The 144179-nt window shown below is 42.7% G+C and overlaps 4 protein-coding genes and 1 non-coding gene across 6 annotated transcripts; 2 read left to right on the forward strand and 3 right to left on the reverse strand.

Moving 5' to 3' along the window:
• Positions 1-8943: 8943 nt before the first annotated feature.
• OFD1 (OFD1 centriole and centriolar satellite protein) lies at positions 8944-69382 on the reverse strand. The gene is made up of 22 exons (XM_068962284.1): positions 69275-69382; positions 59909-60109; positions 57045-57113; positions 56926-56956; positions 48928-49035; positions 47300-47436; positions 46796-46969; positions 40739-40845; positions 38831-38950; positions 37082-37155; positions 35719-35810; positions 34511-34700; positions 30044-30174; positions 29409-29520; positions 19996-20595; positions 19411-19531; positions 17847-17947; positions 13032-13151; positions 10613-10770; positions 9970-10128; positions 9356-9426; positions 8944-9064 (listed from the first exon to the last, which is right to left on the reverse strand). Exons 1-22 carry the CDS (start codon positions 69365-69367, stop codon positions 9022-9024), a joined length of 3012 nt encoding a protein of 1003 aa, XP_068818385.1. The 5' UTR covers positions 69368-69382; the 3' UTR covers positions 8944-9021.
• Positions 43396-43502, forward strand: LOC138072133 (U6 spliceosomal RNA). The gene has a single exon (XR_011144280.1). It is a non-coding gene; the product is annotated as a U6 spliceosomal RNA (small nuclear RNA).
• A 637-nt stretch (positions 69383-70019) lies between the features above and the next one.
• Positions 70020-82735, forward strand: TRAPPC2 (trafficking protein particle complex subunit 2). Its single transcript, XM_068962499.1, has 5 exons — positions 70020-70065; positions 77124-77233; positions 79644-79788; positions 80476-80561; positions 81781-82735. The coding sequence occupies exons 2-5, from the start codon at positions 77141-77143 to the stop codon at positions 81877-81879; spliced, it is 423 nt and encodes a 140-aa protein (XP_068818600.1). The 5' UTR covers positions 70020-70065; positions 77124-77140; the 3' UTR covers positions 81880-82735.
• Positions 82736-86620: 3885 nt separating this feature from the next.
• On the reverse strand, positions 86621-107218 carry RAB9A (RAB9A, member RAS oncogene family). Of its 2 annotated transcripts, XM_068962665.1 has the most exons (4): positions 107079-107218; positions 93259-93349; positions 92390-92420; positions 86621-87638 (listed from the first exon to the last, which is right to left on the reverse strand). In XM_068962665.1, exon 4 carries the CDS (start codon positions 87605-87607, stop codon positions 86996-86998), a length of 612 nt encoding a protein of 203 aa, XP_068818766.1. In that variant the 5' UTR covers positions 87608-87638; positions 92390-92420; positions 93259-93349; positions 107079-107218; the 3' UTR covers positions 86621-86995. The 2 variants fall into 2 exon arrangements, with proteins under 2 accessions (XP_068818766.1, XP_068818767.1); XM_068962666.1 differs by lacking the exon at positions 93259-93349.
• Positions 107219-133211: 25993 nt separating this feature from the next.
• On the reverse strand, positions 133212-134273 carry LOC138071436 (transcription elongation factor A N-terminal and central domain-containing protein-like). The gene has a single exon (XM_068962967.1). It carries the CDS (start codon positions 134271-134273, stop codon positions 133212-133214), a length of 1062 nt encoding a protein of 353 aa, XP_068819068.1.
• Positions 134274-144179: the final 9906 nt, after the last annotated feature.

Genomic DNA, 144179 nt, shown 5'->3' on the forward strand with positions numbered 1-144179 from the left:
TCTACATTTGTACAGAAATCAAGTTTCCAAGTGCTACGTGTTTCATTTCTGACAGAAGCCTCTTTTAAAGCAAGAGCAATTTGAGAAAACACTGTAACCCACTGGGCAGTATGTTACATAAATTGCCACTAACACTTAGGTATGAAGCTAGTCAGAAAAATTATATACTAATTTATGGGATTAATACAAAGCTTTCTGTTTGGAGACAGTGGGAACAGTGAGGAACCTTCATAAAGGTCCACGTAACACTGGCTGTTTTACCAACCGAAGATACCACGGTCTATTCAACAACAGGGTCGTACTGTATAGAGCACAGGGAACTATAATCACTATTTTGTAATAAACTATAAACGGAAAGAAGAGTCTGAAAAAATGTATATAAAAAACACATATGTGTTTATATATATATACACACATGCATAACTGAATCACTTTTGTATACATCACTAACACAACATTGTAAATCAACTATATTTCAATTAAAAAAACTAAGCCGCAGAGCTAGATTTCTTTAGGACTTCATTTTCTAATCTCTTTCAACTACTTACCTGTCAGCATGACTATACATGTGGACTGTCTATATATGACCTTTCTGAGTACTATTGACGTTTCTAAAGGAGGCACTGCCCCTGGATTATCACCCTTCCCTCATGCACAGCAGGAGAACATCAGCAGTCCAATTATTATGCTGTTGGTCACACATCTTAACACTTTCTGTTTATGGAGTTTTGTGTGCAGTTATTTCTTAAGTTAATCAGATCACAGGTACTATCTAAAATACTGACAGATATCCTGCCATAAAATGTAGGAACCTCTAGAGGTTTAAGAGTTTTCCCTTTTTCTAGTTACACATTGTGAAAATTAATTTCTAAGGAATGAAAATCAAGTCAAAATTATACGGGACTCACCTACTCATTTAATAACCAACAAGCAAAATACTCTACATTGAAACAATCCTTTTAGGGCTTTCTAACAGTTCCTAATCCAGGCAAACCTCAGAGATACTGCAGGTTTTGTTCCATACCACTGAGATACAGCAAATGGTACAATAAAGAGTAACATGAATTTTTGGACTTCCCAGGGCATATAGGTGTTCTACAGCACAGTCTATTAACATGTGCAGTAACATTATATCTTAAAAAACAAACAACATATACAACTTAATTAAAGGATACTTCACTGCAGAAAACACTATCCATCACCTGAGCTTTCAGTGAGCTGTCATCTTTTTGCTAGCAGTGGTTTGAAATACTGTTCAGTTCCATTCAGTTGCTCAGTTGTGTCCAACTCTTTGTGACCCCATGAATCGCAGCACGCCAGGCCTCCCTGTCCATCACCATCTCCCGGAGTTCACTCAAACTCACCTCCATCGAGTTAGTGATGCCATCCAGCCGTCTCATCCTCTGTCGTCCCCTTTTCCTCCTGCCCCCAATCCCTCCCAGCATCAGAGTCTTTTTCCAATGAGTCAACTCTTTGCATGAGGTGGCCAAAGTACTGGAGTTTCAGCTTGAGCATCATTCCTTCCAAAGAACACCCAGGGCTGATCTTTAGGATGGACTGGTTGGACCTCCTTGCAGTCCAAGGGAATCTCAAGTCTTCTCCAACGCCACAGTTCAAAAGCATCAATTATTTGGTGCTCAGCTTTCTTTATAGTCCAACTCTCACATCCATACATGACCACTGGAAAAACCATAGCCTTGCCTAGACGGACCTTTGTTGGCAAAGTAACATCTCTGCTTTTCAATATGCTATCTAGGTTGGTCATAACTTTTCTCCCAAGAAGTAAGCGTCTTTTAAATACTGTTAGAATTACCAAAATGTGACACAGACACAAAGTGGGCAAATGCTGTTGGAAAAACAGCAACAACAGATTTGTTCGGGTTGCCACAGACCTTTAAATTATAAAAATCTTAGTTATCTATGACATGCAATAAAGCAAAGCACAATAGGAGGAGGTCTGCCTCTTTCAAGGTTTAAAGGAGGCAGCATGCTTTGTGAGTACTGTATTGTCCTAAATGGTGACAGCTTCTGCTAGCCAATGCAGGGTTACTTTGTTCTTGGCAGTGTGTGAAAAATTACAAACTTTACTTAAGGTAACTTTTTCAAAGTGAGTGTTAGGATGAGTAAAACAACAGAAAGTTTTGAGAAAAAAAAATACAAAGAAAGGTCAGTCGGGTTTGGTAAAAAAAAAAAACGCTTTTTCTCAACTGCCCCTCCATCTTCCTGTTTGCTATCTATATAACTTACCCACCTGGGGAGGATTTGAACAGACTCCATTGGGGGGGGGTCTTGGGGAGGCAGGAGTAGGCACCCTGCAGGGGAGCATGTCACATTTCGAAGACTGTATTCACTCGCATGGGGAATGATGTGACCACCTACCGTGCTGCATAAAGAGATGACTTACTGCTCTTGAAACAGACCCTAACCTCATCTGGAGTAATAAGAATACTGTTTAGAATTATTTAAGTTGACTGACACAGGGAAAAAAAAAAAAAAAAGAAATGAAGCTAACAAACCCCAACCTAGAAAACTGAAACAACACAATAAATGATTTAGACAAGGGCTTTGAAGATAGAGAAGGGGAGGGGAAAAGTAATACTTCAGTTCAGTTCAGTTCAGTCCAGTCGCTCAGTCGTGTCCGAATCTTTGCGACCCCATGAATCACAGCACGCCAGGCCTCCCTGTTCATCACCATCTCCCAGAGTTCACTCAGACTCATGTCCATGGAGCCCGTGATGCCATCCAGCCATCTCATCCTCGGTCATCCCCTTCTCCTCCTGCCCCCAATCCCTCCCAGCATCAGAGTCTTTTCCAATGAGTCAACTCTTCTCATGAGGTGGCCATAGTACTGGAGTTTCAGCTTTAGTATCATTCCTTCCAAAGAACACCCAGGGCTGATCTCCTTCAGAATGGACTGGTTGGATCTCCTTGCAGTCCAAGAGACTCTCAAGAGTCTTCTCCAACACCACAGTTCAAAAGCATCAATTCTTCAGTGCTCAGCCTTCTTCACAGTCCAACTCTCACATCCATACATGAGCACAGGAAAAACCATAGCCTTGATTAGATGGACCTTAGTCGGCAAAGTAATGTCTCTGCTTTTGAATATACTATCTAGGTTGGTCATAACTTTTCTTCCAAGGAGTAAGCGTCTTTTAAATTCATGGCTGCAGTCACCATCTGCAGTGATTTTGGAGCCCCCCAAAATAAAATCTGACACTGTTTCCACTGTTTCCCCATCTAGTTCCCATGAAGTGATGGGACCAGATGCCATGATCTTAGTTTTCTGAATGTTGAGCTTTAAGCCAACTTTTTCGTTCTCTTTCACTTTCATCAAGAGGCTCTTTAGCTCTTCTTCACTTTCTCCCATAAGGGTGGTGTCATCTGCATAGCTGAGGTTACTGATATTTCTCCCGGCAATCTTGATTCCAGCTTGTGTTTCTTCCAGTCCAGCGTGTCTCATGATGTCCTCTGCATATAAGTTAAATAAGCAGGGTGACAATATACAGCCTTGACGTACTCCTTTTCCTATTTGGAACCAGTCTGTTGTTCTATGTCCAGTTCTCAATGTTGCTTCCTGACCTGCATACAGCTTTCTCAAGAGGCAGGTTAGGTGGTCTGGTACTCCCATCTCTTTCAGAATTTTCCACAGTTTATTGTGATCCACACAGTCAAAGGCTTTGGCATAGTCAATAAAGCAGAAAGGGAAGTGTTAAATGTTATCTGAGGGTTTAGGACTAAGACCATGACATAGGAGGCTCCTGAACTCCCCCTCCTCCCATGGACACACGGCACAGGACACTGCACACCAAGCAGGTTTTTCTAAAAGAAAAAACTAGCTGGGCTACTCTTACACAATGAGCAGAAAACACCCACGTTGAAATGGACAGGAAAGGCTCAGACGTAAGACTTACCAGAAACCCTAACTCTGGCACACCACCACACAATCTGGTGGGCACTCCCACCTCCACAATTCACCTTGAAGAGCAAAGGGTTCGGACCCCACATCTAGCACTTCCCCTTTTTATGACTCACCTACAGAACAGACCATGCCCCAAACACCTTGTTTTAAGGTGTTTTGTGGTGTCCAAGAAACCCACATGGCTGTCACAGCCAGTTCTTACCCAGCTCGAGAGCACTCACCAACTCCCGAGTCTTTCCCTGAAAAGGGTCTATTTACATATATTAAAAGGCTGCCTAAAGTCAGGCTTCTAATTTAGCACACAGGGCACTGCCATCCTCCCCTGGAACCAAGAAAGCCACTGCATCCATGCTCTACCTGCTCTAATCACCCATGTCTCCAGGGAGGAGCTGGTACACTGATCTGTGTTCCAGCATTGGCACCTGCCACCCAGGGGACAGATCCGAAGACTATCTGGCTCTGACAGCCACCAGGACTGGCATTCACAAGGCCTACAGGATGTAGCAGCAGTTCTTACCAGGCACTGAGTACAAGTACCCCTGCAGCTATGCACCCAGGCCAAGTGCAGAGGGAGCAGGCAAAACCCACTAGCTTCCAGGATCAGACCTAATGCTCATTTTCCCAGCTGCCATCTGAGAGGTCAGTTTCCCAATCAGCCTGCATCTACATGCTGACTGTGATCGTCCCCACTGCCACATTGACCAGTCCTGACAACATTCTCAACTACTAAGAAGCACCAAGAACAAAAAAGGTAGCTTGGACTACCATGAAAGTTTGAGAAACAACGAAAAGCTTGGGCTGGACTGAATGACAAAGTTCATCTCCCACAGAGACCACTCTGTTGAGACTGGGAGAGGTGACTGTTTTATCCAGTGTACAGAAACCAACACAGACAAAGAAAATGAAGAAAAAAATATACTATATTCCAAACGAATAAAACTCCAGAAATAGACTTTAATAAAATGGAAATAAGTGACTCACCTGAGAGTTCAAAGTAATAGTCATGCAGATGCTCACTGAGATTAGGATAACAATGCATGAACAAAGTGAGAATTTCAAATAGTATGTCTAAAAGCACCAAACAAATCACATAGTTGAAGAATAACTAGAAAATTCAACAGATGGGTTCAACAGCAGACTAAACAAATGGGTAAGCAAATTTGAAGACAGTCACTGGAATTTATCCAGTTAGAGGAGCAAATAGGAAAAAACTGAAAAAAGAATTAAGATAATTTTAATGGCTGAAAACTTCCCTAATATGGGGAAAGAAATATTCAGATCCACAAAGTCCATAGTGTTCCAAAAAAAAAAAAAAGGAATCCAAAGAGATATAAACACTGAAACAATATTTCGTTTGTTTGTTTGGCTGACCAGGGACTGAACCTGCAGTGGAAGGGTGAAGTCTTAACCTCTGGACTTCCAGAGAAGTCCCCAAGATACATTAATTTTGAATTGTCAAAAGCTGCAGAAAGGAAAGAATCTGAAAAACACCAAGAGATAAACAACTTGTTTCATATGAGGGAATACCTGGAAGACTACCAGCAGAAACTGTGTAAGCCAGAGGATACTGAAATGATGTATTCAAACTGTTCAAAGAGAAAAACTTTCAAGCAAGGATACTATACCCAGTTAAGCTGTGCCTCACAACTAAAGTTGAGAGAGATTTCCCAACAAGCAAAAGCTAAAGGGAGTTCATCACCACCAGAGCAGTCTTACAAGAAATGTTAAAAAAAAGTTCTTCAAGCTAAAATGAAGAGATGCTAATTAGTGACAGAAAACCTATCAAAGTACTAAACTCACTGGTAAATATAAAGTCAAAATACTCTAATGTTGTAATGGTGGTAGGTAAATCCCTTGAAACTCTAGCATAAAAATTAAAAGACAAAAGGATTGAAAATAACTATAATTTGTCAGTGGATACATGATGTAAAAAGATATAAATTGTGACATCAAATACAAAATGGGAAGAAGTAGTCTATAAATGAACAGCCTTTGTATATGTTCAAAATTAAGTTATCAGGTTAAACTGTTATAAATATGTTTTATGTAATCCCCAGGGTAACAGCAAAGTGAAAAGCTATAGAAGATACACAAAAGATAAATGTACGTATAACATAACAGAAAACCATCAAATCACAAAGAACACAAGAAAAAAACAAATGAATACAAAACAATAAAAAAAATTTAACAAAATGTGAAAAGCTAACATACCTATCAAAAATTACTTTAAAGGGACTCTGAAAAACAGAATGAACTGAATCACTTTTCTGTACACTTGAAACTAACATAACATTGTACAGTAACTTTACTTCAATTAAAAAAAATAGACAAATGGATTAAAACAACAACAACAACAACAAAAAGACCCATAAATAATGCTGCTCACAAGAGACTCACTTTAGCTTTAAGGACAAACTGGATTGAAAATGAAGGGAGAAGACAGCTGGCAACTCATAAGCAGGATGCATCTGGATGGCCAGGCAGATACTTGTTGCTGGTCCCGATCTTCCTGGTGCACATTTCTCCACGTGGGGCTTACTGAGAAGCCAGCAAGATTATTTCTGAATGTCCCTGGATGGGGTATGACAGCTGGGTAGGGGACAGATTCCTCCCTCCCCAACACACCTCCTGACCCATGCTTGGCTGATTCCGGGGACTGGAGTTCACTTCCGAGTTTCACCGTAGGTCAGCCTCAGCCAGCCCAAGGATGTTGAGCAATTGTCACCATCACCCTTGGTCAGTATCACACTTTGTGCACACATGAAGAAAGTTTCCCTTTATCCCTCCCTCACTGCCACCACAACAAAAGAACATCCATAAATGACACAAATAAAAACATAGTAATATTGAAAAAATTTTTTAAAAAAGCAAAGAGGGGAAAATTCTATACAAATAGAAGCCAAAAGAAAGCAGAGGTGCTATACTTTTATCATACAAAGTAAACTTTAAGCCAGAGACTGTAACAATACACAAAGGAGGCCATAATGTAATGATATAGAGGTCAGTTCAGCAAAACATGTAACACTTGTAAATATTTATGCAACCAATATAAAAGCACCTATATTACAAAGTACAGTAATCAAAACAGTACGGTACTGGCATAAAAACACACACACAGATCAACAGAACAGAATATGGAACCCAGAAATAAACCTATGTATATACGGTCAACTGATTTCCAACAAAGGAGCCAAGACTATGTAAGAGGGAAAGAACAGTCTCATCAATAAGTGGTGTTGGGAAAATTGTATAGGCACATGCAAAAGGATGAAACCTGACCCCTATCTTACACCACACACAAAAATCAACTCAAAATGGATTAAAGACTTGAAGACAGAAGACCTGAAACCACAAATTCCTAGAAGAAAACATACAGGGTAAACACTGGTTTTGATGAAGACTCTGATTTCATACCAAAAAGAAAAACAAACAAATGAGAAATCAAACTTTTGCACAGCAAAGAAAATAATCAACAAAATGAAATGGTAATCTATATAATGGAATATTTACAAACCATGTTTCTGATAAGGGGATAACATTCAAAATATATAAAGAACTCCAATAACTCAATCCAACAACTCCAACTCTCACATCCATACATGACTACTGGAAAAACCATAGCTTTGACTAGATGGACCTTTGTTGGCAAAGTAATATCTCTGCTTTTTAATATGCTATCTAGGTTGGTCATAGCTTTTCTTCCAAGGAGCAAGTGTCTTTTAATTTCATGGCTGCAGTCACCATTTGCAGTGATTATGGAGCCCAAGAAAATAAAGTCTGTCACTGTTTCCATTATCTCCCCATCTATTTGCCATGAAGTGATGGGACTGGATGCCATGATCTTAGTCTTCTGAATGTTGAGTTTTCAGCCAGCTTTTCACTCTCCTCTTTCACCTTCATTAAGAGTCTCTTTAGTTCCTCTTTGCTTTCTAAGCCATAAGAGTGGTATCATCTGCACATCAGAGGTTACTGATATTTCTCCTTACAATCTTGATTCCATCTTGTGATTCATCCACCCTGGCATTTCACATCATGTACTCTGCATATAAGTTAAATAAGCTCAGTGACAATATACAGCCTTGACGTACTCCATTCCCTGATACTGAAGCAGTCTGTTGTCCCATGTCTGGTTCTAACTGTTGCTTCTTGACCTGCATACAGAGTCCTCAGGAGGCAGGTAAGGTATTCTGGTATTCTCATCTCTTTAAGAATTTTCCACAGTTTGTTGTGATCCACACAGTCAAAGGCTGAAGTAGAAGCAGATGAAGCAGAATTATTTCTGGAATTCTCTTGCTTTTTCTATGATCCAACGGATGCTGGGGCAATTTGATCTCTGGTCCTTCTGCCTTTTCTAAATCCAGCTTGCACATCTGGAAGTTCTCGGTTCACGTACTGTTGAAGCCTAGCTTGGAGGATTTTGAGCTAGCATGTGAAATGAGTGCAATTGTGCAGTAGTTTGATCATTAGAAGCCTAAGGAATAATAAACACCCCCAAATCTCCTTTCTGTTTTAGTATGGAACTTAATGGCCAAACAAGCATCACCAGCAAAGACAACTAGCCCAATCTGAATATGTAAAGGGGAAGGAATACTCTAGGGTTTCACTGGAAAGACAGAGTAGACAGACCCTGCCTGTGTTATGCTCTGGGTGACCATTGGTTAGCACTGAAACTCTAGAATAGAAAAATATATGTTTGTATTTTCAGGGACAAACCATAAGGAGAATGCCAGGGAAGATGGCCTCCTGTTTGACAGGTGGGAACCCAACACTTAAGAGGAAAGGACACAACTGAAAGTTCGAAAAGGGAGGCCTAGAACTTGACCAATAAGATAAGTTCTCAATAAGATATAACCAAAGACAAAAATGGAGAAAAAAATTAGCTCATTTCAGTGTAATGAAAGGCCTAAGAATGAGAAACCCTGAAGAGGTGTCACTTGACTAGATTATTTTTCATTTATACACTATAATAGCAAACAGAACCTAGGGGAAAAAAAAATCACACTGGATTCCACATGATTTTTATTAAGCAGTTTGTCTCATTACAGAGAACTCACAGGCCGTTAGTTATGATACTGGAGTAAGAAGCTGGGCAGCCAACACGGTTACCAAATGTCATCTGGTTCCTCATGAGAAAAGGCCGCAAAACTAAATTAGGAAAAGACAAAAATTTTTTTAATCTGTTATATTCTTGTTAAGTTTCTTCTGTGATCTCTATCATGTTCTCATTCCTTTCCTGTGGGGTTTCTGCCCTTGCTCACAATTTTTATCAGTAATTTGACAGGTTAATAAAATGCAATAGTTTTTTTTTTTTAAGTCAGTCATTTTGACTGATTCAGTTACAGGCAGACTCAAATATCTGAACGCTTCCCTGGCTGAGAATGAACCAGCAATATGATAAATGGTTTGCATAAGAACACAATGTTGGGGACACGATACCTTTTGTCTTTGGTGTCACTAGACGGCAGTGTGTCCAACTGTGAGCTCTCTCGGACCGCCTTTTTGGAACTCTGACACAAAGAGGAGGGGGGAGAGGAATTTTGCAATTAGATGTATATTTATATTCATTTTATTTAAAACTTTATGATTTCTATAAGAACTGTTTTTGAAATATATAAGTAACTGAGTCTATAAAAGCAGTGACTTTTAAACATGACATTCAGCAAGCACATCAGAATAAGCTACCTGGAAGGTATTCTCAACATAGTACATTAGACTTAGATAAAATATTACTGTCTCAGGACTAACTCATTCATTATTCAATCATAGAGCTTTCATTTTATTTATTTCTTGTTCTGAAAATAATAAGATATCCCAACTTTTACAAACTTTGACAAATCAAAACTTCTTCAATCTTTTAATCAAACAAAAGCCATGATTTGTCAGGAGTGTCAGATATTGAGAAGGCTGGAGCTCTATGTGACCTTCAGATTTTCTATGCTTTTCCCTTTGTCTCTAGTAGAGATGGCAGATCTTTACCACAAGGTTTTCAAGTAAACCACAGAAGCCCTCAGCACTCCCCACCCACAGACGCCCGTCCACAGCATCAGCACCTTATCTGTGGTGTCCTCATCTGGATTCTGTTGCATGATTTTCATGTATTTCTCTAAAGGATTTTCACCACAAACAGATTTAGATTTGTCTTCCATTTCCTGAACACTTGATTCGTATTCTTTTTCAATTTCCAGCTTCAAAGATTGTTCAATTAGCCTCTGAAACAGATGGGTACCAGAATAGGAACTATACATCTTTTAGAACTTCTAAGGGTTGAGAAACACACAGTAATGTAATCCTGATCCTTTACCTACAACCTGCATGCCAGAGAATTGTTTTTTAATTGAAGTCACTGCTACCATCAAAGGGGCACAAGTGAAGTGGCCTGATTACCTGTCTGGGACCAGCCTAAGGGCCAGGAGCACATCAAAGTAAAGAGGACAGGGGAGCCCTGAAGCAAGAGGCTCTTTTTTTCACCTCATTTACAATGAGAAAATCAACCGCAAAACAAGGTCCTCCTCATTCATGAGCCTGTTGCGAGGCCCAAATGAGGATGCATGCGACTGGGCTGGCCCTGCTACCCTGAGCCAGAAGGCCTGTGTGCTCCACAGCTCTCCTCAGGCTGCCCAGGGCTGGTTTGCATCCCTGCTCCTCCTAGCACTTGGAGACCCAGGGGGCTCCCTCTCCCACCAGCATCACTACCCTTTCCTGATCCAGCTTTTCAAGTTTTTGCCGCTCCCTCTGCAGAGTTTCCTGCCACTTGCTCTGCCTCTGCTCTGCTCCCTGCCTTCGTTCCCTGGCCTGCTGTTCTCGGAGTTTTTCTTCTTCCTTCTGTTCTCCGAGTGAATTCTGGTTGACACCTAATGGGACAGAAAATAAAGAACGAATAGCTTCCGGCAGCAGATTTTTCAGACAAGCGCGGGATGGGTACGCAGGGGTCTTGCCAAGCCCCAGGGAGACGGTGTGATTGTCAGCCACCTCTGCTGGCCTCCAAGCCCTCAGCCCCAAACCTGGCAGCGTGTCCCGCCCACCTCTCAACTGTGTCCCCATCCCCTCCTTCCTCGCCGAGGGGAGCCCTATATTTCTGCCTCTGCATCTGGTTCTGAGCCTGCCAGATCCTTAACATTCTGACCCGATCATTCATCCTCATTTATTCCCACAACATTCTGGTCACTACCCCCATCCTACTTCCACATGGGTACAAGAGTCTCCTGCCCAGAGCAAGACAAAACCACCAACCACCCTCCCCTCTCCGCTCAGGCCGCCTGGCCATCACTCCATCCCCTCCAGGCAGATCCCTCCCTGGGGTTTGGGGTTGCCTCTGTCCCCATCATCCCCCACGTTTTCTCTTGTCCCTTTCTGGCCTCACACCGATGCTTCTATGGGGCGGTTCCCTGCCATCTGCACGTGGCAATCCCACAACGCTGGCTTCCTTTGCTGAGCTCACTCTACGCTCTGTCCACCAACCTCCAGGGCTTCGGGCTCCCACCTCTCCTCATCCTGCTGCTGCAGTGAGGGTCCTGACCACCCTTCACCCAGAGCGCCAACACCACAGTCTCTGCAGTCCCTGACACCAGTCTCTCAGCCTTCAAGCCAGTATGCTTCCTTAGCACCAGTCACCTCCTGAAGAGAAGGGAGGATGCACTGAGCACTGTCTCTACTCCAGTAGAGTCCAGACCGTGGCAGCCGAGGCCCCAACAAGTGGTCTTTTCCTATCAGACTGACTTCCTCCACCATCACCGTCTCCTGCACGTCTGACCTCCACAAACCCCCTCCCAGCAGTTCACTGTCATCTGACTCCAGCTGCTCTTCTCGCCCCCACCTTTGCTCCCACAGTCTCCCCAGCTGGGCGTGCTCCCTCCCCATCTCTCCCCAGAAACCCCCCTCCTAATCCTAGCACCCCCAGTGCCCCCTCTCCAGTGCCTGCCTTGTGTCTATTTTCTGTTCCTTCTGGGCATGGCCCAGGCTTCATTTGCTGACTCCTGAGAGCCCACAGCACAAGTCCCTGTGCCTCGTGGTTGAATTACCTTCCAATCCCGCTGATGCTTATGCAGACTTTTCTCCTCCAGCCCTGGCTGAAAAACCTCATCTCTGAACTGCCCCCAACCCCCACCCCCAACAGTGTGGAGAAACAGACAAATTCTCTAGTTCACCCTGAATCTCTGTGCCGGACCCTGGTTCCACATCACCCATGGGAGACAACACAGGCTTGTCTGGCCCTTGATCCTGGCCATGAACCTGACTACTGGAGGCAGCCAGTACTCACTTCCATGGGCAGAAAGGCAATCTTCTGGTCATTCCTGGGGGAGGAGGGTCACTCCTGAATGGTGCAGCCACACTTTTGAATACTCATTTTAGAAGACCTTATTATATCATCTAGTACCTCTCAGAGGCAGAACACCTATTTCCTCAGTTGGTTTCTCTTACTCTGTTATTTCTATTACCATCTCCTCCAGACGGCTGCCACCATCCCTACTGAGTAGGGATGGTGATGGCTTGCTGACCACCCTCTCCTCCACAACCCCCCAACCCTGAGATGCTCCACAAAGCAGGGGCTGCTTGATTGCAGGATGCCCAGCCCCCAGGAAAGTGCCTGGCATAGAAAAAGCTCTTGATCAAGCCATCCTGAATGGATGTTTTCCACAGTGATTTACGCTGGACTCAGCAAAATCAACCCTCTCACAATCTTTCTTCTGTCAGCAATTCTTCCTGTTCCCGAGTACGTGACTTCACACTGCCTACAAGAGGCTTTGCACAGCTTTGGGGGAAGATGGTTTTACTAGTAGGTGGTTTTACTTGAAGAAGGGTATGTACGAGGCTTCAATGCTTTGGTCCCAGGAGAGAAAAGGACCTGTCCACTGGCCAAGGCCAGAACCACTTCCACATGCTGGTGAGGGAAGGGGGAGCCTGAAGAAGAGACAGGGAGAGAAAGTGGGCCAGACAGGACGGAGGGGTATAATGACCACTTTTCCTTCAATGTCATCACTATTTTGAAGACTGAAATGTAACAGGTTAACCATCCTAATTTTTTAAGGTATGAAGGAAGCAAACAGATAGAAAGAAAACAATATTAAATGTTATTATTGACATACCTCATTAGTTAGAACAGAGGAAAACTCACCCGGGTACTGAAAGGAGATGGGCCTGGTGGGCACAGGGGCTGCAGCATCATCTACATGAAGCATGTCACCAGCATGATGGAGGCCCTCTCTCTCGAATTGCCTTGGCACACTCCATCCATCTATAAGAAGTGCAAGTGAGCCTCCCCTAGCCCTCAGCAGCAGCAAGAGAAGAGAGGGTGGGGACAACCGCTTGCTGCACACTGAAGTTTCAGACAAAGCAACTGGGCCAGCCCTTTCCTTACAGGGTTCCAGGAGCTCACTGGAGCCACTCGCCAAGGTATCTGCTTCTCAAAGTGTTCTTAGGAGATTCATTTGCAAATTTGACTTGTTACTCAGCAGGGAAATCAGTCTAGTGACAGCAGAATTCATCTGGCTTGGTGAAAGGCATCTGAATTCTATTTCAATAGCAGTGATTTAACAAAGTTACTGAAGTTGGTTCAAAGATTTCATAAAATATACTAAGCCCTTTCACTTCTCTGTTCAAAGTACTAGACATTCAGACTTGAGGATGAAGCTCTCAAGGCAAAACAATAGGTTAACACACAAATGTAAAGACTTTCTGTGGGATGGGATCAAGATGGTGGAGGAGTAGGTCGTGGAGCTCTCCTTCTCCCACAAACATGTGGAATGATTCTCACTACTACAAAAAACATCAATTAAACACTGGCAGAACACCTCAGACTTAAACAGAAGGGTAAGAAAAACTCTAGGTAACTGAGTAGGATGAAAGAAAAAAAAAAAAAAGGAAGGAATTGGGAGGAGACCTGCACCCGTGGGAGGGAGCTGTGAAAAAGGAAAGGTTTCCACACCCTGTGAGCTGAGGCGCAGCCTTCAGAGGTGAGAACCTGGGAGACAGCCTGAGGGGCTACAGTGTGGTGCGCCACAACCAAGGGAGTACAGCAAGAAGCCTGGATCAGCCAGGTTGTTCATGGGGTCACAAAGAGTTGCACACGACTTAGTGACTGAACAACAACTGATGGATACCTAGATTATTTCAAGTTTCTGGCTATTATGAATAAAGCTTCTACAGCCAAAAACAAAAAAAGACTTGGTAAGCCAAAAAGAACCTCAGAGCTGGCTGACACTACATTCTAATTGTTTAGTGAAGTAGTAGGCTCCGAGGTAGAACAATCTAAGGCAGGACCAAAGTCAGGACAACAATTTCTAGTCTCTGAAGCTAATACTCCTTAATCTCCATTCTGTAACTAAGGAAGGTCTGAGGCAATTGATGGAATCACTATAATTCAAAGAAAAGTCACTTAACATGTTCACGTTCCATAAAGTGGGGGGGGGGGGCAAATTTTAAGAAGTCACTTATTTTAAATCTGAGGCAATCCTAACCTTCACAAAATAAGGATTTATTTACAGGCTTCATTTACCCCATGAACAGTATGAAAAGGCAAAAAGATATGACACTGAAAGATGAACTGCCCAGGTCGGTAGGTCATGGAGCCCAATATGCTACTGGAGAAGAATGGAGAAGTAACTCTAGAAAGAATGAAGTGACAGGGTCAAAGCAAAAACAACACCCAATTGTGCACAGGACTGGGGATGGAAGTAAAGTCTGATATTGTAAAGAACAATATTGTATAGGAACCTGGAATGTTAGGTCCATGAATCAAGGTAAACTGGAAGTGATCAAACAGGAGATGGCAAGGGTGAACACTGACATTTTAGGAATCAGTTAACTAAAATGGACTGGAATGGGCAAATTTAATTCAGATGACCATTATATTGACTACTGTGGGCAAGAATCCCTTAGAAGAAATGGAGTAGCCATCACAGTCGACAAGAGTCTGAAATGCTGTACTTGGCTGCAATCCCAAAAATGACAGAATGATCTCTGTTTCCAAGGCAAACCATCCAATATCACGGTAATCCAAGTCTATGCCCCGACCAGTAACGCTGAAGAAGCTGAAGTCGAACAGTTCTATGAAGACATACAAGACCTTCTAGAACTAACACCCAAATGTCCTTTTCATTATAGGGGACTAGAATGCAAAAGTAGGAAGTTAAGAGATACCTGGAATAACAGGTAAATTTGGCCTTGGAGTACAAAATGAAGCAGGGCAAAGGCTAATAAGAGTTTTGCCAACAGAATGCACTGGTCATAGCAAATACCCTCTTCCAACAAGGTAAGAGAAGACTCTACATATGGACATCAGCAGATGGTCAATACTGAAATCAGATTGATTATATTCTTTGCCGCCGAAGATGGAGAAGCTCTATACAGTCAGCAAAAACAAGACTGGGAGCTGACTGTGGCTCAGATCATGAACTCCTTATTGCCAAATTCAGACTTAATTGAAGAAAGTAGGGAAAACCACTAGACCATTCAGGTATGACCTAAATCAAATCCCTTACAATTATACAGTAGAAATGACAAATAGATTCAAGGGATTAGATCTGATAGACAGAGTGCCTGAAGAACTATGGACAGAGGTTTGTGATATTGTACAGGAGGCAGTGATCAAGACTATCCCCAAGAAAAAGAAATGCAAAATGGTTGTCTGAGGAAGCCTTACAAATAGCTGAGAAAAGAAGAGAAGCTAAAGGCAAAGGAGAAAAGGAAAGATATATCCATTTGAATGCAGAGTTCCAAAGAAGAGCAAGGAGAGAGAAGAAAGCCTTCCTCAGAGATCAATGCAAAGAAATAGAGGAAAACAATAGAATGGGAAAGACTAGAGATCTCTTCAAGAAAATCAGAGATACCACGGGAAAATTTAATGCAAAGATGGGAACAATAAAGGACAAAAATGGTATGGACCTAACAGCAGCAGAAGATATTAAGAAAAGGTGGCAAGAATACACAGAAGAACTATACAAAAAAGATCTTCATGACCCAGATAACCATGATGGTGTGATCACTCACCTAGAGTCAGACATCCTGGAATGCAAAGTCAAGTAAGCCTTAGGAAGCATCACTTTGAACAAAGCTAGTGGAGATGATGGTATTCCAGGTGAGCTATTTCAAATCCTAAAAGATAATGTTGTGAAAGTGCTGCACTCAATATGCAAGCAAATTTGGAAAACTCAGCAGTGGCCACAAGACTGGAAAAGGTCAGTTTTCACTGCAATACCAAAGAATGCTCAAACTACTACACAGTTGTACTCATCTCACATGCTAGCAAAGTAATGCTCAAAATTCTCCAAGCTAGGCTTCAACAGTACGTGAACTGTGAGCTTCCAGATGTTCAAGCTAGATTTAGAAAAGGCAGACGAACCAGAGATCAAACTGCTAGCATCCACTGGATCATTGAAAAAGCAAGGGAATTCCAGAAAAAACATATACTTCTGCTTTATTGACTATGCCAAAGCCTTTGACTGTGTGGATCACAACAAACTGGAAAATTCTGAAAGAGATGGGAATACCAGACCACCTTACCTGCCTCCTGAGAAATCTGTATGTAGATCAAGAAGCAACAGTTAGAACTGGTCATGGAACAACGGACCAGTTCCAAATTGGGAAAGGAGTGTATCAGAGCTGTATATTGTCACCCTGCTTATTTAACTTATATGCAGAGTACATCATGCAAAATGCCATGCTGGATGAAACACAAGCTGGAATCAAGATTCCTGGGAGAAATATCAATAACCTCAGATATGCAGATGACATCACCCTTATGGCAGAAAGCAAAGAGGAACTAAAGAGCCTCTTGAGCAAAGTGAAAAAGGAGAGTGAAAAAGCTGGCTAAAACTCAACATTCAAAAAACTAAGATCATGGCTTCTGGTCCCATCACTTCATGGCAAATAGATGGGGAAACAATGGAAACAGTGACAGACTTTAATTTTTGGGGCTCTAAAATCACTGCAGATGGTGACTGCAGCCATGAAATTAAAAAATACTTTCTCCTTGGAAGGAAAGTTATGAACAACCTAGACCGCATATTAAAAAGCAGAGACATTTCTTTGCCAACAAAGGACCATCTAGTCAAAGCTGTGGTTTTTCCAGTAGTCACATATACATATGAGAGTTGGACTATAAAGAAAGCTGAGTGCTAAAGAATTGATGCTTTTGAATTGTGGTATTGGAGAAGACTCTTGAGAGTCCCTTGGACTGCAAGGAGATCAAACCAGTCAATCCTAAAGGAAATCAATCCCAATATTCATTGGATGAACTGATGCTGAAGCTGAAGCACCAATACTTTGGCCACCTGATGCAAAGAACTGACTCATTTGAAAAGACCCTGATGCTGGGAAAGATTGAAGGCAGGAGGAGAAGAGGACAACAGAGGATGAGATGGTTGGATGGCATCAATGACTTGATGGACAATAGTTTGAGCAAGCTCCAGAAGTTGGTGATGGACAGCGAAGCCTGGCGTGCTGCAGTCCATGCGGTCACAAAGAGTTGCACACAACTGAGCAACTGAACTGACAGGCTTAGCTCTGATTTGCAATGGTTGTTGTTCAATCCCTAAGTCATGTCCCGGGTCTTTGTGACCCTGTGGACTGCAGCACACCAGGCTTCCCTGTCCTTCACTATCTCCTGGAGTGTGCTCAACTCATGTCCATTGAGTGGGTGCTGTCATCCAACCATCTCATCCTCTGTTGCACACTTCTCTTCCTGCCCTCAGTCTTTCCCTAACTTTGCAATTTAGTTATCCTGAAATTTTAAAAAAATGGAACTGAGAACCTAAAAATCTTCATGATACAAAAACATGGCACTATATCTGTATCACTGATTTTATCAGAAAATAAAAATGTGTTACTTTGTAACTGTTTTCCATTTTCTAACAATCGGTGTTTTGCCAAAACATTTTACATTTTGAAACAAGTTCTACATACAAAAGCAAGTATTAATATTTAAACTTACATTCAAAAGATGGTTCAAATTCCTCGTTATCCTTAAAAACTAGCTTGTCCGGATTTGAACATTCACTTTTGTCTTGAAGTTCTGTATGTCTTTGATAAAGACTGGATGGGAAGAATAAAATTCAAGAATGTGAAGCTTTAATAATGTAAGACACAAGAGCAGAGGGTGATGAAAAGCCTTTTGTGATTTGAGAAAATGCTTCAGAAAATTAATTTTTCGTGGACACATAGTGAATAGGAGCTACTCTGCACTGGGTGCTCTCCATGCACCAGACATCATTCCAAACCATTAATACGCATTAACTCAGTCACTCTTCCACACTGCCTCATGCCATGAGTTGGGTACTACCATTGCTAATAAAGAATATCCTGGCACTCTCAAAGCTGTTCTGATGAGGAATTTTTATTTAAAGAACTTGAAAATTTTTTCAAAAAGCTCTTTACACCATTAGCATGAGCCAGCTGAAGATGCCACGCGTCACAGTGCCCTAACTCGGCCCACATGTGTCCTGCCTCTCTTCTTGGCTTTAACACAGAAGGACCGATACGAGAAAAAATTACCTACTTTAGGACCAGACAAGCACCTGTGGTAGTTTTCAACTTTGTACAGTAGATGAACATCAACACACAGATGCCTACCAGGCCTGAGCTGAGAGAGGAGGAGTCAGAATCTCCCATGGTGGGGACCGGGCACAGGTAGAAGGCCCACCCTTGACTTGAATCTCAGCCTGCTGCCCACTCCTGCCCCCAAGTTTCTTGACACCATTAGCTTGACCCCATTCTGCTTCAGCCTGTGTATCCTAGGACTAACTACCACTTTTGAATTTATTTCAGTGATTGACACTGTGGAACCTTATTTATATTTAAATGCCTAAATATTTGTAAGTGACTTTTTCATGATGTACAAAACTATTTAACATTCACAGTGAATTGGTTTGCATTTGCAAATTTTTTATGTCTGTTTTATCTTTATAAACCAAGTCTATTCACAGAACTATGACGATGCTTATTAATACCCAAATACATATACTATAGGTCTTCCCTGGTAGCTCAGTTGGTAAAGATTCCGCCTGTAATGCAAGAGACCCCGGTTCGATTTCTGGGTTGGGAAGATCCGCTCGAGAAGGGATAGGCTACCCACTCCAGTATTCTTGGGCTTCCCTTGTGGCTCAGCTGGTAAAGAATCTGCCTGCAATGTGGGAGACCTGGGTTTGATCCCTGGGTTGGGAAGATTCCCTGGAGAAGGGAAAGGCTACCCTCTCCAGTATTCTGGCCTGGAGAATTCCATGGACTGTATAATCCATGGGGTCACAAAGAGTCAGACACGACTGAGCGACTTCCATGCATACATTATACATCAAGTTTAGCAAACAAGTAGAATGTTTTTTTCCCTCCAGGCAATAATTCAAATGATTCCCAGAGATCATGCATCTTATAATCTGACTGCAAATTCTATCCTGCCACATGGTCTTTAACATCACCTAAAAATCCGGAGCCAGTCCTGGCTGAGACCACAGGAAGCTAACCAGCCTCAGCAGAGGCCAGGCAGAGAACGAGGTACTTACTTGGCTTTCTGCTCCAGAGGGCTGGAGAGCGAGTGCACCGAAATGTTGTGCCTGGACTCTGCAGGCAAAGGCTGTGGCTCTCTGTCAGGACAGGTGGCGTTGACAGCGGACTGGCCCAGACCTATAGGGCAGGAGGAACCAGGACAAGCACGTTATAGACTGCATGGAGAGGATGGCAGTGCAGCTTCTAGAGGTTTCTACCACTTTGAAAATGCATTTGATCATCTTTGCAAGCAGTGGGGTATGTGAAAATCATCCACAAAACTAACAATTCAGGCATGAAAATGAAACTTCAGTGATAACAGGAGAACACATGAAACTAACCAGCAGCCAAAGAAAAGCCACAGTCACTCTAAAAACCTCCACGTGCCAAGCAAAATGCCGGCACTTGACGCTCCATCCTATGGCCTCCACACCACCTGTAACCTGGGGTGGGGGAGTCAGGGTTCCCCAGGAGCCCACAGTTCAGAGGCTCCCATGACTCCCAGTTTATCAGCCTCCAGCTGCACTGTTACCCAGAGAAGAGGGGTGATGAGGAGCAACTGACCCCCATCCAGAGCATCCACAGGCCTGTCCATAGCTCACCTTCCAGGTACGTTTCACTATTGAGGCTTCTTGCTTTGGGGAGTGGCGTGGAGGAGAGTTGTCCGGAGGCTGCGCTCTTGTGTGACCTTGAGGCCATGCTGCTGGGCACCTCAGACACCTCGCTCTCGTCCCCTCCTCGTGTGCTCACCAGAGGCTGCTGAGAGGTGACTCTGGCGTCCACAAAAACACACCTCTCGGGAGCAGCTACAGTCATGTTCTTGAGAGGTCCCGGCAGACACAGCAAGGGTGGGCTCCTGGCTGCCAAGCGGCTCTTGGCAGTGCACCAACTGACCCTTTGTTGGTAGTTCTGGAAAGCTTTTTCCAGGTGCTCTGCTTCCTGCTCCAGCTCTCTCACCCTTACCTTAGTACTGGCTACAAACTCAAGGTCGGAATCAAGGGAACTTCCCTCTATGCTGGCATTTGGATATTTGGGAATCCGTGGTGTAACTGGGCCTGCTGTCGCCTCTTGTCTCAGAGGATTTTTCAAGAAATCCCCACTGATGTCGCCATCACGAGGCCTCACCCTGGTGCTCATTAACCCACTGATGGAGCGATTCAGCAGAGAGTGCCCTGGGCTGCGGTACACTTCGTTCTCTAGTGCTGCAGGTCACAAACAGAGAGTGTGAGACAAGAAAGGAAGAGGTAGAGAACCAAACTGAAATGTTTCAGCAATTTTTTTGTTGAAAAATCAACTAGCACATTAAACAGTTTGTGGCATGTGATCAAGATGGTGGAGTAGTAAGATGTGAAGCTCATCTCTGCCCACAATACATCAACAATACATCTATGTGTAGAGTGATTCGCACAGAATATCTACTGAACACTGGCAGAGGACCTCAGACCTCCGAAAGGGCAAGAAAATCTCCATGGAACCAGGTAGGACAAAAGCGGGGGAAAAAAAGCAAGGAAGAAGTTGGGACAGGATCTGTATCCTCAGGAGGGTGCTATAAAAGAGGCAAGGTTCCTGCACCCCATGAGATCAGCCAAGATGGAGGTGAGCTCCAGAGCCTCTGGAGGAGAATGCAGCCTCTGGTGTGCAGCAGCTAGGAGGGAGAGACCTGCACAAAAGGTCAGCACCACTGCCCTGTACTCCCCAGCCCAAGACATGTATCCTCCCATGCAGGCAGGAGCTGGGTGCTGAAGCTCACACTTCAGAAATCAGACCCAGGGAGAGGGCTAGGGTGGACTGTGTGGAAACAGCCTGAAGGGGCTGGAGTCTGGAGCAGTCGCTCCTGAGGGTGTACACGGAGGAAGCTTGGGCCACCTTAGAGGCCAGGTGCTATTGATGGTTGGGGTGTGTGAGGGGTGGGACACACCACTGCAGCTTCTTCCACTGTGCACGCTTTCAGGTGGCATGACACAGCCTACAGGAGCTCCAAGAGGGGTCACAAGCTGCAGCAACTGCCACCTGCATGCCACAGGCTTCAGGATAAGTTTTGAGCCTCTGCTGTGACTTACTCCCCACCTCAGGCCACAGAAGCAGTCTCAAATGGCCACCACTGCTGCCCTTCTGGGCTCCAGGAGTGGTCTCAAGCCATCAATGATCCCATCACGTGCTCTGGGAGTGTGTGAGATCCTCCACCAATGCTGAGAACCTCAGGACTGGGCACCAGCCACTGCATCTGCACACCCCGATTATAAGGGGATAATGACCATGGCCAGCACACACTGAGCAAAGAGGTCACAGGCATCCATACCAAAAACAGCCCTCATGCCAAACAAACACTAAACCCACAGAAGCTACACGGTGATGCTTCCACATATAAATAGTCCTCCAAGGCCACAATAGATATATTTCTCTTCTGTATGTTTGAGAGAGAAAACTAAGTAAAATGAAGCAAAGGAACCACTCCTAGATCAAAGACCAAGATAATTCCCCTGAAAGTACAAACAATGAAACAGACCTCTTCAGTTTAACAGACACTGATTTCAGAAAAGATAATGAAAATACTAAAGGGATTAAGGAAAAGTATCAGTAAAAATGCAGAGTACTGTAAAAAAGGGACTAGAAACGATAAAGAGGAAGCGAGAGAATTACAAAACTCATTGCTGAGACGAAAACTGAACTAAAGGGAATGAATAATGTAGAAAAACAACCAATTCCCCGGTGGTGCGGTGGTTAGGACTCCACACTTTCACTGCTGAGGGTGTGGGTTCAATCCCTGGTCAGGGTACTAAGATCCTGCAAGCCATGCGGCATGGCCGAAACAAAACAAAACCAGTAACGCTGAAGAATGAATAAGTGACCCAGAAGACAATAATGTAAATCATCCATTCAGGACAGCAGACAGAAAGCCAAATGAAAAAAAAAAAGAAACCTAAACAAAAGACCTGAAAGTGGTGAAAGTGAAAGTCGCTCAGTCCTGTCCAACTCTTTGTGACCGCATGGACTATACAGTTCATGGAATTCTCCAGGCCAGAATACCGGAGAGGGTAGCCTTTATCTTCTCCAGGGGATCTTCCCAACCCAGGGATCGAACCCAGGTTTCCCGCATTGTGGGCAGATTCTTCACCAGCTGAGCCACAAGGGAAGCCCAAGAATACTGGAGTGGGTAGCCTATCCCTTCTCCAGCGGATCTTCCTGACCCAGGAATCGAACTGGGGTCTCCTGCATTGCAGGTGGATACTTTACCAATTGATCTAGAGACCTATGGGACAATAAAAAGCATACCAATCTATACATAATAGGGATTCCAGAAGGGGAAGAAAGAGAAAAGATCAAAAATGTATTTGAAGAAATTACGGCTGAAAACTTCCCAAACCTGAAGATGTAAACAGATATCTGGTGCAGGAAGCAGACAGGGTTCCACATAAGGTAAACTCAAAGAGACCTACACCAAGGCATATTCTAATAAAAAATGGCAAAAGTTAAAGAGAGGATTCTAAAGACAGCAAGAGAAAGAGAGCAGAAAACATAGATTCCCCGCCCCCCCACTTCCTAGAATATGTTAGAGCCTATATAGCTACCAGTCTAAGGCAAGTAGATAAAGGATGGAGTTAACATACTTGAAAAACAGGGTAACTACAAATCAAAAACATACAACAGATTCACAAAAACCAAAAAGAAGAGAACATAAGTATAATACAAAAGAAAATCATCAAACCACACAAAGAAAAACAAAAAGAAATGGGCAAATATAAAATCAATGGGAAAACAAGCCTTAAAATGGCAATAAATGTATATCTAACAATAATCACTTTAAATGTAAATGGACTGAATGCACCAATCAAAAGACACAGAGTGATTGAAGGGATTAAAAAAAACCAAGAGCTTAGGGCAAAGGACACAGACTGAAAGTAAGGAGATATAAAAAGATATTTCAACCAAAGAGAAATGAAAAGAAAGCAGGGCTCACAATACTTTAATGAGACAAAATAGACTTTAACACAAAGGTCATAAAGAAAGATAACGAAGGACACTTTATAATGATAAAAGGATCAATACAAGAAGAAGATTTTACATGCGTTAACCTAAAATATATGTGCCTAACACAGAAGCACTCAAACATGTAAAACAAATACAAACAGATATAAAGAGATAAATTCACAAGAATATGATAACAGTAGGAAACACCCCACTCCCATCAATGGACAGATCTTCTATGCAAAATAATAATAAAACAACAGAGATCCTAAATGGTACAAATAGAGCAGTTAGACCTAATTGATATTTTCATGACATTATATCCAAGAACAAAAAACCAATACACATTCCTTTCAACTGCACATGGAACAGTCTCTACAACTGATCACATGATGGAGCACAAAACAAGCCTCAACATATGCAAGGGTACAGAAATTATCACACATCTTTTCTGACTACAAAGGCATGAAACTAGAAATTAACCATAGAAAAAGAAATGTGGAAAGACTAAACAATATGCTACTGGAAAACCAATGGATCAACAAGGAAACCAAAGTGGAAATTTAAAAATACCTTAAGACAAATGACAGTGAAAACAGAACCATACAAAATCTAAGGGACATAGCAAAAGCAGTTCTTAGAAGTTCACAGTAATATAGGCCTTCCTCAAAAAAACAAGAAAAATCTCAAATAAACAATGTAATACACCACCTAAAAGAATCAGAAAAAGAACAAACAAAACCTAAAGTCAGCAGAAAGAAGGAATAAAGATAGAAAATAAAGTAGCAATTAAAAAATGGAAAAAGTCAATAAAACCAAGAGCTGGGTCTTTGAAAGAGTAAATAAAACTGATAAACCTCTGGCCAGGCTCACCAAGAAAAGAGACAGAACCCAAATAAACAAAATAAAAAATTAAAAAAGAGATACAACAGCCAATACCATAGAAATACCAAAAAAAAAAAAAACAAACAAACAAAACCCTAAGGGAATACTAAGAACAATTATATGCCAATAAATTTGACAACTTATAAGAAATTGACAATTCTGTAGAAATATAGAGCTCACCAAAACTGAATCAAGAAGAAATAATTTGAACAGACTGATCACTAGAAGTGAAAGAGAATCTGTAATTAAAACAAACACAAAAAACTCCATACAAACAAAGTACAAGACCAGATGTCTTCAAAAGAACTTATACAGATCCTTCTCAAACTCTTACAAAAACTTGAGGAGGTAGGAACACTCACAAAGATCTTCTATGAAACCACCATCACCCTGATACCAAAACCAGACAAAGATATCACCAAAAAAGAAAATTACAGATCAATATCTTTGATGAATATAGATGAAAAATGCCTCAGCAAACTATTAGCAAACAGAATCCAACAATATGTACAAAAGATCATATACTACAACCCACATGAGATTCATCCCAAGCTCACAAGAATGGTTCAATGTACACAAATCAATGTGAAACACCACATAAACAAAAGACAAAAACCACATGATCATCTCAATAGATGCAGAAAAACCATTTGAGAAAACTCAACATCCAGTCAAGACAAAACTCTTACTAAGGTGGGTATAGAGGGAACATGTCTGAACACAATAACCATTCATGAAAAACCCACAGCCAACGTAATACTCAATGGTAAAAAGCCAAAAGCCTTTCTAGTAAAATTTAGAACAAGACAAGGAAGCCCACTCTAACCTCTTCTATTCAATATAGTACTGAAAGCTCTAGCCACAACAATTAGACAAGAAAAATAATAGGTATCCAAATTGGAAGGAAAGAGGTAAAATTGCCACTATATGCAGATGACATGAAACTACATATATAGAAAATCCTAAGGACTCTACACAAAAACTACTATTTCTAATAAATGAATTCAGCAAAGTAGCAGGATACAAGATTAACTTTTTTTTACATTAACAATGAAATATTAGAAAGGGAATGTAAAAAAAACAGTACTTTTAAAATTACATCCCCCTCCAAAAAAATGAAAAATAAACTTGACCGAGGTGAAAGATTTATACATTGAGAACTATAAAATAGGATTCTTTACCAGCTGAGCCACCAGAGACGCCCAAGATACAGGAGTGGGTAGCCTATCCCTTCTCCAGTGGATCTTCCAGACCCAGGAATTGAACTGGTGTCTCCTGCATTGCAGGTGGAATCTTTACCAGCTGAGTTACTAGGGAAGCCCATCAAATATTAATAAAGGAAATTAAAGATGATTCAAAGAAATGGAAAGATATCCCATGCTCTTGGACTGGTACAATACTGTTAAAATGGCAATACTACCCAAAGAAATCTATAGATTTAATGCGATCTCTATCAAATTACCTGTTATATTTCTTCAAAGAACTAGAATAATCAATCCTAAAATTTATATGGAACCATAGAAGACCCAGAATCGCCAAAGTAATCCTGAGGGGAAAAAAAAACAAGCCAGAAGGCATAACCCTTCCAGACTTCAGACAATATTACAAAGCGACTGTAATCAAAACATCATTGTACTGACACAAAAACAGACATATGCATTAATGGAATAGAATAGAGAGCCCATAAATAAACCCATACATCTACAGTCAATTAATCCTCAACAAAGGAGGCAATAATATACAATGGGAAAAACACAGTCTGTTCAACAAGTGGTGCTGGGAAAGCTGAAGAGCCGCATGTAAATCAGCAAAATCAGAACACACTCTCTCACCATACACAAAAATAAACTCAAAATAGCTTAAAGACTTAAACATAAAACATGATACTATAAAACTCCTAGAAGAGATCATAGGAAAATATTCTCTGACATAAATCACAGCAATGTTTTCTTAGGTCAGTCTCCCAAGGCAATAGAAATAAAAACAAAAATAAACAAATGAGACCTAATCAAACGTACAAGCCTTTGCACAGCAAAAGAAACCATAAACAAAACAAAAAGACAACCTACACAATGGGACAAAATATTTACTAACGATGCTACCAATGAGGGCTTAACTTCCAAAATACATACACTCAATGGCAAAAAAACTAAACAACTCAATTGAAAAATGGGAAAGAGTATGGAGGTTCCTCAGAAAAGTAAAAATAAATTACCATATGATCTAGTGATTCCACTCCTGGGCATATATACAGACAAAACTCTAATCCAAAAGGAAATATGCACCTGTATGTTGATAGCACTATTCACAATAGCTGAGACATGGAAACAACCTAAACCTTCATCAACAGATGAGTGGATAAAGATGTGGTGTGTACACACACACACACAGGAATATTACCTAGTCATAAAAAAGAACAAAATAATGCCATTTGCAGCAACATGGATGCAACTAGAGAATACCATAAGGTGAAGTAAGTCAGAAAGAGAAAACAAATACCATGTGGTATCACTTCTAGGTGGAATCTAACATATGACACAAATGAGCATATCTATGAAACAGAAACAGACTCTTAGACATTGAGAACAGACTTATGGTTGCCAAGGGGGAGGGAGTTGGGGGAGGGATAGAGTGGGAGGCTGGGGTTAGCAGATATAAGCTACTATGTATGGAAGGGATAAACAACAAAGTTCTACTGTAGAGCACAGAGAACTATATTCAGTATCCTGTGATAAACTGTAATGGAAAACAGTACCAAAAGCAATCTATATGTGTGTGTGTGTGTGTGTGTGTGTGTGTGTGTGTGCGCGCATGCATGCGTGTGTGTGTGCAAGTGAATCACTTTGCTGTACAGCAGAATCAACACAATAGGGTAAATCAACTATACATCAATTAAAAAAAAATAGTTTGGAAAACCAAAGTTATACCTGATGGCTCAGAGGGTAAAGAATCTGCCTGCAATGCAGGAGACCTGGGTTTGATCCCTGGGTGGGGAAGCTCCCCTGGAGAAGGGAATGGCAACCCACTCCAGTACTCTTGCCTGGAGAATCCCATGGACAGAGGAGCCTGGTGAGCTACAGTCCTTGGGGTCGCACAAGCGTCTGACACAACTGAGAGACTAACACTTTCACAGCAGAAATCAACACAATAGGGTAAATCAACTATACTTCAACAAAAAAAAGTCTGTAAAACCATAGTCAAAACACTAATTATTAATGTTTGAGAGCTAATATGTACCAACTATTGCTTCATATGCCTTCTTTTGTAATGCATGCTATTATTTCACAATCCATTATGCACGACCTTGAAATCCATAAAGCTCTGAGAACTGAAAAGGCATTCACAATGTATTCGGGGACAAAGCCTAACCAGACTTGAACTCATGTGGTTGAAAAACCTGACCTGATCTGATATAACCCCATTTATAATGTTTATTTAATCAGCAGGAACATTCACACACTTGACTTCAAAATAATGAATGTGTCTCATTACAGGATGCCACCCCCGAACTCCCAGGGCTGCAGCAAAATCTACTGCCTACAGCCTGAATCTCAGAGAGGGGAAGAAGGGCGTGTGGTCAGGGCACCACCGTGGGCCCAAAACTCTCACTGCTCCCATGTCATGGACAGGAGACTATAGCTGAATCACCCAATTGCAAAGCACCAAGTCGGTGGGCTGGCCTAATGCAAGGCCACCACATGTGACCGCTCCTCTCCTGCAAGGCCACCTTGATGATGCCAGGGACAGATGCTTGGCAGGTCTGTGCTCGTGAAGCTTCCATCATCAATGAACTATTTCTAATGATCTGAGCTCGGGACAGTTTCAGCAGTGGGAAGTTTAGCAAACGCAGAGTTGTGGCGAGAAAATGAGCAACAGGAAACAGCAGAGATGAGTGAAGAGACGGAAATGAAAGTAGGGTGGGGAGAAGGGGCCAAGGGCCCGAGGGGGAAGAAGTGCAAACAGGAACTGAGGAAGGCTCAGAATCATAAAGTCTCATGAACTTCTGTTGGGCTTGAAAGCAGCTCAAGAAAGCATCAAATTCGGCACGTGGTATGAAGGAGGGGCAGATGTCATGCATCCACAGGAAGACACAGTAATAAAATGACAGCAGTGGCCATTTCCCCAAGTGTTTTATGTGCCCCAGGCACTGCACTGGAGCCGACCACAGATCCCCTTCATCCTCCATGGCATTACAAAGAGGGGTATCGAGGCCCAAGGAAGCTAAAAGAAATGTACCCAAAACCAAACAACTAAACTGCAGAACTGGGGTACAAAACCAGTTTTCTGATTTCAGCAGCAGTGCTCTTTCGGCCAGGCCACGCTGCCTCTCCCATTCACATAAACCTCTGTCAGGGATTGTATAAAACCACTCAAGAGTCGACTGGTCTTATCATCAGGATGTGTGAGTGTCAGTCGCTCAGTCACGGCCAACTCTTTGCAACCCCATGGACTGTAGCCCACCAGGCTCCTCCGTCCATGGGATTTCCCAGGCAGGAACACTGGAGTGGGTTGCCATTCCCTTCTCCAGGGGATCTTCCTCACCCAGGGACCAAACCCAGGTCTCCTGCACTGCAGGCAGATTCTTCGCTGTCTGAGCCATCAGACAGCAAATAAAAAAGGAAAGCCTAGGTCCAGGATGAATTTGGGGGCTTCTGTGTCACTATCACACCTATCTGTGGTATGAGGTTCCCCCAAGCATGCGGCACCTGTGAAAACAAGTCACATTGACTGACCATCTGGCTGGTATCCCTGAAATGGACAGGGAGCTTGACTTCTGAGATGGCACATTTCTCTATGACTCTTCCCTACAAGGTGCTGTGTGTGCTCAGCTGTGTCCAACTCTGTGGCCCCATGGACTGTAGGCCACCAGGGCCCTCTGTCCATGGGATTCTCCAGGCAAGGATACTGGAATGGGTTGCCATGTCCTTCTCCAGGGGATGTTCCCGACCCAAGGATTGAACACATATTTCCCACATCTCCTGCACTGGCAGGAGGGTTCCTTACCACTGAGCCACCTGGGAAACTTTCCCCTATATGAGAATTACTAAGAATTCAATGAGTAACAATCACATTTTCACAAATGTCAGAAGTTTTACACACACACACACACACACACACACACACACACACACAAACACATACAGAAGTTAAAAATGTCTCTAACCTGTCTGAGTTTGTTTTAGTTGCGATTTTAAAATTGAAACCTGCATAGTTAACCTCTTGACAGAAGCATCATATTCTAATACCTGGGCCTTCAGCTGGGCAGAGTGCTCAATCTGCAGAGAATTAGAGAAGAAAAGAAATGAACATAAAAGAAATCACAGCTCACTTCAAAGGGAGCTATTCTCTCTTTGGGCTTATTCTCTTTTGCCCTTTTGCCAATTCTGAGCAGTGTTACACCCTTAATGCTCAGCGTCCCTACAAGATGATGAAAGATAAAACAAGTTTCCACCTCTTGTCACATGCAAGTTAGAGCAGCTACTCCAGGACAGACACAAGAGAGATGGCAGTAGTAGTTCCAAGTCACAGGGTGAGAATCAAGACTCTGCCACTGTGGGCACCACTAGGACTTGAAAAATTGTGTATTTTCGTGAGTTTGCTTGCCTCTGGATTTTGTGACAATTATGAATATAAAGTCACATGATCACTGGAGAGTTCTCTCAGATGAGAAAGCACACACTTTAGCACCTTGGGGGAGCTCTGATGTTGAAGTAAACCCCATTTATGCTGGAGTGCCAAGTTCACATATCTATGCAGCAGACTGGCCCGACCCCTGGCTGCATAAGGAGCAATACTCACTTCGTTTTCAAGCTGTTTTTGTAGAGCTTGCTTGTGAGTTTCGAACTCCTTATGCTCAAATGCAATAGCATTTTCTGCTTTCTGTAATTCTTTCTGAAAAATCAGTAGTTCGGGAGACGGCTGAGCTATGCCTAGGAAAGTAGCACAGAGTGATTGTTATCAACCTGAAATTTTCTCATTGAGCTTTACTTTTAAAAGCAGCTAGAGAAGTTCAAATTTTCTAACAGCTCCATCAAACGAACAATGAACAATTCTGCCACAGGAATTTGAAAACAATTTACTGCACATAAATGCAAATTTTACTATTCTTGAGTCCTTCTCCATGTAATAGAGTTCTTTCAAATCCTTAAATTAATTTGAAAGCCTGCCTCTCCCCTCTACCAAGCACAGAGGTAGAGAAGGAATGCTCTAGCAAAACCTATCCATGACTACCCTGAGGTCCAATTCAATCTGTGCATCTGTCAGCAGCTCTCAGGGTCCAGGCAGAAAGAAGATGGCATCTCCAATTCAGGTCATCAGAGAAGCCTTCAACGAAGACTGACTTAGGCTGGTCCCTAGCCACAAACGATGGTGTAGTTCCCTAGACTGCTAATGGGGCCAGGCTGTTTGCTACCAGCCCTGGTGCCTGAAGGGCCTGGGAGGGAGGAACTCCCAGAAATGGAGAGAGCGAGCTTAAGTCCTAGCCATGGCAATCAGAGAAGAAAAAGAGATGAAAGGAATCCAAATTGGAAAAAATGAAGTAAAACTGTCATGTTTGCAGATAACATGATACTATACAGAGAAAACCCTAAAGATGCTACCAGAAACTAGAGCTCATCAATGAATTTGGTAAAGCTGCAGGATACAAAATCGGTCCACAGAAATCTCTTGGATTTCTATGCACTAACAATGAAAGATCAGAAAGAGTAATTAAGGAAACAATCCCATTCACCATTGCAACAAAAAGAATAAAATACCCAGGAATAAATCTACCTGTATGCAGAAAGCTATAATATGCTGATGAAAGAAATCAGACAACACAAAGAGATTTACCATGTTCTTGGACAAGATTCACTACTGTGAAAATGACCAGCAAAGTAATGCTCAAAATTCTCCAAGCCAGGCTTCAACAGTACGTGAACTGTGAGCTTCCAGATGTTCAAGCTGGCTTGAGAAAAGGCAGAGGAACCAGAGATCAAATTGCCAACATCCGCTGGATCATGGAAAAAGCAAGGGAATTCCAGAAAAACATATACTTCTGCTTTATTGACTATGCCAAAGCCTTTGACTGTGTGGATCCACAACAAACTGTGGAAAATTCTGAAAGAGATGGGAATACCAGACCACCTTACCTGCCTCCTGAGAAATCTGTATGTAGATCAAGAAGCAACAGTTAGAACTGGTCATGGAACAACAGACCAGTTCCAAATTGGGAGAGGAGTGTACCAAAGCTGTATATTGTCACCCTGCTTATTTAACTTATATGCAGAGTACATCATGCAAAATGCCATGTTGGATGAAACACAAGCTGGAATCAAGATTGCCGGGAGAAATATCAATAACCTCAGATATGCAGATGACACCACCCTTATGGCAGAAAGTGAAGAGGAACTAAAGAGCCTCTTGATGAAGGTGAAAGAGGAGAGTGAAAGAGCTGGCTAAAAGCTCAACATTCAAAAAACTAAAATAATGGCTTCTGGTCCCATCAATTCATGGCAATTAGATGGGGAAACAAAGGAAACAGTGACAGACTGTACTTTCTTGTGCTCCAAAATCACTGCAGATGGTGACTACAGCCATGAAAAGACACTTGCTCCTTGGAAGAAAAGGTATGACAAACTTAGTGTATTAAAAAGCAGAGACATTACTTTGCCAACAAAGGTCTGTCTAGTCAAAGCTATGGTTTTTCCAGTGGTCATGTATGGACATGAGAGTTGGGACCATAAAGAAGGCTGAGTGCCAAAGAATTGATGCTTTTGAACTATGGTGTTGGAGAAGACTTTTGAGAGTCCCTTGGACTGCAAGGAGATCCAACCAGTCAATCCTAAAAGAAATCAATCCTGACTATTCATTGGAAAGACTGATGCTGAAGCTGAAGCTCCAGTACTTTGCCACCTGATGCAAAGAGTCGACTCACTAGAAAACACCCTGATGCTGGGAAAGACTGAAGGCAGGAGGAGAAGGTGATGACAGAGGACGAGATGGTTGGATAGCATCACCAACTTGTTGGACATGAGTTTGAGCAAGCTCTGGGTGATGGTGAAGGACAGAGGAGCCTGGCGTGCTGCAGTCCATGGGGTCACAAACAGTTAGACATGACTGAGTGACTGAACAACAACCCAAGGCAATCTACAGATACAGTGCAAACCCTATCAAATTACCAATGGCATTTTCCACAGAATTAGAACAAACAATTTCACTGTTTGTATGGAGACACAAAAGACCTCGAATAGCCAAAACAATCCTGAGAAAGAAGAATGAAGCTGGAGGAATCAGGGTCCCTGACTTTAGACTATACTACAAAGCTACAGTAATCAAGACAGTATGGTACTGGCACAAAAACAGAAATATAGATCAATGGGACAGAACAGAAAGCCCAGAAATAAACCCATGCACCTATGGTCAATTAATCTATGACAAAGAAGGCAAAAATATACAATGTTGAAAAGACAGTCTTTTCAAGTGGTGCTGGGAAAACTGGACAGCTACATGCAAAAGACTGAAATTAGAACATTCTCTAACACAATATACAAAAATAAACCCCAAACGGATTAAAGGGCCTAAATGTAAGCCCATGCATATATGCTCAGTCATGTCCAACTCTTTGCAACCCCATGGACTGTAACCTGCCAGGATCCTCTGTCCAAGGGATTCTCCAGGCAAGAGTACTAGAGTGGATTTCCATGCCCTCCTCCAGGGGATCTTCTCGACCCAGGGATCAAACCCAGGTCTCCTCCTTTATGGGCGATTCATTACCACTGAGCCACTGGGTAAGCTCAAATATTATAAAACACTTAGAGGAAAACACAGGCAGAACACTGATATAAATTGCAGCAATATCTTTTTGGATCCACCTCCTAGAGTAATAAAAATAAAAATAAACAAATGGGACCTAATAAAACTTCAAAGCTTTTGCACAGCAAAGGAAACCATACACAAAATGAAAAGACCACCCAACAGAATGGGAGAAAACACTTACAAATGAAGTAACCAACAAGGGATTAATCTCCAAAATATACAAACAGGTCATGCAGTTCAAATAACCCAATCAAAAAGTGGGCAAAAGATTTAAATAGATATTTCTCCAAAAAAGACATACAGATGGTCAAAAAGCACATGAAAAGATGCTCAACATGACTAATTATTAGAGAAATGCAAATCAAAACTACAATCAGATACAACCTCACACCAATCAGAATGGCCCTCATCAAAAAATGCTGGAAAGGGCATGGAGAAAGGGGAATCCTTCACTGATGGTGGAAATGTAAACTGGTACAACCACTATGGAGAACAGTATGGAGGTTTCTCAAAAAAATAAAAACGGAACTACCATGTAATCCAGCAATCCCACTGCTAGGCACATATCTGGAGAAAACCATAATTTGAAAAGATACACATACCCCAATGATCATTGCAGTGCTATTTACAACAGTCAAGACATAGAAGCAACCAAATGTCCCATGGACAAATGAATGGATAAAGAAGATATGGTACATATACACAATGGAATACTGCTCAGCCACAAAAAAGAAATAATGCCATTTGCAGCAACAAGTATGCAACTAGAGAACACCATACTAAGTGAGGCCAAGTCACAGAAAAAGACAAATATCTTACAATATCACTTATATGTGGAATCTAAAAAGTCATACAAATGAACTTATTTACAAAACACAACAGACTATACAGACTTTGAAAACAAGTTTATGGTTAGCATAGAGGAAAGGCAGGGGGAAGGATAAAATTAGGACTTTTGGGTTAACATACCCACACTACCATATATGAAATAGATAATAAGGACCTATTGTACAGCACAGGGAACTTGACTCAATAACCTGTAATGACCTACATGGGAAAAGAAGCTGAGAAAGAATGGATATGTGTATATGTATAACAGAATCCCTTTGCTCTACACCTGAAACACAACACTGTAAATCAACTACTCTAAAATAAAAATTAAATTTAAAAATGTTTATTCTTACAGACACTATGAATTATGGAATAGCAAGTAAAAAAGAAGGCATTTCAATCTGGAATTTTAATTTTATAAAACCTTCCCAACGGAAGCCTCCCCTAGAGCAGTTTCCTGGGACTTCCCTGGTGGTCCAGTAGTTAGGGCTCTGCACTTTCACTGCAGGGGGCACAGGTTTGAGCCTGGTTAGGGAACTAAGATCCCACATTCTCACAGTGTAGCCAAAAAGAAAAAAAAAGCAATTTCCTATTATGAACCTAACATGAATAACAAATCATTTTTAAAAAAAGACTTACGGTTTAGGAGATGCATGTTTTCACTTTTCATGTCTTCCACTTGTTGTTTAAGTAGTTTATTTTTTGCCTGAAGCTCCAGTTTTCCTTCTTTCAGTAGAGAATAGTCACTCATCTCTTTAACCTTCTCGCTTAGCATGTGGTTTTGCTTTGTTAATGCCGAACACTGAGCTGTGACAGACTCCAATTCAAGCTGGAATTGGAAAAGGAAAACTTGTATTTGAACAGAGACTTTACAGGACTGAGTAGGTAAATGCTGACAGTCTGCTCTCAGCTTTGTGGCATAATTTAATTATGGTCAACTCGCTGGTCAGTTTCTCTGTAACAAGACGACTCTAACTACAACAACTTCTGTCTTGGAGCTGGGGCAAGTTCATACAACTCAATTTATGCAGAACCCTGTCCTACATAGCAAGTTCTTCAGATTCTCACCCAACTTTCCATATGCAACTAAGGACCCAAAAGCCATCACAGATTTAATAATGTGTCTGTTTTTTAATATGAAAAGGTGAGACAGATACTACTAAGGTGCTGGGAGGTGCTCTCCTTCCCTCAGTCTGATATATCTCATTTGAAGACAGGAGCCTATAAAGTTCTCAAGTAACTCATCACAGTTGCAAAAACAAATCTTATATACAGAATATATTTTAAGTATCTGAAGGTCCAGTTCTGGACTTTGGATAGCAAGCACAGAAACGAACAGAAAAAAGTAACAGTATCATGTGAAAAAGGCCTCTCATTTTGCTTTAATCTGTGAGGTCCTGATGTAGTGTTAGGGACTTTTACCTGGTGCTGAGGGGAAGGGAAAAGAAGCTGAGTAGATACTAGTACATGCCAGCCACCTGCTATGGAAAGGCAAAGAAACCAGCTGAAGTCCCTCAACAAACCGTGGGATGCAGGCAATATTCCAGCGCTTACAGATAAGGGATCTGAGGTCACAGATCTTGCCCACAGGCACACAAACAGTGAGGGAGATAGGATTCAAGGACGACTCTGGGCCCCAAAGGACATGCTCTTTCTATGCTTCTCTAGGAGACAAAGATCGAAATGAACAACTACTGAATTAAGTTCAGCCATCACCCTCTGAATCATATAATAAACAGTCTAAACATACAAAGAGGATCTCTTGAGATAAATTATGTGTGACTTAAGTTAAAATTTCCTGTGTTGTCTAACATCTATTTAAAAAAATCAATATGATTAACAATTACCTCGAGTTCTTTCACACGGTTTATAGAACGATCAAGTTCTTCCTTTTTACAATTAAGAGCTGCAAGTTCCTCTTGCAAATGTATAGTTTTCTCTGAAAGACAGAGCCAAGCAACTAAATATCATAAAGATTTCTCAGTGAATACAAGTCATTTAATCATTTATAGCCAGTATGTCAGACCTAATGACCATTATTTCATCATCTAAAATAGCAGAGGGGATTCCCTGGTGGCCCAGCTGTTAATATTCCATGCTTTCACTGCCCAGAGTACAGGTTCGATCATTGATCAGGAAATTAAGATCTCATAAGCCCTGTGGCATGCCCCTCTGCAAAGATATAAAACAGCAGATATTGGGTCAAAAAAAATTAGCAGGCAAGTAAATCCTGTTACTCAATAGGTGATATGTGTCAGTTGTAACGGTCATATATGTGGTGAACTTCCTGCTACACACAAGCCACCAGAGTTACACCACCCATGTGGAATGCGGGGCCCTCATGCCAACAGCTCTGAATTTCCTTAAAGACAAAGACTGCTCTGGTTAGATTTTATAGTTATTATTTTGTCATTATCACTTCATCTAACATAAGGCTATATAGATGTATCATCAAAAAGTCACATGCTACATGGCAATACCAATTCTTACAGAAGTATTAATATTAGTCTGAGCATGACAGGTGCAAAGGAGCAGCCACACACACCTGGTGACCTTCTGATAAGGACCAAGTACCTAGCCCTGGTTGACTCCTTACAATCCATTTGAAATATCCACCCAAAACTCTTGTCACAGGATAGTTCTTAGAAATACACTGCAATGTAAAATATCTGAAAGATCAATCAATTACCTAACTTTCCTCATCTTGCGGTAATATATACAAGAGTTTAGGAGGCTATATGTGAAAATAAAATAGCATGAAGCATAAATATGTGTTAGAAGTTAAGAAAAATAAGAAGCCAGGTCATGAGGTACAGAGAAGTTAAAATAAAATTTCCCCTAAGTAAAAAATAACACCTCTCATGGTTTATAGTAGTATTAACCAACAGCAGTAAGTTGCTGCCACCTTCTTAACATCAGAGATTTATTCATCAAGATATACTGAAATACAGTTGAATAAAATTCTACCAATAAATCACTGATCTTTGTGAATATACAAAAAGTTAAACAAGAAGGTTTGCAAAAACATTGAAAGACGGTGATTATTTTTTTCACTCTGTAAAATTAAAAGGACAAAAACTATGTCAGTTAATAGTAACAATGAAGTGGAAGGTACATATTTTTTGGATTAAAGAACAGACCCAACTTAAGAAGCTGATAACCTGTGTCGAAACTGAAAAATACAGCTTCCTGCCCTGCCCCCCAAATCACCTTTATTTTTCCTTTCATCTTCGATCAGTCTGTTGGTTCTAGTGATATAATCCTCCTTCAGTTCAAGTTGATACCTGAGAATCAGAAGGATGGAAAATGAGTTTCGGTCACTTCCCTAGACAGACTGCTATCAATGATGAGCTTATCTTATGGCATCAGGGCACTGAAGGGTACTAAATAGGACAACACATGAACTTCAGGAGCACTCAGTGCTAAGGCCAGGGGTCCAAACTCTGGCTATAAAAAGTCCACTAAAGTCTTGCTGCAGTTCTATAAACTGGGTCCCAAAACTCAAGCACAAAATGAAGGGTCATGTTACTGAGGCTATAGAGGGCACTGTTTCTCAGCTGGTATCCAGTGACACAAAAAGAGTAAATTTACTTGCTTTATACTGTATACAGCAGACTCTAAATCCCAAAGGATAACAAGTCAGTCACTTCCAGTCCACCTGTCCCACCTTCCCACCTTCAAGCAGGATAAGACCTTTCGCCCTAAGGAACTGAACAGTAGTACCACAAGCCACAGTCAACAGCAAATATATTTGGACTGGTGATACCAGAGTCACATTTTCATGGAATTTTACCATCTCCACCAGCTGTTAGCAGCTGCCTTTCTGGTTCAAAGATTAGAGAAAAGAAAGAAGTACTCCTAGTACTCCTGTGGTGAATATCCTCAGAACCTCAACACCTGCCAAAGTCATATGAGGACACCCACGGACAGACAAAGATACCTGACAGTCCACTCCATAGATATATCAAGCTAACATACACACTTTTATTCCCTTATTCCTAAAACTTTAACAACTATAGATTCTTTATAGAGCTTATCTCTAAAATATGTAGAGAAATCCATAAAATATGTGGATAAACATCTACCACATCAAAACTGATCCACAGAAAACTGCTATATTTTTTATTAGAATTATTTTAAAGAATAACCTCCAAAAACCTTTGAAGGTACTATATCATGGACTATGAATGACAAATTATGGACAAAGCAGTAGAGAGAGGCCAATGATGAAGAAACGTCGAGAGCTGCTGTGTTGAGTCATCACTTCACTATGAATTCATTACATCAATAAACATTAAGCGAACACTTACTTTGTGCCAGACATTACACTGAACACTGGAGAGAAAACTTACCACATATGCACTTAATGCCTCTGCACTAAGATACTATCCACCAGAACACAACAAAACTCAGACGAGAGGAAGGCCATGGTACCATAGCTGTACATATCTTCCTTTCCCTCTATCATTTTTTGCTTTATACAGTTAATTCTAGTTTGTTCCTTTTGATTCTGGCTTTGCAGAATCTTGAAGGAATACAGATCAACAAATACTATAACGAATCAACAGAATAATTTACAGATCATTAGATATTCCATCTGAATAGCAGTATAAGTGGGGTAGAGGAAAACATAAAAAGTGACTATAATCCCCATTTGATAGGTTCTCAGCAAGGTACAAGGTGCCCTAAGAAATTCAAGCAAATCATAGGCCCTCAGTAAATACTCCAGGAGTGACTCTTGTCAAGCAGAGGATGCTATTTTCTGTACTGTATCTTTTTAAAACCATCCTAACTCGAGTATTCACAGGAAAAGCTTGACTGTCAATGAACATGTGTATTCTTTTTAAACACTGGATTTTGCCATAAAATACTAGTCTTATCTACTTTATTAGTGTTGCTGTGTTTCCATCAACTTAGTTCAAACATGATACTTTTTTTTTTAAGATGCCAAACAATTACTTTAGAAGTTCGTTCTTAAGCTTTTGGTCATAGGTCTCCTCAATACTCTTGATATTCAACTCCCGCCTCCGCAGTCCATCAGTCACGCTTTTATTTTTTTCTTCTTGCAGCCTCTGGGCCCTGAAATTAGCAAAAACAGATAAGGCAAAATTGAAAAATATTAATATTGGGGAAAAGACACCATGTGTTTTTAGCCCCACAGACTCAAACTGTTCTGTGACTGTTACGGCTAGGGAGTAAAAACAAAGGGCCAGAAGTGTCCCACTATTTTAGGAGCATGATGATGGATCTGAACTACAGATAGAACTCAATAGTTCTCTGGCTGGGGTGAGTGAGAAAATGCCAAAACCAAAGTGGTGTCTCACAGGAGATGGTTCACACTTAAAAAAAAAATGGTCACAAGTGGTAAGTGGCCATAATGAATTCAGGGGTAAAAGATTAATGTTTTAAGTTACAAAGCTACACACAAACTTCAGTTAGCATACTCAAGTGCTTGTTTCTTTTATAATACTGTTTCTAACTGACTAGCCCAGAGCTATTAAAGACATAAAATTTGTTCTGGCCTTTCGTAATCTATTAGTTCAATATCAGTGAACTAAATCAATACTGAAGAGAAAATACTGAAAAGAGAGCAATAGATAGATGGATCAATAGAACATCCCAACACCGAAAAAAGGAATGGTCTTAATAATGAAACCTCAAGTCTAGCACAAAATCAATTCCAAGCCGGGGAACTGGGTTCACAGGGACTCAGATCAAGCTAAAAACAGAAGTACTAGGCAACAGAGACTATTCCAAGCAAAGGATAAAACGTCTCTGTGTTAGCGCCCTCTGCTGGTTAATCTGTAAAGCAAAGGAGCAGTATTTAGTTTATATGATATGTTTCCCTGATGGCTCAGACGGTAAACAATCTGCCTGTGATGCAGGAGACCTGGATTCGATCTCTGGTTGGGAAGATCCCTTGGAGAAGGAAATAGAAACTCCCTCTAGTATCCTTGCCTGGAGAATTCCATGGACAGAGGAGCCCGGTGGGCTACAGCCCATGGGGTCACAAAGAGTCGGACACGACTGATGACTTAACATGTTCACTTTCAGTATGCTTAGAAAGGAGGAGGAGGGAAAATGGAGGTAAATAAGTGATTACATAATCATTAACTATCAATGCCCAAATTGGTTTCCTTTTCTCGCTTATGGTCAATTTACCTCTTCAGTACTGCCAAAAAGAGTAAGGTTGGCAGGGACAAGAAATCAAATGAACCTAGCCTACATAAATGAGAAAACAACATTCATGAAAATGAAGACAAATCTTTTAAGGAAAGAAGATTCCTGGAGTATCTGTGAGTACCGATTAATGGCAGATAAATGGGAAAGAAGGCTTATTCTATAAACTATACAATGCTGAGCTTGCTATGTATCCTAGGTAAGATGTGAAGAACGAAAGACTGATGAACGTTTAGAAAAAAGCAACACACGCACTACAAGCAACAATTTCTCCCAATACAGGTCAACTCAGAGCCACCGTGTTGCCCTTTTTTGCCAGCAGAGCAGTCAATCTGGCAGGTCTGGCTGTCTGCAATTCAGTTACTACATGCACATGAAACTGTTAGATCTGAATGGTTCACATAAATGGGAAACGTATGATCTCTTAAAGCATTATTTGCTTCTCCAAATTATTTGTCTGGTCCCACTGTAGCCTGATGATGCCATTTCCTTCCGCTTTCATCCCAGTGTCTAATATTTCAAAAAAATAGTCATCCTCATTTCTCCTGAAGTGTGCCTTTGAAGCTAGGTGATATCACCTTTACAAACAAGAACTCTATTCTGTAGTATTAGAATATGTAGACATATTTAGTAGTTCTTTTTCATCTCGTTCATTCTGAAAGTCCAAAATGGACACATATTACTTACAATTCAAAGGCTTCAATTCTTTGCTTCAGCTCGGCTTCTCTGCCTCTTAGCAAATCTATGTCTTTTAGTAGCAGCTGCCTTTGAGCATAGATTTCTTTTGTTTCATTCTGTAGAAGAAAGCATTAATTTTTACCAAGCAAGCTAAAGAAGACAAAGGAGATTTGAACTAATACATTGCTTCCTAAATTCTAGAAAACAAAGGATGGACATTTAGAAGAACAACTTTCAAGAGGTTCCAATGCAAGGTGTATGTTTTGCCTTTTTATCCTCACAAAAATTTATTCCCCTCCTCCCTCAAGAACTGTTAAGTTACATTACCCTGTATTTCCAGCATCCCTTGTATATAATTACTTTGTTACATCATTAACATCTCTCAGACACTTAAAAAACTTCAAGTTCTACAGCAAGAAAAAAATGAAACAAAATGTTCATTCAGCAATAAAAACTTAAAAGATGATGGCCTGAATGAATGGCCACACTTCCATGTATGTGTTCCCTGAACACCTATCATGTGTTCAAGGCCACATTGGGTGCTGGGTACACAAAGATGGACAGATACAGGTCAGTTCCCACCTTAAAAAAAAAACAACTCAGTTTATTCAAGGAGAAACAGACAAACCAAGAGTTACACTACAGCATGATGATTTCACAAAGTACATCAAGACTCCAAGGAACAAGCAATGCCTAGAGGAGTCCATCAGCGGGGGGGTCAAGAGAGGCATCACGAGGACCTGGCATTCCAGCTGGATTTTGAAGGACTGGATGGTTTTATCAGGCCAAGAAGGGGAGGGGTATTTCAGGTAGTGGAATAAAGGCATGGTACTCTTTACAAACAGCAACCATCTCAAGAGCCTTCAGAGATCAGCTGAATAAACCAGGGTTCCAGTCTGTGAACTGGTTGATCTAGTCAGTCGTCTTTTTTTTTTTTTTTAATGTTATTGAAGTGTAGTTGATTTACAATGCTATGTTATTTTCTGCTGTATAGTAGTAACTCAGTTATACAAATATATCTTTTTTATATTCTTTTCCATTATGGTTTATCACAGGATACTGAATATGGTTCCCTGTCCCATACTGTAGGACCTTGTCCTTTATCCATCCTATATATAATAGTTAGCATCTGCTAATCCCAAACTCCCAATCCATCCCTCCTCCACATCCTTCCCCCATGGCAACAACAAGTCTCTCTGTGTCTCTGAGAGTTTCACAGATATGTCCATTTGTCTCATATTTAAGATTCCTCACTTAAGTGATATCATATGATATATTTGTCTTTCTGAATTTGGACAACTTAGCAGTGGGCACAGGATTGGAAAAGATCTGTTTTCATTCCAATCCCAAAGAAAGGCAATGCCAAAGAATGCTCAAACTACCACACAATTGCACCCCTCTCACACACTACTAAAGTAATGCTCAAAATTTTCCAAGCCAGGCTTCAACAATATGTGAACCATGAACTTCCAAATGTTCAAGCTGGTTTTAGAAAAGGCACAGGAACCAGAGATCAAATTGCCAACATCCATCTAGATCACTGAAAAAGCAAGAGAGTTCCAAAAAAACAGCTACTTCTGCTTATTGATTACGCCAAAGCCTTTGTGTGGATCACAACAAACTGTGGAAAAGTCTGAAAGAGATGGGAATACCAGACCACCTGACTTGCCTCTTGAGATATCTGTATGCAGGTCAAGAAGCAACAGTTACTGGTTCCAAATAGGAAGAGGAGTACGTCAAGGCTGTATATTGTCACCCTGCTTATTTAACTTCTATGCAGAGTACATCAGGAGAAACGCTGGACTGGAAGAAACACAAGCTGGAATCAAGACTGCCGGGAGAAATATCAATAACCTCAGATATGCAGATGACAATACTCTTATGGCAGAAAGTGAAAAGGAACTAAAGAGCCTCTTGATGAAAGTGAAAGAGGAAAGTGAAAAAGTTGGCTTAAAGCTCAACATTCAGAAAACGAAGATCATGGCATCTGGTCTCATCACTTCATGGGAAATAGATGGGGAAACTATGGAAAGAGTGAGAGACTTTATTTTGGGGGGGGGCTCCAAAATCACTGCAGATGATGATTGCAACCATGAAATTAAAAGACGCTTGCTCCTTGGAAGAAAAGTTATGACCAACCTAGATAGCATATTAAGAAGCAGAGACATTACTTTGCCAAGAAAGGTCCATCTAGTCAAAAACTATAGTTTCTCCAGTAGTCATGTATGGACCGAAGAATTGACGTCTTTGGACTGTGGTGTTGAAGAAGACTTTTGAGAGTCCCTTGGACTGCAAGGAGATCCAACCAGTCCATCCTAAAGGAAATCAGTCCTGAATATTCATTGTAAGGACTAATGCTGAAGCTGAAACTCCAATACTTTGGCCACCTGATGTGAAGAACTGACTCACTAGAAAAGACCCTGATTCTGGGCAAGATTGAAGGCAGGAAGAGAAGGGGACGACAGAGGATGAGATGGTTGGATGGCATCATCAACTCGATGGACTTGAGTTTGAGTGAACTCTGGGAGTTGGTGATGAACAGTGAGGCCTGGCATGCTGCAGCCCATGGGGTTATAAAGAGTCAGACACGACTGAGTGTCTGAACTGAACTGAATGGTCTATTTGTCTTTCTGACTTTGCCACCTGTCTTCAAGATGACACTGTTAGTGCTCGCTTTGGCAGCACATATACTAAAGGTAGAATGACACAGAGAAGATTAGCATGGCCCCTGCGCAAAGATGACAGGCAAATTCGTGCAGTGGTCCATATTCTTCCTAGAATAGTGCTTTGCCATTATTAATGAACTGTGAGAAGAAGCTCAAGGCAGTGTTCCTCACCAGTAACTCCAGGTGAGGTAAGTTGAAGATGACTGAAGAAAAGGCTGGCTGTTGGTTAAGAAAATAACTAAAACCATCAGTTACTGGTTTCAGCTGAGAACAGAATGGTTTACTGCTGCCACTGTCCATGCCTACAGATAATTTATTTTGTATTTTTGAATAAAGAAATTTGTACATTCTTGATAAATGAGCACAAGAGCCATGTACCAATATACTGCTTTCAACTTAAACCACTGAGGCATTTTTACTACAATGCTGTTAAAATCAGGAGTAAGAATAGTTGTGTACAGAGTAGAGAAATATCCAATTATGTGAAAACCTTTCTATAATAAAAATTGTTTAAAGTTAAGCAAAACAGATGATATTGTTAGTATAAACACAATCCAAGCCTCACAAACACCTGTGCCTCCAACATTTATTTTATAGCTTGTTGTTGTTCAGTCACTACATCGTGTCCAAATCTTTGTGAATCCCATGGACTGCAACACACCAGGCTTCACTGTCCTTTACTATCTCCCAGAGCTTGCTCAAACTCATATCCATTGAGTCAGTGATGACATCAAACCATCTCATCTTCTGTCTTGCCCCTTTCCTTCTGCCCTCAATCTTTCCCAGCATCAGGGTCTTTTCCAATGAGTTGGCTCTTCACATCAGGTGGCCAAAGTATTGGAGCTTCAGCTTCAGCATCAGTCCTTCCAATGAATATTCAGGGTTGATTTCCTTTACAAATGACTAGTTTGATCTCCTTGCTGTCCAAGGGACTCTCAAGAGTCTTCTCACAACAACACAGTTCAAAAGCATCAATTCTTCAGCACTCAGTCTTCTTTATGGTCCAACTCTCACATCCATACACGACTACTGGAAAAACATAGCTTTGACTAAAGGGACTTTTGTCAACAAAGTGATGTTTCTGCTCTTTAATACACTGTCTAGGTTTGTCAAAACTTTCCTTTCAAGGAGCAAGCGTCTTTTAATTTCATGGCTGCAGTCACCGTACAGTGATTTTGGAGCCCAAGAAAATAGTTTCTGTCACTGCTTTCACTTTTCCCCCCATCATCTGCCATGAAGTGATGAGACCAGATGCCATGATCTTCGTTTTCAGAATGTTAAGTTTTAAGTCAGCTTTTTCACTCCCCTCTGTCACTTTCATCAAGAGGCTCTTTAGTTCCTCTTCACTTTCTGCCATAAGGGTGGTATCATCTGTATATCTGAGGTTATTGGTATTTCTCCCAGAAATCTTGATTCCAGTTTGTGGTTCATCTAGTCCAACATTCCACATGATGTACTTTGCACAGAAGCTAAATAATCAGAGTGACAATGTATAGCCTTGTTGTACCCCTTTCCCAATTTGCAACCAGTCCATTGTTCCAAGTCCAGTTCTAATCATTGCTTCTTGATCTGCATACAGGCTTCTCAGGAGGCAGGTAAGGTGGTCTGGTATTCCCAGCTCTTGAAGAATCTTCCACAGTTTGTTGTGATCCACACAGTCAAAGGCTTTGGCATAGTCAGTGAAGCAGAAATAGATGTTTTTCTGGAATTCCCTTGCTTTTTCTATGATCCAACGGGTATTGGCAATTTGATCTCTGGTTGCTCTGCCTTTTCTAAATCCAGCTTGTACATCTGAAAGTTCTCAGTTCATGTTCTGCTGAAGCCTAGCTTGAATGATTTTGAGCATTACCTTGCTAGCATGTGAAAAGAGCACAATTGTACAGTTGCTTAAACATTCTTTGGCACTGCCTTTCTTTGTGACTGGAATGAAAACTGACCTCTTCCAGCCCTGCAGCCATTGCTGAGTTTTCCAGATTTGCTGGCATATTGAGTGCAGTATTTTAACAGCATCATCTTTTAAGATTTGAAATAGCTTGGCTGGAATTCCATGACTTCCACTAGGTTTGTCTGTAGTAATGCTTCCTAAGTCCCACTTGACTTCACACTTCAGGATGTCTGGCTCTAGGTGAGTGATCACACTATCGTGGATATTCGGGATTAAGACCTTTTTTGTACAGTTCTTCTGTGTATTCTTGCCACCTCTTCTGCTTCTGTTAGGTCCTTGCTGTTTCTGTCTTTATTGTGCCCATCTCTGCATGAAATGTTCCCTTGGTATCTCCAATTTTCTTGAAGAGATCTTTAATCTTTCCCATTCTAAGTGAGCCCAATTCTTAGAACTGCTTATATAAAACTTGTAGAGGGGGTGCAATTACCATTCAATAACTGGTCTTTTTGAGAGGCTCTGAGCAAGGGTGGGCACTGGGAGGAAGTCTCTTCCTTTCAACACAACTTCCTGCCAGAAGCCCTGGCTGTCCACAGGAAGCAGGGCCCCAGGTCCAATCTGGTCTAAGACACAGCCTTAACAAAGGAACCTGCTTTCCCTAAAGCAATCGATCCAATCTTTCCCCACACCCACTCCTGCCACTGGGCAACCTCTCTACCTCCCGTCCAGCCACCATGCTGGTGGACAGGATCACACGGCCACGTGGCAGCCCTGGATGCCTCCACCCCAGGGACCTCACCTCTGTTCCCATGGCAGCACACTGCATTTTGTTTCCATTCTTGACCTCAAACCCCTACCTGCAACTCTGTCCTCTTGACCCATCTTCTTCCACCCGTCAGAATCCCCAGACCTGCTTCTCAGTGTCTTTCAGGCGGCCATGTCACCGTCCCTGTTGCTTTATATTAGTGGCCACCCGCCATCTTGAGCTCCCTTCCCCACCCTGCCCAACCCCAGTGTCTTCCATGAAATGGGCTGCCTTTCTGAAGCCAAGGAGATTCAGCTCTCTGAAGCTCATCTCCCTGAGCAACTCCATCCCTCCAACCTTGCCAACACTACACACCCTCCTGAGAGCTGCACTGGGGCCATCACCTGGAAGCCCAGGACTTGGTCTACTGCTGGTCCAGGCTGCCTGCCTCAGCTGAGCCCTTGACACAGCTCAGCAACCCTGTCTGCTTTCCAGGGCTTTGTTTCCTTTAGTGACGGCAGCTACTTCACACCTCTGATCCTCTCCTCCTTGCTGTTTACCAAACCTCACAGCTGCTGCTTCTTTGGTGCAAGTTTCTCCCACTCCCAGCATGGACCAGTCCGTTTGTAGTTCATTCCCTCCGGCCGTCTTGGACAGAGGACACCTGCACATCCTTTCCAAGTCCTGTGCTCTCCCTTGTGCTCTTAACCCCGGGCCCTACTCAAGAGATAGCCCAGAAATGGCCCCCCCAGTAAATGATTTTAGAATATTACCTCCTGGTGCTTTTGAATTCTCTCAAGGGTTGTCTTTTCCTGAGATATCAGGGCTTCAGATTTTGCTTGACAAGTTCTCTCAAATTCATTCCGGAACTCAGCAAGCTCCTTCTCATACTTCTTTTTTTCTTCCATTTTAATTTTCACTATTTCAGTATCTTTAAAGTATTTCAACTGCCAATTGATGACAAAAAATTGTAAATACCAATAACTATAGTAAAGAAACAGTAACAAATTCTCTCTTCACTGTTAGCCTTAACATTAAACGCTATCTAAATATATTTAGTTTAATTCATCTTCATGTTTCATCTCATTCACTACACGTACAGGGTGTATTCAAAAGTCATAAAGAACTGACATCATCTGGCAAGAGAAACAGTATGCACAACAGTATCGTATCACATTCATTAGTAAAGATTGTAGTGATTTCCCCATATACTGAAGGTGAAGACATTAAAAGACAAGCAAAAACACCACTCTTAATGATAACAAGATAAATCTTACCTTCTGACTCATTTCTGCCCGTAGCTGCTGTTCTACTTCCCTCTTATATTCGTTTAGCTTGATTTCTAAGGATTCTAACTTTGGCTGCTGAGGGCAAGCACCTGCAAACTCATTGTCAATAAGCCGAAGCTTCTCCGCTACCAAAAAATAACATAGAAAATGAGGTCAGAGACACGGGCAAGCACAGCGTTTACTTAGGAGAAAGTGTTAAGGATGTCTGCCATTTACTTATTAATACAAATATATCCAAAAAGTGAGAGAGCTTAATGGACAGACAGGTAAGTGATTAAGCAAGTATGACAAACTTCATGGCAGACTCGAAGTGTATAAGCGTTTGCCATAAAGCTTTCAACTGTTCTGAAAGTTTGAGAATCCAATATAAAATATCAGGGGAAAAGAAAACAAAAAGTATACTTTAAGTCAAATAATAGTGGCATTCCTTTCTAGTGTCTATGTGCCACAGGAGAGGGCTCTTTGACTGCACTTTGGTTAGAGCTGACTCACATTTTCAAAACACTGACCCTAAGAGGAATCAAAGATCACGTGTTTCACTTCCTCCACTTCACAGAGGAGGAAACTGATGCCCATCCAGTTGAAGGGACTTCCAGAGGGCTAAACAGCTACATAATGGCATCAATGGAGCTAAGGCCAGGTCTATGATTGTCTCACATTCTAGCAGTCTTTCCAGGAGACCCCCAGCCCTCAAACCAACTGTGGATTTGAAACTAACCATGAAGCACACTGCAAACCTGGCCCTCTCATACAGTCTTAATCATGTGTGACACCAATATCAACAAAAAGCAGGCAGAGGAAAAAACGGCTGGCAGAAGCAGACTAAAATATATGTGCTCATTTGTATGACTCATGGACTGGGGCGTGCCAGGCTCCTCTGTCCATGGGGCTTCTCCAGACAAGAATGCTGGAGTGGGTTGCCATTCCCTTCTCCAGGGAATCTTCCTGACCCAAGGATTGAACCCAGGTCTTCTGTACTGCAGGAGAATTCTTGACTGCTTGAGTCATCAGGTAGTAAAATATTGGCAGTGATGTCTCTGATTGGCAAAATATCAGGCATGGCTTTCCATCTACTTTTCTGTATTCTACCAAAGCCTGTACAGCAGAAAAGGGTCCGGGTCATGGACCAGGAAACTTGGACTCTGGTATCAGTTCTGACCCAGACAGGGCATTGCCTAATTGTTCTTCCTCAAGTGACCTTAGCTTTGTCAACTATAAAATGAAAAGATGGCCCACTGACTTCTCTAGTTCCCTGCAATGCAAGTAGTCTGAAATCTTCCCACTTTAGTGGCTATAACATAAAGTCAGATGAGACACAGGGAAGAACCTCCCAGTCAAGAGAGCTTCAACCCAACAAACAAGAAAGGAAGTGAGCCTCTGGATCCCCGTGAGAGGTGGAAAGCATAGCCCTGGCGGTCAGGAAGGAAGGAGCAGCCCTGGGGAGCAGTTCCTGGTCCTTCTGAGAAAAAATGAGCAACAATTCCAGAAAACATGCCACCAGCAGCCTGCATCCCTCTTAGTGAAGCAACAAATACATAATATAGTACATCAGGCTGTCGCCTTCACTGAAAAAACAAAATGGAAGAAGTGTAATTATGGAAGAGGATCACAATTACCAAGAGAGTCTTTGACAGGAAATGTTGAACTTGTCTGAGTTTCCATATTGCAACTTTCTTTATTCTGATGATATTTTGCCAATTCTTTCAGAAATTGTATAAGAAAACCTGAAAGACACAATGTATATAGTTTTGTTTCACACCTTTCTTTCATTCAACTACTGAATCACTTGCTCAATCACTGTTTATGCAATCTTGGTTTTATAACATTATCTTTTTCATATCATGTATCTTTTAAGAATAATTTCTGAGGAAAGGCCTTTCCAAGTATGACATCAAACATGAAAATTAAGCACTTATATAAGGCATGAAATAACAAAGTCAAAAGACAAATGATACACCAGAAACAAGTATTTGCCATAACATAGAGACAGGACTAATTTTCATAGTATAAAGAGCTTTTAAACATCAGCAAGAAAACAGAAAAATAGGGCAAGACATGGACAAAGTTTACAGAAAAAATTTTCAGTGTTAAATAAACATGAACAAAATAAAAATAAATGGAAATTAATACTACAAAAGAAGATTATACTTTCCCACTACACATATTATCAAAGTTTTAATCTTTAGCACTCTAAGTGTTGGCAAGGGAGTAGGGAAGCAGGAGTGCTCTTTCACTTGGGAGGGAAATTGGTCAGTGTTTATGGATATTCAAAATCCAAGTGCCCTTTAACCCAGTCATTCTACCGCTCTGAATTTACAGAACTACACTTTCTCAAAAGGGTGTAGCACTGCACACCACATGCTTCTAATGGCAAATGCCAAATAATAACATCTTCATCAACATGGGGATAACTAAATACATTCTTTAAACATAATTAGTCTAAGTACACTGATAAAAATATATTGCTGGACAAAGGAAGCAAATTGCACAACAGTATAATATAATCCCATTTATGAACATATGTGGTTTAATTACATATAGACTTTGACCCCCATAAACTAAATGCTGGTAGGATACGCAAGACACTCTTCATTCTACTTATCAGCAGAAAGTGAAATTAGAGAATATGAACAGAAGTTTCTATTTTTCTTTTACTTTATACCTTTCTGAATAGTTTGAAACTTTTTTTTTCTTTTTGGCTGTGCCACGTGGCTTGTAGGATCTTAGGTTCCTAACCAGAGATCAAACCCAGGTCCCCAGCAATGGAAGGATGGAGTCCTTAACCGACAGACCACCAAGGAATTCCCTGAAACTTGTTTTGGGGTTTTTAAGTCATGAGTATAAATTTTATAAGTTTTCACTTTCTTAGAACAGATGACTGGATTTCTGCATCAGCCAAGGGCCTTTCTTCCTTTACTACTGAAGCTATTACAATATACTAGATCTTTTTAACTGTGGTTGATTGACAATGTTCCTTTCCTCTGTACAGCAGTGATTCAGTTTTACATATATGCACTTTTTAAAGAATATTCTTTTCCACTGTGGTTTATCATAGGATACTGAATATGTTTCTGTGCTCTATAGTAGGACCTTGTTGTTTATCCATTCCCTATGTAAAGCTTGCCTCTGCTAACCCCACCCTCCCCCACTTTGGCAATCACAAGTCTGCTCTCTGTCTGTGAGGCTGTTTCTGTTGCACAGATAGGTTCAATTGTGACATATTTGAGATTCCACATAAGTGATGCCACACAATGTATTGTCTTTTACTTCCCCCATTGGACATATAAACTTTTCTTTCATATTCAGTGCCTTGTAACTCCTCTCTCATCCACTCTCTTCTCCTGACCATTTCCTGTGAGCCTGTTCTCACCTCATCCCTCACCTGTCACGCTGGGGCCAGATGTTGGCCCTTTTGGTGGAAAAAGGTCAACATTTGGCAGAAACCTTTAAGATCCTGCAGCAGGTCATCTCCAGACATGAGCCCTTCCATCTCAGCATTTCTAACACTGTCAGTTCTTCAGGGCTTTCCACACAGGCCCCTAGCCCCCTACTTAGTTCCACTTCCCCCCTCCCTCCTCCACAACGCTCCCCCCCCCCAAGAAGGATATGGCTAATCTCCTCTATCCACTCATTTCTATACATGAGTATGAATCCCCTACTTTATACTTTGGTAATTATAATTCATAGATAATTCTGTAACTCATATATATAACCCAATCTTTTATTTTGTTGCTCCAACTGTTCTAGCTTTCACCTTTGGGAGCACTTTCATCGTGAGTTTTTTTCTTAAGTACTTCCTCAGGCTCTGGCACTGTAAGGGGCTCCAGGCTCATTATCTTGGCTAGTCTCTGCTCCATTACGGGAATCAACTACTGCTCCAAGGAGCCCTGGTTGCGATTATCATGGAATGGTTTTAGAAACTGAATCTTAGCACTGCAAACTGGGCTTGAGATGTGCTCATTGTGACTGGGGTGTCACTGCTTCTAGCCCCTCAGCCTGCAGAGTAATGAAATATGAATGTACACTAACCTATGTATACATGCTGCTGCTGCTAAGTCACTTCAGTAGTGTCCGACTTTGTGCGACCCCATAGACGGCAGCCCACCAGGCTCCCCCATCCCTGGGATTCTCCAAGCAAGAAGGTTGCCATTTCCTTCTCCAGTGCATGAAAGTGAAAAGCGCAAGTGAAGTCGCTCAGTCGTGTCCGACTCTTTGCGAGCCCATGGACTGCAGCCTTCCAGGCTCCTCCATCCATGGGATTTTCCAGGCAAGAGTACTGGAGTGGGGTACCATTGCCTTCTCTAAACTATGTATACATACTTATTTATAAATATCTCTATGTCTCATCTGTATCTATGTTAAGCTAAACATGAGTTCATACAGATGTCTCCAATGCCACCATTACCATATGAATCTTAGCCTCCTCCTGTTTATCTCTAAGTTCCCACCTGACTCCCACCATCTATTATTCCCTTACTGTATTGTTCAACTCCAGCCCACACATATAATGGTTTCAAAACTGTCAACCAGCACCCCCATGAGAAGTAACTCACCTTGACTACATAGCGTATGTATGGTTTCTTCTGCCTTCAGTTGCAGTCTTCATCCCTCTCCAGAGTTAGACAGGTAGGCATATCTTTCCCCACCCGCTTCAGTGAGGTTACTATGGTTACATTGTTTTGTCACAATCAGCGTTTAATCCTGAGATCACCTGACCTCTTACCCTTGCATACATGAAGGTTTGCTCTTTGTAAAGCTTTACAGGATTTGACAAATGTCTAGCGCCATGTATTCTACCATTACCATAATTTAAGAACACTTTCACCACCCTAAAAAACATCCTATGCTTCCCCTCTTCAACCTGCTACCCCTTCCCTCCACATCCCTAGCAACCACCTATCAACAAGGTGGTCAGGTGTGCTGACCACCTCTATAACTTTGCCTTTCCCAGGATGTCACATATATGGAATCACAGACCATGTAGCCTTTTCAGAGGAGCTTCTTACATTAACAACACAGAGTTGTGATTCATTTCTCTCTAGCTATCAAGCTTCATGGCTTGATAGCTCATTCCTTTTAGCTGAATAGTATTTCCCTGTTGGGATGTACCACAGCCTGTTTATCCATTCACTCACCAAAAGACATCTTGTTTGTTCCCAATTTCTGGCAACTGTAAATAAAGTTGCTATAAACACTCACACACAGTTTAAGTCACTTGGGTAAATACCTAGGACCGTGACTGGTGGATCACCCAGGAAGACTATGTTTAGTTCTACCAGCAAACTACTCCCCGCCGCAAGCAGCTATACCATTTTGGATTTCCACCAGCAATGAGTGAGAGCACCTGTTACTCCACATCCTTCCAGCATTTAGTGTCATAGGTGAGCTGGATCTTAGCCATCCCAATACGTGGGAAGTGTTATCTCATTTCTGTTTTAACTTCCATGTCTAATAACAAATAACATGGAGCATCTTTTGATATGCTTACTTGCCATCTATCTGCATATCTTCTTTGGAGAGCTACCTGTTCAGACCCTTTGCTCATTTTTCAACTGATTTTTGTGTCTTTATTGTTGAGTTTTCAGAGTTCTTGGTATATTTTTGACACAAGTCCTTTATTGGATGTCTTTTGCCAATACCCTCCCCCCGTCTGTAATTTGTCTTTTCATTCTCATAGAAAGGCGTTTTTAAATTTTAACAAAATCTAACTAGTTATTTTTAATCTTTCATTTAATCACACTTTTGATGTTTATATCTCATCACCAAAACCCAGGTCACAGAGATTTTCTCCTAATGTTTTCTTCCAGAAGTTATATCGTTTTGTGTTTTACATTTAGATATATGACTCATTTTCAGTTAATTTTTGTGTAAGGTGTAAGGTCTGTGTCCAAGTTCATTTTTGTGCATATGCATGTCCAATTGCTCCAGCATCACTTGTTGAAAAGTCTAAGTTTCCTCCACTAAATTGCTTTTTCATTTGTCAAAAACTAGTCGACTATGTTTGTATAGACCTATTTTTGGGTTTTCTATTCTGTCCCACTGATCTATTCTTTTGTCAATCATAGGTAAGGATTTTAACTTCCAGAAAGAAGAGCCAGTGTCCAAATTTTACACCCAGCTATTTTCTGGGTACCGTTTACCTCTGAAAGGAAAAATTAGGCATTGGAAGGATGTGTGAGTGGAATCTAGGGGAAAGTACCAAAACCATCCAACAGATCAGCATCCTCAAAGTATAAACACAGTTAGATAAGACCAAAAATCTCTGTCAGGAAATACACAACTGTCAGGTCCAAAACATCTTCCTACAGGTTTTTGATGGTCTCAATTTCTCGATGCTGAAGCTCCAGTACTTTGGCCACCTGATGTGAAGAGCTGACTCACTGGAAAAGACCCTAATGCTGGGAAAGATTGAAGGCAAAAGGAGAAAAGAGCGACACAGGATGAGATGGTTGGATGGCATCACTGATTCAATGAACATGAATCTGAGCCAACTTTGGGAGACAGAGGACAGGGGAGCCTGGCGTGTTGGCAGTCCATGGGGTCTCAAAGCATTGGACACAACTTAGCGACTGAACAATAACAACAATTTCTTAATTGAAAGTCACCAATTTTAAAATCATTTCGTTGTTAACAGTAGCTGTTTTACTGTTAGCCAAGAGTTTTATCCAAATTATGCCACTAGGATACATGACATGTCTGCAATTCAGTTTTTCTTACTTTCAGGGATTTTACTCAGAGGCTGGGTGAAGCTGGTATGAAATGTTGACCAGACGTCTTTCTGAACTATAAAGGTTCAAACAACGAGTTTAAAAGCAAAAAGCTATTTTTAATAATATACATACCTAGAAATAAGTAGATTATTTAAAAACCCCTTACAGCCCCTAATTCATTCCTGAAATAGTTACGCTACAGACAGCAGCTATTTACTTAGACCCGTGCTGTCCAATATGACAACTAGTAGCCAAAAATCGTGTAGCTATTTAAATTATAATCTCAGTTCCTCACACCAACCACATTTGAAGTGCTCAGTAACCCCACGTGGCTAGTGGCTACCATATTAGAAAACACAGATTCAGACATTTCCATCATCACAGAGTTACACTAGACCCCACTGCCTTAGACTCTACAACCCCAATCACCTATCATCCTCAGCTTCAGTAAGGATGAGCTACTCTGCAGGTGGTCTAGAGTATCTTGTGATCCAAATATTATATACAGCATAGATAAGCAACAAGATCCTACTGTACAGCACAGGGAACTAAGTTCAATATCCTATGATACTGGATTTGTGGGAAATAGGAAAAAGAATGTATATGTATGTATAACTGAATCACTTTTCTGTACAGCTGAAATCAATACAATACTGTAAGTCAACTATACTCCAATAATACAATGAAGTGAAGTGAAGTGAAAGTCACTCAGTTGTGTCTGACTCTTTGCGACCCCATGGACTATACAGTCCATGGAATTCTCCAGGCCAGAATACGGGAGTGGGTAGCCATTCCCTTCTCCAGGGGATCTTCCCAACCCAGATCTCCCACATTGCAGGCGGATTCTTTACCAGCTGAGCCACAAGGGAAGCCCAACAATACAATAAAATAAAACAAAAATAGAATGTCGTGTGATTCACTTATCCTCTGCTAACATTACACCCAGGAGGCCAGGCAGTTAAGTGACAGATGAATGACTGGCAGAAACTAGGTACTCAAGTGTTTGCCAAATGGTAATTAATGAATGTTCCAGTGGGATGGTAGCAATGTTGGCAACAGACAAAATCCAGGAGCACACCAACATGAAAGGGCCATCACATCATGTTACAGATTTTTTTAAAAGCTCTAAATAACAGCTATGCAACACAGGCAGGTTACTGGCTTATGTTCATACTACCAAGTCCATCAAGTCTAGCCCGTGGCCTGGCACCCACAGCAGCTGTAAAGGGACAAAGAATCTCAGCTTCCTTCCTTCTGTGTAGGCAAAAGTCCACCTCTTTCACCTCTCCGCTCCCTGTCAGCCTCCTCGGCTTTTACACAGAACAGGGCATCACACTTCACTCCTGGCACCCCTGCTCACCCAGAGTATTGGGGGTTTCTCCCCACACCAAGCCAAATACTCTTATGAGGCCAGCTGCATGTCCTACAATTTAACTCAATTCTGACACTGTCCACCTGGAGCTAGGAACTGATCCCACTGGTGAAGGGCCTCATTCCCACAACACTGATTCCCCACCTCTCACAGATATATTAACACATCCTTCAGATGCCAGCCCCAAGCCCAGGTTGTCACCTGTGCTTCTGAGCAATCGCTATTGATAGGAGATGCCATCCTCTTCCTTGGGCTTGCTGAATGTGTCCGACAGCTCACAGAACTCAGTGAAGCGCTTAGACTTGGCAGTTTATTAAAGGACATGATAAAGGATACAGATGAACAGCTGAATAGGAGAACTGCACAGGAGCTGAGCAGCAGCCTGAGTTTCACGCCCTCTCCAGGCATGCTGCTCCCCCAGCACCTCCACCTGTGCAATGACCTGGAAGCTCTCTGAACCCCATACTTTGGGGATTTATGAAGACTTCATCACACATGCGTGACTGATTATTAACACCATTTTTAGTCCTTCTCCCTTCAACAGAATGGGGGGGTGGGCAGGGCTGAAAACCCCAAGCTTCTAATCATGGCTTGGTCCTTCTGATGACCAGCCCCTATCCAGGAGCACACCCAGTGCTGGCTCCTTCAAACAATAGACACCCAGAAACTACAAGGGTTTCTGGAGCCCTGTGTCAAAAACTGAGGTCAAAGAACACCACCAGAACAAGAGCTGCTCCATGTGTTCTTAGGAAAGTACATGGGTTTGGGGAGCTGTGTGCTGGGACTTGGGGGTAGAGATCAATATATATTTTTTCTATTACCTCAGAGTATTTGGGCTTCCCAGGTGGCACTAGTGGTAAAGAACCCACGTGCCAATGCAGGAGACTTAAGAGATGAGGGCTCAATCCCTGGGTCAGGAAGATTCCCTAGAGAAGGAAATGGCAACCCACTCCAGTATTCTTGCCCAGAAAATCCCATGGACAGAGGAGCCTGGAGGGCTACAGTCCATAGGGTAGCGAAGAGTGAGACATGATTGAAGCGACAGCATCAGATCTATATAAACACTTGATTACAAAAATAACATACAATATACAGTTCATTCTTCAAGCAAATATGAATACAATACTCGATATACTGTACTTGGGGAATATCTAGGGTACAAAGACAGATGCCTAAACATTGTTCTCTTTGTTTTGGAGGTGTTTCTTTGGTGGGTATCTTTAAAAAAAAAACTAGCATTCAACCTGTTTCTAGGGCTTTTGATGCTGTCTCTAGCTTTCTTATTTGAGTAAGAGCTATCTTAAAAGGTTGAAAATTGGGGGAAAAGGATCCACATTTGTCAAAACAGATGAACGGTTCTATTTTAAACTGAACTGCCAGCAAGGGAAAGCCAATGATTCAATTTAAATTCCCTTAAATGATTCAATTTAAATTCCCTATTCTTCCACCTAAAAATTATTAGCTTCACACTTTTATACAAAAAAACACATAACAAAAATGTTCCAATTCTCTACAAAGATGAAGTCTCCTACCTTTTTGGTTTTCTTTATCAAATCCTGAAATCTGTTAAAAGAAAACAGTTTACTTTTATTCAACTATTCAGTTATTATTAACAAATCAAAGCAGATTATTAAAAACTAAACAATCCTACCAGTGATTTGTAGAGACTGGATTCAGGACTGATTTTAAAAAGATGCAATAGATTCTGCATAGTAAATACCTTAAAAAAGAAAAAGTACACATATTTCAACAACAACAATTAAGTGATGATTTAAGATGGTTCTGAATATAAGACTAAAAATCATGGTTCAGACTAAATAAGATTATAAATACATGTTAATAACGTGCAATGTAAGCTTTCTCATACTATTAAATAAATTACACTAAACTTTGAGTTCAAAAGGATAAAATTTCTCTTGATCATGTAATTAACCTCCAAATAATTCACATCAAAGCTGATATACCTGGGGCTTCCCTGGTGACTCAGTGGTGAAGAATCTGCTTCCCAATATAGGAGACGTGAGTTTGATCCCTGGTCTGAGAAGATCCCACAACAGAGCAGGTAAGCCTGTGCACCACAATTATTTTATTTAAATTGTGGCCCTTCATTTAACTTACACTAAACTTTGACGTCCCCACTCGACAGGGACCTCAGGGAACCTCTCAGGTCGCCTCAGGGAAGTCAGGCCTCCTTTCGAGTGAGGGGGGAACTCTCAATTGCTCTCGAGTCGCTGCAGGGGAATCGAGAGTCATCTCGCCTAGGGTGGGGAATTGCGTGGTTTTTCTCAAGTTGTGGTGGAAAGCTCGGGGTTCCTCTCAAGTTGCAACGGGGACCTGACGGAACCTCTCGTGTTGCTTCAGGGGAGTCAGGCCTCCTTTCGAGTTGCGAGGGCGTACTTGGGATTGCTCTTGAGTTGCTGTAGGGGAATCAGGTCTCATCTCGAGTTGCAGCAGGAAACTCTACAGCTCACCTGCTACAACTACTGAAGCCCACAGGCCAGAGAGCCTGCACTCCACAAGAGAAGCCCCGGCAAAGAGAAGCCTCATGCTGAAACAAAAAGTAGCCCCACTTGCCACAACTAGAGAAAAGCACATGCAGCAACGAAAACACAGCACAGTCTAAAAGAAATTCCAAAAAAATTTTAAATATCTTTAAAAAATGACACGCCTGACAGAATAACAGAAATGGTTAATGGCTTACAGCTGACACTCAAATATCTGAGTTCACCCATGAACATGTGAGTGAATTCCAGGGTCTCTCAATGGCAATGAAGTTTTAAAATTACTATTGCTTCAAAATGGAAATAAACTAAGTTTTTACTCTCTTTGAAACTACGAATGTTTAAAGCTATTTTAGATATACCTGTGGTCAAACAGTTTGCATAATTTTTTTACTTATTCTGGTTGCACTGGGTCTTTGTTGCTGTGCATGGGCTTTCTCTAGTTGTGGCCAGAGGGGGCTACTCTTCACTGCAGCGTGCAGGCTTCTCATTGCAGTGGCTTCTATTACTACAGAGCATACACTCTAAGGTGTGGGGGCTTATTTGCTCTGCAGCACGGGGAATCTTCCCAGGCCAGGGAATCAAACCTGTGTCTCCCGCAATGGCAGGCGGATTCTTAGCCACTCCACCACCAGGGAAGTTCCTTGAGTAAATATTTTAACATGTATTTCTACTATCATGTGTATTGTTTATTATGTCTACCCTGAGGACATTGATATAATCTTCTGTTGGTTTTCCTTTAAAGAAAATATTTTATGGTACAGAAACCTTTAACTGTGTGAACTACATCAGTGCTATAACTATGTGATTGACTATTATTCATTTAAGTGGCAAAATTGTGAAATATGAGAAACACAGATGAAAGGATCAAAAAAGAATTTGTAAGGCTGGTAAAATTTGGTTGTTTAAATATACTGTATCTATTCATTATTTATTTGCTTAAGTATTTATTTATTTATTTGGCTGGGCTGGGTCTTAGCTGTGGTATGTGAGATCCAGTTCCCTGACCAAGGATTGAACCCAGAACCCCCTGCATTGGGAGTGTGGAGTCTTAGGCACTGAGCCACCAGGAAAGTCCCTATACAGGATATTTAAATTTTAAGTTTTTCCAATAACAACACTTTATTATTGTTAACAACAATAATAACTTCTGAGTATCCCACTTTCGGGCAATTATGGCCAAGATAAACAGCAAAAACACAGGGACAACCCCAAGACTGAACCCTGATGTACACTACAGACTTCAGGGGATAATGAAGTGCCAATGTAGGTTCACTGAATGTAAAAATGTACACAGTAGAAAATGCTGGGGTTGGGGGGAGGCTATGCTTGTGTGGGATCAGGGAGCAGATGCACTGCTTTTTGCTGTAAACATAAACTGCTCTAAAAAATTAAGTCTATTAAAAAAACCCAGAAAGTTGGCTATCTACCTTTCAAATAACAAAGTGTAACTACTATGTTCAATGGTTGATGGAGAGACAGTTAAAAAATAATTAGGAAAAAGCTGTTTCGCTATTTAAGAACTCCACAGGTTTTTAAAAGGTAATTATTCCTCTCTTACTTAATCACAAACAGGACAAGTATCTGAAGAGACTGTAGCAGAGTTAAGAAAGTACACTGTAGATGTAGATTAATGCCCTGGTTGCCACTTACAAATCATGTCAGTTTGAGTAAATCATCTCACCTCTCCAGAGGCTGGATCCTCACCTCTAATCCATCTACTATTTGCTAGTCTCACAACAGATGTTCAAGATAAATGGCAGTTTAGGGTCTCAGACTACATGGAGTGTCAGGTCAATTCTAGCTCCAAAACATCATAATTTTATAAAGACAAAGCAAGCCACCAAGGAACCGGTAACAATGTTAGATTTCATACTCCTTTGTCACATTGTTAACAAATACATGATGTAATTTCAGAGACAAAAAAGAAACAGACCCAGCTATCCAGGGAGCACTTAGCTATTACCTGAGGAAGAAGCTACTAACATAAAGTTCAGAAGAGCAAAGATGTTACCTTTTCTTTTGCCAAGCCACTTTCCGGAAAGAAGACAGAAAGCGAATACTCATAGCCACATCTCTGTAAGTGATCAGCCACTAGAGAGTTGGAAGCTCCTATTAAGAGGGAGCTCTCTTCCACTGAGATGGATGGGGACTGCGCTTTACCATTTAGAACAGGGTGCATCAGTTCGTGAATTAGCTGGTTTCTGAGTTGCGTCTAGAACAAATACAAAAATGAAACAAAAGAGAAAACAATTTCAGCAGGACTTTTTTCCACTGGAGGTACACGGATTTGTCACATGAATTAGAATCCTTCCTTTTATTTCCAGAATGGTTCAAGATTCATGGCCATAAGTTAGGAACCTTCTCCTCCACACTCTATCTTACCCTGTGAGACAAACAGCCCAGTGGGTTCTGGAAAGAGCAGCTTGACTGGGGGTGAGCCACAATGTGGTGAGACTCACTTCACTTTCCAGTTCAGGAACTTTTCATTGGGGTTTCAAATATAGGAGAAAATTCGGCTACTCCCTCAATTCTCTGCAGATTATTGGAGGAGATGAAAATATCTGGTTAAATATGTTAAAGTATATTAATCAAAGTAAAAAAAGGTTCCCAAAAGGGAAATAATATATGCAAGAGAGAAATCAGTAAACCCCAAAACACTTATTAAGATTCACTTTCATGTGGACTATTTATAATTCTAGACACTGTAAAACATAATAATTTTCCTCTATCTTACAAAGGAGAAAATTAAGGTTCAAGGTGGCTAATTTTCTCAAGGTTATAACATGAGCATCATTATTCATTTGGGTTTTAAGAAAATCCCCTAAGTTATTTGAACTAATGGATATTTACTTTAACTATTTTGCACATAATCTGGAAACATACAATTGGGCCGAGTTTAAGAGTACACTGCCTAGATTCATGGCAGTTAAGCAGTAAATAACATCTAAGAAATTGTTATTAATAGAATACAAACAAGAAACAAATGGAGATCTTGTTCCACTTCTTTCTTCTATCCTTTAGCTAAAAAGTAGAAAGTATATACTTAGTAGTGTAGAACAGAATTTATTATATGTATTATATGTATATCTAAAATCCTATAGTAAACAACACTTTTACACTAAACGAATATACATGCTTTGTCTCATCTGATGCAGTTAAGTAACTGAAAAGAGAAAACTATAGCCTTCCACACCAGTAAAATGTAATAGTTTAATTTAATCTGAAACATAGGGAAGAAGAACTATATTCAGATCCAGCTTAATTAAAAGGATTTAAAGTGTCTTGCAAACAAGTACTGAAATGGGTAAGAATTAAATTAGGGATATAAGTAGGGTTAAATGAAAAGAAGAGTAGCAAACAGTGGAATGACATTACAGACGAATTTTCATCAGACAAACACAAAAAGCACACCATCTAGCACTTGCTAGAAGGAATCCAAAAAGTGGCTGGGGGCTTTCCAGAAGCCAATGCAAAATGGGAAATCTATTTTCAGAATTCAAGCCTGCAATGTCCCTAAGACAGAAATAAGGACAGAGCCCTCACCAGAAAATTCGCCTATTAAAAATTTCTCACCCAAAAGCACTGGGCAGTTTGGGATTTTGAGCAGGAGCCCCCTGCTCTCCTTACTTGGCCCTACAATAAACCTTTCTCTGCTCAAAAAACAAAACAAAAAAACTCACAAATGTTGTGGGTGGTGGTGAAGTGGGAGAGATGAAAATTATGGACCCTCAGCATATCCCTCAGAAATTGACAGAGTATAAAACCAACATTACTCTATCCAGTAAGAATCTCACTCAGATTTAACAGACAAATCAAAAACTTTACAGACAAGCAAAAGCTAAGAGAATTCAGCACCACCAAATCAGCTTTACAACAAATGTTAAAGGAACTTCTATAGGCAGGACACACAGGAGAAGAAAAAGGCCCACAAAAACAAACCCCCCAAAATTAAGAGAATGGTAACAGGATCATGAGTGAGTGAGTGAGTGAGTGAAGTCACTCAGTCGTGTCCAACTCTTTGCAACCCCGTGGACTGTAGCCCACCAAGCTTCTCCATCCATGGGATTCTCCATGCAAGAATACTGGAGTGGGTTGCCATTTCCTTCTCCAGGGGATCTTCCCAACCCAGGGATCGAACCCAGGTCTCCCACATTGCAGGCAGAAGCTTTAATCTCTGAGCCACCAGGGAAGCCCTTGAATGGAAATGGATTAAATGCTCCAACCAAAGGACACAGACTGGCTGAATGGATACAAAAACAAGACCCATGTATACGCTGTCTGCAAGAGACCCACTTCAGACATAAAGACACATACAGATCGAATATGAAGGGATGGAAAAAGATATGCCATGCAAATAGAAATCAGAAGAAAGCTGGAGTAGCAGTACTCATATCAGACAAACAGACTTTAAAATAAAGATCATTATAAGAAACAAGGAAGGACACTACATAATGATCAAGGGATCAATCCAAAAAAATACAACAATTATAAATATATATGCACACAATATAGGAGCACCTCAATACATAAGGCAAATGCTAACAGCCATAAATGGGGAAATTAACAGTAACAATAATAGTGGTGGACTGTAACACCCCACTTATGCCAATGGACAGATCATCCAGACAGGAAATAAAGAAACACAAGCTAGAAATGACACATTGGACCAGATAGATAGACTTAATTGATATTTATAGGACATTCCATCTGAAAGCAGAAGAATATACTTTCTTCTTAAGTGCACATGGAACATTCTCCGGGAAAGATCACATCTTGGGTCGCAAATCAAGTCTCGATAAATTTAACAAAATTTAAACTGTATCAAGTGCCTTTTTCAACCACAATGCTACGAGATTAGATATCAGTTACAGGAAAAAAAAACTATTTTAAAAAACACCTGGAAGCTAAACAATACACTAAATAACCAAGAGATCACTGAAGAAATCAAAGAGGAAATAAAAAAAAAATACATAGAAGCAAATTAAAACGAAAACACAATGACCCCAAACTTATAGAGCACACAACAAAAAGCAGTTAAAGGAGGGAAGTTTATAGCAATTCACCTCAAGAAACAAGAAAAATCTCAACAATCTAACATTACACCTAAAGCAACTAGAGAAAGAACAACAACAAAATCCTGTAGTAGAAGAAATCATAAATATCAGAGCAGATATACATGGAATAGCAACAAAGAAGACAAGAGCAAAGATCAATTAAGCTAAAAGTTGATTACTTGAGAAGATGAACAAAATTGATAAACCTTTAGCCAGACTCATCAAGGAAAAAAGGGAGAGGATTCAAATCAATAAATTAGAAATGAAAAAAAAGAAGTTACAGCTGACTCCACAGAAATACAAAGGATAATAGACTACTGCAAGCAACTATACACCAATAAACAGGACAATCTGGAAGAAATGAACAAATTCTTAGAAAGGTACAACCTTCTAAGACTGAACCAATAAGAAATAAACAGATCAATGACAAGCAATAAAATTGAAACTGTAATTTAAAATCTTCCAACAAACAAAAGGCCAGGACCAGATGGCTTCACAGACCAATTCTAACAAACATTTAGAGAAAAGTTAATACCTATCCTTCTCAAACTCTTCCACAAAATTGCAGAGGGAAGAACAGTCCCAAACTTGCTCTACAAGGCCACTATCATCCTGATACCACAATCAGACAAAGATCACAAGAAAATTACAGACCACTATAACCGATGAACACAGATTCAACAATCCTCAACAAAACACTAGCAAACAGAATCCAGCAATGCATTAAAAGGATCATACACCACGATCAAGTGGGATTTATCCCAGAGATGCAAGGATTCTTCAATATACACAAATCACTGTGATATACCATATCAACAAGTTGAAGAATAAAAAGCATATGATCATCTCAAGAGATGCTGAAAAAATTTGACAAATTTCAATATCCATTTATGATAAAAAAAAGAAACTCTCCAGAAAGTGGGCATACAGAGAACCTACCCCAACAAAAGCCCATAATAAAGGCCGTATACAACAAACCCACAACTAATAACATCATTCTCAATGGTGAAAACCTGAAAGCATTTTCTCTAACATAAGGAACAAGACAAGGATGTGCACTCTCACCACTATTATGCAACATAGTTTTGGAAGTCCTAGCCATGGCAATCAGAGAAGAAAAAGAAATAAAAGGAATACAAACTTTAAAAGAAGTTAAACTCTGTTTTCAGATGTACTCTTCAAAGAAAAATCCTAAAGATGCCACCAAAAAAACTACTCGCACTAATCGATGCATTTGGCTTGCATTCCTATACACTAACAATGAAAGACCAGAAAGAGAAATTAAGGAAATAATCCCATTTACCAATGCAACAAAAAGAATAAAACACCTAGGAAAAAATCTATCTAAGGAGGCAAAGTGAAAGAGGAGAGTGAAAAAGATGGCCTAAAGCTCAACATTCAGAAAACTAAGATCATGGCATCTGGTCCCATCACTTCATGAGAAATAGATGGGGAAACAGTGGAAACAGTGTCAGACTTTATTTTTTGGGGCTCCAAAATCACTGCAGATGGTGACTGTAGCCATGAAATTAAAAGACGCTTACTCCTTGGAAGGAAAGTTATGACCAACCTAGATAGCATATTCAAAAGCAGAGACATTACTTTGCCGACTAAGGTCCGTCTAGTCAAGGCTATGGTTTTTCCAGTAGTCATGTATGGATGTGAGAGTTGGACTGTGAAGAAAGCTGAGCGCCGAAGAATGGATGCTTTTGAACTGTGGTGTTGGAGAAGACTCTTGAGAGTCCCTTGGACTGCAAGGAGATCCAACCAGTCCATTCTAAAGATCAGTCCTGGGTGTTCTTTGGAAGGAGTGATGCTAAAGCTGAAACTCTAGTACTTTGGCCACCTCATGTGAAGAGTTGACTCATTGGAAAAGACTCTGATGCTGGGAGGGATTGGGGGCAGGAGGAGAAGGGGACGACAGAGGATGAGATGGCTGGATAGCATCATTGACTCGATGAACGTGAGTTTGAGTGAACTCCGGGAGTTGGTGATGGACAGGGAGGCCTGGCGTGCTGCAATTCATGGTGTCACAAAGAGTCGGACACGACTGAGAGACTGAACTGAACTGAAGGAGGCAAAAGGCCTGTACTCAGAAAAGACTGATGAAAGAAATTAAAGATGATATAAACAGAAACAGATGTCTTAGAATCAATATTATGAAAATGACTATGCTAAACAAAGCAATCTACAGATTCAATGCAATCCCTATCAAATTACCAATGGCATTTTTCACAGAATTAGAACAAAAATTTTTACAGTTTGTATGGAAACACAAAACACTCCAAATAGCCAAAGCAATCTTGAGAAAGAAAAACAGAATTGAAGGAATTAGGCTCCCTGACTTCAGACTATATTACAAAGCTACAGTAATCGAGACAGTATGATACTGGCAGCAAAACAGAAATACAGATCAGATCAATGGCACAGCATAAAAACCCAAAGATAAACTCACGCACCTACCACCACATAATCTGTGAAAAAGGAGACAAGAAAATACAACGAAAAGAAGACAATCTCTTCAATAAGTGGTGCTGGGAAAACTGGACAACAACATGTAAAAGAATGAAATTATTAACATTTTCTAACATCATACAGAAAAACAAACTCAAAATGGATCAAAGACATAGATGTAACACTGGACACTATAAACTCCTAGAAGAAAACATAGGCAGAACACTCTTTGACATAAATCACAGCAAGATCTTTTTTAACCTACCCCCTAGAGTAATAAAAATTTAAAAAAAATAAATAAATGGGACCTAAATAAACTTAAAAGCTTTTGCAGAGCAAAGGAAAACATAAACAAAACAAAAAGACAACTTTCAGAATGGGAGAAAATATTTGCAAATGAAGCAACTGACAACGGATTTATCTCCAACATATACAAACATCTCATGTAGCTCAATATCAAAACAACAAACAACCCAATCAAAAAATGGGCAAAGCTCTAAACAGACATTACTTCAAAGACATAAACACAGTCAAGAGGCACATGAAAAGATGCTCAATATCACTAATTATTAGAGAAATGCAAATCAAAACTACAGTGAGTAATCAGCTCACACTGGTCAGAATGACCATCATCAAAAAATCTATAAACAATAAATGCTGGAGGGGGTGTGGAGAAAAGGGAATCCTCTTGTATGGACAGTGGAAGTGTAAAATGATACAGCCACTATGGAGAACAGTATGGAGTGCCTTTAAAAAGCTAAAAATAGTACTACCCTATGACCCAGCAATGCCACTACTGTGAATATATCCTGAGAAAACCATAATTCAAATAGACACATGTACCCCAACGTTCACTGGAGCACTGTTTACAACAGCCAGTACATAGAAGCAACCTAAATGTCCATCGATGGATGAATGGATAAAGAAGATGTGGTACATATATACAATAGAATATTATTCAGCCATAAAAGGAAATGAAATTGAGTCATTTGCAGAGATGTGGATGGACCCAGAGTCTGCCATACAGAGGAAAGTAAGTCAGCAAGAAAGAAACAAATATCATATATTAACTTATGACAAATATCATATATTAACTCATGTATGTGGAATCTAAAAAATAATGGTATAGGTGAACCTATTTGCAGGGGAGGAATAGAGACATAGACATAGAGAAGGGACATGCAGACACAGGGGAGGGGGGGAATGAATTGGAAGATTAGGAATGACATATATACACTACCATGTGCAAACAGACAGCTAGTGGGAAGCTGCTGTATAACAGAGGGAGCTCAGCTCGGTGCTCTGTGATGACCTAGAGGGGTGGGATGCTGGGTTCAAGAGGAAGGGGGGAGTATATAGGTGATTCACTTCACTGTACAGCAGAAATTAACACAACATTGTAAGGCAATTATACACCAATTTAAAAAAAGAAACTGACAGACTAGATTCAAAATCAGGAAAAAGATTTCATAAACTTCATTTAACAGATATTGATATAACTTCGGACTTAACCATTAAAACAAATTCTTTTCAAACACTCAAACAGAATGTGAATTAGACCACTGAACAGTTCAGGGAATTTCAAAAATTAGAACTCACCCAGGCCAGTCCTTAAACTGAGAAAATAAATTAGTTCAGACTGAGAAAGTAAAAATTCTCCCTGTCATTGATGAAGCTAGAGTAACAGAAACCGAATGGTCAGCTGCAAAGAACAAAGAGTATTTCAGAGGGTAGGCTGCAGCTGTAAAGAGAACAAGGCTAGCATAATCCTGATACCAAAGCCAAAAAAAAGGATAATGATAGGTTACTATCAACTGTGACCACACACGTGAAGTAGAATCCTACTAAACTAAATCCAAAGCACAGTAAAAGAACATACACAATGCCTAGATGGAAGAAACATTCTGCATAAGAAAGTGGACTAATGCACGACCTACTACAATTAATTCCAAGTAGGTTAAAGAGTTAACCACAAAAAAATGAAACCTTTTTAAAAACTTAAAAATTGAATACTCATTCTTAGTGGAAATGACTTACTGAGAATAATCAGCAGAAAATAGTAAACTAAAGATTTGACCATAGAAAAATGCAACTTCAGCCTTTTTAGAGCCAGAATAAAATTGAACACCAACAGTATTGTCACAAAAATGAAAAGATGACTAATTTTCCATACAGCATATATCAATAAGAAATACACCAATACATCAATAAGAAACACATCAAAAAGAAATACATCAATAAAAAACACTAGCACTCTAGAGGGAAAAAACGGGCAAGGGGAACATGAACCACCAATCCACGGAAAACATACAGCCAGAAAATATGCACAACCTTCTTGATAATCAAAAGAAAGAATGTTAAAACAATAAGGGCTTCTCGATCTTAGATTGATTTAAAACATGTCATGATCATTATATTGGCAAGAGATAAGCATTTTCAAAATACTGGTGGAATATAAACTGAAGTTGACTCTCGAACCAGAGTTTAGGGGCCCCTTCTAGATCCCCAGATTTGATTACGTGGATTCAACCAACACAATCAGTGTAGTACCATAGCAGATATTTATTGAAAAAAGTCCACATATAAGTGGACCTGAGCAGTTCAAACATGTGTTGTTCAACGGTCAATAGATTACAATCTTTCTAGAAAAGGACACATAAACCAAGAGCCTTAAAATGGCTCACACCTTTTAATTCATTAATGCCACTTCATCTATCCAAAACAGAGAGTGAGAGGTGCAATTGCAGGAGTGTGTAAACCTCAATATAATAAAAATATTCCAGAGGAATGCTGCATAATTATGCATGTGGCACCAGGCTCAGCTTTGGACAATGAAAATTAGAATTTCAAGAAACATTTAAAAACAAAGGAAGGGCTTCCCTGGTGGCGTAGTGGCTAAGAATCCGCCAGCCAACGCAGGAGACACAGGCTGGATCCCTGAAATGGGAAGATCCCACATGCTGCGGAGCAACTAAGCCTGTGCACAACTACCGAAGCTCCGCACACCTCAAGCCTGCTGTGCTCTACAACAAAAGAATTCACCGCAATGAGAAGCCAGAGCACCTCGAAGAAGAGTAGCCCCCACCCACCGCAACTAGAGAAAGCCGCATGCAGCAAGGAAGATTCAGCGCAGCCATAAATAAATAAAATGTTCTTTTCAAAAACCACACACAGGAAAATGATCACCATGTATTAAAGAAGATATACAAATAAACAGAACAGTACGCCAACTAGTGGTTGTGTTAGAGATGACGTCTCTTCTGTATGTTTTTCTATATTCAGATGAGTTTGAAGTATTTTTAAGGTACAATGGAGCAGCCAGAAGAAAAAGTCTTCCCTCAATTTCCTACTTTAAGTGTAAAATACTTTTATGAAATATATATATAGAAAACACATTTGAGCTAATCCTACTTCCTGCTGTTAATTCATACACGAAGTGTTCTAAGAAATATTTGCTGCTCAAGTATTTATACCTTTCAATATATTTTAAAGAAGAAATTTCTCATTTCCCAAACTTTTCTACAGTAAGTAGTCCCTTAATGTTTCCTATATGGTGTCAATATCCTCCATTCAAATATGAGTATTACAAAACCACTTAATAACTCAGGAACATCTAAGATTTCTAAAAGAAACGTTACTAAAATGTGTTTATTTAACGATTAAAGAGTTACACGGGAACAGGGCAATGTAACTCACCAACACAATCTCTGTATCACGATTAAAGAGTTACACGGGAACAGAGCAATGTAACTCACCAACACAATCTCTGTATGAGCGTGATACCCAAGACATGGATGTATTTACATGCACTACCTGTCACAGGTTACACTTGCAAAATCTGTGTTAACAGATATGCCTAAAACTGATACCTTGAGTGTGTCCAGTACACCCCGATCCTTAAACGTCTGGTACAGCTTTTTGCGCAGATCATCTTGACTCAACACATCAGATTTGGGGAACATGATGGACCAGAAGAGAAACCGGTTATGGTTTACCTGGCGGGCAGAGGAGATGTTAAATTCTGCACACAGACCAGTGATCTCCAAGGAAGCCCTCACAAGCCCAGGGGAGAAAGCGTTTTAACGGAACCAAGGCTTCACTTCCGCCCGCCTCGAGGAGGCGGCAGGTGACGCAGGTGAGCGAGCCATCAGGTGTCGGCTTCCTCCCGAGCCCGCCCCACCATGCCCCAAGTTTGAGTTCGAACCTGGGATGCAGGCCCTGGCCTAGGGGAACCCCTGCCTTCAGAGTCCTGCCTCAACCCCAGAGTACCAGGAGGAACAAGGTGAACCTTCCGCTTTGCACTGCAAACTAGGAACTCGGACAGAGACGCGCACGACTTGGAAGTTCTGATAGGGGAGCGTGGCTGTGGCCCACGCGCGACTCTCACGGGCGGAGACCGGAAGACTGAAGGCTAGAGAAAGTGCAGCATCGGCTGGAATTCGAGCTTCCCAAAGCCGATCCCAGCCCTGCCCGCAGTCCGGGCACTAGCGCGCAAGCGCCAAGCTGCGTAGGGCTGCGGCAGGAAGCTCCGCCCACTACGTGAGGGCGGTACCGCGGAATCTCGCGAGGGCTGCTTCCGGAGTCCCTACGGAAGTTGAAGAACGCGGTTCCGTTCCGCGGCAACTGACGGAGCGTTTCGGTTGCCGGCGTCTCGCCGCAGGTAGGGGGATGGAGCGAGTGGACGGTTGGTGCCTGGGGACTCTGGGGGATGTGTCTTGTCTCGCGGGAGCCGGGTGTTGGCCCTTTCTCTCCCCTGTCCCTGGCCGGCTGAGCTCATCAACAGCCCAGGTGGCCATTCCACACCGAGATTCACTGCAAACGTCCGTCTGCTTAGGCGCTTTACTTCTTGTAATACCTTTCATTGGGTTGAGTTATTCAGCCCACCCTGGCTTTCTTAACTGCGGCACTATTGCCGTTTGGAGTCGGAAAATGCTCCATTGTGGTGCTCTCCTGTGCACTGTAAGATGCTGAGCAGCATCCTTGATTTCTACCCAATCGTTGCCAGTAGCACCTCCCTCCCAGTTCTGACAACCTCCTGACATTGCCACCTGTCCCTGGGAGGCAAAGTCGCCCCTGGTTAGAAACCAGTGAGCTACACTTGGTGCGTGCTGTGAAGAAGATAGGTGAGCTGGGTCCCAATATGCTTAAATCTAATTAGAAAAGTCTCTCAAGAAGCAATGCTGAAAACAGCCAGAGAATTGGCTAAGAACTAAGATGCATTGTGAAAATGTTACTCGCTTAATTGTGTCCGACTTTTTGCGATCCCATAGGCTGAATGGTAACCCACTTCAGTACTCTTGCCTGGAAAAATCCATGGACAGAGGAGCCTGGTAGGCTGCAGTCCATGGGGTCGCGAAGGGTCGGAAACGACTGAGCGACTTCACTTTCACTTTTCACTTTGATGCATTGGAGAAGGAAATGGCAACCCACTCCAGTGTTCTTGCCTGGAGAATCCCAGGGACGAGGGAGCCTGGTGGGCTGCCATCTATGGGGTTGCACAGAGTCGTACATGACTGAAGTGACTTAGCAGCAGCAGCAGACTGTAGCCTACTAGGCTCCTGTGTCCATGGAATTCTCCAGGCAAGAATACTGGGGTGGGTTGCCACTCCCTTCTCCAGAGGATCTTCCCAACCCAGGAATCGAACCAAGGTCTCCTACATTGCAGGTAGATTCTTTACCATCTGAGCCAGAGATGCATTGCAGACTGGGTAAAGATTTTAGAAAAAGTGGGTGGGGGTGGACATCAGTGGCACATCTCTGAAAACTGTGACTTCATCAGGGCATTGTTAGGTAGTATTTGGATAGTGGACAGAAAGCAAAGGAGGAAGGGTGAAAATTCTGAAAGGAATAAAAAAATAAGGACCCTTTCAAGAGCAGTGAGGCATCTGGCCTGACTCCAGAGCCCCATGCTGTGGGTATAAGGTATCTAAGGCCTACCTACGAGGACAGAATTGGGCCAGTGTTAGCTTTGTGAGCAGCAATGAAGAGTGCAGTGAGTTTTCACCCCTAGCTATGAAAGGCTTAAACGATTTAATAGGCATCAAGAGTGACAGGACTTAAATAGGAGGTAGAGACCGTGTAGGTTGGGTTGGGAAATACTTGGAGAAGGAAGGATTTGGGTAGACTTTGAAGATGGGTAAGGTAAACATACAGAATTAGAGTATTCCAGGCATGAAGAGAGAAATAAGTCTGGACTGGACACAGTCAGCTGGAGAGGGGAAAAATAAGTATACCAATCCACTGTAGCTGAGGTAGAACAACGTGGGACTAGGTTTTGGATACTGGTACTTAGTTAGATGAGCAGCACTAAGGCTTTTGAGCAGAATAGTGAGCTGATGAAGAATGTTCTAAGATGTTAGTATGGAGTCATTTCACAAGGCAACCTGATAATTCTTGGTTACTAAGTTCTCAATTATATTCACCCAAATGTCTTTCTGGGTAACTTCAAAGGAGCAGCCCTAGGCTTGGCCTCTAGAACAGTTTGGAATAAATCTGTCTAGTTCAGATTTAGCACATACTTGGCACTCTCATAGGCACTCCCTTTCCCACACCCGTAGCAGACGTGATAACTGATCACAGCGATCTTTCCCCCGAACACCCTTAGTCTCAGAATCTTTCTCAGCACTGGTTCCTGACTATCACTATCAGCTGATAACAAGCTCATGCTGGAAAACCAGTTGGCATCCCTAGTCAAATCCCTTCCCATAGACAGCATCATATTTATAAAGACTGCGTCTATCCCACAGAAGGTCTTACCCTGCCTCCATTTTAAACATCCTCAGCTCCTTCAGTAGCTTTTGTCTTGTTCCCAGGGCATTCCTTAGCCTAAATGCTTCCTTCCTCCCAACACACACAGTTCAGAGTTATTGAATTTTAAAACTGTGATTCCCAGAACTGAGTATCTTCCCCAGAGATGGTATTATTAGTCATGAGGACATCATCTTTTCTTAATGCAGTCTGGAATTGCATTAGCTTTTCTGGCCAGTGTATTGGATTGCTGCCTCTGACTGAGCTGGCAGTAAATGAGAAGCAGTCCCCATAGACGAGCTACTCTAACACTAGGTTTCCCTCATCCCCTTGTGCTGTTGATTTTTTCAGCCCAAGTATAGAACTTTATTTCGAATTCTTTAAATTCTGTCCTGTTCATGTCACCTATTTCTCCTAGCCATGGAGGTCTTTTGAATCCTAACTTTATTCTTCTAATAAATTAGGTGCCTTTAGCATGTTATCTCGGAGAAGGCAATGGCACCCCACTCCAGTACTCTTGCCTGGAAAATCCCATGGACGGAGGAGCCTGGTGGGCTGCAGTCGATGGGTTCGCAGAGTTGGACATGACTGAGCGACTTCACTTTCACTTTCACTTTCATGCATTGGAGGAAATGGCAACCCACTCCAGTGTTCTTGCCTGGAGAATCCCAGGGACGGGGGAGCCTGATGGGCTGCCGTCTCTGGGGTCGCACAGAGTCGGACACGACTGAAGCGACTTAGCAGCAGCAGCAGCATGTTATCTTTGGGTGTGAGAAGTTGGCTTCATCTCAGTTACTGATGCAAACCCCTTGAGCTGCACTAAGTGAAGGTCAACCTCCAAGGCTCCCTAGAGACCCCATGCTGTCCAGTGACATGGAGCCTGTGAACGTTCCAGTCAGTCTGCTCCTGTCACTCCTTCAGCAGAGAATGTGCACACCCTGGGTCCCCAGCACTGCTCTTGCTCTGGGGGTACCCCGGGCTGTCACCCAGGCTACTGGTCTCCCATGAGTGCTTAGGTGGAGAACCACATGACTTCAGAAGGTGACTCACCTTCTCCCTAGTTGCCTTCCACAACAGGGAGTGTAGGTCTGGAATGATTTGTTCTTCTACAACAAGGGAGTAATGACCCACTCTTTCTAAGGATACATGTTAAAGGACTTAGTTTATCATAGAAGTTCCCAGCATAGTTAGTGTCTGACTGAAGACAGGCATTTCATACCTGTTTCTGTTGCTGTTTTAATCTCTTCAGTGGTACTCTGACTTCAAGATAAGCCTTTTTGTTTTCTGAAAGTTGGCATAACAGTTACCAACCTCTGAAAGCCTGGCTCTATTCCTATGATTTCTCAGTGTCCCTGGTCAGTAGTCACACCCTCAGAGTTGTTAACCCAACTTTTTTTTTAACATGCCCATCTTGGGGTTCATAGCCTGCCTAACCTCATGTCTCCCACACTTACTGTGTGAAAACCATTCTTTGAGAAAACTCAAATTTGACACACCTGTGTCCTGTGTTGTTTACACACCAGGTGCCTCAAATCGTTGCCCATTCTCCCTTGCTTTTTCCTGAAAGTAGCCTGCACGTCTCTTGTTTTTCTTAACATGCAGCACACATTTCAGCTCGTGTGGGGCTTTTGCCCTTCTGACTCAAGCCTCCTGGCTTTCTGGTCCCACGTTATGGCGATTACTAGCTAGTGCCCTACTTCTCACATTTTGTACATGGTCTCTTCAAGAAGTCCAGAGCTCCTTGTGTGTTGATTTCTTCCGTTCTCTCTCTCAAAAGCAGTTCAAGACATTTTAACCACCACAGACAGCTGTTCTTGGCACAGACGGGAGTCCTGGCTCCCCTCTGTTCAGCCAACAAGTCCTGCCCTTGTACAGGAGGGTTTCTTCATCCTATTTTAACAACTGTGGCAGCTTCTCCCAAACGTGCTGTTCGTCACCTGACACAGGCTTCATCAGTCAAGGCCCTGGAGGGTCTCGGCACTAGAACTTTCAGACGGTTCCCGTCCTTGTTGAGGCTAGTTAATCCCGTCTCCCCCACCTCCTTCCTGCCTTCCTTTTCTTACATTCCAGCACTATGCCCTCCCCCTGGAGGAGGAAACGGCAACCCACTCCAGTATTCCTGCCTGGAGAATCCCATGGACAGAGAAGCCTGGCGGGCTACAGTCCACGGGTTCACACAGAGTCGGACACGACTGAGCACACGACGGCATGCCCTCCCCCTGCTCCCTGCAGGTCCGTCCCGCTAGCACTGAGCAGTTCCCTGTTCAAGGCTGTGTTAGGGGTATGAGACCCTAGCTGGAAAACCCAGCCGCTGTTCTCTTCCACTCGTCCCTGTACTGCTCTGAGTCGCTCTACCTTAATGCACTATTGGCCCGCCACCCCCCATTTCCACAGGGCTCTGAAACCTGTGACCCATGGAAAATAAGCTCACTCTGTCCCCAGTCTCTTCTACCTCCCTTTTCTTAAGCCTGCAGGCTTTTTCAGCTTTGACACATTGTTAGTTTCCTACTGCGGCCATAACACATTACCACAAATTTACTGGCTTAAAAAGACACAAACTTATTATCTTAACCATTTTGTAGGGTAGAAGGCCAACGCGGGTCTCACTGGGCATAAATCCCTTCTGGAAGCTCTCTGGAAGAATCTGTTTCGTCATCCTTTCCAGCTTCGAGGGGCCACCCACATTCCTTGGTTCATGGCTGTTTTCTCCATCTTGAAAATCAGCAAGGTTTCATCTCCATGGCGATCCACCCACTGCCATGCTCCCCCCCGCCCCAGAACCCCCAACTCTTCCCTGGGGTTCCACCCTCTTCCACTTTTAAAGACTCTGGTGATTACACTGGATCCACCTGAATAGCCAGGATCCTTGTCCTACCTGAAGATCAGCTGATGGGTGCCCTTAGTTGCATCTACAGCCTTAATGCCCTTTGCCACCTAGATTAATTTTCAGTTTCCCAAGCTTAGAATGTGGGCATCTTGGTGGGGGCCAGGGGAGCTCATTCTGGCTGCCCCCAACAGAATTGACCTGTTCATTTTCATCCCTCTTCCTTCCCTTTCTGGTTTCCTTTATAGCTTAATCACCTTGATATTCTGCTTGAGCCCCTCAGCCAGACATTTGGCAACATCCTGAATTCTTCCTGCAGTTCCCCAGTTTCACCCACTGCCAAGCTCTGTGTAACACCCCCACACCTTAAGACCTTGGAGACACTTGAAGGGCCCCTATTTCAGGTGACAGAAAGACTGCATAGGTGGAGATCATCTCCCTCCTCGCAGAAAGTCCCATCCATCGGACAGCACAGAATTCTATAGCAAGTCTCAGCGCTGCTCACCACCGAAGCCGAGGAGGCCCCGCGTAGTAAATGGCTGTAGTCGTTGCCTTCCTGGGACAAGGTGGTTATGTGCTCTTGCCACTTCCTTTTCTTCCACTGCACTGCTCAGCTTCTCTGCGTCCTTTCTTCAAGCCTGTGTGAAATCACGTGACTAGCAGCTCTCGTTCTATGTAGCTGGCGGGTTTGTGACCACCCCTTTCTTTCTTGCAGTTTCTTGTTTATCCTCATGCTCTTCTTAGGATATCCTTTTCTCCCCCACACGGGTCTCCACATGGGGCTGAGTGGGTTTGGGGGCCAGAGAAGAAGGGTAATCTTCTTATACATATAGTGTCTCCTGCTGCTGCTTAACGTGTGCAGAGGGAGAAGGATCTTCCTTGAGTATTTTTTTCCCTGCTGCTACTTAAATGTTTGTGCTGAAGAAAGCAAGCCCTTCCCTTGGCAGACTTCACCTATGAAACCTTTTCCGGCAAGAAGGAATGATGTCATTGTTTGCTCTGTGAAGATTGCAGGCTTCCACCCCCTTCCCCTCACTTGAGCTTGAGGATCATTGCCACTTCTAGTTTTGCAGAGCTTTGGTATCATCCCTGCCTTTGTCTTCAGGTTTCATGGCATGGAAGTCCCAGTGAGGCCGGATGAGCCCTGGGTTCTGACACATCCCGCTGTCGGCGCCCCCGGTTAAGCCCGTCCCCGCTCCACAGGGAGGCCTTCCTCTGCCCTACGTCTCCATGTGCCTGTGCTCGTGTCGCTGGAGCTGGACGTGAACCTAGCTTTGTCTGATTCAGAAGACCCTGTGCTAAAATTACATACACGAGTCCATCGCCTGTCTGCCCATCCATCCATCCAGATTGTGATCGTGCTAAAAGTCACAGAATCATTGATTTCTCCCCCAGCACCCCTATTTTCTCTTTTTATGCCGTTAGCAAACCTATCAACCCTTGTTGCAAGAGCTCTTTGTGCCTCAGAATGTCTTCTTTTGGATTGTGATCTCTTCCATCTCTTCTAGGGCACAGCACTGTGTCTCCCTCTCTTTCGAGGAGGCCTATCACAGACTCCCCTGCGCAGTGGCATCCATGGCACAGTGCCGCCAGGGGAGGAGGAGGGAGCAGCAGCGCCTCAGCCTGGCTGCACAGCAGTCTGCGCAGCGCTGGGCAGCTGCACAGTTTCCCGCTCAGCGCCAGGCTGGCTGGCCCAGCCCATGGGGAAGCCAGCCTCAATGGCCCACACCCTCCCATCAGGAGAATGTCGTTTTTATGATTTCATGTTGGAGGCCTTCTAATTTCCCTATGAAAATGTAGTAGTGGATTCTCCAGAACATATCACAAAATAAATAAATTGTATCAGTCATAAGCTATGTATCTATAGGAATGGAATGATGTCATTGTTTGCTCTGTGAAAATTGCAGGCTTCCACCCCTTTCCCCTCACTTGAGCTTGAGGATTATTGCCACTTCCAGATTTGCAGCACTTTGGTATCATCTTGGTGTGGTATCTATCACTTGGTATCTATCAATCTTGGCATGGAAAGCATGCCACTTTAGGGGCCACCTCCTCTACAATTTAGGTTTAAGTTAAAAATGGGAGTTCTTCACTTCCTGGGTTTTTGTATTGAGTACTAAAAATACACATTATTTTCATTTAATTAGGAGCTATATTGAAGACGATGTCTGGAAGCTTCTACTTTGTCATCGTTGGTCATCATGATAATCCAGTTTTTGAAATGGAGTTTTTGCCAGCTGGAAAAGCAGAATCCAAAGTGCGTATGAAACCTTAAAGCCCGTAGCACTTGTTGTGTTCTGTAATGATACTGGTGTGATGTGACTGGAACTGGAAGGGGTCTGGACAGATGAGGTCACTGCAGACCCAGCACAGCTATAGGTGGCTCGCTCTGCAGTCATGCAGGTTGAGAGGAGCCAGCTGGGAGTGTCCTCTGCATTGTGTGTTCGTGCTCTAGTTCAGCACACACTTGGCACAGGCTCACAGGATGCCCTGGGTCTCCTCTCCCTGGTTGCCAGTCCCTAGATCACCCACCAAAGGCAGTGATCGTACTGGGTCTGCAGGGGCAGGCACTCCAGCCCTGAAATGGCAAGAAAGCCCCTTCTGTGCCCTCAAATCACCTTTTCCAGCAGGACAGACAGGCTAGAGGTTGAGAGAGACCTCGATTCCCATGTCTTCCTGCCACCCTCAGGATGGCAGCTGTTGTCATCGACTTCCCCCAGCATCCACTGGCCATGTGGGGCCCTCATGCTCTCCTCCCTGGCGACGGCACCCAACTTTCTTGTTGTCAAGAGTGGTTCCGAAAAAAACAGCTTGCTTCAAGAACGTGGTGCCCCTCAAGAGTAAACAGAGCTGTAGGGTCTTGGAATGAGGAGAGCTGGTCCCTCCATCTCCCTGTACAAAGCTATATTCCAAGTAAATTGCTGACCATTGCGCTGTGTTTCTCCCAGCCTCCAAAAATAGGCTTTAACGTCCTTTAAGACAGGAACTGATGTTTGAAATTAGTCATGATGTGTAATGTCCAATGTAGGACGCTTTTCAACTGTTCAGACCTCGCCACTGAAATATGATAGAAATCCAAGGTATTATCTGAGCAGGTGTTGTTGCTCCATCATCTGCCCACATTCCCAGGAGCACACTGCTGTTTGAAAGCTGGATGGGAGGCATCGCTGCAGCAGTAGTTGCTTTGTGTGGTATGCAGCTACTTACAGTTTTTCTCATTCCACTGGCCTCGTGGTAGGCAAAGTGGTGCCTATAAAAACTGTCATGTTACTTGATCTTGGCTCTTTCTCCTGCTACCACTCACCTTTGTAAACCACTCCTACAGTTTTCTCCTGATCTATCAAGTTTGCTCATATGCAAAGGGAAAGACTGCCATGAGCCAGACACAAAACACATCCGTTTCTCTCAGAAATAAGTTAAGTTTTGTCCACGTGCTGGGACTGAAGTATAAACGTGCTTTACTTACGTGAGGGATTCCAGGGCACCTGACCACCTTCCTCCAGTCCAGGCACAGCCTCCTCAGCCAGGAAGCTCCATTCGTTTCCCAAGGCTGCAGTCATAGTACCAGACACTGGCTGCCTGAGAGGAGCAGAATCAGATTGTCTCACGGTTGGTGAGCCCAGAAGTCTTGAGATCAAGCCATCAGCAGGGCCAGCTCCATCCAAAGGTGCTAGGGAAGGCCTGTTTCAGGCCTTTCTCCCAGCTGCGGGCAGTTCGTGCCTTTTGGCAGAACTGCAGTCTCCCGTGGCTTTCTCCCTGCATGCGAGCCTGTCTCCAGATTTCCCCCTTTTTATAAATACGTCAGTCACTGGATTAGGGACCCACTTGCTGCTAGCATGACCTCATGGTAACTGATTTCGTCTTCAACAACCCTCTTTCCAAACATGCCCACATTCTGAGGGTTAGGACTGCAGCACAGGAATTGGGAGAACCTAGGGTTTCTTTGAAAAATGCACTTTGAAAGTAAGCATCTCATGTGCGTGAGGCTACATTCCAGGTTGTGAATTCCCTCTCCACATTCGGGGGGACAGCCCCACCTTCTTCAGTTAGGCCTTTTAGGCCTATGAGAAGGACGTCTCCAGCTTGACAGGATCGCCTTGCGCTGTCAGCACAGGTGACTGCACACAGCTGGCACCGAGCCGGGTTGGCAGCCCTGGGATCTCCCTGCACCTCAGGGTAGCCAGTGCCAGGCTGTCTCCCCTGTGCACCAAGCCCCAGCCCCGCCCCCGCCCGAGGCTGGTGCCTGCAGCTTTCCTCGCCACCTCCCTGGCCTACCCTTGTATTTTCCTGTCTTCCTTCTCAAAAGATATGTACTTCTTGAAAGCAGGATCTGAGCGGAGGGGAGGGGAAGGGGAGAAAAATTGAAAGCAGGATCTACTCTTTTTTTTTTTAAAAGAAGTATCCTTTTTTTTCCCCCATGCTTAAATGCTCATGCAATCTGATAGCTTCCTTCTTGCCAAATTTTTAAAAATCTTTATAGTTTCTTGAACACATTTCATAAGTAATTGGGTGTTTCTATTTGAGTTTTAGATAACCAGATTAGAAAATAGTGTGAAAACACTGAAGACCTTTAATAGCAGAAAGCTTCCCCCCACTCCCCATGAGCAATCTGTGTCTAGAATTCCCTGAATGGAAGTGTTAATCTGGTATCACTCACTGTCACCTAGGACGATCACCGCCATCTGAACCAGTTCATAGCTCACGCTGCCCTCGACCTTGTAGATGAGAACATGTGGCTGTCAAACAATATGTACTTGAAGACAGTGGACAAATTCAATGAATGGTTTGTCTCGGCATTCGTCACTGCAGGTCATATCCTTACCTGTTTAATAAAGAGCTCTAAGAAAGGGTTGGGGTGACAAAACAGACCAGCATGAGATCTGGATGCCAGATTCTGAGTCTGTGGACTGCAAAGTGTTAGGTAAAAAATGGCCATTTATGGTGCTTTTTAATTTTTTTTAGGGGGGAAAAACATCTTTTGTTTAACAGATAATTTTAAAGTCCAATCTCATAAAATTAAGGTTTATCTGAACCATATCAAGGATGATTTTATTTTGTAGTTACTTTCTAACTTAAAAAGATTATGTTCTCTTCAAGATAAAACTAACGGCACCCCACTCCAGTACTCTTGCCTGGAAAATCCCAGGGATGGAGGAGCCTGGTGGGCTGCAGTCCATGGGGTCGCTAAGAGTCGGACACAACTGAGCGACTTCACTTTGACTTTTCACTTTCATGCATTGGAGAAGGAAATGGCAACCCACTCCAGTATTCTTGCCTGGAGAATGCCAGGGACGGCGGAGCCTGGTGGGCTGCCATCTATGGGGTTGCACAGAGTCGGACACGACTGAAGTGACTTAGCAGCAGCAAGCTAACTCTGAACCCAGTTTATGGGTTTATCTTTTCCATCGCACAATACACTGCATGTGACTAAAAGACTATTTTATCAACTGATCAACTTTTCAGTTTTCATTTCTAAAGATGATACCTTAATTATTTCACATATGAGATTTATTATGCTGCATGATGTCAGGCAAGAAGACGGAATCAAGAACTTCTTTACTGATGTCTATGATTTATACATAAAGGTATGGTATGTTCTGTACCTTGTAAAATCTGATTATAAAAGACATGCCAACTATGGCAGGACACTGGCCTGTAGAGGGAATCCCCTTAGATGCCCAGTTCTCCTCCCTGCTTAGCTTCCCCCCAGCAGGACTATTTCTCGCAGCTCCCTCACCAGGCAGGTCTCTATCAGCAGCTTAACACACATGCAGGACAACTCGTAGTCATTTTTAGATCAGTTTCATTCTTTCCCTTTTGGTGCACATAGTTGATTTTATGAGGGAACCATAACTAGAGACACAGAAGCAGTCTATATAAGGGAAGTTGCTTCATGATTTTATTCCAGACTGTTTCCCATCTACTTATTAACGAGTAAGTTATGGTGCAATGAATGGAGATCATAAACCACTAGGAAGTGATTGATGTATTATCAAAGTCAAGGAGAAAGGGGCCACTTGCATTTCTTGATACTTAATTAGGAAAACTGAAATAGTAATATGTGAGTGGTTAAACTGTAGTGCTAACAGTATATTAATAATTTAAATGTTCTTTATTTGCACAAGATTTTTTGCATATCAGCATAGTTAACAATATTCCTAGTCAGAAGTAGCAGAGAATATTTAGCCCTCTTATAAAGATGGACAACACCAATCAATTAAGGTATAAAAGTTGGTAACTCCTTTCCTCACTTGTGACTCCATCCAGTACTAATTTTCCCTCACATATATTATGGTTTACTCATTATATCATCTGAGAAACTGATCACTTGCCTTGTGTTAAAGCAGAGTATTAAAAATCTGATTGTTAAAAATTACCACACTTTTAAAAGTAGTGTGGTATTACTCTTTCCTTCAGTCAGAGCATATGGCAGATTTTTAGTGTGTTTTATATAGCCAGAGGCCTTCCACATGAATCAACATCTTGATAGTTGAATGTGAGTGTAATTGTATTTCACACACAGGGTGGATCCCAGGAGTTGGTTTTGCTTACACAGGTAGTGCTTAGATATGTGCCGCCGTGGGTTTTGCCACAGGTACTACCCTGGAACTCCAAGACAGAAATTTCCTTAATGGGACATTAACATTTAAGAATGTAACATCTTCACTGAAATTTAAAAATGTGGTCTTTAGACTTTTGTTTTGAATGTCTTTGATTACTTACTTTAAAACTTTAAAATATCTTTATGATTTGTCAGCCTGTTTTACTTTGACAAGCTCACCTGAGTACTTTCTTCTCTCCTAGTTTGCAATGAATCCATTTTATGAACCCAATTCTCCTATTCGATCCAGCGCATTTGACAGAAAAGTTCAGTTTCTTGGGAAGAAACACCTTTTAAGCTGAATGCAAAAATCAGTCAGAAGTACACAATGTCACTACAGTGGGTTATACTCAGGAATGTGTACATTGTAAGTAACAATTAAATAGCATGGTAAAGTTTTACTGGTAGTTTGTTTATCTAAACCTAATGAAATTGCTTCTATATTTAAAAAATAGTACATTCAGTTTCTTATAGCTATGAACAGATTGCTATTTGCTTGTGAACACTTATTTATAAAGAGCTCTTTATTGGTAATCTTGAAATGTCTTTATTTTTAAAAATTGAGATAAGCTTTTGACTTTCCTCATTCAGATAGTTGATCTTGATGAAGCACTCCAGAACCAAGTATCATTGTCAAGATTTGGTAGGCAGATTTAAAAAGAAAAGCTTCTGCAGTAGGCAATGAAGTTGATAGCACATACATGGGCTCATTTATAGATCACGAGATGTTATGAAAACACATAGGCAGTATACACAGCTCCACCCAAGAAGCCGGAGCAGACCGTGTTGCAATGCCAAATGCCACAGGCCTGCCCCCATCAGAGACTAGAAACAGTGATCCTGCTGTAATTCGAGACTCCTGAGCCCAGGTTTGTATAGTGGGAGGCCAGGACCACAGTGACAGGTTATGTTCTTGTTTCCTTTCCCTCAGACAGTAAGGATTAAGTGAACCTGTTGATAGATGGACTAGTAGAAGGTTATAAGGCAGTTTTAGAATTGTAAACAAAGAAAAGCTTGTGTCACATTAGCACTTGTACTCTAGGCTTTTCAGGCTGTATACCTGTATACCCGAGCGGGCGGGAGTGGTCTGTTTTTTTACTATAACTGTGGGATCTTAATTGTAAACCAGTAAATGTCCATTGAAAAGCAAATAAATGTTCACTGAAAACCAGGTATTTTCTGTGCTGTGAGCACTTGAAGAATTTTGTTCATTCTGAATGAACAAAGCAAGGAATTCTCAGTTTGGTCTTGTATCTTTGTGTGAAGCTGCTATCAGTTTTTTACCCTATTTATTTGATTTCCTAAATAAAGATGTTTGTCCAAGATTATGGTAGTATCAATTTTTTTTAGCTGCACTGTACAGCTTTTGATATCTTAGTTCCCTGACCAGGGATCGAACCCGGACCCTGAACAGTCAAAAGCACCAAGCCCTTGACCATTCAATCACCAGGGGATTCCCAATGTTGATTTTTTAGGTGCTGCTCTCCCCACCACCTTGACCATTTTAGTGGTATCTCCCCTAAAGTCTGCAAACATACATTGTAACTCATTTTACAGAATCCAGATCTCCTCAAACTGGGTGCCAGAGCTTTGGGAGCAGAAAAAGATACTCAGAAATCCAGGAGTAACTCAGCCATGCTCACTGGAGAGACCCACACATATACTTATCGTATACAGTTTGCTCTACCCTCCCGGAGCATATAAGGCAGAGGGGAGGCAGTGCCCCAGTCAGGAGCTGAGCCGCGTGGTGTTTCAACAGGAAGGTGTAGGGTGGGGATGGTTCCCATCCACGCTTGTCCACAGGACAGCAGTACCCTGCAAATAGCCTTGTCACCAGGCTCTTGACAGTGAGATGGGAATGAGAACACAGGCCCTGTGGCAGCAGATCCCTGTGGCTAAGGATCGGCTTTCACATATGCCTGCCTCTGTCAGAGCGTGAAGGCAGATCCAGTGATGGGCATAGGAGTGGGCAGGATCTCAGAGATGGGCTGTGCTGGAAAAGCCTGCTGAAATAGGACAGCTGAAAGGATGGAACCGGGACTCATGTAAGGGGAAGATCAGGGACTGATCATTAGGAAAACGAAAGCAAAAAAGGCAAAAGAGCTCGCAAAAAGAGAGTAAGTGATGTCACTGAAAGTTCTGGAACACAAGACGAATTGGGGGACATCAGTAGCACCCTGGGCATCAGGCCCACCGAGCACACGCAAGTCAGCATTAAGCCCGTCATCTACACTAGCACTCCCAGTGATCCAAATAAAATGCACAAGCTCCGTTCACTCCTCTTTCACTACCTAGGATGCTTCAGTGGCGCCCACATTCTCCACATAAGTAGGGACCGTGGGTCTCTCCTCCGCCCTGCTACACCCACATCCATTACCTCTATGGTCAGGAAAGCACTTCCTGGTTGACAGTCCGCAGTGGTAATTTCTCAGAATCCATGGACTACACCGAGCCTTCTTCCTACCTACCGCTTCCCTGCCCCACCACCCCAAGCTGCTGGCACTGAAAGCTTATACAAGGTTTCACAGAAACATGAAATGCCAGGTTTTAACATGTGGACCATCTTCGATATTTTAACTTCAGTTGGGGAGTTTTTCCCAAGGGGGAAGAAAGAGACAACAACAGTTAAATATCCACTAACAAATATGCACTTTGCCATCTTCCATGCAGCACACTGTAACCACTACATCAACTGTCAAATGTACATCTGTCCATCCTCCCAAGTTCAGTAGTTTGCCTTTTCCTTAACCTTGCCCTGTCTCAAAGGCTTTATATCCAAAGACAGCACGAAAGCCCCATCGGACCTGTAACCCTGGGGCCCCTGGTCCAGACAGGGACAGCATGCCCCACTTCTCCCCTCCTGCCTGCTCCCTTGGGGCTCTGCAGCTGCTTGCACCCTTCCTGCCACTGCAGTCGCCTGCTTTGCTCCTCAACTCTCACTTTCTCCGTTTCATCTTTGTGCAACACCAATCTGAGTGCCTTTTACTTTCTTAAAAGAACCAGACTTTCAGCTACCTTTTGCTGCAGCATGAAGAGCTCTTCCATCAGTTAGTGTTCCTGTGACGGCTGAAGCTCTTCAGTCAGGTCTTGTTCCTCCCCTTCTTGTCCCATTTCAGTTACTGGCTTTGCTCAGGGAGCCTCTGTTCACCAGGTCTTTTAAGTCACATTGTGATGCAAGATTACTCCCCCTTCCATCAGCCTGTCTACACACATGAAAATACGGTCCTTTGATAAAAACTTTTTGCTGCCCAGCTCTAGACCTCTGAAATGCCAACTAATCTTTAACTGGAAAAAAGTTACTGAAAAGATGCTTCAAAGTTTGGGAAAATCACTAAGCTATTAGTTAAATCTATACAAGTATCAAAATTATACATTTTGTAAATACCTACACACACATTGTATGTAAGGGGCTGAACTGTGTCCCTCCAAAAATTCATATTCAACAAGCCTAGCCCCCAGTCCCTCAGAATGTGACTATATTTGGAGACAGGGCCTTTTAAAAGGTAATTCAAGTTAAAATAAGCTCCTTATATGTAAAATAAACAAGATCCTACTGTCTAATACAGGGAATCCAATCTCACTAGTAGTATTCTAAGGGGGAAATCTGGACACAGAGAGGTGGGGTTGGGGAGATAGGGAGAGTTGTATGCAGAGGAAAGGTCTACAAGCCATGATGAGAGGACTCAGGAAAAACTAAACCTGTCAACACCTTGCTTGTGGACTTCTAGCCTCCGGAACTGTAAGAAAAGAAATCCCCATTGTTTAAACCACCCAGTCCACGTGTTATGGCAGCCCTGGCAAACACAATATGCTTTCCTTATGTACTAAAAATCTACACGGATATCCAAGAGACTGATACATGGCTGCCTGCACAAGCAGGAAATGGAGACATTGGTTCCTTATGCCTTCTACTTTTCAACCATGTGACTCTATCATCTATTCAAATAATAAACAACAAAAAATGTACTCCTGATATCCATTGGTGAACAAGGTATAGGAAATGTTAATATCCTACTGCCAGCTAGCTAGCAGTCAAGGGCTTGACTGTGAGAAATCCATGCAGCAAATAAATGAGGTGGGTCTACTGGAATGGAAATACATCCGGACAGATTAAGCGAAAAGGGCACATCACAAAACAATGGGCACACTTGGTTTAAAATAACAAAGCAACTCCCCTAGGGAAAAAAATAAAGGCAATATATAATATACGCTAATTTGTTAACAGTGGATGCCTATTTTTTGAGTGGAGGATTAGTTTGGAGAAGCAGAATTGATTATAAATAATAAAAACTAGAGCTCTCTCTTCATCAACTTGAGAACATAAAGAGATTTAATCTCCCCAAATTTAAAATGTGAAAATGTTTTGCTTATAGCCAAACTGTCTGCAGTATTAGGAAGTGAAAGACTTTCAAAATCTTAGCTTACTGTAATGATATTCTTTGTCAGTGGTTCCCAAGCTATGGGGCCAGGGAGAGAAGTATCTCAATCTAGCTGTTCCCAAAACATACTCCCCTGCCATAGGACCACCCCCCCCAAAAAAAAAAGCATGTCCCTTGATCACCCACTGCTCTACAGCCCTGGGTGCTGTCCTCACTCACATGCAGCCCAGGCATCGGTGTGCCTCTGTAGGGCAGGATCAGCGTGAAGGGCGCAGCACCCACAAAAGACCATGATTTGCTTTATCAGTTAAGTCTGGTCACTGAAGCAGAGTTGACAAAAGATCTCCTTGCGACCAAATCACCACACAGTTCAGTGACACTGGATAAATACATGCCCAAATAAAGAGGTCTTTGTTTACCCTCACACTAAGTACCAGCCAGAAGTAGGATTTCCTCCAAAAATGATAAAAGCTGGCTTCTGTGTTGAAGGGGGTGTGGCTCACGTGTGGCACACAAATGACAAGTGATTACTAGTGAGATCAATTCTGATACGCAGAGTGAAAAAATGAACATAAAGAGAAAGAAGAAGTAATCAAATAACCACAGTGCAAATGCATTCAATTTTAATCTTTAATAGTTAACATTATTGCTTTAGGACATGCTTTCCCTGAACCAGAACAGAATGCTAATTACATAAAAATATACACATAGAAAAAGTAGTTCTCCATATTCCCAGGGAAAAGACAGTAATTTCTAGGATACTCAAGTGTTTTAATTATAAAGTCTTGGTCATTTCACTTATTAGCTCTGTAACATACATATTTAAATTAAACATTATTAGACAGCCGTTACAATGGGTGCGTGTCAGGCGCCGTTACTGAGTAAATGGATTCTCCCGTGAGGGGATGTGTCACTTCCCCCACCCACTGACAGGCACGGTTAATGTTTGAGTATGTGATGCGTCGCTGCACACGCGTACCCTCTTCTCCGCCCAGAGCCCATCTGTGCATGTGGGTGAGCTGGTCAGGTCGCTACCTCTCTAACTTCCACAGCAAGACGAGCTGGGCTTGGGCTTCCGGTGCAGACGGACCGTGTCTGTCTGAATCAAGGGATCTGACCTATCCTCGGTAGCGAGCACTCTTCGAACTGCTTCCTCAAAGGCTGCTGCGACATTCGTGGCATCTTTTGCACTCGTTTCAAAGTAGGGATAGTCACCGTTGTCCCGGCACCAGGCTTGGGCTTCTTCTGCAGACACTTGCCGCTCGCTGATGTCAACCTTGTTGCCCAGAATCACAAAAGGAAAGCTTTCGGGCTCTTTCACATCTGCGTAATATATGAATTCTTTCTTCCAGTTACTCAAGTTCTGGAAGCTCTGAGAATCATCGACACTAAAGGTAAGCAGGCAACAGTCAGAACCTCTGTAGAACGGCGTCCTCAGGCTTCTGAAGCGCTCTTGACCAGCCGTGTCCCAGATCTGCATGGTGACAAAGTGTCCATCCACCTCCAAATCTTTATTTAAGAACTCCACACCTATTGTATGGAAGAGCTGGGCATCAAACTTATTAGTCACATATCTGTTCATTAGAGAACTCTTCCCAACACCACCATCTCCAAGGAGAATGACTTTGAAAAGCGATGATTTTCCTGCCATTATTAATCTCAAGATCTCTGACTGTGGAACCCTGTAAAACAGAAGAGTACCATTACACTCCTTTAGACCTGTACCTAGTTCCACATGCCTCTCTGAACATCAGTGCTAAGGGAAAGAAAATGCAGGGAATACGTGACAGCAAGAGATGTCAGCTACTCAGCTCTGCACCTCGCGCCAGGCTCCATCCTACCGTCACTCCCGACGACCACTGCTGAGGGCTCATTCTTCCCCTTCCTCTGGTTACCCTTGACTGAGGCTGGCAGTCAAAGCGGAGTCTAACCCCCAAACCATCCTCTCAGCTCACAACAAGCCCTGCCACCATTTGTTAGAGAGGCACCAGGAGACCGAAGAGGGCACATTTCCAGAGCAACTGCAAATTGCCCTCTGGTGGCATGGTTCACTGATGGCTTTCCTCTCAGGCCAGGGGGCTTCTAGCCAATCCTCTCTGTCTCTCTCCCAACACTATCACCATAGGAGCTGGCAAGCAGGGAACAGGGGACAGAGTTCACTGATCTGGCTGTGAACAGACCAAAGCCAACCACTTGAGTAAAGGACTCTGTTCTCTTCACTGAGGACACTTTTTTGTATTGGCTAACATTAATGTCAGCACCAATGGAATTTTTATCATAATATAGTAACCTAGCACATTCTACCCACAAGATTCGTTTCGGCAGCTCCAACACTTCTGAACAAATGCGAGCCTGGGCTGTTTGTTACTTGTATTTCGAAGGGGGATGCAATGAACCTTAAACCAAAATGTGGTATGGTGCCCATGCTTTGAGGGGAAGCCCTGGGAAGGACTAGACTGCCCCGTGCACCAGTGAGGAGGGCAAGGGTGGGGTGGGGTGGCATATGAAGACTCAGACACCTATTTACAGACTGGTGGGAGCATTGTTTGTATTTAAGGCTTCTATTTTAACTCTTTATTATGGAAAATGTCAAACATACACAATTTTGGAATAATGAGAATAATATAATGATACCGCACAGGCCCTAAACCTAGTTTCACCAGTTATCAACTTACAGCAAATCCTGTTTCCTCCATAGTGTTCCATTTTCCCTTCTCCCAAATTATTCTGAATCAAATTATAGCATGTAGTCTGTAAATATTTCAGTATAAAATGCCTTTTTAAGATATTAAAATTTCTGGAAGCAGACAATTTTTAGTACCGTCTAACAGTACTTTCTGCAACGAAGGAGACACCCTCCATGTGGACTGTCTGATATGACAGCCACTAGCCACATGTGGCTATTGAGCACTGAACTTGTGCCTGGTGGGAGAAAGGAAATGAATTTTAAATCTTATATAGTCTTAACTAATTTGAATAGTCACATTTAAAGAGCAAACAGCTGTACTGGATAGCACAGCCCTACAGCAAAAATGGCAATTAATTTTCCCATGAAAGTAGATAATGTGAATCCCTCAATGGGAAGGTAGTTAAGGCATGAACAATAATTGTTATATTGACTAGGCAGTAGGGACCTCCCTGGCGGTCCAGTGGTTAAGACTCCATGTTTTCACTGCAAGGGGCGCAGGTTCGATCCCTAGTTGGAGATCTAATAAGATTCCACATGCTGAGCCACGTCAACCAAAAGAAAAAATAAATCATTGCAGTAAACAAACATTATCTGGCAATCTCCTGGTATACAAGAGCATGACCCAATATAACGAAGCCAGCATAACTGAACACTCCCCATAACCAGCAAGAATTCATCTCCTACTACACGCTACCACACTATTCTTACGAACATGTGGCAACTTGCCCCTCTTATTGGCTCTCTGACATTACTTACTACAGTAATTACTACTATAATCTAAACAATTTAAATTGGCGAGGCAATCAGGGAGCATACTAGCTGGAGACTTTCCAACCTCAGCACATGGCTCTGCCCACTGCCCAGGCTAAATTACTGTCAGAAAGGAAACTGAAACTATCTCAAACCCCTTCATTTCTTGACACAGTAACAGTGCACTAAATCGGTTCCTTGTTTAATTCTTTGGAATCTTGCTCACATGACTTCAAACCAGAAAAAAGAGCAGCAAAACCAAAAATGCACACAACTATTCTTACATAGGGAAAGCGAAAGTACTAGTCACTCAGTCCTGTTCGACTGTTCGCGACCCCAAGGACCAGAGCCCGCCAGGCTTCTCTGTCCATGGGATTCTCCAGGCAAGAATACAGGAGTGGGTTGCCATTTCCTCCTCCAAGGGATCTTCCCAGCCCAGAGATCAAACCCGCGTCTCCTGCCACTCCTGCATTTCAGGCGGATTCCAGACAGACTCTTTACCACTGAGCTACTGGGGAAGCATCTGCTAATGCCCCCTCCTTAACATTCTTTAGTGGTCTTCCAGACTCAGGTCTAAGTCCAACTTCTAAGGCAAGACACCTGGTCCTGTTCCCCATTCTCACCATCAGCCATTCAGAAATGCACTGTCAAGTGGAAGTGAAATTCAGATCCATGGGCTCAGCCCACATACTCACCTTTACCCTGGCCCACGCTGCTCCCCCTGCTGGCAACCCCACCCACTACTACTACTACTACTACTACTACTACTACTACTACTACTACTACTACTACTAAGTCTCTTCAGTCGTGTCCGACTCTGTGCGACCCCACAGATGGCAGCCCACCAGGCTCCGCCGTCCCTGGGATTCTCCAGGCAAGAATACTGGAGTGGGTTGCCATTTCCCTCTCCAATGCATGAAAGTGAAAAGTCAAAGTGAAGTCGCTCAGTCGTCTCCGACTATTAGCGACCCCATGGACTGTAGCCCAACAGGCTCCTCTGTCCATGGGATTTTCCAGGCAAGAGTACTGGAGTGGGGTGTCATTGTAACTTGGCCCTCAGAACGCTCTGTCATCCCTAACACTGTAAACTTCCCCCAGTAGCCCCTCATTCGAGGACTGTTCCTTTCCCAGGGTTTTCAAGATACATAAACATGGACATTCCATGTTGTGTTGTAAGGGTGTAAAAAACGTGCTCAATTCTAGTCTATCATTTACCCCAGGACTCTAGTTAAGTCTCTAGTTAAGTGTCTAGTTTGCTAGACACAAACTTCCACTGCACAGCATCAACTTGCTAGTATCTTTACATCACATTATAAACCAGACTGTGCAATCTAACAACCTCCACCCAAACGAGAGGTTACATATCTACCGAATTAAGTCTTAGAAATTCCTTGAGATTTGTGATCATAACTTTTATCAGCATACTTTGATAGTTCTATTCTTCTTGCATAATAATGTGGGATTTGGGATATGCTAGACTCACACACCAGGAAATAGGTACATTTTTTTACATTTCCCATATATAATTTGGGGCTTCCCAGATATCCTATTCCCATCACTTCATGGGAAATAGATGGGGAAACAGTGGAAACAGTGGCAGACTTTATTTTGGGGGGCTTCAAAATCACAACAGATGGTGCCTGCAGCCATGAAATTAAAAGACGCTGACTCCTGGGAAGGAAAGTTATGACCAACCTAGATAGCATATTCAAAAGCAGAGACATTACTTTGCCGACAAAGGTCTGTCTAGTCAAGGCTATGGTTTTTCCAGTGGTCATGTGTGGATGTGAGAGTTGGACTGTGAAGAAAGCTGAGCACTGAAGAATTGATGCTTTTGAACTGTGGTGTTGGAGAAGACTCTTGAGAGTCCCTTGGACTGCAAGGAGATCCAACCAGTCCTTTCTAAAAGAAATCAGTCCTGGGTGTTCTTTGGAAGGAATGATGCTAAAGCTGAAACTCCAGTACTTTGGCCATCTCATGCGAAGAGCTGACTCATTGGAAAAGACTCTGATGCTGGGAGGGATTGGGGGCAGGAGGAGAAGGGGACGACAGAGGGTGAGGTGGCTGGATGGTATCACTGACTTGATGGACGTGAATTTGAGTGAACTCCGGGAGATGGTGATGGACATGGAGGCCTGGTATGCTGTGATTCATGGGGTTGGACACGACTGAGTGACTGAACTGAACTGAACTGAGATATCCTATTTGGGAGTATGTTGGCATTTGCTCAAACAACTAAGACAGACATACACAACTCTCTCAGTCTAGCTGCAGCACTGAATATAGACACACATATGATAAAGATAATTATACAAACTATCTTATTTCCCACTGACATCTAACAAAAGTTAGCTTGATGCAATCTATCATTAACATAACAATTAGTTTATGAACATTAAAATTTTTCCCGTTTGCTTCTCTAAAAACAGAAAAATCCTTTGAAACCTCTTTAGTATAAGCTGAATGAATAAAGGTATCCTGCTATGTTCTTTTCAAGACTTACCTTAAAATGTAATATGAAGCCTTTTATACTTCAGTTTAGGATTGCCCAAAGGCAATAATTTTCACCCAAGCTGAAATATGACTTTAGCAATCAGTTAAACACTATAAAAAAAAAAAAAAAAAAAAACTACATGTCTCTTCACTGTGCCGGACTAGAGTCAAGCTCAACAGGGTCTTCTTTCCCTGCTGATTCCGCCAAACCCATTCCCTTGGCAGGGACTTCCCAGGTGGCTCAGACAGTAAAGCATCTGTCTACAATGCGGGAGGACCCAGGTTTGATCCCTGGGTTGGGAAGATCCGCTGTAGAAGGAAATGGCAACCCACTCCAGTACTCTTGCCTGGAAAATCCCATGGACAGAGGAGCCTGGTAGGCTACAGTCCATGGGGTCGCAAAGAGTCGGACACAACTGAGCGACTTCATTTATTCATTCATTCAAACACTATAAAGAAATCTAAATAAGAAAAGCATAACACACAGGCCATAAGTCTTACCTTAATTGTTCAGTTCAAACATCATCATTGTCTGCAAAGAAAAAATTTGAAAGCTCACCTTAGTAATATACATTGTCTGTTTTCATAATTTTAAGAGTAAACACAATAATTAAAAAGTAAAAGAAATGTCTGACTTATATTAGTAGCTAGATTCTTAGTTTATGACTGATTCATGTTGAGGTTTGACAGAAAACAACAAAATTCTGTAAAGCAATTGTCCTTCAATTAAAAAATAAATAAATAAATAAAGGAAAACTGCACCTGCAAGCTGTCCATGACCTTTCTCAGCCTAAAAGTAGCCCTAGAATCAAATACTACACTTTGTTTTTTTTTAAGAAGTTTTTCACATGTCCCCATCCACCCTACTTTTCTAAGTATCCCATTCAGACAAATATAAAATCTGGTTAATATGAAATGTAAAACATTTCATTCGTTGTTCAAATTCTGCCCAAATTTTGAGTGATTTAAATTAATCATATTCCAGAGAATAAAATCAAGGCATCACCGACTCAATGGACATGAGTTTGAGCAATCTCCGGGAGATAGTGAAGGACAGAGAAACTTGGCATGCTGCAGCCCATGGGGTCGCAAAGTCAGCAGAGCAACTGAACAATACCGACAAGGATAAAAGAAGGACCACTCAAGGGACAGGCACCTAATGTGACACGGGAAACTTTGGGCTAAGGCAGCGCAGAATGTCCTGAAGCTTCTTTCTGGGTAGCCAGAGCAGAGGGGAAACTTTGTGAGTTAACAAAAGCCACTGGCAGAAAGGAGAACTGGCTCCCCGTGCCAAAGGCCAAGAGCCCATACCCGTGCCCAAGCTCTTGGACACCCTGCAGCTTGGGGACTCTGGTGACAGCAGGACCTACCGGAGGGCTGAGGAAAGATTCACTGAGACACGGACACCAGGGAAAGCGGCTCACCACTGTGCCAGGCTCATGACCTGAGCACAGACAGCTTCTGCGGAACAAACACATGAAGAAGCCTTTACTGATAGTTTCATGGAAACCAGACAAGTTTCTTTTATGGCCATTTCTTCAGCCAGATTTCTGGAAGAGTCCCAGGCAGAACAAATGAGAGGGCAATGCAGGCTGACATTAGGAAGTCAAAGGAGCCTAGTCCCACACACCAAATTCAGTGTGGAGGTTTCCCGGGCCAACTAGGCTGTGCTAAAGCACTAGCCTCTTTCCATCTAAATCAACAGTTTCAAACTCCTCTCCCTCCCTTTTTTAAAAGCAAAGGGCATTTCTGTGGGACTTACATGAAGCAGCCTTCAACTTATAAATTCAATCAATGAAAAACACAATACCCTTCAAAATCTTGACATTTGGGAGTTAAGGACAAAACCACCACCACCCTCACAATGACTGAGCCCTTCAGGCCACCAACTTTGCATCTCTGCATCCACTCGTCACCAGCTATCCTAGGGGTGAGGACTCTGACTCAGAGAGGTGACATTCCTTGCTGGGGGTCACACAGCTAGGAAAGTGTCCACCCCAGGGGCCTCTGACCCTGCCAAGTGGCTCTGACCACTGCACAGCTCCATCTGGAGGAGGAAGGAACTGGGGGGGTGGTATGACTGGAACCAGGAAGCAGGACCGAGGTGAGAAGGCACCCACGTGGCCAGGGAGAGCCCAAGGTGGACAGGGCACCTGGAGCCAGCGGTGGGGGGGTGCCGTGGGGGGGTGGGTGGAGTGAGGAACAAGCTGTGTGGCCATAGGACTTCAGGGGCAGGCCACCAGAAGATTTCTGCCAATGCCCTCGGAGTGAGCCTACCTGCATCCCTGAGCAGATGCGGAGTCCAAAAAAGCATCTGTCTGCGATCACAAGAGCAGGCTGCGGGGAGGGCAGAAGGGAGGCCTGGGGCAGAGTGGTGGTCGCTCACTTACCATCCCTCTCCAACTACCGACGGTGTCAGCGGGCTCTGGGGTGGCTGGCCTCCTACTTGAGACTGCAGTAAGCTACTCACCCCAAACCCCTCCTCCTGCTCACCCCTGGCCAGGCGGCTAGACCTCAGCTCCCCGGGAGCCCTGCCCCTGCGCTCCTGGCAGCCCCCGCAGGCACCTCTGCATGCAGAGGCAATACTGAGATCAGTGTGCCTCCCAGGGCAACTTCACGTTTGTAAAGAGGCAAGATCTCGAAAAAGATTCAGTTAAGGAAAATGTCTTATACCATGATAAAAATGCCCAGATTTTTCCCTGAGCCATCCATTTTCTAAACTCTACACCAAAAATACATCCCCATATCATTCTAAAACTACTTGCCCTCAAAAAAGAGAAAGCAAGGAGAAAAAAAAATTGCAAAAATGTTCCCAGTGGGGCAAATGAAAATGACCTAAATGCATAATTGAGGATGCTCTGCAGCCCTTGAGAAGACTGGAGACACGGGTCTGTAGAAATGCATTAAGTAATAAATCCAAAGAATGTGTACGCTGTGATGACACCATGTAAAAAGTTCATAGGTTAACATGAAAGTCTGCAAGAAAATCTCGAACAATCAACACCAAGTTTTAAAGTCCTGACTTGATTTCACACTCATACTCCTTTTTCAAATATCAAAAGTATTCTTTTAAAGCAACAACAATCATTTATTTTGCTCTTGAATCTGCAATGTGGGCAGGGGTTGGCAAACTCAGAAGCATTTTTTAAAACTTCATTTTCACTTAAAGCCTAGCTTGACTGAATGCTGTAACTGAGATAGAAATAATTTTCTTTTAAATTTTCTTCAAATACTGCTATCCATCAGACCTTAAGGACAACTGCTTTCTAAAGTTTTCTATAACTCAGATTATATTAAAAATAATTCAACATGAAACCCAAAACACAAGCAACAGAAGAAAAAATAGGTCAAATGAACTTCATCAGAATCTAAAACTTTTGTACTTCAAAGGGCACTATCAAGAAAGTGAAAAGACAATCCACAGGATGGGAGAAAATACTTGCAAATCATTAATCTGATAAAGGACCTGTATCCAGGAACTCTTAAAACAATAATTTAAAAAGCAATTTAAAAATGGACAAAAATGGTCAATATCATTAGCCAGGAATGAAATGCAAATGAAAACTCATTATAGTTTGGACCACTTCACACCCAAAAGGCAGACAATAACAAGTGCTGCTGAGGATGTGAGAAAACTAGACCTCATACACTGCTGGTGGGAAGGCAGAATGAGTGAAGTCACTCAGTCGTGTCCGACTCTTTGTGACCCCATGGATGGTAGCCTACCAGGCTACTCTTTCCATAGGATTTTCCAGGCAAGAGTACTGGAGTGGGTTGCCATTTCCTTCTCCAGGAGACCTTCCCAACCCAGGGATCGAACCCAGGTCTCCCACATTGTAGGCAGACGCTTTACCATCTGAACCACTAGGGAAGGGAAGGCAGAATGGTGCAATGACAATGAAAACAATCTGCGGTTCCCCAAAAAGGTGAACGCAGAGTTACCATCAGTTCAGTTCAGTTCAGTTCAGCTGTTGTGCCCGACTCTGCGACCCCATGGCCCACAGTACTCTCCTAGGTATGTACTCAAGAGAAATAAAAAAAATCCACACAAAAACTTGTACATGAATAGCATAGTATTAATCATAATAGCCAAAACATGGAAACAGCACAATGTGCATCAACTGATGAATAACTAATAAAAATGTGGCCTCTCCATACAATGGAAGATTAATCAGTCACAGAAAAGGATGAAGTTCTGATACATGCAACTACATGGATGAACCTTAAAAACATGATAATTTAAGGAAGCCACACACAAAAGGCCATACATTATACCATTTATATGAAATGTTCAAAATAGACAAATCCACAGGGACAGAGAGTAAATCTGTGTTCCAAGGAATGGGGAGTGACTGCTAATGGGTACAGGTTTCTTTGTGTGTGTGTGGGGGGAGGGGAAGGTATATGACAAAAATACTCCAGAATTAGTGGTGATGATTGCATGATTTAGTGTCTATACTAAAAACAACTGAACTGTGCACATTAAAAAGGTGAGCTTTATTGTATGTGAATTATAACTAAATAATCTAGACATATTTTTATTGACACACACACACACTCGGCCTGAGAATTAGCAATGAGACCCTAATTTATACGTGCCACAAATGATCTCCTTGTCCCTTCAGCAATATCCTTTTCAATAAGCCAGTTACACACACAATAAATACTCCGTCAGGATTACAAGGTCATGTGCTGGCAACAATGCAGGTTAACGACGGTACACACGCATCTGAACGGGAAGCTGGTTAAGTAGGTTACTGGCAGCAAAGAAAATGAACTATGTTTTCAACAGATACCTCAAAACTAAAGAGAAAAAGAGAGCACTGAATGCCAGCCCTTTCCTTTTTATAACACTCTTTTCCAACTTTTCAATCCTGCACTTTTATCTTGCACTATCAATTGTTTACGGATAGTGTAGAGGAGCCTTTTCTCTGGTCTCTCTCTCCATGCTGGCTTCCAAAGCTGATTATTACAATAAACCAAGGGGGAGTCAAATCCAAGCATGGAGAATATATATCTCCAACAGAAATGTTTGTATGGATTAAAGGTAGACCCTTTTTATTGGTCATGGACCTAACTGCCTCCATTTGCACACATAACAAAACCCATTTCTTTCTTTATTACTTTTATTATATAGGATTCTGAGCATGGCATTCAAAGAGCTCTCTAACCTCACATACCTATCTGCCTGTCCCAATTACAACCCTACAGGTCAGCACCCCCAAACCTATCAGGCATTTACTGTCCTGCCTTTGCTCAGGCCCTTATCTTACACTAGGAGTTCCCTCTCCACATCTTGAGAGCTATGAAATTCCTAGTTATCTAAAGGCCCACTTTCGCCACGTCCCTCACAACCTAATCTTTCTCTTCATTTTCATAATCACTCCACTTCTATTACAGCTCTCATTCCCTTACAGTTTCCTAATTACACTGTCACCCCCCTGGGAGTGGCACACAACACCTACTGCCATGCGTTCACTGGCCCTTTTTGGGGTCTGCAGCATCTAGCACAAAGCTTTCCACAGGCACCAAATGAACGCTAAATTGAGAACAATGAGTAAACTACTTCCTCCTTCTTTCTTGCTATTCTATTCTTATTTTTCTATTTGTACTTTCCGGACTTACAGTTTTTTGTTTCTCTATTCAATCAGTTCTTCCCCCATTCTGTTTTTGAGGTCTATTAAAATATGTGGGAGAGGACAAAAAAAAATTGATTCTTACTTGAAACTCAAATGAGAAAACCACTTTAAAATAAGTACTCTGGAATGCAACAGGAAATGCTGAAGACCCACATTCCTGTTAACAAGCTGCCGAAGGGATGCTAGGTTTATAAATGGCTTCCTCAAATTCTCAGGTTTTCAAATCTGAAACCCCTTGACTAACTCTCATTTCCAAAAATTTAAACTGAATTTATCACTCCTGATTTAAATTTAGGAACAGATCTTTTTTTTTTTTCTTCTTTTCAAAATCACATGTTTCTTTTGCACTCACTGTTAAATGTCCCAGTTAGAGGCACGCCACTTTATTTCATATCACAGCTTGAGAAACTGAGGCTCAAAGAAACTAACCAAGGCCACAAAAGCATGGTTAATCCCTCCATTGTTTCTATTTTCACCTAGGCTGTATTTATTTCCATATCTCTTAATACAGGTGTGTCTCGCTTAATAGCCTCATAACTCCACTCTTTTATTTCCGGTCTTCCTGGGTGTCTTGCTGAACAAGGCATGTCAAGGAAGTCATTAAGTATAATAATAGGCACTATCTCCACAGCAAGAAGTGGAGCATAACAAAACGAATTAAGCAAACAGCACAGGCACAGACCAACTTGGGAGGCACAACTTGCCACATGAAAACACGTTATCTAGGTGGCCACTGAGCACTGCCTGGAGACAGCTAGAGAAGGAAAGACTGCACAAATCAAAGCACACTCTGTCACCAAGTCAGAGCAGCTCATCCTACTTCAAGAAGTCGTTCCGTGAGTGCTCTTTAAGGAGAGCAGGCATCTAACTGAACTGTTAAGAAATATAAACTCTCAGTTTTGCTTAAAACAAGGCACCTTTGTAGTTAGATATACTAACTAATCACTAACAGTGGTGGAGTGAATGGGTAGGGAGAAGAGAGGAGAAAAACATAGATTTGGTTAAGGAACTCAATTTTCTTAAATTATCCTGAAAATAGAGAGCCATGTGCTCCAACACAACTTTCTGTGATGAAGGAAATGTTCTTATGTCCAATATAGTAGTCACAAATCACATGCAGCTACTGAGCGCTTGAAGTGTGGCTGGTCCAACTGAGGAAGTAAAATGTTAATCTCATTTCAATTCGGTTACATTTAAGTTGCTACATGAGTACTGCATTGGAAAGTACAGGCACAGAGTGTGCTTAACTGAGAGTCCATGAAAGAGCTGCAGGAGGAAAATGCACCTTCTAGAATCATAGGTGAGACAAGGGTGAGTGAATGGATGGAACTGTGCTTGAGCCTTCCTCTAGAAAGAGTCAAAAAGGTTTCATCAGATTCTTAATGGAGTATGCACCTCAAGAAATGATCGATTAAAAATATTGTTTAAAAAAAAAAGCAACGATCAATACGCATCTGCAACATTTGTACATTTCATGTGATTAACGTGTATAGTTCATAAGACTCTCAAGATTTTTACCTTTACTTGCCATTACTGTTTGGAGGTTCTCTCCCTTACCCATAAGACTTCATTAATATTACACTTGGACCATGAACTGTGACAGTTCAATCAAGAGACTTATTCACAGGAAACTGCTACTCCTGTGAGGAGAACATTTTGTTCTTCATTTTATTTAATGAAGTCCTCAAAAGGAACAAGCATAAATTTACCTGTAATGAAGACACCTGAAAATGGCACTTGAAATGCTTGACAGAAAAGAGTGGGGATAGTTTTAAGGCTGCACTTTGCGGGACAAAATTAAAATGCAAAGAAATGGGTAAAAGTCATAAAATAGGAATACTACACTAGGAAGCAGAGCAGGGTATTTCAGGAAGAAGACTGTGTTGTGAAAGAAGTGAATGTGAACGTGCAAGTTAGAAAAATATATTAAGAGCAACAAAACACAAACTGAACATGATCTGCGATGATCTGCTGTAACTCAAGGGAACCCTGGTTCTGACTCGTCTCTTCAAGTTAGGAAAGAAACCTGCCTGCGATCTTTAATTTGAAGCAGAAAGGGGTGAGGGCTGGAGAAACTTCCATGTAAGCTCAGGGAAGAGTCAGTATAGCAACACTCCCCACAAGGCATGAGGCCACAGCAAGGTAGAACTTCTTGGCTGTTAGAGAAATTAAGTAAGAGGGGTGGAATTTCCCAAGAAGATCTATTTCAAGAGAACAGCTGTATATCCGGCATCTAGGACTGAACTAGATTAGAGACTGCCATTCTGCTGGGAAACTGTCACCAGGTCAAAACGAGAAGAAACGTCAGAGCGCTGCAGGGAGCTTTCTGGAAAGTTCGCTTCATCACACGTCTCCATCACTGATGCTGCAGTTTGTCCCCACCAAGGTGGGGAGCTGACTTGGCTTACAAAAACCTTCCTGAGCCCAGACTTACTCAGTCATCGTGACACATTTCGCTCTATGCCTAATCAACTCTGCACCTGCTCACTGAATGGAGGTTCTCAACCTCTCTATCCCCCGAGCGTCAGCAGAAGTCACGGGAGACTTCCCAAAGGCCAATCCAAGGGCTTCTCAGTGCTCATCTAAAACCCCTAAGGTGCACGCAGCCCTAAAGCGATTGAAGAAAAAAGTGCCCCCTGAGGACTTTGCTGTGTACACTTCTACAAACACACCCTCATGGCTGACCAGTGTCTTCAGCAGAGGCCCACCCAGTGGACAGTGAATTCTAAGATGGAGCAATTTGTCTGAATGTATTACCTGGCATCAAATCTCAAGGGAGTACCCTTCTGAGGGTATTTTTTTTTTAAACAAGTAAGATAATGGAGGTCCAAATGGGAAAGGGTCTTGCAAGTATCACACCTCTAACTAGAGGCATCAGTGGGACCTTGAAGTCTTAGCCAGGACTCAGTCACCAGTACTGTCTCTGTTAGGTCTAACGGCCTGGCAATGACCTTGAAAATGCTTCCTACTTCATCGTCCATAAAGCTACCCTGCCTTCTCTGCCCCTCACCCCATTAGCTTTCTGCAACCCAAATGGCTCCCTTTTCTAAGAGGCTCTTAGACCATATATATCACCAGGTTGATGCCCTTGCTGTTGTTCAGTCACTAAGTCATGTCAGACTCTGCGACCCAAGGACTGCAGCCTGCCAGGCTTCCCTGTCCTTCCCTCTCTCCCAGAGTTTGCTCACTCATGTCCGTTGTGTCAATGATGCCTTTACCTCTTCCCAAACCATATCTTCCTGGGATATAAAAACCTAGTGATTCCTAAAGTCCACCTCCACCCTTCTGCCCCTTGGGCGCCAGATAAGAATTCCCACCCCTTTTATAATACAGTCATCTGATGTATTCAGATGGCAGTTCAAATTCAACAGATCTAAAAACCAAGTTAATTATTTTCCCCATTTTCAAAATCTCTTCTGTCTTACCCACTTCAACCACACAAGAAACGTGTCCAGTTCACTCCCGACCTACTGCCACTGTCTTTGCTCAAATAACAAATGCTATGACTACAATAACATCAGCCGCCACTGTTCCCTGAGTGTCTACTAGGCACCTGGCACAGAGCACCTTGAAGTCACCTGCAACCCAGACGCTACCACCCGTGCTTTATGGATCAATAAACCAAGTTCATAAAGATTGGATAACTTCCCCCTGGTATAATTGAACAGGGCAGGTCAAACATGCGTGACCTTCACTCCCATCAAAAGAAAAGAAAAGTCAAAAAATATATACAAAGCCAAAAAGGACAACAAGAGAACAACTGTAGGTGAGAGACAGCAACAAAACCAGGAAGATGGAAAGTAAATGGTCCAGCAGTGACAAGCTGAAGAGCCAGGGAACCTACCTGGGGACAAACAGCTGTCAAGGAGAAATCGGCCCCGAGGGCACAGGGCACTTCTCAGCACAGACGCCGACAGGCCGGCTGGGTGGAAAGCACAAGGGGAGACCCCATGACACCCCCTCGGCACCCAGGGGCCTCTCCCTACCAGCAGACCTCCTTCCTAATTAACTGTTTGCAGCAGGAGTTGGGGATGGAACTCTCCAGATGATGAGGGAGGGGAGAGCAAGCGACAGTGCGTGCAGGGAACTGGGCAGGGCAGGTTATATGACATTTCAGAGGGCATCACAGAGGTGCTGGCAGGACGCTTCACAACCGGTGCTCAAAAGGGAGTTCATTAGTTCATGGTGGATCACACCACATTCCTTTCTATGACATCCTATCTTTGGGAGGCGGGGTTCCCTGGGGCTAGTATGATAAAAATCAGGTGCTGCACAAATCTTAACGCGAAACAGGGTATGAGCGTAGCAGCTGTTTGTTCCCAAACGTTCTGCAATGTTACTGAAGAGTACTGGAGCTCATTCTAGAAATGCTTTGTATTCACCAGCACATGGCCTTCCAGCAGCTCTTCTGTTCTGACTCCAATGAAACCACAGATGTATGTTCAGGTGCGTCCACCTAGTCCCTGCTCTGATTACACATCCCAGAGCAAGACTGCGCCCACGAGAGCAGTCGCCTAGCCACATGCCACACTCCAGGGAGTTCTGATATTTGCGAACCTGTTAAAGCAGTCAAACCCTCCATTATCTGTGATATGCTTCTACAGAGCAAGTGCCAGGAAGAGAAATCTGTAAGGCGCTTTTTCAGACTTCTCCAACACTGACAAATACAGCCCCTCTCACAAGAGCGAACCTTCTGGAAACGACCTTAGCCTCTGTTCCCCCAAAACCTAGCCCAGTTCACAAGAACCTGGGATGAAAACGGTTCAGCTCACACTGACCCAGCAGTCAGTTCACTGGCTGCCGTGATCTGCTCTCCTTCACTCCTGGATAATGAATGTGGCCACGGGATGAATGTAGCAAGCTGTTCCACACTGTTTCTTCATCCCCCTCTAACAATAGCAGACACTGGGAAGGCATCAGGCAGTGGACACAAGTGGGGCCTGTGTTCTGAGCCCCTGCACTGAAACGAGCAGGTTGAGGGCAGCCGGTTTGGTGAACCTCCACGGCCTGCCTCGCTCCGTTCTGTATTTCTTCCCAGACACGGGGCTGGCTCTCCCCAGCCCACGCTGATCTAGCTGCGACCTCACCTACATTCGCTCACCGCTCGTCATCCTCTCTCTGTTTGTGATAAGCACCAGCATGCCCTACTCTGCACCCGGCATGGTTAAAAATTAACAGAAGGTAATGGAGGAACCCAGGATGAGCAAACACCCGGAGGGCACCTTCACAACACGTGCAATGCCAAGAATCACGCTGGGGAAGTTCTCTCCACAGCAGAGGCACCCCCCAGCCTCCCCTCCCCAACCCAGGGCAACCAGGCCCCCCTCACCTACACACCTGGGCCCCCCAGCTCTCCTCCCTCGGGAACCTTGACCTTTCATCTGCATCACAGCTCTCCAAACGCCCTGAGGCCTTTTGTGAGTTCACCACCCCCCTCAAAAAAAATTCTTAATACATGTTCTGTTGATGATCTACTTAGTCACAGGCTCTATTTTCTTTTCCTTGGTTTTGATTAACAAATTTATTACTGAGCTACCTTTCAAGTGAGACCTGTTTCTCACACACACAGACACACACACATTTTTCCATTTGGCTTATTTCCTTCTGTTGCTTCACCAGCTTGCCTGAGGCAGAACTCCAGGCAGCCCTCCTTTTACTGGGCTTCACAGTTATTAGGGGCTTTTTACAAACTGAAGGTTTCTGGCAAACTCTGCATGAAGCAAGTTTATGAGTGCCATTTTCCAACAGTATTTGCTCACTGCTTGTCTCTGCGTCACGTTTTCATAATTCTTGCGTTATTTTAAACTTGTTCATTATTATTATATTTGTTACCATGATCTGTGATCAGTGATATCAGCAGTGCAAAAAGATTACAACTCACTGAAGGCTCAGACAATGGCCAACAATTTTCAGCCACGAAGTATTTTTTAATTAAAGTGTGTATTTTTTTTTAGGCATAACACACAGGTATGGTATAAACATCTTGTAACTTTCATAAACAGTGGTAAACCAAAACCTTTGGTCTGAAACCAAATCCAAAATATCTCCGAGGTATATCTGTACTTGGAAGCCAATAATTTGATGTCTTTACTTGGTGTCATAAATCCACACAGGCATTACAAAGTACAACCAGCTCAATTTTACAAAGAAAGAAATGTGGTGACCTAACTTGGCCAGAGCAGCAAACCAGTGCACATGGAGCAAGACTCCCCAGAGCAGGGGGTGCTCCTCCTGCACCAGTTTCTCTTGATACTCCCCAGGATAAAACCCCTCCAGTAGTAACAGAGCACACATCCCTTTGGTAGACTGAACTTGATAGCAATCATTTTTAGGTGTATAATTCAGCATCCCCTCTACCCCACAGCAGACAGCTCCTGATACAAGGCAGAGAAATCTATTCATTGGCAATGAACACACTCAGTGTCCATCAGCACAAGGCAAAAAGCAAAGCTCCTCACAAAAGATGCCATGTTGCCCGAATGAATAACACTCTCACAGCAATTCCTAAATAGAGCCAATCTTTTTTTTTTTTCCTGGCCGCGCTGCAGAGCTTTCAGGATCTCAGTTTCCCCAACCAGCAACTGAACCCAGGCCATGGCAGTGAAGGCCCCAAGTCCTAATCACTACACCACCAGGGAACTTCCAGGGCCAAGCCTCTGGGACTCCTCTCACTCACAAAGTTCACCTAGGAGTTACATCTGCCACCAGAATGAAGCAGTACATGGACTGAAGGGGCTAGTTTTAGGCATGATGAAAACATGCTGGAAAAAGTCAGAAAAAAAATGCAAAAATCAATTAAAATTTTTCATTGCTTATTTCTTGAATTCATTGATATAATCCATGCAGAACTATTGTCCACTGAAGCTAATTTAAGGAAGAATTTTATGCTCAACAAGAATGGCTTCTCAATTTGTTTCTTGTAAATATTCACAAGTGTTCAATTTACAAAGCTATCAAAACCACATCAACCAGAGCTTGGGATTAACATATACACACTGCTATATACAAAACAGATCATCAACAAGGTCCAACTGAGTAGCACAGAGGATTCTACTCAATATTCTGTAATAACTTATATGGGAAATGAATGTGAAAAAGAATCAATGTGTAACTGAGTCCCTATGCTACACACTGGAAACTAACACAACATTGTAAACCAACTATGTGGTAGCTGCTCAGTCGTGTCTGACTTTGCGACCCCGTGGACTGTAGCCTGCCAGGCTCCTCTGTCCATGGAATTCTCCAGGCAAGAATACTGGAGTGAGTTGCCATGACCTCCTCCAATAAAATTGAAAACAAAAAGAAAAATGCATCAACCTTTCCCCATTTCACCTAAGTCCACACACAGTAAATAGCATGAAACAGGTACCTATGAGCTGGTTTGCAAATGTTTTGTTTAACAACACCTGGCCCACGACCTTAAGTAGGCTGGGTAATGAACTTTGTGGGAGGACAAAGTTAGATCCCCATCTCATGACTGTGATCAGACTGTATGATTCGGGGAGGGGGGGACTCCCCACTGCCCTTGGTATCACTAGCGCCTTTTTGTCAGCAACCAAAGACTACTCAGAAAATGTTTGCTGACAATTCGAATAATACTGAAACCAAATTTCCTAAGTCAGGTTCAAAGGCCCTGAATGCCCCTCAAGTTCTTTCCAACACTTTTGCCAACGAAACAGAAACGGAGCGGGGGGAGAGTTCTGTTATCAGAAAATTTTTGGTCACTCTTATTCTTTCAAATGAATGAATATATCTCTTAGTCAAGGGAAATCTCTTCAAGTTCCCAAGTCCAGGAGGTTCCTAAACAAGAACCAACAGCACTGACTGTGAGCTCTGGAGTTACATGGACTGACGTCAAGCGGGATTTCTCAACCCCAGCACAAGCAACATTCTGGGCTGGGCAACTCTCTGTCAGGAGCTGTCCTGTGCATTGGAGGACGTTGAGCAGCACTCCTGGTCTTTACTCAATAGATGCCTGCAGCACTCTCTCACATGTGTGAACCAAAAAGGCTGCAGAGGTTGTCAAATGCCAACCCCTACTAGCACTCTAAATTCACAGGGGCCTACTCGGAATCCTGGCTCTTATCTTCAGTCCTCCAGAGAACCACAGTCTAGATGGAAGAAGTGACGGAGGAAGAAAGAAATGGCAAGAGGAGAGCTTGGACAAGAGCGAACAGCACTGAAGTATTTCCTTAGTCTCCAAGAACTCGGCCAGGAGTCAAGGCCAACAGTATTCTACTTAGTTTTCCTCGGTCTATTTTAACCTTACAAATGACAAACCCCAAATCTCTCCAACTCACAAAACTCTCCAAAGTAAATAAGCCAGCAAGCCAGAAGCTTTTTAGTATAAACTAGAGGAATTTACTATTAATACAATATCCACACACAAAAAAACTGAAGACACCAGACGGCCACACCAGATGCAGAGTTTGAGACAAGTAGTGAAGGTAACTTCAACCCAAGGTTCTAAAACAGAAACGAAAAACAGTCTCCTTAAAGGTCCGTGGCATGAGAGTACTGAGCTTCCTTCATGTCTTGAGTTTTGTTCCACTGAAAAGTTTCTGAGTTTACAGGCAATTTAGGGATTTTCCACTACAATTATGATGGCAGAGAAAGACAAGCACGAAAAATAATTTTTCATTAATTTTTAAAAAAGCAACCAAAATCTATTTTTATCAGGCCACTGAAATCCTACATAAAGAGCGTGTTCACGTGACGATTTGGAAACTACCCGAAGTCATTCCTCAAAAGAACCCTGGTCACGGGATGTATCATCACTTGAAAAAAAAAAAAAAAAACCAACCACCCAAAACCCAACTGATACTCTTCGACTTAAATTAATTAAATTGGCACTTAAAATTTTCACCTTGTCTCTTTAAAAAACGAAGTTGGAAGAACGAGAAGAACACCATTCGGAAACCTTGGCCAGAGTCTGCATCCGATAACGGCCCAAACCGCCTCCAGCCCCTAGGATTAGTTTTATATTTCCCTCCTCGTCTCCAGAGTGGTACTAACACCTCAGCAAACGTTCACCTGGGAAGCAGGTCAGAAGTCGCCAGTATCAAATCGTGCGCGCCTCTGCTTTCTCTCTGCGAGTCACGTCAGAGTGGGTTGCTTTGGGGTGCCTGGGTGGATTTCTCCGTGTATGCGTGTTTCCCTGCGGGTAGCAAATGCCCTCTCTCCCCACTAGGGGTTTGTGTGGCTGTGTCCCTCTCCCTGATCCCAGCTGCTAATGGATCTCTTTCCCCGTGTGCGTCTCCAGGACTTCTAGGTGTCTGTCTTGGGGCGTGTATCTCTCTCCCCGGGTGTGTAGGTGTGGGACCCCGTCTTTCCACCTGCGTCAGACACAGTAGGAGGCAAGGGGCTACAAGTCGTCCCTTCTCCCGGGGTGGGGAGCGGAAAAGTGACCCGCAATGGCCGCGCGCGCCCCCCGCCCCAGTGCCCGAAGCCCAGGCCGCACTCGCCGTCGGCGGGCTCCGCTCAGACCCTGACGCCCGCGCAGCTGGCCTCAACCCCCGGCCGGCCCCGAGGGGAGTCGGCGCCCCGCTCACCTCACGGCCACACGGAATAAGTTCGGGAGCTCCGGGCCGGTCCGTCCGAGGGCAGGGGAAAAAAAGTGAAGAGGGTCGAGGAGCCAGGGGGCAGGAGACGTCGGCGGCACGGCGAGGGTCAGTCTGCAGCTGCACCCGTCCTGCACGGAGGGAACAACATGGCGACGGGCCGGGGCGGGGCCCGGGGAAAGCGGGCGGGACCTAGTCGGCGGGGCGGGGCCCGGGGTGGCCGGAGCCCTGGGAAGGTGGGGAGGGGCCTGGTCGGCAGGAGCCCTGGGAAGTCGGGGCGGGGCCTGATTGGGGGGCCCGGGGCCCGGGGCCTCGAGGTCGCCTCCGCCCTTCCCTCACCCACTCCTTGCCAATCCCCTCTAGCTGAATCACAGGTTTTCTTTGGGTGCGCTATTTCTCTAGACCTCCGGTTGCGTTCCCGGGAAAAGAGAGCACGGATACTAGTTACCTTTAAAAGCTGACGTAAAGTGGGAATAAGCAGACCGCAAAAGCACTGTCACACGATGCTGTGACTACGCGGTGAAATGAATATGCAAATAAACAAGTGAATAGATTGAAAAATGAAAACATCTGTGATATTGTGAAATAACAGGATTTTTTGATTAATTTTTTTAATTTCCTTGCTCTTGTTAACATTTTTACTGCCTCTCGCCTCTAAATATAAAGCAGTCGTAGGAAAAGACATAAAGAAGCAGTGAGAAAAGGCGGTATTGAAACTCTTAATTCCTCACTTGAAATACGGAGTTAAGTGCAGGTCGATACTGTAGACCAGAGAGGGATTTTTAGTCCCTCTATAAATATATTTTGTAGGGCAGATTCAGTTTGTTTATTTTCCAAGAAAAGATCTCACCTTTATTGTTTCCTGGGCCCACAATCATTAACCTCTGGCTCTTTCAGTTTAGTTCAGTTCAATCGCTCAGTTGTGTCCGACTTTTTGCGACCCCATGAATAGCAGCACGCCAGGCCTCCCTGTCCATCACCAACTCCTGGAGTTTACTCAAACTCATGTCCATTGAGTCGGTGATGCCATCCAGCCATCTCATCCTCTGTAATCCCCTTCTCCTCCTGCCCCCAATCCCTCCCAGCATCAGCGTCTTTTCCAATGAGTCAACTCTTTGCATGAGGTGGCCAAAGTTTTGGAGTTTCAGCTTCAGCCTCAGTCCTTCCAAAGAACACCCAGGGCTGATCTCCTTTAAAATGGACTGGTTGGATCTCCCTGCAGTCCAAGGGACTCTCAAGAGTCTTCTCCAACACCACAGTTCAAAAGCATCAATTCTTCGGCACTCAGCTTTCTTCACAGTCCAACTCTCACATCTTTCCATCCACTGGAAAAAACAGAGCCTTGACTAGACGGACCTTTGTTGACAAAGTAATGTCTCTGCTTTTGAATATGCTATCTAGGTTGGTCATAACTTTTCTTCCAAGGAGTAAGTGTCTTTTAATTTCATGGCTGCAATCATCATCTGCAGTGATTTTGGAGCTCCCCAAAATAAAGTCTGACACTGTTTCCACTGTTTCCCCATCTATTTCCCATGAAGTGATGGGACCGGATGCTATGATCTTCATTTTCTGAATGTTGAGCTTTAAGCCAACTTTTTCACTCTCCTCTTTCACTTTCATCAAGAGGCTCTTTTGTTCTTCACTTTCTGGCTCTTTAGGAAGTCAGTTTTGGGTAAGGAATCTAATGTAATTATTCAGTACTAGAATAGTTCCATTTGAGAGAGTTTGTCACAAGCATAAAAGGCAATTTTAGAATCCTTGTGAAAGTGAGGCATGTGACTGAATTCTAGTTTAAGCTTAAATGAATTTTTCTTTCATAGAAAACAATCATATCCATGCAGGGTATTTCCCCAAGCAAATATAAGTAAAGGTTTATAAAATGCAAATCTACTGATAATAGGGAGGATGAAGAGATTCATTAGCTTATTTTAAAACACATAATTAAAACTACCCAACAAAACATGTAAGAACTTTAATCTTTCAAAAATACACCAAAATAGATAGTGTTAGATACAGTGGACTAAATTGCAACAAGGAAGCCATGGGTCACTAAGGAAATGCTATCTGAAAAATTCTAGATCTATGTCATAATCATAGACAAGGAGTGATGCAGTAAGGGTTTATCGTCGTAATCGCTAATACCAACCAGCTATTAACAGGTGCACTTATGAAATTATTGTATCTTGACTTAAAGAAAGCCTTGATAAATCTAAGAATTTTCAAGAAAGGGTCCTAAGAAGGTCCTACAAGTGATTCATAGGCTGTTTCAAAATGTGAGTGAGCCATATAAACATATCTAGTTGTAGCCACAGTCAGCAGCTGAAGAAAGAACATGGTGGTGGTGCTTTAGTCGCTCAGTCGTGTCCGACTCTTGCGACCGCATGGACTGTAGCCCACCAGGCTCCTCTGTTCATGGGATTCCCTAAGCAAGAGTATTGGAGTGGCTTGCCATTTCCTTCTCCAGAGGATCTTCCTGACCCAGGAATCAAACCCAGGTCTCCTGCATTGCAGACAGATTCTTTACCGACTAAGCTATGAGGGAAGCCCCAAAGAAAGCATATGAAAAGGTACTTTTACTGAAATAACTCTTACTTGGTCGCTAGCCAACTGACACTTAAGAATACTTGTATATTCTGGTCTCTTCCACCATCCACTTCTTTACCTAATTGATATGACAATGCGAGAGTAGGCTGAGTGGAAAGATTCTTCCCTGAAGGGCAAGTTTGGGGATTTTTCCTGTGGATGTGTATAGTTGGCAAGCTGACACAAGTTAGATAAATATGGTCTCTATTGCTCTTGCTTCATGAACTTGTTTATTAATGCAAAACATTGAAGAACTGACCTAGTTTGGCTCCCTTCATCTAATTAGGGTTTTTGCCTTTATATTCTGTAAACATCTAGTGCATCACTCAAGACGGAAAAAGAGGTCAAGATTGCTGGGCATTAATCATGCCTTTCCTTAAGTAACACCTACTTATTACTATGAGTGTTGGGAGTTAATACTCCATTTAAAGCTGAAGTCTGAAAGAGATCGCCTCTGGTATCTCTGATGAAAAGCTGCTGCTGCTGCTGCTGCTGCTGCTGCTGCTGCTGCTGCTAAGTCGCTTCAGTCGTGTCCGACTCTGTGGGACCCCATAGACGGCAGCCCACCAGGGTCCGCTGTCCCTGGGATTCTCCAGGCAATAACACTGGAGTGGGTTGCCATTGCCTTCTCCGGATGAAAAGCTACAAGCAAGTAAATATTATAATATTTATTATAATCAATAAATATTATATTTATTATAATCAATAAGAAATATCGACCACAATTAAATTGATTGTGGACTTCCCTGGAGGTCCACTGGTTAAGACCCTGTGCTGCCACTGCAAGGGGTGTGTGGGTGGATCCCTGGTCAGGGAACGAAGATCCCACAAACCTCAAGGCAGAGCAAAAAAAATTAAATTGATTATACTTTTCACAGATAAGGAAAAATACAGAACTCAACGGTAGGCAATTTGACCATTAAAAGACAAATCTGAATAATCAGACCCTGGTGGCTCAGTGGTAAAGAATCTGCCTGCCAATGCAGGAGATGCAGGAGACCTGGGTTCTATCCCTGGCTGGGGAAGATCCCTTGGAGAAAGAAATGACATCCCACTTCAGGATTCTTGCCTGGGAAATCCCATGGACAGAGGAGCCTGGTGGGCTACAGTCCATGGGGTCACAAAAGCGTTGGACACAACTTAGTGACTCAACAAGAAAAATAATCAGAAATGTGGCCCCTCAAGTACTGAGACTACAATGGGTAGACAAGACACTGGCGGAATTCAGGGGTGTCCCCATACACTCTCCCACATTTTTGCTTCTATCCTCCAGCTGTGTTTATATTATATCATATGACCTTACCTTGCTGAATGAAATAGATTCAGTCTGTTTCCTAAGAGAGCTCAGAAGAGTAGAGGAGATATTCAGTAAGTAAGTACATGGATGTACAGTTATAAATTGGATGAAGGGTCTTGAAGGAAATAAACGAGGTGCAGCTAGTGGGAATACAGGGTGATGGGACCAGAGAAGGTGTTGAGTGAGGAGGTGATTCATACTGAGCCCCAAAGATGGCAGTGGGCAGGGCTGATGCAAGTTGAGGGGACGGCAGTTCACTAAGAACCTAGCACATTGCTGCAGCCAATAAAATTATAAATAAAGATGCAAACTATTACAAAATCTTCAGAATTGGTGGAAAAGCTGAAATTATATTTGTTTCTCTAGTCATAACTAGATCTAATGTGCTATCTTAAAAATAACAAGTAGGTGTTGAATAGGGCTGCTCTTTCTTTACCACACTGTAAACAAAGCATAACCCAGGTAATTACAGAAGGCAGAATAAAACAGGCATTAACCTTCAGGAATGAGGTGGGGAATTTGATCCCTTTGCTGATTTCCTGATGAATGTGAGTCATAAACTGAACTTCACCTTTAAGGGCAGCAGAAGGAAAATCCCAGGCATACCATGGTATGTAAAAATATGTTTGTGTGTGTTTGTGTGGGTCTTTGTACATATGAGTGTTTATTTAAAAAAAGAATGGAAAGGAAGTAGGAAAATCAAAACAGTTGAATTGTTACGGGAGTAGAATTTTGGGTAATTTTTACTGAAATTTTGAATCCCACATTATAATATGCTTTTGAGCAATAGGTAGAAATAGGTGAAAATAGGTTGCAAAGAGTCGGACATGGCTGAGTGACTGAACAACAACAACAACAACAATAGGTGGAAATTTTTTACTGAAGCAATATTAGGCAACCTTTAGAAATCTTTGCTTTAGCCTACACTAGTAAGAGCCAGACAAAAATCCAGTTATCTTAGCAACTCATTCCTTCAGATAGAAGTCCTTCCAAATCCACAGACACATCTAAAACTTCGAGCTGCTCCTAGAATTCAGGACAGTAACACCAAAGTGTGGTCCTCCTACGTGCCCACTGCCGTACGTCTGAACACCCGATGCACATCAGCAGCTTTCTTGACCTTTTTGGTACAAGAACTGAGACCACTATCATGCTCACATAAGCAATTTCTTTCCTCTCATGTCACTGTCATCCACATAGGCATATACTCTCATGTCATCCACATGAACCCAAGCTGGTTCAGGCGGCTGCCCATAGCTGTAGTTAGACTCAGCCTAAACTCAATCCCTGACTGGGTTAAAGTGATAAATCCCTCAGCCTATCTGCCTATTGGAGGACAGAGGGAACTCTCAGTGGTGGAAGATATTAACTAGAGCATTTATTTTTCATTTATGCATAATGCCCAGCACACAACAAAAAAATAGTAGCCATGCCAAGAAGCAGCAAAGAGTGACTCATAATCAAGAGAAACCGAAACAACAGGGGCTCCCATAGTAGTCCAGTGGTTAAGAGGCTGCCCTGCAATGCAGGGGACACTGGTTCAATCCCTGGTCCAGGAAGATCACACATGGCACGGAACAACTAAGCTCACACGCCACAACTACTGAAACTGGTGAGCCCTAGAGCCTGTGCTCCGCAACATGGGAAGCCACCGCAATGAGAAGCCCTCGCACCGCTACTAGAGAATAGCCTCTGCTCACCACAACTGGAGAAAGCCCAAGTGCAGTAACGAAGACCCAGCACAGCGAAAAATAACTAAATAAAGTTAAAACAGCAGCAACAACAGTAGAATTGAATATATCATGACAATTTAAATGTTTCTCAGGAATGTATGCTCAGGGAAGCCTGGCATGCTTCAGTCCATGGGGTCACAGAGTCAGACACTGAGCAACTGAACTGAACTGAACAGGAATGCAAGGGTGGTTTAACATTAACAGTGTAAAAGGAGAAAACATACAATCAATTCAATAGATGAAAAAATAATACATTCAATTAACAGCCATTTGTGATAATCTCAGCAAACCAGGAATAAAAGGCAAGTTTCTTAACCTCATGAAGAATATCTATTGAAAACCTATACTGACTATCATTCATTCTTAATAGTTAAAATCTGTAAGTATGTGCTTTAAAGCAGGGAAAAGGTAAGTATGTCTCTTTAATATTGCACTGGGGGTCCTAGCCCACAGTAGTAAAAGAAAGAACAAGTATGACGACTGCAAAGGGAGAAAAAAAAAAACAGTATTAAACACAGATGATATGCTGACAAAATCCAAAGGAGACTATAGAAAATTTACCAAAGAGTTTAACAAGTTGTCTTACTGTAGACTGAAAGTTTGTATCCCCTCAAAATGCATATGTTGAAATCCTAGCCGCCAATGTGATACTCTGGCCAATCACATACTCTCTTTGAAGGTCTGAGTCTCGGGCAAGCAACACAGAGATGCTGGAACAGTTCAGAGTTCATTCTGGAACGGAAGTCGTGGCCCCTGGTATCCAGTAATCACAGATAATGCCAGTGGTGATGATACCAGTGGCAGGATCTAGTACCTCACAAAGACAGCATCTTAATTAAGTCATTCACGATCTGGATTCCTGTTTTTCTTGTGCATGTGTGTGCAACCCTATGGACTGTTACCCACCAGGCTCCTCTGTCCATGGGATTCTCCAGACAAGAGTACTGGAGTGGCTTGCCATTTCTTCCTCCAGGGGATCTTCCTGACCTAGGGATCTAACCTGGGTCTCCCGTGTCTCCTGCATTGGCAGGAGGATTCTTTATCACTGCGCCATCTGGGAAGGCCCCAGTGTCCAAACTCCATGCTCCATCCTTGCCTCTAAGAGCTACTCAGTATCTCCCCAAGAAATTCCTTTTCTAAGTTGATATCTTTATTTGCAACTAGGAACTCTGAATGGTACAGAGTTAGAATGTATCTTATAGATTATCTTGTGCCAGCTTACTATGATTCATCATATAAATGCAGCTAAATGGAATTATACCTTTCTTGATATTTTTGGATCGGCCTCGCTTAGGCTTAGCCACGGCAGTGGTAGAAAAAGATGACCCCTCCCCAAATCTCCGTGGCTTACAAAAATGAAGATGTATTCCTCACCTTCACGTCCATTATGGGTCAGCTGGGGCTCCACCCCATGTCATCCTGCTGGACCCAAACTGATGAACTTGAGCTAGCAGAGCAGCCTCTGTCTGATATATTGCAGGTCTCAGTGGTTGAAAGAAAAAAGACCAAACTAATATCCCTGCTAGCTCTTAGAGCTCCCACCCAGAAGTGACATTCATCATTTCCACCCATGTGCATCACCCACTGGGATGCACATTCCTTCTAAAGGGAGGGGCACTGCACGTCACGTGGCAAATCTGATCTGAATGGTGTGGTGTTCTACAACTGGCTCACTGGGAGGGTCACCAAATATTTGAACGGTAACACAATCTAACAGAACTCTTACCACTCAGGGCTTTGTTTTATTAATCTGATAAGTTTTACAGTGCATAATAGCAATGAAATAAATTTATTTTGAAGAAGTTCTTTTTCTGGAGGTTGGCTTTGAAACCTAAACAATAGTAACATTTGATCTAGTTTATTAAAGTTGGATCCGGGCTTCCAAAGTGAGAGGTGGAATATGAAGAATACAAACACATAGGAACTCATACTGAAATTCCACTCTAAGTGAAAATCTATTTTACAAAGTCTCATTAAGCAGAGTTAGCCTCAGGGCTTTGAGAGAGATAAATACAACTAAGATGTGCACAGGGAACTTGCTGGACAATTCAGGGGGAAAAAACATGTCCACAAATATAAGGCAATGATAAAAAATAGAGATAGGATAGAGAACAATTCATAGGTTAGCTAAGTGTGAAATCCTCCAGCCTAGAGATAAGATAAAATTGTATGAGGAAGGCACTACTTTACAACAAACCATACAATTCAAATGCACAATAATTTTACACCACAGGGTATGTGTGTTTTAGATAGAGACATGGAGAGGACAGAAGATTGATCTAATATGTTGCTAAGAATTCCTAACTAGTCCTTACAACGGTTATAATGATGACATTTGATTAAACTCATCTTTGCCAACTAAATTAAGAAACTAGGGGGAAATATCCAAATTTCCTTTTTCTTAAAGAAAACAAAATTTATGACCTTTATCTTATAGATAAAAGGGAGTTTTTGCTTTCAAAATGTCAAATTTGGCATGTGGTTAACCAAAAATAATTGCTGACACAAAAGTTTGAAGAAGTGTAATTGTGACAGATGTAAATATTAAATTATTTATGTAAATTCAGTTAGAGCTGCACTTTAAATAAAGGTCAGTAGAGTTCTTTTGGTTAGTAAAAGATGGCTTACTTCTTGAGTTTTCAAAAAACCACTCATGTGAAAGAAGCCAGACACAACAGACCACATATTGCATGATTCCATTTATAGGAAATGCCCAGGACAGGTAGGTCCATAGAGATGGAAGATAGACGAACAGTTGCCAGGGGCTGGGGGGACGGGAGAATGAGGAGGGACTGCTAATGGGTACGGGGTTTCTTTTTAGGGATGAAAATGTTCTGACATTGGGTAATGGTGATGCGTATACAACTTTGTGAATACACTAAAAACCACTGAATTGGAACAAAAAACAAATGCACAAAAGCTTAAAAAAAACTCTTAAGTTGCAAATAGGGTATATAAAAGACCCACTTTTAGAAGTACTGATCTATAGTCAAGTACAGTCTGTAATGCATAAATAATTGGGTCAAAACAACAAGAAAATCACCAAGCAGCTCTTTTAATTCTATTCCTTATCAAATATTTGTAGGGTCTTCTGGCAAGTAACACAGTGAACAAGTAGAATTTTATTTTTTATTTCCTTTTCCTTATTTATTTCTGGTGACAATGCTATTGACCATGAAAATGGAAAATGCAAAAGAAAGGGAAAGTTATAAGACAAGTGGACAACTGTCTGTACGCTAGTTTGAGCATGTGGCATAATACTTGAAGGTGTATCTGATTCCCACTCAAAGACAATACATGGGGAAGAAAAGCTCGAAAATATTATGGAAAAAAATGTATGTTCTCTCTTTTCCAGTTCTCCATTCTCTCCACTCTGAAACTGTTTTGCCTGTTGTAAATTACAATCACTCCTTCTAAACTGGCTTTTAATCCTTCATATAAATGTATGTATGTATTGATAGGTCACATTCCTGGCTCTTCTGGTTTTCTTACGTACAGAACTTCCACAAATATTTATTGAAGCTTTTCTATGGGCCAGGAACTGTCCTAGGGGCTGTGAACCAAAAAGGCAAACATCCCTGACCCTATGGAGTTCACAGTTTCATTGGGGGAGGGAGGAAGCAGACAATAAACTATATAAGCAAGGCATTGAATTTAAGTAGCAAATAAGTTCCATGGGAAAAAAAAAAAAACAAAAACAAAAACAAAAAACAAAAAACAGGGTGCTAGGAAATGTAATAAACAGCCAGAAAAGCTTCACTGCCCAAGATGACATTTGAGGTACGGCTTGAGAAAGGTAAGTTAAGTTGTTAGGAATCTGGGACAAGAGCATTCCAGGCAGAAGCAACAGCCCACGTAAAGGTCCCGGGGCAGGCACATGCCTGGCACAGTCAAGGACGAGCAGGAGGCCAGCGTGACTGACTGCAGGACATACTGAGGAGGGAAGTGGCAGTGAGGTGGGAAAGGCAGGAGAAAGTTGAGGAAAAGTAGCAGAGGGGCCAGACAGGTAAAGCTTTAAAGAAAGACCACTGTAAGAACTTCACTTTTCTCATAGAGACAGAAACTAACAGAGAGTTTTGAATAGAGGGGTGACATGATTTGATGTGCATATTTCCGAGAATCCCTCTGGCTGTTGTGTTGGAAATACACCCAAGGGACAAGAGTGGAAGTCAGGCAACCACTTAGCAAGGTGTTATGGTCACCCAGGTGGGGGATGATGCTGGCTGAGATACAGGATGGTGGCAGAGACCATGATGCAGCCAGATTCTGGGTACTTTTACCAGCTTTACTGAAGTACAATTTACATACAATAAAAGTCACTATTTTAAGCACACAGTTGAATGACCGTTAGACTTTGTATAGCCATCACAATCCAATTGCAGAGTGGCTCCAGCACCCCGGTTGGATCCCTCGTGCACAAAGGCAGTCACTTCACAGTCTTACCCCCAACCCCAGGCTCATCTACTTTCTGTCTCTGGGTTTGCCTATTCTGGACATTTCCTATAAACGGACTCATAGGAAGTGTGGTCTTTTGTGACTGGCTTCTTTCACTTAGCTAATGTTTCCACAGTGGTAGTGGTGGTTTAGTCACTAAGTCGTGTTTGACTCTTGTGACCCCATGCACTGTAGCCCTCCAGGCTCTTCTGTCCATAGGATTCTCCAGGCAAGATACGGAGTGGGTAGCCATTTGCTTCTCCAGGGGATCTTCCCAGCCCAGGGATCGAACCCAGGTCTCCTGCGTTGCAGGCAGATTCTTTACCAACTGAGCTACCAGGGAAGCATTGCTAAAGCACATATCACGACTTCAGTCCTGTATGTTACTGAACCAATTGATGGACATTTGGATTGCTTCCACTTTTTTGACTATTGTGAATTATACTGCTATGAACATGCACATACAAGTCTTTGTGTGTATGTTTTCATTTCTCTTCGATATGTACCAAGCGGAGGAAGTGCTGGGTTTTTTATGTAACTTCTTCTTTTTTTCAATATTTATTTTTATTTATTTGGCTGCGCCGGGTCTTCGCTGCGGCATGCAAACTCTTAGTTGTGGCATGTGGGATCTAGTTCCTCGACCAGGGATGTAATTCGAGCCCCCTGCATTGGGAGCGCAGAGTCTTAGCCACTGGACCATAAGGGAAGTAGCTGCGCAATTTGTTAACAAATGGCCGAACTATTTTCCAAAGTGACTGCACCATTTTACATTCCTACCAGCACTGTATGAGAGTTCCAATTTCTCCACGTCCTCTCTAACACTTGTTATTTTCCAAGTTTTTGATTATAGCCACCCTAGTGGGTATAAAGTGGTATCTCGTGTGTGTTTTGATTTGCATTTCCCTAAAGACTAAGGATTTGGGGCATCTTTTCATATGCTCATTGGCAATCCTTGCATCTAATTTCATCTTCTTTGGTGAAGTGTCTGTTCAAATCTTTTGCCCATTTTTAAGTTGGGCTTCTGGATATGTATTTGGAATAGAGCCAATAGGATTTGTTGATTGCTTGGAAGTTTAATATGAGAGAAATAGAGGTATCAATCATGTCTTCAAGGTTTTTTAGCTCAAGTTATGCGAAGGTGGGTGGAGAAGGAAATGGCAACCCATTCCAGTATTCTTGCCTGGAGAATCCCAGGGACAGAGGAGCCTGGTGGGCTGCTGTCCACGGGGTCGCACAGAGTCAGACATGACTGAAGTGACTTAACATGCATGCATGCATTGGAGAAAGAAATGGCAACCCACTCCAGTATTCTTGCCTGGAGAATCCCAGGGACAGCGGAGCCTGGTGGGCTGCCATCTGTGGGGTCGCACAGTTGGACACGACTGAAGCGACTTAGCAGCAGCAGCAGCAGCATGCAAGTGTGGAGTTGCCATTAAGTGGACAACGTGAGAGAGCCTTCATTTTAAGCATGTTAAGGCTGAGATGCTTATTAGACATCCAAGTAGACTTTTCAAGTAGGCTGTTAGACTTCTGGGTCTGGAATGCAGAGCAGAGATGTAAGCCTGAAGATAAGGAAGGGAAGTCATCAGCATAAATGGTACAGAAAGCCATGGAACTAGATAAATCAACAAAGGAATATGTGCAGATATCCAAGGTGTCCAAGGACTGAATTCTAAACCCTCCAAAATTAAGAAGTTGGAAAAATAACAAGGAAGCAGCAAATAATATTGAAACAGGGTGGCCAGTAAGAGGGAAAGCCAAAGAAAGCACAGCCTACTGCAAGCCACCTGGGAAAAGGTGTCCTCAAGATGGAAACTAGTGTGTCAACTGCTGCTGTTAGGGTTCTGGGCTGAGACTTATCCCTTCAGTTTAGCAACATGGAGGGTGCAGGTGGCTGGTAACCAAGACAGGTGGGGAGAGCACAGTGCTGGTTAGGAACTCAGGCATTTCATCCAAAAGTATATGTAGGAAGGCAGAGTTCATAGTCCCAGTTCCTGTGGACGAGTCAGCATCTTGCAAGGAACCACTCAGAGTTTTGCAGAAAGACAAATATGGATTCGTTAGGCCTGGGATGGGGCCCCCGTTTCTGAACTGGGTCCCAGGTGATGCTGGCACTGCCTACCCCCAGGCCACGCTGTGAGCAGCAGGAGTGTGGGACGAACTTTATCTGCAGCTTCTTTTCTGTGTGCAGATCTAACCACAGACATCAATGTCAGCACGCTCTGGGTTGATTCTGTATGATTTTCTGTGTTCCAGGGGCTTGATGTCATCGATGGTGTAGCTCAGATGTGTGGCTTGAGAAATGGGGAAGAAACGGAAGGGGCAGTGATCGTGGAGGGAAGCTTTGGAGGGAAGCTTTAGCCCTGTTTGTTGTGCGGCTGAAAGAGGGAGGGGCCTTCTACACAGAATGCAGAGGCCAGGGCCCAGCACATGGCCTGGAGACAGGCCAGGGTTGCCTGCTGGAAAGCTCCTCTTTATCTGTCAGTGAGCTGGTGGGGTGCCTCCCAGAAGGCCCCTTTGAGGAAGACTGCCAGTATTTCTCCATGATATGTGTGAGTAATTGGGATCCTAAAGGTTCAGAATGACTCACTGAGATAAATATCTGATAGAGACTCTGTCTTTGCTTTCCTTCCTCACTCCACCCTCATTTGACTTTTTTAAATAATACTTTTATTGAGGTATAATTCACAGACCATAGAATTCACCCATTTAAAGGGTATAATTCAGCGGACTTCCCTAGTGGTCCAGTGGTTAAGACTCTGCACTTCCAACTCAAGGGGTGGGGGTTCGATCACCGGTCAGGGCACTAAGATCCTACATGCCACACGGCATGACGAAAAAACAAACAAAAATGAAATAAAGGGTACAATCCAATGGTGTTCAGCATATTGGCAGAGTTGGGCAACCATCACCACAATCAATTTTTGAACATTTTCGTCACCCCTGTAAAGAAACCCCCAAGTCCTTGAGTCACTGGCTCATGTAAAAATGATATCAAAATCCACTATGATGTTTGGAAACTTTCTGCTCAGTCATTTGTGAGATTTCACAAAGCTGGGCATGGGGGAGGTTAAAAGTCCATCTGCTGCATGAAAACACTCTGCAGAGATGGAAGTCCTCAGTCTAAGAAGACACTAATGACCAGATCACATGGTCTGGTGGACTTAGAGATGCCAATACATGATCTACTAGGAGCTCTTTCCTGTTGGACATGGGTGAGTGTCACTTGGGCTGACTCACACCATCCCAAGAACCCTTGGAAATGTCTGAAGTTTTTGTTTCTACCCACAAAGGTGAAAGTAGCCAATTATGATCCTATTTTGATTATTTAAAAGCAACCACTGGGAGCTCTCTCTGTTTATACACTGAATATATTCCAAAAAATATGAAGTTTTGAAACAGGCCCTATTTTTATTTGCTTATTAATTAGCAAATTAATTTCCATGGCTGTTTTAGATTTTTTTTAAATGCATGTCATTTCTAATGAGGTGGATGAAACTGGAGCCTATTATACAGAGTGAAGTAAGCCAGAAAGAAAAACACCAATACAATATACTAATGCATATATATGGAATTTAGAAAGATGGTAACGATAACCCTGTATGCGAGACAGCAAAAGAGACACAGATGTATAGAACAGTCCTTTGGACTCTGTGGGAGAGGGAGAGGGTGGGATGATTTGGGAGAATGGCATTGAAACATGTATAATATCATATATGAAACGAATCGCCAGTCCAGGTTCGATGCATGATACTGGATGCTTGGGGCTGGTGCACTGGGATGACCCAGAGGGATGGTACGGGGAGGGAGGAGGGAAGGGGTTCAGGATGGGGAACACGTGTATACCTGTGGCGGATTCATGTTGATGTATGGCAAAACCAATACAATATTGTAAAGTAATTAACCTCCAATTAAAATAAATAAATTTATATTTAAAAAATAAAATGCACGTCATCGTATGAAAAAGATTAATGACTACTTAGAACCTACTCCTATTTGTACCTTGTTTGCATTTTAAAAGAAAGCAAGACTATGTAAGACAAATGTATTTTAATTCTATTTATTTTCAATGTCTAGCATGCACATCTGTAGTAATTTAACAAAGGGTATAAAACAGCTTGCCTCTCTTGTCATAACTGATTATCTGTGTCATATATTAATAGTTTCCCTAGGTCATAAAGAAAGAGAATGAACATGTAAAGGCCACTATATTTTATAGGAAATGGTATTTGCAACTGCATTTATATAGTCTTCAAACTCATAAAAGACATATACATGTTCCTTTAAAGTGTTAGTCACTTAGTCATGTCCAACTCTTTGCAACCGCATGGACTGTAGCCCACCAGGCTCCTCTGTCCCTGGGATTCTCCAGGCAAGAATACTGGAGTGAGTTGTCATTCCCTTCTCCAGGGGATCTTTCCAACCTAGGGATCAAATCCAGATCTTCCAGAATTGCTGGCAGATTCTCTATTGTCTGAGCCACCTAAAACTACATGTTTTTATATGTTATTACTAAAATGTAAGTATTTTATACATAACTAATGAGAACCTACTATTTAGCACAGGGAACTCTACTCACTGCTCTGTGATGACCTCAATGGGAAGGAAATCCAAAAAACAGGGGAGGCATATATATATATATATATGTTTGTTGCTCAGTCACTCAGTTGTGTCCAACTCTTTGTGACCCCGTGGACTGCAGCATTTGAGGCTTCCCTGTCCTTCACCATCACCCAGAGCTTGCTCAAACTCATGTCCATTGAGTCAGTGATGCCAAATATGTACACGTATAACTGATTGACTCTGCTGTACAGCAGAAACACAACATTATAAAGCAATGATACTTGAATAAAAATTCATTTTGAAAAGTTTAAGTATTTTAAAAATCACTTCCCTTTCAGAAAATCAGATTAAGTCACCTGGGTGTCACAAGAAGGTTCAAGAAGGTTCCCTTGTGTCAGGAGCACCAGCAACCACTGCCAAGCACTCCTGGGTGATCACTCCACAGAGGGACTCGCAGCACTGTGCTGAGGTGACGGCTCCAAACCACACACTCCTGTCATTGGGAAAACAAACCACAACTGAAAACCAGCTGCACCCTGCATGCCTGGATGTTTCTGGAAGCAAACTGATATGCAAAAATAAAATAAAAAAAAAAAAACACCTGTTTTTTATGAATAGCCCTGGCTTTGTCTCTGTGTACCCTGGGCAAGTAATTTAATGTCGCTCAGCCTCAGTTTTCTCATCTCTAAGTTGCTGCCTGGCTAGTTGTGAGGCTTAAATGAGATGCTATTTATAAAGTGTCAGGATCTAGCAGGTCCAGTGATAGAACATCATCCTTGCTTCCTCTGCCTGGCTTACTTCCTCTCAAGATTTATCCTAGGGGTCACAGCCTCTTAAAGCCTTCCCTGACTCGCTGGGCCCCTTGCACCTGTGCCTCTCTTACAGTTCTTGAAATAGAAAATGACTGTAGCTACACCGCCTGCACGTTGTGGGTCCTGAGGCTTAGGATGGCGTCTAGCTCATCTCTTCACCCCCAACACCTGGCAGAGTATAAAACAATGTGCAGTCATCACTTTATAGCATTTCTAGTAAAGCTTAGTAACATCTCTGGAAACCCAATTTTAAATAATAATGTAAATGAGACTATATGAAGTTATCATACTGTAAATGGGACTATATGACATTTTCATCAGTGGGACAATAGGAAGTGATCAATAATGGAAATGGGACTATATGAAGTTGTCAAATTGTGGGTTCTTCTGAAAGCAAGAAGGCACCTTTTACAATCAAGGTATTTACAGTAAATACCTCTCAGGGATGAAAAAATATTTTAGGAAAATATTTTCCATTTACTGGTTAGTTATAAATAACAAAGCAAATCTGACCTAAAAGATGAAGGCCCAGTCCTTTTAAAGGCAGTGGAGCCCTGCTGGCTGCAGGCTTCCTGACTGGTGTTTAGAAATGGTAATCAGGAATGAAAGGAACCTCTCATCACAGGAAGTGCTCAGCGAAGAGACAGAGCGGCAATTGTATCCAATTTTTAATCTAGAAAAAAAGCAGCATGGACAAAAGGAAAGCGACGTATGAAAACCCATGAAGACACCTTGCCACAGTCAAGTATAACACTGATGTATATGTCCTGTGCGGGTATTCCCCATAACCAGGGCAAGCAGGAGCCAAGCTATACTTGTGCTGAATTTCTGTGCTGTTGGTTATTTTTTTATTATAGGTCATGGGTTGGGAATTCAGGGTTGTGGTATTTTATGAAACATCTATTTCCAAAACTGCCAATGTAGGAAAGGAAAAAACCGTTTTCTCTCCTAACCATCTAGTTCTTGGCTGGGGCTCTGAAACAAAAGACAAATTAATAAAAAGAAAGTACACACGGTTGGGGAAACTGGGCAGATATATGTAAACGAATGAAACTAGAACACCCCCTAACACCATACACAAAAATAAACTCAAAATGGATTAAAGACCTAAATGTAAGGCTGGATACTATAAAACTCTTCTTAGAGGAAAACATCGGCAGAACACACTTTGCCATAAATAGCAGGAAGATCGTTTTTGATCCATCTTCTAGAGTAACGAAAATAAAAACAAAAAATAAACACATGGGATGTAATTAAACTTAAAAGCTTTTGCACAGCAAAGGAAACCATAAATAAAACGAAAAGACAACTCTCAGAATGGGAGAAAATATTTGCAAATGAAGCAACCAACAGAGGCTTAATCTCCAAAATATACAAACAGTTCATGTAGCTCAATATCAAAAATAAGAAAAACAACTCAATCAAAAAATGGGTGGAAGATCTACATAGACATTTCTCCAAAGAAGACAGACAGATGGCCAAGAGGCATGTGAAAAGATGCTGAATATCACTAATTATTACAAAAATGCAAATCAGAGCTACAATGAGGTATCAATGCTGCTGCTGCTGCTGCTGCTGCTGCGTCACTTCAGTTAGGTTCAGTTCAGTCGCTCAGTCGTGTCCAACTCTTTGCGACCCCATGAATAGCAGCACGCCAGGCCTCCCTGTCCATCACCAACTCCTGGAGTTCACACAGACTCACGTCCATCGAGTCAGTGATGCAATCCAGCCATCTCATCCTCTGTCGTCCCCTTCTCCTCCTGCCCCAAATCCCTCCCAGCATCAGAGTTTTTTCCAATGAGTCAACTCTTCGCATCAGGTGGCCAGAGTACTGGAGTTTCAGCTTTAGCATCATTCCCTCCAAAGAAATCCCAGGGCTGATCTCCTTCATAAAGGACTGGTTGGATCTCCTTGCAGTCCAAGGGACTCTCAAGAGCCTTCTCCAACACCACAGGTCAAAAGCATCAATTCTTCGGTGTTCAGCTTTCTTCACAGTCCAACTCTCACATCCATACATGACCACTGGAAAAACCATAGCTTTGACTAGATGGACCATTGTTGGCAAAGTAATGTCTCTGCTTTTCAATATGCTATCTAGGTTCATCATAACTTTCCTTCCAAGGAGTAAGCGTCTTTTAATTTCATGGCTGCAATCACCATCTGTTGTGATTTTGGAGCCCAAAAAGATAAAGTCTGACACTGTTTCCACTGTTTCCCCATCTATTTCCCATGAAGTGATGGGACCAGATGCCATGATCTTCGTTTTCTGAATGTTGAGCTTTAAGCCAACTTTTTCACTCTCCTCTTTCACTTTCATCAAGAGGTTTTTTAGTTCCTCTTCACTTTCTGCCATGAGGCTGGTGTCATCTGCATAGCTGAGGTTATTGATATTTCTCCCGGCAATCTTGATTCCAGCTTGTGTTTCTTCCAGCCCAGAATTTCTCATGATGTACTCTGCATATCAGTTAAATAAGCAGGGTGACAATATACAGCCTTGATGTACTCCTTTTCCTATTTGGAACCAGTCTGTTATTCCATGTCCAGTTCTAACTGTTGCTTCCTGACCTGCATATAGGTTTCTCAAGAGGCAGGTCAGGTGGTCTGGTATTCCCATCTCTTTCAAAATTTTCCAGTTTATTGTGATCCACACAGTCAAAGGCTTTGTCATAGTCAATAAAGCAGAAATAGATGTTTTTCTGGAACTCTCTTGATTTTTCCATGATCCAGCAGATGTTGGCAATTTGATGTCTGGTTCCTCTGCCTTTTCTAAAACCAGCTTGAACATCTGGAGTTCACGGTTCACGTATTGCTGAAGCCTGGCTTGGAGAATTTTGAGCATTACTTTACTAGCGTGTGAGTGCAATTGTGTGGTAGTTTGAGCATTCTTTGGCATTGCCTTTCTTTGGGATTGGAATGAAAACTGACCTTTTCCAGTCCTGTGGCCACTGCTGAGTTTTCCAAATTTGCTGGCATATTGAGTGCAGCACTTTCACAGCATCATCTTTCAGGATTTGAAATAGCTCTACTGGAATTCCATCACCTCCACTAGCTTTGTTCGTAGTGATGCTTTCTAAGGCCCACTTGACTTCACATTCCAGGATGTCTGGCTCTAGGTGAGTGATCACACCATCGTGATTATCTTGGTTGTGAAGATCTTTTTTGTAGTTCGTCTGTGTAGTCTTGCCACCTCTTCTTAATATCTTCTGCTTCTGTTAGGTCCATACCATTTCTGTCCTTTATCGAGCTCATCTTTGCATGAAATGTTCCCTTTGTGTCTCTAATTTTCTTGAAGAGATCTCTAGTCTTTCCCATTCTGTTCTTTTCCTCTATTTCTTTGCATTGATCACTGAGGAAGGGTTTCTTATGTCTTGTTGCTATTCTTTGGTACTCTGCATTCAGATGCTTGTATCTTTCCTTTTCGCTTCTCTTCTTTTCATAGCTATTTGTAAGGCCTCCTCAGACAGCCATTTTGCTTTTTTGCATTTCTTTTCCATGGGGATGGTCATGATCCCTGTCTCCTGTACAATGTCACGGACCGCCATCCATAGTTCACCAGGCACTCAGATCTAGGCCCTTAAATCTATTTCTCACTTCCACTGTATAATCATAAGGGATTTGATTTAGGTCATACCTGAATGGTCTAGCGGTTTTCCCTACTTTCTTCAATTTAAGTGAATTTGGTAATAAGGAGTTCATGATCTGAGCCACAGTCAGCTCTCAGTCTTGTTTTTGTTGACTGTATAGAGCTTCACCATCTTTGGCTGCAAAGTATATAATCAATCTGATTTTGGTGTTGACCATCTGGTGATATCCATGTGTAGAGTCTTCTCTTGTGTTGTTGGAAGACGGTGTTTACTAATTCACTTCAGTCGTGTCCAACTCTGTGTGAACCCATAGACGGCAGCCCACCAGGGTCCGCTCTCCCTGGGATTCTCCAGGCAAGAATACTGGAGTGGGTTGCCATTTCCTTCTCCAATGCGTGAAAGTGAAGTCGCTCAGTTGTGTCTGACTTGTAGCAACCCCATGGACTGCAGCCTACGCGGCTCCTGCATCCATGGGATTTTCCAGGCAAGAGTACTGGAGTGGGGTGCCACTGCCTTCTCTGGAGGTATCAATGGTTGTCATTAAAAAAATGTACAAACAATAAATGCTGGAGAGAATGTGATGTGGAGAAAAGGGAACCCTCCTACACTGTTACTGGGAATATAAACTGGTACAGACAGCCACTACGGTAAACAGTGTGGAGGTTCCTTAAAAAACTAAAAAGCAGAGCTAGCATATGATCCAGAAATCCTGGGCATATATCCAGAGAAAACCACATAAACCACTATGCTCATAGCACTATTTACAATAGCCAAGGCATGGAAACATCCTAAATAGCCATCAGCAGAGAAAAGGATAAAGAAGATGTGCTGCACATATACAAAGGAGTATTAGTCATAAAAAGAATGCAATAATGCCATTTGCAGCAACATGGATGGACCTGGAGATTGTCAGACTAAGTGAAGTTAGTCAGACAGGGAAAGACAAATATATGATATTGCTTTTATGTGGAATTTTTTTTAAAAGGTACAAATTAACTTATCTACAAAAGAGAAACTGAGTTACAGATGGAGAAAACAAACTTATGGTTACCAGGTGGTTAGGGGATGTGGGGGGAGGATAAATTGGGACTTTGGAATGGACATACACACACCACAGTATATGAAATAGATAACCAACAAGGACCCACTGTGTACCACAGGGAACTCTACTCAATTGTCTGTAATGACCTACATGGGAAAAGAATCTGAAAAAAGGGTAGATATATGTGTATGTATAATCGATCCACTTTGCTGTACACCTGGAACTAACACAACATTGTAAATTGACTATACTCCAATAAAAATTAAAGGAAAAAAAAGAAGAAAGCACACACATTTCTGTAATATAAATTTTATTCAATCTGGGAAACTTCATAAGGAAATGAAGACTCAAAGAAGCGGTTACCCCTGAGTGTTTCTATACTAGGTCTGATGAAGGGTGGAAAGTCATGGGAAGTTTCAACTGGGAGTAACCCAGCAAGGACAGTTCCTTCAGATTCCCTCCAGCATCATTCGATCTGCAGAGAAAGGAATGCTCCTCTCCTCGGGTATGGAGGTGAGGGGCACCTCTAACCTGAGGGTCTTATGACCTACCTCGGGGGAAGGGCAGAGACCTTCCTGCACCTGCCATTTCTGATTCCTTCAGCTTAAAATATTCACTATGCCAAAGTGCCAGATGGGGTAGCATGTCCTCAATCCCATCACCGAGGACTCCATCAGCTGTAAGGATGCAAGGAGTGCAGTCTTTGTGCACTCTTGCTAGAAACCAGTTAAATGACACTGGGGCCCCTGCCTCTGTCCTTGCTTCCCTCCTCATCTGCCTTCACACAGCAGCCAGAGAGATGCTTCCTGAGGTCATCAAAATGCATCACTACCCACCCTCAGCTACCACGGCTTCCTATCAAGCTTGGCAAAAATTCCAAAGTCCTCATCATGACACCCCAGGGCCCTCATAAGCCTGGCGTCTCCTGGATCCTTCATCCCCTTCCTCCTACTGTGCCTCAGCTCTGACCGACTCTGCCTGTGCCCTGTCTGTGTCTTACACCCTCCCATCTTGTGGCCTTTGGACTTGCTGACCTTGTAAAAATGATTTTAATGGAAATGAGAGCTCCTTTACCCTATGAGCGCTTTAAAAGAAAACCCCGTTTGGAAGGAATGATGCTAAAGCTGAAACTCCAGTACTTTGGCCACCTCATGCGAAGAGTTGACTCATTGGAAAAGACTCTGATGCTGGGAGGGACTGGGGGCAGGAGAAGGGGACGACAGAGGACGAGATGGTCGGATGGCATCACTGACTCGATGGTCGTGAGTTTGAGTGAACTCCGGGAGTTGGTGATGGACAGGGAGGCCTGGCGTGCTGCGGTTCATGGGGCTGCAAAGAGTCGGACATGACTGAGCGACTAAACTGAACTGAACTTTCTTTTCAGGAGATAAGCATAGGATGTAAAAGAACTCTTATCTATACTTGGAGAATGTAATGCTCTCTCATTGACTAAAAGAAAACAAAAACTGGTTACTATTTTTCTATCTATAGTTGAAACACTCACTGACAAAGCTGATACCAAATGTAGAAGACATGCATATACATATGTCTGTTGCTCCGTTTTGTCCGACTCTTTGTGACCCCATGGACTGTAGCCTGCTAGGCTCCTCTATCCCTCTATCCATGGGATTCTCCAGGCAAGAATACTGGAGTGGGTTGCGATTCCCTTCTCCAAGGGATCTTCCTGACCTAGGGATCAAACCTGGGTCTCCCGCATTGCAGGCAGATTCTTTACTGTCTGAGTCAACAGGGAAGGCCATAAACTTAGAAAATGTAATGCTTTCTCACTGACTAAAAGAAAAAAAAACAGATTACTATATTTCTATCTATAGTTGCAACTCACTGACAAAGGTGATACAAAATGAGGAAGACAACTCAGATTTTTAGATCTTGGAGAATAAAGGAATTTCCATTTCAAGAGCTTCCATTCATCCGCACATTCAGTATCCAAATTCTGGTACAAATAAAAAACACGAAAATAAAAAACAAACATACAAAATCCTACCCTCTAAAACACACCCCAAAAGCCCCCAACCAAAAGACAAACCCTGACGTGAACTGATCACACGCGGGTTTCACGTGCTGTGCTCTTTTCTAACCACTGAATAGTTTTGAAGACCACTCCAAGCAAGTCACATGAAACCACACTTGGTGAAACCTGAAGTTCTAGTTGGCTGTGCAGAGTTCTTCTTAAAAGACTGTTACATCACAATAGGCAGTGCTGGGAAGCCTCCGGGAGAAAGATATCAAAACAGAATTCTTCCCAGAGGGCCTCAAGCTGCCTTCTTTAAAACCATTTGAAAACACAAATATATTTGCTTTGTGTGTTCTGCACATTTCGGGAAATTCTGTTATGAGGCAGGTAAACTGTATAGTCCTTGGAGATTTCAGAGCTCTGCCAAAGGGACTTAGGAGAGTAAAGAAAGAAGAACCGGTGAAAATGTGTAGATTTGGACGTAACTTACACACTATAGTGAAAATGATAAAAAGTAAAATTCTATGAATTTCTAAAAAAATCAGCTGTAATCACACAGAAGGACTGTTGTATTTTAACATTATACAGGTTGGTTCCACACTGTTTACAAAAGCCTCACGGAAATGATTCCCTTTTCCTTGAGGAGACAAACATTGGGAGATTCAAAGACCAAGGTAACAGACTTCCTCTGAGAGGTTAATGCCAGTTTTTACAAAAGCAGAATCGGAACTTCAGACCTAAAGGGGTTTGGAGCGTGCCACCCTCAAAATAAAAGGGCAGAAAGATCACTGGAACTGAAAGCACACAAAAAAGAGGAAACACGGCTGAGCTCTCTGCTCTCCCCCAACTGCCTGAAAGCAGCACCAAAATTCCCCTTGTGCATTCCCTACCAGGGGATAAGCACCTGATCACTGGAGGCAGCATGGCACAGAGAGGAGTCTACACAAACCATACTAGACGACCCATATCATCCATCAGTTCCCCAGCTAAAGGACCTTCCCACAGCCTGCTGCCCCTAAAAGCCTACAGCCGTTTCCCTTGGTATTAGTTGGAATTTCACTGAAATTTGTTGTTTCTGCTCTCATGGCTCAGACGGTAAAGCGTCTGCCTACAATGCTGGAGACCAGGGTTCGATCCTTGGGCCAGGAAGATCCCCTGGAGAAGGAAATGGCAACTCACTCCAGTACTCTTGCCTGGAAAATCCCATGGACGATGGAGGAGCCTGGCTGGCTCCAGTCCATGGGGTCACAAAGAGTGGGACACAACTGAGCGACTTCACTTTCTTGGTCCTTCTCTACAAATGGACTGTTCTTTCTTAAAATGTTGTCTAAGCCCAAGTTCTAATCATCCCTTTGAGTTACTCATCACTGAGTTTCTCCTGCAGGTATAGGTGCTGCACATGTAAATAAACTTGACTCCTCTCTGGTTCCTCTGTCTTTCCGCAGTTCTCATTTGCAGGGTCCCAGCTAGAGTCTAGGGTTTTTTTGTTTTTTTCCTCCCTTACAGATCTAAACACATGCCCGTGGAAACATGAAGACTTCCTAACATCAATAACCAAATGTCCTAAAGAGTTTATGTACCCTGGAGAAATTGTGTGGAGGAAAAACAATGTGTGACTCCTATGACTGAGCAAGAGCGCTGGAAACAAAATTCTAGCTGGAATTAATAGGGGAACTTTCAGGGCTCAAGGGAGACCTGTAAAGTGGAAAGAGAAAAGAGAATGGAAAACAACAAAGCTCCCATCCACCGACGTGGGAGCTTGAAGACACTATTCTTTTAGCCCCGCATCTCCAGGGCTGTATTTCTCAGGAGTCAGTATGGAAGCCGTCTCAGACAGGGAACTGGAAGGAAGAAAATCTAGCTGCAGTTCGAGTGTGACTATTTACGGTTGTGTTGCCGAGGTGAGCCACAGGACCACTGTGGACGTTTCCTCAACTGTGAAGTGTACAAAATAACACTTTTGTTAAAGGTGATTGGAACTCTGATTGCAACTTCAAGTAACTTGAGGAAAGAAAACAGAAACGGTGATGCTGGGGCTGCATCCCCACAATAAAAAGTCAAAGTGTTGGTCGCTCAGTCATGTCTGACTCTTTGTGAGCCCACAGACTGTAGCCCGCCAGGCTCCTCTGTCCATGGGATTCTCCCGGCGAGAATACTGGGGTGGGTTGCCATTTCCTCCTCCAGGCATTGCACAGATCCAGATATAATTGTCCTGGAGTGGGGGGTGCTCCAACTACCCCCTACAAAGCACAAAGAATGCTCAAACTACCACACAATTGCACTCATTTCCATGCTAGCAAAAGGAAAGGAAGGTGAAGTCGCTCAGTCGTGTCCGACTCTTTGCGACCCCGTGGACTGTAGCCTACCAGGCTCCTCCCTCCATGGGATTCTCCAGGCAAGAGTACTGGAGTGGGGTGCCATTGCCTTCTCCAGGGGATCTTCCCGACCCAGGGATTCAACCCGGGTCTCCCAGATTGCAGACAGACGCTTTACCGACTGAACCACCAGGGAAGTCCACGCTAGCAAAGTAATGCTCAAAATTCTCCAAGCCAGGCTTCAACAATACGTGAACTGTGAACTTTCAGATGTTCAAGCTGGTTTTAGAAAAGGCAGCAGAAACAGAGATCAAATTGCCAACATCCGCTGGATCATGGAAAATCCAAGAGAGTTCTGGGAAAACATCTATTTCTGCTTTATTGACTATGCCAAAACCTTTGCTGCTGCTACTGCTGATGTGTCGCTTCAGTCATGTCCGACTCTGTGTGACCCCATAGATGGCAGCCCACTAGGCTCCTCTGTCCCTGGGATTCTCCAGGCAAGAGTACTAGACTGGGTTGCCATTGCCTTCTCCAAAAACCTTTGACTGTGTAGATTACAATAAACTCTGGAAAATTTTGAAAGAGATGAGAATACCAGACCACCTGACCTGCCTCTTGAGAAATCTGTATGAAGGTCAGGAGGCAACGTTATAACTGGACATGGACAAACAGACTGGTTCCAAATTGGGAAAGGAGTACATCAAGGCTGTATATTGCCACCCTGCTTATTTAACTTCTATGCAGAGTACATCCTGAGAAATGCTGAGCTGGATGAAGCACAAGCTGGAATCAAGACTGCCAGGAGAAATATCAATAACCTCAGATATGCAGGTGACACCACCCTTATGGTAGAAAATGAAAAAGAACTAAAAAGCCTCTTGATGAAAGTGAAAGAGGAGAGTGAAAAAGTTAGCTTAAAACTCAACATTCAGAAAACGAAGATCATGGCATCCGGTCCCATAACTTCATGGCAAATAGACGGGGAAACAGTGGAAACAGTGGCAGATTTTATTTTTGGGAGCTCCAAAATCAATGCAGATGGTGACTGCAGCCATGAAATTAAAAGATGCATACTCCTTGGAAGGAAAGTTATGACCAACCTAGACAGCATATTAAAAAGCAGAGACATAACTTTGTCAACAGATGTCCATCTAGTCAAGGCTATGGTCTTTCCAGTTGTCATGTATGGATGTGAGAGTTGGACTATAAAGAAAGCTGAGTGCCAAAGAATTGATGCTTTTGAACTGTGGTGTTGGAGAAGACTCTTGAGCATCCCTTGGACTGCTCAAGAGTACATCAAGGAGATCCAAACAGTCCATCCTAAAGGAGATCAGTCTTTAGTGTTCATTGGAAGGACTGATGCCGAAGCTGAAACTCCAATACTTTGGCCACCTGATGGGAAGAGCTGACTCATTGGAAAAGACCCTGATGCTGGGAAAGATTGAAGGTGGGAGGAGAAGGGGACAACAGAAGATGAAATGGTTGGATGGCATCACTGACACAAAGGACATGAGTTTGAGTAAACTCCGGGAGTTGGTGATGGACAGGGAGGCCTGGCATGGTGCAGTCCATGGAGTCACAAAGAGTCAGACACGACTGAGTGACTGAACTGAACTGAATCACTTTGCCATACACTTCAGACTAGTAAAACATTATAAATTAACTATACCTCAATTTAAAAAAAGGATAGTATGTATAAGATTTAAAAGACAAGCATAAAAAGGTGGTACAAATAAAGGATATTACTTCAGTTATCTGCTGTTAAAAGAACATTTATTTATAATCACAAGCACACCCACTTGCTATGATACCACTGCTCCCCACATTCATTGCAGATGACATAGGTCATCATTTCTTCATCTGGGCCTGGATTCCGCACCCAACTTGGAAGGAAGAGTGTCCCTCTGGGGATCACAGTGACCTGGCAGTTGAATTTCTCACAGCGCTCGCATTTTATTTTCCTCGTCGGCGTGCCCTCCACCACTTGGGGCAGGTAATGTTCCCGTAAGGCAGATTTCGTGTAGGAGGCCCTCAACTGCTTCAGTTCCTGGCTGGCCATCTCCATGGCGGTCATTTCGGCAAATTCCCTTGGAGACATGGTCCCAGAGAGCAAGTTCTGCTGTAAGTGAGAATTGCGGGGGTTCCTTAGATTGGCCACTTTGCTGCGGATGCATGTTTTGTATTTTTGGAGGTTCTTGGGGTGAAGGGCAAAAACGTGTGCTTCGATTTCTTGTGCCAAGTTGGGCCACAGGTGGGCTCTGGGCTGGCCTGGGGAGGAGGCAGTTAGAGCTTCATACAGCAGCTCTGTGCATCTGGCTCTCACGGACATTATGGGGTCCGGCTGCCCACTCGCTGCCAGGTTGGTGGATTGAGGGTCCCGGGCGCTCAGAGGCACTGCCTTAGGCTCCGCTCCGCCGCAGCTATCCTCCGGAACAATCGTTTCAACAGCTCCCGCCACATCTTGGGATGTGAACAGAGAATTATACCTGGAGCCACCCCGTACCTCCTCCTCCTGATTTGGGTCAGGAGGAAGTCCTCGATTTTCTTCTTGACTTCCACCCAGAGGAAATCGTTTAGGGCTGCCCTCTGGCTTGCAGAGAGTATCCTTATACAGCGCTTTCCATTCTGACAGCAGACGCTTGGCTTTCTGCTTCAGAGCCACCGTGGGGCAGTTTTTGAGGACTCTGTACACCGCCCTGACCAACCCTGTCTCCTGAAGGTGCTCTGGAGTCACATGCAGAGTTTCCAGCACAGTGAGGTGATGGCCGAGATCCTCAAAATTCCTTTGAGACATCAGCTGCTCGATAAGAGAAACTCTGGCCTCTATCTGGTTCTTGTCAGACATGGTTAGAGCTGCCAAGAAAAAGGGGCTTTCCATGTTCTCAAGCTTGCATTTGCCGGGTGCAGCTCCGTCATAAATGCACCGTGCTCTCTGCCAGTTACCTAGGCAGAGAAAAAGAAGAAGAAAGTCGCTCAGTCTTGTCTGACTCTTTGTGACCCCAGAGACTATACAGTCCATGGAATTCTCTAGGCAAGAACGCTGGAGTGGGTAGCCTTTCCCTTCTCCAGGGGATCTTCCCAAGTCAGGGATAGAACTCAGGTCTTCCACATTGCAGGCGGATTCTTTACCATCTGAGCCAGGCAGAGAGTTAGGTAATAAAAGTGGGTGTGACATGTTAGAAAATGCAATCTGCAATGCAGTATGGATCAGTCTCAAAAGTCTGAGTCTCAGCAGTTAAAACAACGACAACAACAAAACAGTGGCCCTGCATTAACAATCCCTTAAAGGAGGCCTGCTGAAAGAGCTGCTATAACTTTCCCATCTCCACTTTTACAAATGAACGCCCTTTCCAGATCAGGATTAGTCAACTCCTTTGTGTGGAATTTGGTGGTTATGTTGGGAATGAAAACATGTCAATGTCAGCATCCATGGGGAAAGGCTGAGGAGGCCAGACTACTTTCCCCCTTGTTCAGCTATTTAAACTGAAGTTCTTGCTGATTTTATAGTTTTACTTTTAAAAATATATAGCTTTTATTGGCTGTACTGTGGCTTGTGGGATCTTAGTTCTCCAATCAGGGGCTGAACCTAAATTCTTAAAAAGATGGGAATACCAGACCACCCAACCTGCCTCCTGAGAAATCTGTATGCAGGTCAAGAAGCAACATATAGAACTGGACATGGAACAACAGACTGGTTCCAAATCAGTAAAGGAGTATGTCAAGGCTGTATATTGTCACCCTGCTTATTTAACTTATATGCAGAGTACATCATGGGAAACGCTGGGCTGGAGGAAGCACAAGCTGGAATCAAGATTGCTGGGAGAAATATCAATAACCTCAAATATGCAGATGACACCACCCTTATGGCAAAAAGCGAAGAAGAACTCAAGAGCTTCTTGATGAAAGTGAAAGAGGAGAGTGAAAAAGTTGGCTTAAAACTCAACATTCAGAAACTAAGATCATGGCATCCGGTCCCATCACTTCATGGCAAATAGATGGGGAAACAGTGGAAACACTGGCAGACTTTTATTTTTGGGGGTTCCAAAATCACTGCAGATGGTGACTGCAGCCATGAAATTAAAAGATACTTGCTCCTTGGAAGGAAAGTTACGACCAACCTATATAGCATATTCAAAAGCAGAGACATTACTTTGCCAACAAAGGTCCATCTAGTCACGGCTATGGTTTTTCCAGTAGTCATGTATGGATGTGAGCACTGGACTATAAAGAAAGCTGAGTGCCAAAGAATTGATGCTTTTGAACTGTGGTGTTGTAGAAGACTCTTAGGAGTCCCTTGGACTGCAAGGAGATCCAACCAGTCCATCCTAAAGGAAATCAGTCATGAATATTCATTGGAAGGACTGATGCTGAAGCTGAAACTCCAATTCTTTGGCCACCTGATGCAAAGAAGCAACTCACTGGAAAAGACCCTGATGCTGGGAAAGATTGAAGGCGAGAGGAGAAGGGGACAGCAGAGGATGAGATGGTTGGATGGCATCACTGACTCAATGGACATGATTTTGAGTAAACTCCAGGAGGTGGTCATGGACAGGGAGGGCTGGCATACTTCAGTCCATGGGGTCACAAAGAGTTGGACACGACTGAGCGACTGAACTGACTGACTGTGGCTTCTGGGATCTTAGTTCTCCGATCAGGGGCTGAACTCGGGTTCCCTGGAGTGGAAGCACAGATTTCTAACTGCTGGACTGCCAGGGAATTCCCTGATTTTATAGTCTTGAAGTAGGACTTTTCTGAATATAAAAGCATGACAAGCAGAGCCAAAACCAGCTGCTGTTCAGAAGTCCCAAGGAATCTACAGAAATGATGAAACATCAAAGGTTGGGAGGCAGCTGGACGCAGGTCAGATGGGCCCCAACAGTCACCAGGCCACACGGTGCTGACGTCTAGGTCTTCTGGACATCGGGGTCAAGGGTCTGACTCTGCAATCCAGAGGATTTAGGACTTTGGACTAATGGGTCCCTAGGCCAGAGTTTCGTTCCATTACCTTTCTCTGCCCGCTCCCCCCGCCACCACCACTTTTAGGTGTAAAAAGCTGGCTATGTCTGTGTGAACCTCACCCTGGGGAGGCAAAAGTTCACTTTATCTAACCCGTCTCGTTTTCTCTCCACCTAATGCACACAACCTTGCCTACAAAATACCCTTGGATCTGTATCTGCCTGTTCGGTCTAAATGTGAACATAAGCATTTTGATGGCAGGGATATCATCTTTTCCAGACTCCATGGACTCTTGTTTTATAGCACGTGATATTAAATAACAATCACCAAAGACACACAGGTTCACAACACTGAAGTGATTATAGAGATAGTAAATGCAGTCTTCCTAGACACCATCTGACAAGTGCTGTAAAGTTTAAGGTCCTTTTAGTCAGCAATTCTATTTCTAAAAATTTACTTTAAGGAAATGAGAGATGTGGAGGCTGTTTTTGTCAGAATTTTCTGCAAACTTAGAAGAAACGATGAGGTTCCAAATGGTTATCCTTGCACACAAACATTCATAGCAGCATGGCTCGTAACAGACCATAAGTGGAAACAATCCAAATGTCTATCAACTGAGGAATCGAGAAACAAACCCTAATATATCCATACAATGGGATGTTGTCAATAAAATGAAATTCTGATACAGACAACTGGATGAGCCTTCAAAGCTTTATGCTAAATTGAAGACACAGAAGACCACATACTGTATGATCATTTACATGAGATGTCCAGAATACACAAATCTAGAGACAGAATGTAAATTCATGGTGGACGAGGGCTGGGATGGAGGGAATCGGGGAACCAGTGGGGTGGAATGAAGAGGCGGTGGCTATTAATGGGTACACAGCTTTTCTTGGGGGAGGTACAAATTCTTCTCTCAGATTGACTGTGGTAACCACGGCACAGCTGTGAATATGATTTTAAAAACCCCAGGAAACTGTACACTTAAACTGGGTGAAGTTATGGTATAAAAAGTGTATCTGAACAAAGCTGTTATTTAAAAATAACATCGAGGGAATGCCTTGGCAGTCCAGCGGTTCGGACTCAGTAGTCTCAGCGCTGAGGGCCTGGGTTCAATCCCTGTTCAGGGGACCAAGATCCCACAAGCTGTGCAGTGTGACTAAAAAAAAAAAAAAAAAAAGCTAAAAATTAATAAAAATAAAAACAACATCTAAAGTCCGTTTATTTTTATCTTTACTATTTGTTTCTGGTCATGCTGCACAGCTTGTGGGATCTAAAGCTTGATCCAAATTTTATTTAAAAATCACATGTGAAGAGAAAAGACTGAAAATAGATACAAAAAATTCCTGACAGTGTTACTTTCAGAATGGCAAGATCTTAAGTGATTCTTGTTTGTTGTTTTACACTTTTTTAATATTTTCTATTGATGTATACATATGCACTGTTTTCCTAACCAGGAAAGTTATGAGTCTATTACAATTTCACGATAAACCCTATATGTTCCAGAGATTTGCTTACTGAAAATGCCATGGTACATGGATCATCCCAGTCCTACTGCCCCTTGGAATCAGGACACCAGAAGGCAAGCGCCTCACCTCACCTGTGACTGCATTCATATCAGCTCTCAGCTTCCACAGAAGCCCACTGCTGCACTGCAAACAGCCCCATCTCCCCTCAAACCTGATCCCCAAATATGAACAGGTGATCACCCACAGCTACACCTCTGAGGTTCCTACTGGTTTCCCCCCATTGCATAGTGCACATGATCAGGGTTCTGGGTCTTGTATTTTTACCACCTGGTGGTCTTTTTTATTTATTATTCTTTTTTTAAAGTCCGTTAACAAGAACTCAATGGGCCACTGATTCTGGATTGTAAGTGGTATTCTCTAATTATCGAGAACTGGTACTTCAAGATCCTTGTTTTTCCTTTTGGAATTCCGTTTCTTTTTTTGAATGATCAGAATGAAGATTTACGTATTGACTGATTTTTTTGTACATAAAGTTTTATTGGAACACAATCCTACCCATTTACTTATATATTGTTCCTTTTAAAATTTTATTGTAGTTGATTCACAATGTTGTGTTAATTTCTGCTGCATAACCAAGTGATTCAGTTATACATGAATATTCTCTTTCACATTCTTTCCCATGATGGCTTATCACTGGATGCTGGATATAGCTCCCTGCGCTCTATGGTAAGACCTTGCTGTTGATCCATTTGTATACAGCAGTTTGCATCTGCTAATCCCAAACTCCCAATCCTTCCCTCTCACCCTGTCCTCCTGGCAACCCCAGTCTGTTCTCTATGTCTGTGAGTCTGTTTCTGCTTCAGAGATAGGTTCATCTGCATCACATTTTAGATTCCATAGATAAGTGATATCATATAGTATTTGTTTTTCTCTTTCTGACTTACTCACTTAGTATGATAATCTCTAGGTCCATCCATGTTGCTGTAAATGTCAGTATTTCATTGGAATCCACTGCAACAGTAAAAGGGTCTTCCTAAAGAATCAAAGGCTCAGTCAACAAAGAACAGGCAAGACAGCACAGAAAAATTAAAAACACACATCCTCACTTGCTGACTCCTGCTCTCGGCATGTCTGCTTGAGATCTCGGGACCTGGAGGAAGTCAAGCAAGGGAGTCACGACGGTCCGGTCACAAGGAGCTCAGGGCACTTGAACCCTCCCCCATGTGTGGGAACGTTTCCTAGCAAGGACTCAGTCTCCTCACGTTCTACACTCATTCTCTACGCTTCGTTACCTGAGAAAGCAGGATTCAACTGGGCTGGATGTCAGCAAGGGGGTTAATAAGACACTGGTCTAGAGTTCCCCCAAGGAGGTTAGGCAATCTTTAACTCAGGTCAAATTTCTCAATGAAAGGTCAGAGCTTTAAGGAGATTCTGAAGGCGAAGTTAATTGTAGCTTCAGGGCTTCAGGGAGATGGAAGCATTGTTTCTTGAGACTTTTTCTTTACTCATGGAAACCTACTGAAGTTAAAAGTTTCATATATATAAGCACTCTGCTCTTCATTTCATAACCCTTTTATTTACTGTTCCTCTACATTTTAAAATTTTTATGTGGTAAAAATGCATGTATAATTTATCATCTTAACCATTTTGACATGGATGGTTCACTAAGGACATTGACACTGTTGTGCAACCAGCTTTTGGAATGCTAGTTGTCTTGCAAAACAAACTTTGCATCTATTCAACAGCTCTCCACGTCTTTCTACCCTGCATTCCCCAGTAACCATCATTCTACTGCCTGAGTTTGACTACTTTAGATACCTCATATAAGTGGAATCATACAGTATCTGCCTTTTTGTGTCGGGCTTATTTCACACAGCATAATGCTCTCAAGGTTCATCCACATCGGAGTGTCTGTCAGAATTCCCCTCCTTTCAAGGCTAGATACTATTCCACTGGATGGGTAGACCACGTTGTGTTTATCCATCCACCTGCTGATGGACACTTGAATTGCTTCCACCTTTGGGCTCTTGTCAAGAATGCTGCCATGAACATGAATGCATAGATATCTTTCTGCTTTCAGTTCTGTCGGGTATTTACCCAAAGTGGCGTTGCTGGATCATATAGGCATTCTATTTTTAATTTTTTGAGAAACTGCCATATATATATTTTTTTGGAGGAGAAAGTGGCCTTATTACTTTGCCAGACAAACAGGGAACACAGTAGGCTGATCCCTCAAGAACTGTGCCTCTCTTCCATATTTTCTGCAGCATTTCAATGATGTCAAACTTTCTATTCTCCCTGTGGGACAGTCATGTTGATAGAAAGCAATTTATTGCCTTAGGAGCAACTCGGATATAACATTTTGAGAACTGCCATAAAAAGATGAAGTAGGCTGTGTGTCCAGTTTAGAGTTCTACACAGTTCACTGAATAAATATCTGTTATGTTTCTCGTACACGATAGATGCTGAACCTAACGAGATACTCTCTGCCATAAAGGAGCTGACAGCCCGGCAGAACACAGACAAGAAACTGGCAAATACAAGGACAGGCACCGCTGCTAAGGGGCACACGTAGGAGGGATCCACAAACCAAACCTCTACTTCCTGCTATCTGGCCGGCTCCAGTTCTTCACTGCTTTCACTCTATGCACGATATTTTGTTAGAGGGATCATCTTCTAGTAGAGATTTCAGCAAAAGGACCCCTGCTTTTCTTGCTTAAGGCCCTTCAGAAGTTCCCCGCTGCTCCCAGGATGGAGCCCAAGGTCCCTGGCCAGTAGTCAAAAGCCCCTTTCCAGCCTCCTTTGTGATCTGACTGAATCACTGGCAGGCACTTGCATCTCCCAGCTCAATGCCTTTGCTCCACTAGCTCTCTGAGCCTGTGTGTGGTTCTCACTCCTGCCTGCAAATCCATGTCATCTGGAGAACTTACACAGCCAAAACAAAAACAAGGCCAGGGCCTCACCCCAGACAGAATGAATTTGAATCTCTGTGGGCAGGCCTGGGCACGTTGCAGCTCTCCAGGTGACTGTGATCTAAACCAGAGCCATCACCACGGCCCTGAACACACAGGCACAACTCCTCTCCCGCAGCAGGACTGACCCAGCTCGTGGGCCTCCACCCAAAGGCAGTTCCCGACCTGCTCCTGGGCTGAATGCACACCACCTCTCCGACTTCACATTCTGCTGGAGGGAGCCTCATTAAATTGTGAAATGTTTAAAACAAAAACCAAAATCCTGCTGTGCGCAACTCGCCTGAACACCTTCTCTACAAATTCCAACCAGCGACTGCAGTGTTTTCAGTGTCACTGTGTGCCCAGTCCCCTGCATTCACTCCTGCACTTACCTCCTAACAGCAGAAAGCACCGCACGTGGAGTAAGTCTGTGTGCTATAGACGCTCACCTGCATCTTCACAGGTACAGGGCTACCGCCATCTTACAGAGGAGGAAACCTGTTAAGAACATCAAAGATTGTACATTTTCTCCCCCCATGGTGCATATCACACTGAAGAGGAGAGTGAAAAAGCTGGCTTAAAACTCAACATTCAAAACACGAAGATCATGGCATCCGCTCCCATCACTTCATGGCAAATAGATGGGGAAACAATGGAAACAGTAAGAGATTTTATTTTTCTGGGCTCCAAAATCACTGCAGATGGTGACTGCAGTCATGAAATTAAAAGACGCTTGCTCCTTGGAAGAAAAGCTATGACAAACCTAAATAGTATATTAAAAAACACAGACATTACTTTGCCAACAAAGGTCCGTCTTGTCAAAGCTATGGTTTTTCCAGTAGTCATGTAGGGATGTGAGAGTTGGACCATAAAGAAAGCTGAGTGCCAAAGAACTGATGCTTTTGAACTGGGGCTCTGGAGAAGATTCTTGAGAGTCCCTTGGACTGCAAGGAGATCAAACCAGTCCATCCTAAAGGAAATCAGTCCTGAATATTCACTGGAAGGACTGATGCTGAAGCTCAAGCTCCAATACTTTGGGCACCTGATGCAAAGAACTGACTCTTTAGAAAAGACCCTGATGCTGGGAAAGACTGAAGGTGGGAGGAGGAGGGGACGACAGAGGATGAGATGGTTGGATGGCATCACCGACTCAATGGTCATGAGTTTGATCAAGTTCTGGGAGTTAGTGATGGACAAGGAAATCTGGTGTGCTGCAGTCCATGGGGTCGCAAAGAGTCAGACACAACTGAGCGACTGAACTGAATTGAATCACACTAAATCATTTTTTCTTGTCTGCTTTCCCTACAAAACCACAGAAGAATGATGTCTGTTTCATTCTCTGATACACATCTGGCAAACACCTGGCCAGGGCTCCCTATTGCTCAACAAATTCTCCCCTCTCTGCTTGTGAGCATCATCCTTTGCACCACAGACGGGCTTGCTTGTACCCACTGCACCTAAGCCCCTTAGCTACTTCCATGGGAAACCAACCTTATCTCAATTTTAGTTTAGAAAATCATTTTAAAATATTCTAGTTCAAAAAAGAAAAGCAGCACAGTGCCTCCTGTGGGCTAATCAGAACGCCAGCAGTCAAGTCATTTGGGGATAAGGAAGGACTAGAAGGTACAGTTCCCAGAAGTATAAGTATGTTGGGGGTGGAGGGAGAACGCAACATCATAGGATTAATATGAGAATTAAAAGGGATAGTTCTTACAAAGTCCTTGGAACTATGTCACACACTAAGCCCAACTGAGGATTATACAGCAATGAAGAGGAATAATACATATTCATTATACATACAAAGAAGAGGTTTACATCTATCTACCATACTGACATTGTTCTCGAGCAGAGGTTCAGCAAACTTTTTCTATAAGAGGCCAGATGGTAAATACTTTAGGCTTTGTAGTCCAGCCAGCTTCTGTATGGACTACTCAGTTGCACTGTTCTTGTAGCAGGAACAGCAGCCACAGACAATAAACATTGTGTTAGTGGGTGGTTCAGATGGTAAAGAATCTGCCTGCAATGAGGGAGACCCGGGTTTGATCCCTAGGTTGAGAAGATCTCCTGGAGAAGGAAACGGCAACCCACTCCAGTATTCTTGCCTAGAGAATTCCATGGACAGAGGAGCCTGGTGGGCTACAGTCCATGGGGTCCCAAAGAGTCAGACACACCAGCCACAAAAAATATATAAATGAACAGATATGGCTTTGCTACAATAAATCTCTTTTTCAAAGACAGAAAGGCTGGATTTGGTTGCAGGCAGTGCTGTCCAACAGCAGTATAGCAGCAAGCCAGACAAAGAATTTAAAAATCTCTAGTGGCCACAGAAAAAATATAAACAGGTGAAATTAGTAATAAATCGCTCAGTCCTGTCTGACTCTTTGTGACCCCATGGACTGCAGCCTACCAGGTTCCCCCGTCCATGGAATTTTCCAGGCAAGAGTACTGGAGTGGGTTGCCATTTCCTTCTCCAGGGGATCTTCCTGACCCAGGGATTGAACCCGGGTCTCCCGCATTGCAGGCAGATGCTTTACCATCTGAGCCACCAGGGAAGCCATTTTATTTAACCCAGTGTATCCCAAACACTGCCATTTCAACACTGTGATTGATATTAACAAATTGAGATAGTTTGTATTCTCTTTTTCGTACTAATTCTCCAAAATTTGCCATTTTACACTTAATGCACATCTCAGTTCGGACTAGGCACATTTCAGGTACTCAGCCTTATGGACCTAGTGGCTACCATACTGGACAATTCTACAGCATATGCTAGAACCGATAATGCTGAGATACACACCTATATCCTTACTCAATACATATCAAAAACAGAGTTTATACAGTGCCCAAAATATCTGTTGAATGAATGCATACAAAACCTTGTTAATATTAACTGATGTAACAGGTATATGCAGAAAGTGCACACATCTGTTCTAAAAGCTAACAACAGATCAAAGAGAAATTTCCAAAGTGAAAGTGAAATTGCTAAGTCATGTAGGACTAGCCTACCAGGCTCCTCCCCTCATGGGATTCTCCAGGCAAGAGTACTGGAGTGGGTTGCCGTTTCCTTCTCCCAGGGATCGAACCCGGGTCTCCTGCATTCCAGGCAAACGCTTTAACCTCTGAGCCACCAGGGAAGCTCAAAAGCTGGTAACAAATCAGCAATAACCTAGACGAGTTTAGACCTAAGATCTAAAGAAAAAATTTAAAATTCTAGATACAACCCAGGTACACCTCTCTGGCTATACAGGCAGCGTCTTCCTCTATAGCGAGAAATTATGCTGCCAGGAGCGTCGCAGTTTCTGAAGTGGCACAATACTGCGCTAGCGCCCTTCTGCTTTATGACGACCAATAGCAAATGTGCAGCGAGCAGAA

The sequence above is a fragment of the Capricornis sumatraensis genome, chromosome X (genome assembly GCF_032405125.1).
Source record: "Capricornis sumatraensis isolate serow.1 chromosome X, serow.2, whole genome shotgun sequence".
NCBI classification, from domain to species: Eukaryota; Metazoa; Chordata; class Mammalia; order Artiodactyla; family Bovidae; genus Capricornis; species Capricornis sumatraensis.

What these genes read in the sequence shown, in the direction of transcription:
- OFD1 (XM_068962284.1), bottom strand. Translation starts at nt 69,367, where the DNA reads ATGTTCCCCAAATCTGATGTGTTGAGTCAAGATGATCTGCGCAAAAAG. An exon ending in GGGCAGAAATGAGTCAGAAG is followed by an intron (nt 46,970 to 47,299) that starts GTAAGATTTATC and finishes ATCAATTGGCAG; the next exon opens with TTGAAATACTTTAAAGATAC. An exon ending in AAAAACAGCTTGAAAACGAA is followed by an intron (nt 29,521 to 30,043) that starts GTGAGTATTGCT and finishes AATTCTCTGCAG; the next exon opens with ATTGAGCACTCTGCCCAGCT.
- TRAPPC2 (XM_068962499.1), top strand. Translation starts at nt 77,141, where the DNA reads ATGTCTGGAAGCTTCTACTTTGTCATCGTTGGTCATCATGATAATCCA. An exon ending in GGCATTCGTCACTGCAGGTC is followed by an intron (nt 79,789 to 80,475) that starts ATATCCTTACCT and finishes TAATTATTTCAC; the next exon opens with ATATGAGATTTATTATGCTG. An exon ending in TCTATGATTTATACATAAAG is followed by an intron (nt 80,562 to 81,780) that starts GTATGGTATGTT and finishes CTTCTCTCCTAG; the next exon opens with TTTGCAATGAATCCATTTTA.
- RAB9A (XM_068962666.1), bottom strand. Translation starts at nt 87,607, where the DNA reads ATGGCAGGAAAATCATCGCTTTTCAAAGTCATTCTCCTTGGAGATGGT.
- LOC138071436 (XM_068962967.1), bottom strand. Translation starts at nt 134,273, where the DNA reads ATGTCTGACAAGAACCAGATAGAGGCCAGAGTTTCTCTTATCGAGCAG.